This window comes from Bufo bufo, chromosome 3 (genome assembly GCF_905171765.1).
Source record: "Bufo bufo chromosome 3, aBufBuf1.1, whole genome shotgun sequence".
In the NCBI taxonomy this organism is placed as follows: domain Eukaryota; kingdom Metazoa; phylum Chordata; class Amphibia; order Anura; family Bufonidae; genus Bufo; species Bufo bufo.
The window spans coordinates 124068632-124212810 of record NC_053391.1 but is presented as its reverse complement, the minus strand read 5'-3'; the positions used below and the strand labels follow the sequence as shown (position 1 = coordinate 124212810).

The window sequence follows — 144179 nt, the reverse complement described above, 5'->3', positions numbered from 1 at the left end:
ACTGTGTTCATCTGAGGGGTTAGGTCATGAGACGTTTTTGTATAGCCGATTGTTACGGACGCGGCGATACCTAATATGTATACTTAGTATACAGTATAATTAGTATAATTAGTATAATTAGTATGCCACATAAATGGTAACAAGCTGTGGCAAACATATACGGTATGTCACTAAGAGTGAACGGGAACGGAAGAGCTGCATTTATACAGTCAGGCAAATAACGCGAGTTTGGGAGCATTTGCGTGTTTGAGTTCCAGTGTTTGTTTGTATTAAGTGTGTGACTTTAGATTACGTGACTTCAGTAAGTTAGATTCTTATCACTGCACTATATTGTATTTTTCTCTTTTCTTGTGTAATCCCCACTTAGTATGTGTTGCACAATTGACAGCGCAGTCCAGTGCACATCTGTCTAATGTATGCAGTCCTGGAACAGCCGTTTGAGGGTGCATATCTTTGTTCAAAATGTGAGCAAATTGCCCGTTTGGAATCGCACATCGAGTATCTAAATGGGCGAATTTCAACACTGAGAAGCATTGACAATTTGGGCAAGAGTTTGCTGCTCACTAAGCAAGCACTCTATAGAGTAGATGTGGAGGAGGATGGTAGCAAGGAAGCTCAGGAAAGTGAGGTAGCTAGCTGGGTAACAGTTAGAAAGCGGGGTAGAGGGAAGAGTGCCAGGGAGGCTAGCCCTGATCTGACACACCCCAACAAGTTTGCACATTTGGCAGATGAGGGGGATGTCAGTTCAGGGACAGCACTGCTGCAGCCAGACACTTCCTCTGCCAGTCAGGGGAATGTCAGCTCCAGTAAGCAGGGGACCAGGAGAGCAGGGCACGCCAGACAGGTGCTGGTAGTGGGAGACTCAATTATTAGGGGTACAGATAGGGCAATCTGTCACAAAGACCGGGATCGTCGAACGGTGTGTTGTCTTTCTGGCGCTCGAGTTCGACACATCACGGATTGGATTGACAGATTACTGGGAGGGGCTGGAGAAGATCTAGCGGTCATGGTCCATATTGGAACCAATGATAAAGTTAGAGGTACGTGGAGCGCCCTTAAAAATGATTTAAGGGATTTAGGTCAAAAGCTGAGGGCAAGGACCTCAAAGGTAGTATTTTCCATACCACGAGCCACACAAGAAAGGCAGTGGGAGATTAGGGAGGTTAACAAGTGGCTCAAGAACTGGTGTAGGAAGAAGGGGTTTGGGTTCCTGGAGAACTGGGCCGACTTCTTTGTTGGCTACAGGCTCTATCGTAGGGATGGGCTGCACCTCAATGAGGAAGGGGCAGCTGTGTGGGGAGAAGATGGCTAGAAGGTTGGAGGAGTGTTTAAACTAGGGACTGGGGGGAGGGTAATTACGTTATAGGATGGGAAGATAGTGCAGATATAGACCGGCGGCAAGGTAATGGGACGGGGAGAAATCAAAGGAGGGACTAGAACAGCTCAGAAGGAAAAGTGTAGGGTACAAAATATACATAAACCTCTTAAATGCATGTATACTAATGACAGAAGCCTGACTAATAAAACTGGGGAACTGGAATTAGTGATGTGTGAGGAGGACTATGACATAGTGGGAATAACCGAGACATGGCTGGATGATAGCTATGACTGGGCGGTTAATGTACAAGGTTACAGTCTGTTGAGAAAGGATCGCCAAAACCGGAGAGGGGGAGGGGTCTGCCTTTATGTAAAGTTCTGTCTAAAGCCCACACTCCGTGAAGATATAAGTGAAGGACATAAACATGTGGAGTCACTGTGGGTAGAAATACATGGAGGCAAAAATAATAATAAATTACTAAAAGGAGTTTATTATAAACCACATAATATACCAGAGTCCACAGAAAATCTGCTACTAAACGAGATTGATGAGGCGGCAAATAAGAATGAGGTAGTTATTATGGGGGACTTCAACTACCCAGATATAGACTGGGAAACTGAAACTTGTACATCTCATAAAGGAAACAGGTTCTTGGCAATAACCAAAGACAATTACCTTTCCCAACTGGTTCAGGACCCGACTAGAGGGATGGCCATACTGGACTTAGTATTAACTAATAGACCTGACAGAACAACAGATGTGCCAGTCGGGGGACACCTGGGAAATAGTGACCATAAAGTAATAACCTTCCAATTGTCATTCAAAAGATTGTTTCTTGAGGGAGGAACAAAAATAACAAACTTCAAAAGAGCAAAATTTTGCCAACTAAGAGAGGCCATAGGCCTAATTACCTGGGATAAAGTCCTCAAAAATAAAAATACAGCTACAAAATGGGATATCTTTAAAAGCATCCTAAAATCTAAGGCCTCTTTCACACGGGTGTCACTTGTGAGGGCCGGATAGAATGCGGGTGAGTTGCAGGAAAATTGTGCGATTTTGCCTGCGAGTGGGGTGAGTTTTGTATGCGATTGCGTTGCGTTATTCAGTTTTTTCCGCGCGAGTGCAATGCATTTTGCACACGCGTGAGACAAAACTGAATTTGGTACCCAGACCCAAACCTGGACTTCTTCACAGAAGTTCGGGTTTGGGTTAGGTATTCTGTAGATTTTAATATTTTCCCTTATAACATGGTTATAAGGGAAAATATTAGCATTCTTTGTTTCAATAGTTTTTATTGCAATTTTTACAATTAAAGGATATATTGGGCATACCCGATGCACATACAGTACAGACCAAAAGTTTGGACACACCTTCTCATTGAAATAGTTTTCTTTATTTTCATGACTATGAAAATTGTAGATTCACACTGAAGGCATCAAAATTATGAATTAACACATGTGGAATTATATACATAACAAACAAGTGTGAAACAACTGAAAATATGTCATATTCTAGGTTCTTCAAAGTAGCCACCTTTTGCTTTGATTACTGCTTTGCACACTCTTGGCATTCTCTTGATGAGCTTCAAGAGGTAGTCCCCTGAAATGGTTTTCACTTCACAGGTGTGCCCTGTCAGGTTTAATAAGTGGGATTTCTTGCCTTATAAATGGGGTTGGGACCATCAGTTGCGTTGAGGAGAAGTCAGGTGGATACACAGCTGATAGTCCTACTGAATAGACTGTTAGAATTTGTATTATGGCAAGAAAAAAGCAGCTAAGTAAAGAAAAACGAGTGGCCATCATTACTTTAAGAAATGAAGGTCAGTCAGTCAGCCGAAAAATTGGGAAAACTTTGAAAGTAAGGGCTATTTGACCATGAAGGAGAGTGATGGGGTGCTGCGCCAGATGACCTGGCCTCCACAGTCACCGGACCTGAACCCAATCGAGATGGTTTGGGGTGAGCTGGACCGCAGAGTGAAGGCAAAAGGGCCAACAAGTGCTAAGCATCTCTGGGAACTCCTTCAAGACTGTTGGAAGACCATTTCAGGGGACCACCTCGTGAAGCTCATCAAGAGAATGCCAAGAGTGTGCAAAGCAGTAATCAAAGCAAAAGGTGGCTACTTTGAAGAACCTAGAATATGACATATTTTCAGTTGTTTCACACTTGTTTGTTATGTATATAATTCCACATGTGTTAATTCATAGTTTTGATGCCTTCATAGTCATGAAAATAAAGAAAACTCTTTGAATGAGAAGGTGTGTCCAAACTTTTGGTCTGTACTGTAGGTACAGGAAGATTACATAATAACTTGAAAACAGTAACCAAAGTGGTGCTCCTAGACGGAGAACCTTCTAAGAGTATGATTAACACGTGGTGCCTGTAACGGAAGAATATTAGTTGCGCAGAGGAAAGTGGCTACCTATGCCAAGTCTGGGGAAACCATTGGCTAAAGCCGACACTGCTAAACCTGTGTACTTTTAAGTAACGTTGCTTTTAGAAACGTTGTATCAAGGATGGTTGCATTAAAAAAATGACGCACTAAAGGAAGACGCAAGTAGTGCGTACATTTGCGAAGCTGGTACGCCCCCACTCAAACGTTTGGGCGCAAACCTACTCTCTACTATCTGTCAGCTGGCATACGATACACAACATATTAGCCAAGATTTATCCATTATTGTACGTTGGATGTATGTTGATAAAAACTGAAAATAAAGAATTACAAAAAAAAACAAAAAAAACAACTGTGTACTTTTGGGGAATTGGCTGTGGTGGAAGAAAAAAGGTCTGTGGAGGCTCTAAGGCGGGGAACAATACGGGGAGGGCGACCAAGGGTTCCAGCTTAGCTGAAATCTAACATATCGCCCTCTGCCCATGGAAATAACCTTCTCATAAGAGTAAGTAGTGTTAAGTGCAGTTACTAAGTCAGAGAGGTCTGGAGTGTCAGGGGTCTTTCATTTCCGTAACAGTAGCAATTTTGCCGTAACACAAAATATGCAGAACAAAGCCCTCAGATGGGCTGGCAGGAGGTCAACTCCTATAAATAAAAGGACCAGTTGCGGAGACCAGGTTAACTCAAATGGCATAATCCGGCCTAACAGGTCAATATCCTTGGATGCTAGGGCATCGCCACAAGATATGGAACAAGGTGCCCCTACAACCACAACCTCTCCAGCAAAGGTTAGAAACAGAAACATACATAAGAGCCAATCTGTCCGGTGCGTAATTGTCAGGGAACCAGGGGGGCCGTTTCGCATCGGGTTCGCAAGCGCGAGCGGCGGGCGCAGATAGCTCCTCCTCTTCCTCCTGACAGGACACCTGACGTCAATGTGGCCAGTGCGCCTGCACGAGTCAGACGCCGGGTGCGCGGTACACAAGCCGCACGCACGTGCGCGGGGATACGAGCGTAGGGCACATGCGCCATTCTAGACCACAGGTGCTACTCAGGCTGGGGGAGGGCTTCAGCCTCCGTCACCGCCCTCAGCCTTATGATTGGCTTCTGACTAAGGAAGCCTCCTGGTTGCCCGGCAACCAGGGGGGCGGTCCTGGGTTCACTGTGTACTTAAAGCCAGTCATAGCCTTGACTCATTGCTGAGTTATTCAACCTTATGGTGAACACCCAGCTCTTCCCTGTGAATCCACTGTTTATTCTGACTTCCCAGCTACCGACTCCTTGCCTGTTTCCTCGATTACGATTTCTGCTGCCCGCCACAACCCGGAACTGGAACCGACTACCCGATTGGATTGACCTTTTTGTACTACGCTAATTTTTGGGATTATTTCGTCCATGCCAAAGAATTCCTTACCTGATCCACTTTTCCAGTCCTGACAGTAATACCATCTAAGAACTGTTTTTACCGCGGATTCTATGTGGGAAGTGCATTTCAAGACATGTTCAGATCCCTCTCCCAAGCGGTCATAGGATGAGAACGTTTAAAGTGCGTCGGCTGAAGGATGGAATTGTACAGGGGCTTCAATCCCTTCAGGTTGCCCGAAATATATAGTTTGGCCAGATTGTCTAGTTTTACCCCCGAAGGTTGCAGGTCCTGTAACAAATGGCGGATCTGGAGATATTTAAAGAATTCGCTGCGCGGGATGGAAAACTTTTCACATATCAATTGGAACGGCTGCAATACCCCTTGGTCTAATAAGTCCCCCACTGTATGTATATTGGCCGAGACCCAGAGTGACAGATCTGAGTGAGGGAGCAGAGACCGGAGCAGAGAAAAGGGAAGAGAGGCAAGTGGGGGAGGGTCATCAGCATCTGCCAACGCATGGTACGTAGACCATGCCCTCAGAGATTTCAAGGCCCAGACCCTTAGGAGTAGGAATCTTCCAAAATGGTAAGTACAACAGCTCCCACACGGAGTACGGGGCGGCTTGTGATGCTTCCAAATGAACCAAGGTAGGTCTAAAGACAACTGGGCCCAACCCTTTAACATGGAGACCAAAGAAGATATATAGTACAGTTTCAGAACCGGTAACGCTAAGCCTCCCGTACGTCGTTCCCTGGTTATGATGTCACGAGCAATCCTGGGTCGTTTTCCTTCCGAAATATATTTAGAAAGTAAAGCTTGTGCTCGAGAAAAGAACCTCTCTGGGAGGATTATAGGCAAGGTGCGATACATATATAAAAACTTAGGGAGGATAAACATTTTAAATGTAGCAATCCTACCCATCCATGAGGCGTCATATTTGGCAAACTCTATAAGTTCCTTTTCTGTGGAAATTAGGAGAGAATCGTAGTTTAGTGCATACAATTGGTTCGGGGTGTGAGACATGTTAATGCCTAAGTATTTAATGGTATGGTGCTGCCAATCGAAAGTCCAGGTATTACAAAGGGTCGACACCAAAGTAAGTTAATAGGTAGAGCTTGCGTTTTGGAGGAGTTAAGGTGATAGTACGAGAGGTCACCATAATGGGAGACCTGGGCCATCACCGCCGACAGGGACCATTCTGGGTTTGTGAGGGTTAGACATATGTCGTCAGCATATAAGGCGATGACGTGGGAACGACCACCCACGGTAACCCCTGATATATTGGTGTCTTGTCTAATCGCCTGGGCCAACGGTTCCATGGCTTTTATAAAAATAAGGGGAGAAAGGGGACAACCCTGTCTGGTGCCATTCGTGAGCGCGAACACATCCGACAGGGCTCCATTTACAAACGTTCTAGCCGTAGGGTTACTATAAAGTGCTATAACGGTGGTGAGTATAGGGCCACTGAATCCCAACCGCTGAAGCATCGAGAAGGTGAACGACCATCGAAGTCTGTCGAACGCCTTTTCGGCATCCAGGGCCAGAGCCAACGCGGGAATCCCACTCTTGTGAAGATGATGGAAAATACCTAGCAGGCGTCTCGTATTATAGTAGGTCTGACGGTCGGGACGAAGCCGGCCTGGTCCACATAAATAATGGAAGGGAGAATTTTAGCTAAACGGGTGGCCAATAACTTCGCATATATTTTGACATAGGGATTTAGGAGGGAAATGGGCCTAAAATTCTGAGGTTTATCAGGTGATTTGCCAGGTTTAGGGAGGGTAATGTGGCGAAACCAACCTCGCCACTGGGTTTTGGAGAGGCCTGTTTACCAGCCTCTTGCCTCAGGATTATGGCCCATACTAACTTTAAAGGAGAAGACAGACCGGCCGCACAGCTTAAAGCTGTCTTTGGAATTGTATTTTGTTATGTGAGGGTACCCAGATAGCTAATTTTATTGCATTCGTGTATTCCGAGTGCCATTCACCTAATGATATGCACTCAGACTTGAGCTATCTGGGGATATGTTAAATGTCTGTGTTTGCTGTGGGGGTGTGACATTGTGTGTTTGGGTGGTGATTTCTGTCCTGTTGTCTCCACATGTGTATTGGCGATTTCCCTTTGTCCTGAGAGATAGTTGAATTTCTTCTCGGGTGTCTCCAGGGCAGAGAGGAGGAAACCATGATGCATTGTGGGGATGTGTTGTGTCTGTGTATCCTGAGTGCTACGTATCTGTCCTGTGTCACAGTCTTCCTTCTGGTCCCCTAGGGGCGTGTCCACCAGATGGGGACCTGCATAAATACGGGCGGGTAGCCCTCAATAAAGTGTGCCTGTTTTATCCTTCATCATGTTGAGGCTGGTGTTTGGTTAACTGATCAACACTGGGGGATTGCTATACGCTGGGAGATTTGCTATACTCCCCTGGCTATAACTACTAGCTCTTTTAAGAGCTGTTCCTGCTCTCTGGTTTAAGGAGAGGTTCACCCACTGGAGCCTGGAGCCTTGTCGTAGGTCCAGGGTGGGTAGGAGACGGCGAGACCTCAGCCAAGCTTCGGCGGTTCATGGGGTCTGCAGTGCGTACGGTGTCAAGTGGAGTGCTTGGAGTCCTCGGAAAGCACTAGGAGCATCTATCAACGGAGGTACCCGGTCGGGGTGCTAGGCGTTCCGTTACAGGTAATAATAAGGGCTTGTAGGTTTTCAGCCGGCAAAGAACCAGAGGACATAGCAGCTTGACACAAGTCTCTTAGCTAATACTCTGCTTAAAATGTTTATAATAATGTCTGGCAAAGCCATCAGGGCCAGGGGCTTTGTCTCTAGGAAGAGACGCAATCACAGCCTCTACCTCCTCAGTAGTAATGGGGGAGTTAAGGTCCTGAAGCTGGGAACTAGTTAGTGTGGGTAAATGTAAGGAACTGAGATAAAGGCTGAGCCGGTCGTCTAGCTCCGCTGCGGCAGGATGGGAGTTCTGTAAATTATAAAGATCAGCATAGTATGATTGAAAGCCATTAGCAATGTCTATGGGGGAGTAAACCTTCTCCTGAGAAGAGGGATGAATAAGGTGAGGGATTCTGCTTTTTGTATGACGAGCCATAAATCTAGATGCCAAAAGTTTACCCGCCTTGTTGTCCTGTGAATAATAGGTCGCTTTTGTTTTGAGAAGCATTTTCTCATAGGAGGAAAGTATACAACTGCTCAACTCCTGCCTAAGGCGTCTAAGCTCGTCCGCTAACAAAGGAGCAGAATTTGCTTTGTTTTTCGCCTCTACCTGTTGTAACTGGGCCAGGATGTTTGATATCTTTGCCTCCAGTCGCTTTTTTCGTATCGCACCCTGCTGTATAAAAGACCCCCGGATACAGGCCTTTTGAGCGTTCCACAGGGTCACTGGATCTGTGTGAGAGGAATCATTAAATTTGACAAAGTCTTTGAGATCTGCTTCTATGCGGGATTCATACTGAGGGTCTGAGAACAAGAAGGGGCTACTCCGCCACAAGTATACTTGAGGGGAATTAATAGATTCAGAAACCGCCATGGTAATAGCTGCATGATTGGACCATTTGATAGTTTCTAGGGAGGAGTCTTGAGCGTAAGGGAGAAGTGCTCTATCCACAACAAACATGTCAATTCTGGAATACACATTATGAACCCCAGAATGAAATGAATAATCTCTAGCAGACGCATGGTGGATACGCCAAACGTCATAAAGCTCCTCCTTCCAGAAAGTAGTAGCGAGGGAAGGGGCGGCCCGCAATGGGGAAGAGGAAGTATCCACAGACGGATCTGATGTCAGATTAAAATCACCACAGATCACCAGTTTTCCCTGTCTTTTCTTATGGACCAGTTTCATTAACTTGTGAAAGAGGTGTATTTGGCCATGGTTAGGAGCATACAGAGACACTATGGTAAATAGTACAAGTATTGAGAGTGCATATCAGTATAACAAACCGTCCATGAGGATCTATGTGGTCAGCTACATGGGAGAATGCTACCATATTTTAATAGCTAACATGACCCCCCTGGATTTGGATTGAAAGTGCGATTGAAAAATATGCGGAAACTGTATATGCCTCAGCCTGAAAGCATCTCGCTGAAGCAAATGCGTCTCCTGCGCCCCTAGAACATCACACTGTATTACCTTAGATTCTTTCCACAGGTACGCTCTGCTCATTGGGCTGTTTAATGCCAAAACAGGCATTGTATGAGCACCTAGAGAACTTAACCCCCAAGAACACAGGAGGTAAGACAACAAACTTAAACAAAGTGTGGGGGGTTAGCTCTTCTCCGGGGGTCATTCACACCAGTATCGTCGCCAGACACCAAGTTTTAGGTCCAAACATCGCTTTATTTGGCACCTCAGCAAACCAAACATAAATGATACAAAATAAACACCTGCCCGGCTGGGCTCTAACTAAACATATAATAACCTGACTCACCTAAAGGACCGTTCACACACGGTCATAACATGCGGCTTTCTCAGCCCAATAGTCCAGCAGCCTCCAGGCTGTAGCAAATGCAAGTCCCTTTGGGGGATTGTGGTCCAGCAGTCCTCCCGACTCTGACCTTGTGGCCCTTGTACCAAGGGGCGTCACTGCATCCCCCAAATTCCAGGCTGTCACTTAGCCTCGTGGTCCCTCAGCCTAGCCCAGCTGAGACCACACAGACAGAGCCTCCAGGCCTCTGTCCACAGATAACACACACTCCCTTTCTGACACTCTGGGAGGTGCCTTATGCCAGGCTGATTACCTCCAGCTTCTCTCACCTGTGGTGGAACAGGGGTGTGGACCGCACTATCCACCCCTTCCTTGCCTCTAACCTGAGTGAGACCTGTCACTGTCTCACAAAAGGTAAAACATAATAGGCCTAAAAGAGGCTCAATACAAGGAGTAGGGCAAATGTCTCGTCTGCAACCTAGGAACAAAGTAGGTTAGGGTGACAGAACCCATACTACGTAAAGCACCTGAAGGCGAGGCGTACTCGCCGTGTAACACGGTTCAGTGTACTCTTGACCAGTCTTTGCAGACTTTGGCTGGAGTGTGGCGTTGAGCTTCATCCGTGGAGGAAAAGGGGATGTTCCAACTTTGTAAGAGTGCATGACCCTCTTCCAGGGTCTTAATCTTGTGGAAGGCTCCGTTGTGGTGCATCAGCAGGCGGACTGGAAAACCCCAGCGGTACGGTACACTGGCACTTCTAAGGGCCGAAGTGATAGGTGAGAGGGCCCTCCGCATACGCAGTGTAGCTGCAGATAAGTCGGCAAATCAGAGTACCTTATGGAAAGGTGCAGGGAGTCCCCCATTTTTCCTCGCTGAGGACAGTAGCTGTTCTTTGACTCTGAAGAAATGAACTCTGGCAAGCACATCCCGCGGCACTGAGTCCTCCAGATGCCGCGGTTGAGGTATGCGGTGCGCCCGATCAATTTTCCCAGTCCCGGTCAGGACAATCTGGCAGAACTGCTTTAAGAAGAGACCGCACATAGTCAGGAATTTGTTTGGGAGACACCGATTCCAGAATACCTCTCAACTTAATGTTGTTGCATCTGCTTCTATCTTCCAAGTCGGCCATTTTGGCCTTAATAATTTCCACCTCTGCCTCTAGCTCTGTGTGAGCGTCAATCAGGGTATTGTGCAAGGACGCAAAGTCCCCAAATGTATTTTCCAAATGGTCTGTCCTGATCCCAAGCTCCTCTATGTCAGAGCACAAAGGTGCGATAATGGACTTTATGTCCAGCAGCATGGATCGCCGCTGCAGGATCAGCATGTCACGCATGCGGTTTCAGTGAGGGCTGTATTGGACACCGGTAGCGCCAGTAGCGTGGTTTCCCCGTCCTCTACTGGTGCTGTAGGGGAGCTCTGTACGACCCTGCATGAGGGTAAAGTATCAGCAGCATGGCGGGCATTGAGTTGCGAGGAGTCCCGCGGGGAGGAGGGAGAAGCAGTAGGAAGCTCCAGTGGTGTAGGGCAGAGGGGGGAGCTGCGACTCACCGGTCGGTGAGCTCCTTCCAGACCCAGAGGGCTTTCTGTTTTGCTGGCTGCTGAGGGATGATCTCCCGGCTCCAGCTGGGTAGGGAGCGCCGGGTCAGAAGGCGAGCGCTGCAGAGCTGAAGCTGGAGAGCTGTGTGAGAGGTACGGTGTAATCGCGCGCTCAGGAGGAAAGACCGCTTCACCCCCAGCGCCATCTTGGATGTCTCCCGCGTCTCTGGAAAAGTAAAACTTTGTAAGTTTTGGCTGCTTGACCGACTTTTTCTTGCGTCCGGTCATGTCCTTAGAGGGTCCCCTCGGGTTCTAGGCAGGTTGGAGTAACACTGGGCGTTGTATAGTCGCTTTATTCGGTGCTAACACGGGAGCTCAGGCTTTGTGCACCCATCCACCAAGGCAGCCAGACCACGCCCCCCAATATTAGCATTCTTAATACAGAATGCTAAGTAAATTAGGGATGGAGGGGTTAATTTTTTTTTTTACAAATTAAACTCACCTCATCCACTTGTTCGCGCAGCTCGGCTTCTCTTCTTTCTTCTTCTTTGATGACCTGGGAGGAAAATGACCTTTGGTGACATCACTGCGCTCATCACATGGTCCACCACCATGGTGATGGACCATGTGATGAGCGCAGTGATGTCACCAAAGGTCCTTTTCCTCCCAGGTCATCAAAGAAGAAGAAAGAAGACAAGCTGGGCTGCGCGAACAAGTGGATGAGGTGAGTTTACATTTTTTCTTTAACCCCTCCATCCCTAATTTACTTTGCATTCTGTATTAAGAATGCTATTATTTTCCCTTATAACCATATTATAAGGGAAAATAATAATGATCTGGTCCCCATCCCGATCGTCACCTAGAAACCATGCGTGAAAATCGCACTTCATCCGCACTTGCTTGCGGATGCTTGTGATTTTCACGCAGCCTTATAGGGCCTGCGTTGCGTGAAAAACACACAATATAGAGCATGCTGCGATTTTCACGCAACGCACAAGTGATGCGTGAAAATCACCGATCATCTGCACAGCCCCATAGAAATGAATGGGTCCGGATTCAGTGCGGGTGCAATGCGTTCACCTCACGCATTGCACCCGCGCGGAAAACTCGCCCGTGTGAAAGGGGCCTAATTGTGAGAGGTACATATCTTATGGGAATAAAAGGTTAAGGAACAAGAAAAAAACTATGTGGATAAATAGAACTGTAAAGAAAGCAATAACTGACAAAAAGAAAGCATTTAAATCACTAAAACAGGAGGGTAGCGAGGAAGCACTGCAAAAAAATAATAATAATAGAATATGTAAAAAACAAATAACAGCAGCCAAACTAGAGACCGAGATGAATTGCCAAAGAGAGCAAAACTAACCCTAAAATGTTTTTCAATTATATAAATGGTAAAAAGAAAAATCTGAAGGTGTAGGCCCTCTACAGATTAATGAGGGGGGAGTTGCAGAGAGTGATGAGGAGAAAGCAAAGCTATTAAATATTTTTTTCTCCACTGTATTCACTGAAGAAAATAAACTGTCAGATGAAATGCAGAATGTAAAAGTAAATTCCCCATTAAAAGTGCCCTGTCTGACCCAGGAAGAAGTACAGCGGCATCTTAAAAAGATTAAAATAGACAAATCGCCAGGACCAGATGGCACCCGCCCCATTTCCTAAGAGTAATGTCATAGCCAGACACTTATTTCTGATATTTAAGGACTCTATACTGACAGGGAGTGTTCCACAGGATTGGCGCATAGCAAATATAGTGCCAATATTCAAACTATAGGCCAGTAAGTTTAACATCTGTCGTGGGTAAACTGTTTGAAGGTTTTCTAAGGGATGGTATCTTGCCTCAATGAAAATAAGCAAATAACGCCATATCAGCATGGCTTTATGAGGGATCGGTCATGTCAAACTAATTTATTCAGTTTCTATGAAGAGGTAAGTTCTAGACTTGACAGCGGCGAATCAATGGATGTCGTATATCTGGACTTCTCCAAAGTATTTGACACTGTACCGCATAAAAGGTTAGTATATAAAATGAGAATGCTTGGACTGGGAGAAAATGTCTGTATGTGGGTAAGTAACTGACCACAGAGGGTAGTTATTAATGGTACACACTCACTGTCATTGGGTCACTGTCACTAGTGGAGTACCTCAGGGGTCAGTATTGGGCCCTATTCTCTTCAATATATTTATTAATGATCTTGTAGAAGGCTTGCACAGTAAAATATAAATTTTTGCAGATGACACTAAACTGTGTAAAGTAATTGACACGGAAGAGGACAGTATACTGCTACAGATGGATCTAGATAGATTGGAGGCTTGGGCAGATAAGTGGCAGATGTGTTTTAACACTGACAAATGTAAGGTTATGCACATGGGTAGGAATAATGCAAGTCACCGGTACATACTAAATGGTAAAACACTGGGTAACACTGACATGAAAAAGGATCTAGGAATTTTTGTTAACAGCAAACTAAGCTGTAAAACCAGTGTCAGGCAGCTGCTGCCAAGGCCAATAAGATTGCATCAAAAGGGGCATAGATGCCTGTGATGAGAACATAGTCCTACCACTTTACAAATCACTAGTCAGAGCACACATGGAGAACTCTGTATAGTTCTGGGCTCCTGTGAACAAGGCAGACATAGCAGAGCTGGAGAGGGTACAGAGCAGGACAACTAAAGTAATAACTGGAATGGGGGGACTACAGTACCCTGAAAGATTATCAACATTAGGGTTATTCACTTTAGAAAAAAGACAACTGAGGGGAGATCTAATTACTATGTATAAATATATCAGGGGTCGGTACAGAGATCTCTCCCATCATCTATTTATCCCCAGGACTGTGTGTTTCCTCTGCGTCTGGAGGAAAAAAGGTTTGTAGACAAACATAGAAGAAGATTCTTTACGGTAAGAGCAGTGAGACTATGGAACTCTCTGCCTGAGGAGATGGTGATGGTGAGTTCACTAAAAGAGTTCAAGAGGGGCCTGAATGTATTTCTGGAGTGTAATAATATTACAAGCTATAGCTACTAGAGATGAGTCATTGATCCAGGGAGTTATTCTGATTGCCTGATTGGAGTCGGGAAGGAAATTTTTTCCCTTAAGTGGGGAAAATTGGCTTCTACAGTACCTCACAGTTTTTTTTTTGCCTTCCTCTGGATCAACTTGCAGGATAACAGGCCGAACTGGATGGACAAATACTCAGGGCCGTCTTTAAGCGCTCATCTCCATAGTCATGTGTATCGCCGTCCTCAGGACAGCGATACAGATAGATGTTCTGCGACAGGGCAGGGGTGGGAGAGGCGACTGCAGCCTAACAGAGGCCGGTGCAAGAGGCGCAATGACGTCATTGCGCCGCCTGAGCCGTACAGCACGGGACACAGGCCGGAAGAGGCACATGATTGGGGGGTATCTATGGGGGCACTTGTTACTGGCACATGATTGGGGGCATCTATGGGGGCACTTGTTACTGGCACATGATTTGGCGGCATCTATGGGGCACATATTACTGGCACATTATTGGGGGCATCTGTGGGGCACTTCTTACTGGCACATTATTGGTGGCACTTTTTACTGGCACATTATTGGGTGGCACTATGGGGGCACTTTTTACTGGCACATTATTGGGGGCACTATGGGGGCATCTACTGAGGCCACAAAGAAGGAGCATTTTATATGGGGGAACGGGGGATACGAACACTATGGGGGCTTCTACTGAGGCCACAAAGAAGGGATATTTTATATGGGGGGCTCTGTATAGGGGCATTTTATACTGGGGCACATTATGGTGGGTACTATGGGGAATGGGAGAGAGGAGTACTATGGGCTCATCTATGGTGGGCACTAAGAAGGGGTATTTTATACTTGCAAATTATGGGAGACACTGAGGGCATCTACTGGGGCACTATATATAGGGCATTTTATACTGGTACATTATGGGGGCACTAGGAGGAAGTGGGGAGAGGAGTACTATGGGGGAATTTACTGGGGGCACTATATAGGGGTATTTTATACTGGCACATTATGGGGGCACTATGGGGACATTAGCTCAATTGGGGGCATTACAAGGGGGTATTTTTTGCACTGGCACATTATAAGGAGAATTATTACTACTGGGGGACATTATGATGGGCTTTATTACTACAGGGGGTCTATGGGGAACATGATTACTAGTATGGGCACTATGGGAGCATTATTACTTCTGGGGACATGTTGGGGCACTGTAGGAGCACTATTACTACCATGTGTGCTCTAGCAGAGAATTATTCCTATTGGTGGTACTTTTGGGAGCACTATTACTGTGGGGGCACCTTGGCACAGTATCAGCTTACCACAATTATATTTGGGGGAAGTTATGTTTACTATGTCAGGGGCACTATTTGCTGGGCACAGTTATTTTAGGGCACTGTGTGCCAATAATTATTGAAGGGCACTATCTGCATGGTACTACTATTATCAGGGGGTTTATCTGTTTCTGTAGTATAGTATTGGGGAGAACAGCAACACAGTATTGGGGATGGTAGGATGATTTGTCCAGAAGATGGGAGGATGATGGAAAAGTAGCAAACTAAGATTTTGTTTGGGTCAAACTGCAGAGACGAGAAATGGATGAAAAATGGTGGTCTGGTCTGAAGGTCTGAAAGAAGATGAGGGAAGAGAACATCTACATCAAAGAGACGTCACTGGATGTAAGAGGTCTGTGGTGCTGTATTACCCTGTATGTAGGGGTGGATGGAGGGGTTAGTAGTACAGTACTACCTGCACATTGTAAAAAAATAAAAGTAATCTGCAAAATACTATATATTTGGGTCAGAAGTTGTGCTATTTTAATTTTTCGAAAAATGATACAGTCATTTTATTTGATACTTTTGTGCTGATTCTTTTTCCCCCCTCTATATTAAGGGACACTATAGTCACCAGAACCACAACAGCTAAACGTAGTAGTTCTGGTGTCTATAGCATGTCTCTGCAAGCTTTTTAATGTAAACACTGCCTTTTCAGAAAAAAAAGGCAGTATTTACATTACTGCCAAGAAACACCTCTAGTGGCCACTCATCATTATTAAAGTTTACTACTCTACAAGGTGTGTGGATTTTTTTTTTGTGTGTGTGTGTGTGTTGTGGTGGAGGGCATCATTGCATGCTAGGGTGTGGGAAGGCGGGATCCAGGGGGCCCAAGTAAACTCTTGCCCAGGGTCCAATAAATATTAAAGATGGCCCTGTATATACTACAGTCAGGTCCATAAATATTGGGACATCGACACAATTCTAAAGTTTTTGGCTCTATACACCACCACAATGGATTTGAAATGAAACAAACAAGATGTGCTTTAACTGCAGACTGTCAGCTTTAATTTCAGGGTATTTACATCCAAATCAGGTGAACGGTGTAGGAATTACAACAATTTGCATATGTGCCTCCCACTTGTTAAAGGACCAAAAGTAATGGGACAATTGGCTTCTCAGCTGTTCCATGGCCAGGTGTGTGTTATTCCCTCATTATCCCAATTACAATGAGCAGATAAAAGGTCCAGAGTTCATTTCAAGTGTGCTATTTGCATTTGGAATCTGTTGCTGTCAACTCTCAAGATGAGATCCAAAGAGCTGTCACTATCAGTGAAGCAAGCCATCATTAGGCTGAAAAAACAACCCAAACCCATCAGAGAGATAGCAAAAACATTAGGCGTGGCCAAAACAACTGTTTGGAACATTCTTAATAAGAAGGAACACACCGGTGAGCTCAGTAACACCAAAAGACCCGGAAGACAACGGAAAACAACTGTGGAGGATGACCGAAGAATTCTTTCCCTGTTGAAGAAAACACCCTTCACAACAGTTGGCCAGATCAACAACACTCTCCAGGAGGTAGGTGTATGTGTGTCAAAGTCAACAATCAAGAGAAGACTTCACCAGAGTGAATACAGAGGGTTCACCACAAGATGTAAACCATTGGTGAGCCTCAAAAACAGGAAGGCCAGATTAGAGTTTGCCAAACAACATCTAAAAAAGCCTTCACAGTTCTGGAACAACATCCTATGGACAGATGAGACCAAGATCAACTTGTACCAGAGTAATGGGAAGAGAAGAGTATGGAGAAGGAAAGGAACTTCTCATGATCCTAAGCATACCACCTCATCAGTGAAGCATGGTGGTGGTAGTGTCATGGCATGGGCATGTATGGCTGCCAATGAGGATGAATTCTGAAGTGTTTCGGGCAATATTATCTGCTCATATTCAGCCAAATGCTTCAGAACTCATTGGACGGCGTTTACAGTGCAGATGGACAATGACCCAAAGCATACTCCAAAAGCAACGAAAGAGTTTTTTAAGGGAAAGAAGTGGAATGTTTTGCAATGGCCAAGTCAATCACCTGACCTGAATCCGATTGAGCATGCATTTCACTTGCTGAAGACAAAACTGAAGGGGAAATGCCCCAAGAACAAGCAGGAACTGAAGACAGTTGCAGTAGATGCCTGGCAGAGCATCACCAGGGATGAAACCCAGCGTCTGGTGATGTCTATGCGTTCCAGACTTCAGGCTGTAATTGACTGCAAAGGATTTGCAACCAAGTATTAAAAAGTGAAAGTTTGACTTATGATTATTATTATGTCCCATTACTTTTGGCCCCTTAACAAGTGGGAGGCACATATGAAAACTATTGTAATTCCTACACCGTTCACCTGATTTGGATGTAAATACTCTCAAATTAAAGCCGACAGTCTGCAGTTAAAGCTCCTCTTATTCGTTTAATTTCAAATCCATTGTGGTGGTGTATAGAGCCAAAAATGTTAGAATTGTGTTGATGTCCCAATATTTATGGACCTGACTGTATGTTACTATGTTACTATTACGACTCCCATTTTCCCATTACCACCACTACCCTCCTCCACTTGCTCTGTGTGCAGTTGCACAGCTCCTTCTGTTAATCAGTTTCTGCTATAAATGTTGGACTGGCCACTCCTTGCTCAAGATTAGGTTCCTAGATTACTAGTTTAGGGCTCAAGCACATGAACGTATTTTTGGTCCGAATTTGATCTGCATTTTTTGTGTGTCGGCTATGGACCAATTTACTTCAATGGGGCCGCAAAAGATGCAGACATCACACCCGTGTGCTGTCTGTATTCGTATGTCCATTCCATGGCTCCATTTTACAGACAAGAATAGGGCAGGATGTTCCATTCCTCAAAATGTGAAACACACATGGCCTGTATCCGTGTTTTGCTAATCCACAATTTGCAGAACGCAAAAATGGAAACAGACATGTGCATGAGCCCTTAACCAGTGAAGGTATGCTATTATGATTGTCTGCCTGTGTACTGAATTTCTGCCTGTTAACCGACTCTGATAGGCAAGATTCCTGTGTATGGTTTAAAGGGTGAAAACTAGGGGATCAGAGGATTACGCATCTCAGGACTAGCCCAAAGTCAATCTGATTAATTGGCACAGTGGGTCCGCTCCCACTGCCCATTACAAAGTCCCAGAGCCAGACTGGAAGTGATGGGGACCCATTCTTGGTCACAATCAATCAATGCCCTCTGCAAGCACAGGTGCAAGACAGGTACTTCAATTCTGAGGCTCCCTGCTCAGGGAGGACAGTGATGGGCTGTAGAGGTATATGGGATGTCAGCACTGTACCCAAAATAAACACGCCACAGCTGCAGACTGAGAGGATGTAGCAGTGGTGCTGGATCGGAGACAGCTTGTTGCTGGATAGGACAGAGCTCCTGAAGGTGAGTTTAAGTTGTATAATTTTATGAGTTGCCTGCTCTTTGCACATGAAACCTTTTAAGTCGGACAAACACTTTAAGGATTAAAGCTGCACAGACTTCTAGACTAGTTGTTTAGAAGACAGTTTTCAACACCAACACTTTATTCAATGTACATTGCCTAGTAGATCAGGTGTTATATATATCAGTCCCACCATGACAGATACCATATGTTTCGCTCCATAAGACACACTTTTTCCCCCCAAATGTAGTGGGAAAATGGCAGTGCGTCTCATGAAGCGAATACTAATAAGCACTTCCATTATAGAGGTGCTCATTAGTACACAGTAGAACTGGGGAGCAGTGAATCTAGTGCTCCTGTTGCTAGCTTTACTCACCGCTCCCTGGTCTTCTGCCCGAGCCACACTGTGCTGTGTCTTGACTGTGTACAACGTCAGAACGTAGTGCACACAAGTATGCACTATAACCTGACGCTGTGCAACATCAGGGCACCATGCAGAGCTGAAGGAAGGGCGTACGTTTCTTTCTTTATTTTATGTCTGATCTGAGGCCTGATGAAAATTGGGGTTCTAATGTAGATTGGAGGTCTGATCTGAAGTCTGATGAGGCTCTAATAGAGATTGGGGATCTGATCTGAGATCTGAATAGGATTGGGGGGTCTGATCTGAGGTGTGTGATGGAAATTGGGGGTCTCATGAAAGTTGGGGTTCTGATCTTTGTTGTTTTTTCTCCTCTAAAACCTAGGTGCATCTTATGGTCAAGTGCATCTTAAAGAGCGGAAAATATGGTTTGTCTTTCCCCAGAGTACATTTAAAGCTGTCATAATAACGGAGGAGGTGACTTCTTATTGGCTCCCAACACACAGAACAACTCTGAGATCACACCTGAAAGTATCTCTACTGGGTCATAGAGGTGGAGAGTAAATGCACAATTACCACAAAACTGTGACAGGGGAGGAAAAACTCCCATAATATGTAGGTTCTATAGAACAGAGTGAATGCTCTGTATATTCCTAAATTCCAGATTTTTGTGTCTTAACCACTGTTGCTCATCATCTGTGATTTAGAGCTAACAATTTGTAACATTTCATTAGGCTTTGTAATTAATTTATGCTTTATTGATTTGTTGACAGCTTGTAGAATTTTCTCCTTCCTGTTCTTACAGGAGATTAAGGTCAATTAGAACTTTATTTATGAAAAGTTGATCATTACTGATCTTAAATTATATATATGCCTCTTTGTGAATTTTCAGTGTAAGTATTAATTCCATGTTTGTATGTCATAATTTATCTTGATTATTCGAATGTCATTATTTTACAGTTTTCAATGAGTTAAGTGGAAACTGGCAATACATAATATTACAGGCTATAGCTACTAGAGAGGGGTCGTTGATCCAGGGAGTTATTCTGATTGCCTGATTGGAGTCGGGAAGGAATTTTTTATTCCCCTAAAGTGAGGAAAATTGGCTTCTACCTCACAGGGTTTTTTTGCCTTCCTCTGGATCAACTTGTAGGATGACAGGCCGAACTGGATGGACAAATGTCTTTTTTCGGCCTTATGTACTATGTTACTATGTTACTATGTTACATGTCCTCAGCTCCCCTTAGTACCACCATGGTTAAGTGCACCTATTCATGTGTTCTTCTTAGACCTCTTTCACATGTCAGTAAATTGCAGATGTGTGCTATCTATGTTCTCTATGGACAGCACACAGATCAATTAACTTTAAAGAGGACCTTTCACCTCTCCTGACATGCCTGTTTTAACCCCTTCCCGACATATGACGTAATAGTACGTCATGGCGGCAGGTGCGTTCCCGCATTTTGACGTACTATTAAGTGATTGTGATCGGACGGGCACCAGAGCGGTGCACGCCCGATCACTGCAGGGGTCCAGTAGTCCCTGATAGCCGAGCCCCTGCTGTATCCGCCAGCATCGCTGTAAAAGCCGATGCCGGCGGATTAACCCCTTCTATGCCGCGATCACCACTGACCGCGACATAGAAGGGATTTGAGGCAGGTGAGGGAGCCCATCGAGTCCCCGCGCTGCTGTGGCGGGAACCCAATGGGTGAGAAGGCAGCCCGATGCCGTAGTAGAGGCTGCCCAATGCCCTGCACGGCATCGAGACCTGCCTTCTATGGGTGCCCAGGAGATCCAGCCTCAGGCTTGGTCTCCTAGGCAACCTGTTAGTGTATTACTCATTGCAGAGGGGATCAGACCCCCAAAAGTAAAGTCCCAGAGTGGGACAGAAATAAAGTAAAAAAAAAGTAAAAAAAAGAGTTTTTAATAAAAAAATAAAATTTTAAGTAAAAAAAGAAAAATAAGCCCCTTTCCCCTGATTTTATATAACAAAATAGAAAATAAAATAAAACACACACATATTAGGTATCACCGCGTCCTTAACGACCGGTTCTATAATATGTTACATGATCCACCCCGTATGATAAACACCGTAAAATAAATGAATAAAAACTGTTTAAAAAAAGCTATTTTTGTCACCTTACATCACAAAAAGTGAAATAAATAAAAAAAAGTATACATATTAGGTATCATTGCGTCCGTAACAACCAGCTCTATAAAAATATCACATGAATTAACCACTCAGGTGAACACAGTAAAAAATAAAAAATAAAAGCAGTGCCAAAAAAGCCATTTTTTGTCACCTTACATCAGAAAAATTGCAACACCAAGTGATCGAAAAGGTGTATGCCCCCCAAAATAGTACCAATCAAACCGTTACCTCATCCCGCAAAAAATGAGACCCTACTTAAGACAATCGCCCAAAGAATTAAAAAAACTATAGCTCTCAGAACATGGAAACACTAAAACACAAATTATTGTGTTAAAGTGAAATAAATAAAAAAAGTATACATGTTAGGTATCGTCGCTTCCGTAAGAACCAGCTCTATAAAAATATATCACATGAATTAAGCCCCTCAGGTGAACACAGTAAAAAAAATTACAGTAAATAAAAATAGAGCTAAAAAAGCTATTTTTTGTCACCTTACATCACAAAAATTTAAACACCAAGCGATCAAAAAGGCGTATGCCCCCCAAAATAGTACCAATAAAACCGTCACCTCATACCGCAAAAAATTAGACCCTACCTAAGACAATTTCCCAAAAAAGAAAAAGAAATTATGACTCTCAGACAATGGAGACACTAAAATATGATTTATTTTGCTTCAAAAATGCTATTATTGTGTTAAAGTGAAATAAAAAAAAAAAAGTATTGTCCGTAACAACCTTCTCTATAAAAATATCACATGACCTAACTCCTCAGGTGAACACTGTAAAAAAAATAACATAAAAGCAGTGCCAAAAAAGCAATTTTTTGTCCCCTAACATCATTTAAAGTGCAACACCAAGCGATCAAAAAGGAGTATGTCCCCTAAAATAGAACCAATCATCCCGCAAAAAATGAGTGCCTACCTAAGACAATCGGTCAAAAAATAAAAAAGCTATGGCTCTCAGACTATGGAGACACTAAAACATCTTTTTTTTGGTTTAAAAAATGCTATTATTGTGTAAAACTTAAATGAGAAAAAGTATACATATTAGGTATTGCCACGTCCGTAACTACCTGCTCTATAAAAATATCACATGACCTAACCCCTCAGGTGAATGCTGTAAAAATGAATAAATAAAAACTGTGCCAAAACAACCAATTTTTTGGATCACTTTGCCTCATAAAGTGTAATAATGAATAATCAAAAAATCATATGTACCCAAAAATGGTACCAATAAAAACATCAACTCTTCCTTCAAAAAATGAGCCCCTGCACAAGACGATTGGCAGAAAAATGTAAAAAATATGGCGTTCAGAAAATGGAGACACAAAAAGATTTTTTTTTTAAAGAAATGCTTTGTTATGTAAAACTAAAGCAAACAAAGAAAGTAAACATATTTGATATCACCGCATCTGTAACAACCTGCTCTGTAAAAATAGCGCATGATCTAACCTGTCAGATGAACGTTGTAAAAAAATAAAAATAAAAACAGTGCCAAAACATTTTTTTGTTACCTTGCCGCACAAAAAAGTTATATAGAGCGATTAAAAATCATATGTACCCCAAAATAGTACCAATAAAACTGTCACCTTATCCCCTAGTTTCCAAAATGGGGTCACTTTTGGGAGTTTCAACTGTAGGGGTGCATCAGGGGGGCTTTAAATGGGACATGGTGTCTAAAAACCAGTCCAGCTAAATCTGCATTCCAAAAGTCCTTTCCTACTGCGCCCTGCCATGTGGCCTTACATCAGTTTACAACCACAAGTGGGGTGTTTCTGTAAACCACAGAATCAGGGTGGTAATAAATGTTGAGTTTTGTTTGGCTGTTAACCCTCGATGTGTTAAAGAAAAAAATGTATTATAATGGAAAATCTGCCCAAAAACTGAAATTTAGACATTTTATCTCCATTTTCCTATAATTCTTGTGGAACACCTAAAGGGTTAACAAAGTTTGAGGGGTGTAGTTTCTACAATGGGGTCATTTATGGGGGGTTTCTATAATGTAAGCCCCACAAAGTGACTTCAGACCTGAACTGTCCTTAAAAAGTAGGTTTTGGAAATTTTTCTAATTTTTTTTAGAATTACTTGTAAAATTTTAAGCCTTCTAACGTCCCCAAAGTTTGGTGTAGTTACTTGTGTCACATGTAGGGGGAGGTGAAAGGTACATAGAATGACAACAGAAGGAAAATGACCAGAAACTAGGCCTCACGGCTAGGGAAAGGGAAACCCTAAACCTAGCCCTGACTCCTGTCAGTATGAATAGACCCTAAAGGTGGGAATATTCATACACCGGAAACCTAGGTCCTAGTAACCCTGAAAATCCCTAGGAGTAGTGACAGGACCACTGGTTCCTTCCCAAATGAACTAACCAGCGTCTCCCTGAGGCCTAATAAACAGCGAGCAAATGGGAACAACAAAATACAAAGGGAAGTACACTTATCTTCAATAGAAAATGGATGAGCATGAACTGTGAGTCCAGACTAAGTATTGTTAACACTTTGAAACAATATATATATATATATATATATATATTTTTTTTTTTCAAACAATATTTTGAGGTAATACACAAGTCTTTTTAATCAATGTGCATTAACCCTAAAGGAAATAGGACCCTTAAAATATAACTTTTATTATTCATCTAGGTAAAATTATATATATGCCCCAGTCTCGGTAGCAGATACCGACGCAAACATGGGCAAACAATTTGCCGCCCACCTATTACTGCACATATGGCATCCACCACAATTGTGACTAATAGATATAATTGTAACTATCACTGAACATAAAACCCTAAAATGTAACTTTTATTTATATTCAGATAAAATAATAACAAAACCCCAGACTTATATATATTAAAGGTAAATAAGATAACCTATATCTGATGCCTGCACTGAAGATACAAAGTCAGTGTAATACAATATTATACAACATCAGCAGAGAAAAGTAACCAACCTATTATCTGCATATATGATAGACCTTGAAGAAATGCAATAAATAACCAGCGGTTGTCAGGTAAAAACTCACGGTTACTTGCATACAGATGGTCTCTAGATGTTGAGGGACTCACGGTTACACATCACCAGGTAGTCTGTGGGAGAGCAGCCGAGAAAATGGGGAAGGGAAGATGTCCTCTCCCTGGATTATTCCTGACGACTATCCCTGCCTAAAAGCAGAGCACCTGCCCCGAAATGGGCGACCCCACTTCTCGGTGGCTAAACCCTCAAAGTCCCTAGGTGTCCCTACTGACTAAAACAATCTTCCCGAGGCGTTTCCCCAAAAGGAGATATCCAAGTGGTTCATCATGGGACAGCGTTTAGTTGATGCATAAACGCTGCAAGTGATACATAAGACACATATGATATAATTGTAATACAACAACGGATAGGGAAGTAGGTCATTAACTAAATGTTGAGATAAAGAAGCAGATGTCTCACTATACAGGAAATCTTTCCCTAGTAAGATCATGATCTAACCTGAGCCCAGGGACCACCCCTGATGGTGGGGTTTCCCTGTCCTCGTGCCGCCCCTACTTACCCTATATCACCCTAAAAAAAGGGGAGAGATGAAATTATATACATATATATGTTGGCAATGATAATGCCCCAGCATAGATGAAAGTTGGCGTATAAAAATGGTAACGGATACCACATAAAATTTCCAACGCGTTTCGCCCAAAAAGGGCTCCGGAGATTAAGAAAAGATGGTATTTTCTTATATGTAGTCACCATAAGATGCATTCCATTATTCTAACTGAATTGTTGTCCTAGATGATATTATAAACATCACAAACATTGAGACAGACCTTATGTAGGGGAATATGGATACATCGCTAGTTCCTGCTGAGTAGAGGAGATGCTACCTGTAACCAAAGATAAAGGTAAACCACATATGCAAAGAACCTTCTCAAAGAAGATACAATACTAACTTATACATGAAATGATACTTAAGCAGAAACTTACTAGTGGAAGATCCCCATTCATAACATGACTGCCACCTCCTAGGTGCTCGATATGGCAGTGACACGACCGGGGGAATTGCACTCTTAAGTATGTGCGCTCCACGGACCTTTCCGGTCTGTGGAGCACACGCCGCGGCACCACTTCCGGTGTGTTGGAACGCACGCGTCACTTCCAATTTCGTGCAGCGCTCACCACCGGAATCCAGTAATATATCGGCAGGTAGGTAAAGGCAATCCCACCCTAGGAAGCCGTGGTACAACCGGAGTTAACCCCCTACATGCCTGTTCAATAGGGAAAGGGGTGGAAGGAATATATTACAATAATAGAACCAAAAACATGGTATCCTGGCACCTCCTTATGTAGGTCCAGGTGCGAAATTATATTAAACAGGTGACCCAGATGACGTCACCCTGTGTATTTATTCGAGTGCTTCCCGCACTCATGACCAGTTGGAACTGTCAAAGATATACAGAAACAGAAGAGACCTCACCAAAGGAAAATAACTATGTTTTACAATCACAGATCGGTCCACGAACAAGGCGGTAGATTAGGAGTACAAGCCACACCAATGAACCCCATAAAATGATGGAGCCGTATTGTCATTATTGTTATCCCATAGCGCTAAATGAAACAAGTAAAGGATAATCTTTCGTTTAGGCCCGTGGGAGATTGTGATTTACACCTATATATCCATTCTGCCTCCTTCTGGAGGATCTTTTTATTCCAGTCTCCCTTCCTGGGGGACATGGGTACCAATTCCAAAGCAGAAAATTTGAGAACTTTTTTCCCTTCATGGTACTCATTGACATGGCTTGTGACCGGTGTGATATTTTTCTTCACTATATCATTCAGGTGTTCACAGATTCTTTTTTTTAGTTCCCTAAAGGTCTTCCCAAAATAATCTCTGGGACAGGAACACTGGCAAATATAAATCACCCCTTTTGTTCTGCAATTAATAAAATCATGTATAGTGAAGATCCTACCAGTCGCTCAACATGTAACCGTTTTAGATACAGAAATGGATGAACAAGCCTTGCATGCCCCACACCTAAACACCCCCAGGGGTCTCCAGTCCAATCAGGTACCGGATACTGCCGGGAGTACATAATGGCTCCATACCAGCCTATCTCTAAGACTTCTGCCTCTGCAATACGTAATGCTTGGGTAAGGCATGATGTTATTGGCCACATCTGAATCCATACGGAGGATCGACCAGTATTTTTCAAAAATTTCTCTCACCTCATTATTGGCAGTGTCATAAGTAGAGATAAGACGGGTCTGTGCCTGTCCACTTTTTACTTGTTGTTTTGGAGTGACCAAGGTCTCTCTATTAATACCTAGGACATGCTGGAATGCCTTCCTCAAAGTAGCCTTGGGGTATCCTCTGTCTAGCAATCTATAATACAATTTTCTCGATTCAAGATGGAAGTCCTTTAGAAAAGAGCAGTTTCTGCGCAACCACAGATACTGTCCTCTCGGAATGCCTCTCTTCAATGAGGACGGATGATGGCTCTCCCATCGCAGGATCGCATTGGTTGCCATGGACTTCCTAAAAACATTTGTGGTAAGTCTCTCCCCTTGCTTGTAGATTTTAACGTCCAAAAAACTAATACACTCTGTCTGGATCTCATAGGTGAATCTGAGGCCTATTTCATTGATATTTAAAGAATCAACAAATCTGGTGAACTCGTCCGTTTGCTCATTCCACAACACAAAGACGTCGTCAATATATCTTGTCCAGAAGGCGATTTTCTCCTGCACCATGTTGTGTGCCCAGGAAGAGGTTGGCATAAGTGGGGGCACAGGAGCACCCCATTGCTGTCCCCCTGAGCTGGTGGTAGAACCGACCCTTGAACAAGAAAAATTAGTGTTTTAGAATGTACTCTAATAAGATAGTAGGTAATCGCCATGAGTCCCTTGCCATGTTGGATACTACTATATAAAGACTCGACGTCTATTCTAGCAAGTAAGATCGAAGGGTCAACGATCAAGGACTCCACTTTATTCAGGAAATCCATTGCATCTCTTGCATACGATGCAAGAGAAAGAACTCTCTCTCTCATCACTTGATCTAGGTATATCCCACTATTTTGTATTAGGGAATTGATGCCTGAAACTATCCGGCGACCCCTTAGGGGACTTGTCCCCTTATGCACCTTAGGAAGGCTGTAAAAGGTGGCGATTTGTGGTACCGAAGGTAACATAAAATCATATTCGGCCTTGCTAATGGTTTTACTGCCAAGGCCAAATTGAAGAATGGACCTAAGCCTTTCCCGGAAAACATCAGTCAGGTCTCCCGTTAGAATCTGATACCTGTCTCTGTCCTTTAAAAGGTCTAGACACATTTTTGAATAGATGTCGTGGTCCATAATCCCAAGATTCCTGCCTTTATTAGATTGCTTAATAACTATGGAACTATCTGACTCAAGTGTTTTCAAAGCCTCTACTTCGGGCAGAGACAGGTTACCATGGCTACAATAAGGGACCTTCAGGCGTTCAGAAGTTACGAGATGTTGAAAAATATCAATGAACTCATAGTTTGAAGGAGGAGGTGTGTTTGCGCTTTTTAGGCTAAGTTTGCTGAAATAGAGAAGTAGTTATGACCACAAGCTACACCTGAGACAAGAGGTGTGGTCATTACCAACAACAACACTGCAACAAGTGAAAACAGATAAGCTGTCAGATAACCTAACGTGCAGCCAGTCTCTCAGATCTTCTAACCTCTGTCACAGGAGGAACCGTGACAGTACCCTCCCTTCTACGGGTGACCTCCGGACACCCAGGACCGACCTTATCTGGATGAGCCCTGTGAAAGGCTTTCACAAGGCGACTGGAATTAACGTTGACCGCTGGAACCCACATTCTCTCCTCTGTACCATAACCCTTCCAATGAACGAGATACTGGAGGGATCTACGGAGAGTCCACTATCCTGGCAATCTGAAATTTAAGATTACCGTCCACCATGACAGGAGTGGGAGGCAAGGAAGACTGTTCAGCAGGTTCGACATATCTCTTCAGCAATGATTTGTGGAAAACATGAATTTTTAAAGGGAACCTGTCACCTCCTAAATGAATGTAAACCCGCCAGCAGTACCTCAGGGTAGCCCGCAGTCTGATACTAATCATACTTTTCATTCTATAGTCCGATGCTGCATAAAGTCAGAAAACGATCTGTTATCCTCCGTCCGCGCTAATTTGCATGTCAGCTTGAAGTCAAGAGGGCAGCGGCCTCCTTGCTTCAAGTCAAGGTAACCAACGAAAGGCTACCGGGTTAATAATGGCAGAGATCTTATATGGACTAATAAACCTTGGACCCAACTTCCAAGAAGGTACCTTCAACTTAATGTTAATTGTGGACAGCCACACAGAATCACTCACTCTCAGGTCCAGACCACTCATACGTCTCTTGTCAGCCATCCGTTTATACTTGTTGACCATTTATTTTTTTATTATTTAGAATTTTCCGCCAAATAGATGACAAAGAAGAGGAAAATCTTTCCTCTTCAGGTATACCAGAAGTCTCAGTACCAGAAAATTTGTCAAACTGCGGATGCAACTCATATGCCCCAAAAAACTGAGTCTTATCAGTGGAGTCCTGCCTACGGTTATTTATGGCAAACTCGGCCAAAGACAAAAGGACAATTGTACCCCCAGGCGAGTACAGAATGCCTTCCAGAATCTGGAAACAAACTGAGTCCCCCTATCAGACACCACATCAGAGGGAATACCATGTAGCTTTAAACCATGTTATCGACAAACATTTGTGTGAGAGTTTTAGCATTAGGTAGACCTGATAATGCTATAAAGTGCGACATCTTGCGGAAGCGATCAACAATCACCACTGTTTGTCCTAAGGAATTCGGCAAATCTGTGATAAAGTCCATGGATAAATGAGTCCAAGGTCGGGACGGGATGGACAATGGAAGTAGAGATCCTGAAAGCCGAGTATGTGTCACCTTAGCACCTGCACAAGTACCACAATCTGACACATAACCCTCAACACATTTACGCAACCTTGGCCACCAGAATCTACGAAAATTAGATTGATCGTGGATCTGCTCCCAGGGTGTCCTGTAAGAACTGTACAGTGATGTTCCTCGAACACCTTGTGTCGTAATTCCGAAGGAACAAACAACTTCCCCGGAGGACAAGAATCTGGTGCATCTCCCTGGTCCTCCCACACCTCTGCTTTAAGGTCAGGATAAAGAGTGGATATTACAACCCCTTCAGCCAATATCGGACCAGGATCTTCCGAATCACCTCCCCAGGAAAGCTATGCGACAAAGCATCCGCCTTAACGTTCTTAAGCCCAGGGCGATAGGCGACAACGAAATTAAATCTGATAAAAAACGACCATCTGGCCTGCCTTGGGTTCAGACGTCTTGCCGACTGCAAGTAAGCCAGATTTTTGTGATCAGTAATCACCATAATCGGATGAATCGCTCCTTCCACGCCACTCCTCAAAAGCTAACTTTATGGCCAGCCACTCTCTATTACCCACGTCATAATTCCTCTCTGCAGCCGAGAGTTTCTTAGAGAAGAAAGCACATGGGCGCCATTTACTAGGTGAAGGACCCTGCGACAAAACTGCTCCTACCCCTACCTCAGATGTGTCAACTTCCACAATGAATGGATGTGACACATCAGGTTGCACCAGTATAGGAGCAGAAGCAAAACACTCCTTCACCGCAGTATAGGCTTGTAATGCCGCATCAGACCAGACTGAGACATCAGAACCTTTCTTAGTCATGTCTGTAAAAGGTTTGACCACAGTCGAGTAGTTCAAATTAAATTTACAGTAGTAGTTGGTGAACCCCAAAAATCGCATAAGCGCTTTCAGATTTTCTGATCGATCCCAGTCCAACAAAGCACGGACCTTTTCAGGATCCATATGAAAACCTGAAGATGAGAGTAGGTAACCCAGGAATTGCACTTCCGGAACCACAAATACACACTTCTCCATCTTAGCATGCAATTTATTCTCTCTTAGGATCTGTAACACTTGTCTCACGTGATCCTGATGCATCTCCATGTCAGGAGAATAAATAAGAATATCATCCAGATACACCATCACAAACCTGCCCACCAGATGATGAAAGATGTCATTGATGAAATGTTGAAAAACCACAAGGGCATTGGTTAACCCAAAAGGCATGACCATATTCTCAAAATGACCTTTAGCTGTATTAAAAGCCGTCTTCCATTCGTCCCCCTCATTGATCCTTACCAGATTATATGCCCCCCTCAAATCCAATTTAGAGAACACCTTGGCACCGACAATCTGATTGAACAAATCCGGGATCAAAGGAAGGGGGTATGGATCACGGACAGTAATGCGATTAAGCTCACGGAAGTTGTCAGAATATTTATACTGCTCTAAAAAAAAGAGTTTAATTTATTTATGGAAAAACAAGCTAGAATCTATAATAGAGAAGATTCCAACTTATCTCCACAAATAAAACGAGAGTTCATGATCTGCGCTAAATTGAAGACAAAAGGAAGACAGTTGTGTACAATATATATATATATAATTATTAATATTTCAGTGCAATAAAAAAATATTAGATATAAGACGATATAAAATTGGTGACAATTCAAGAATAATAATCAATTCAATGCAATCAAAAAGACAAAATAACCTATATGATATAAATATGATTAATAATTAAACTGGTTGTAATAACAGAGACAAAAGAAAACTTAAGATTGACACTTGTTTTCTCACAGCGAACGGATTTTCCTAATTCAAAGTAAAGTTAGGCTTTCACCATGTGATGTAATATATATCAATTCAATTAGACCATCTGACTAGAACTACAATCAGTTCTGTGGAGATCACACAATTGTAGATATATGAATTGTATAGATTAATCTCCCTAGATTGGAAAGACATAATTGATGCTGCAGGTACAATTATCTCCAATCCATTCCAGATCCTACAAAGAACAATATGGTCTATATAAATAAATATATATGTGTATATGGCAATCAGCTGCCTAATATACAGAAGAAAATGTATACTATACCAGCTATTCAGGATTAATCTATCTGGAAGAAATCAGTGTCAAGGTTCAGCAATGAAGTCAGGTCAAGTCTTTTTCCTCTGATCTTTCCTCTATATTGTGTGTCTTTTTCTTGGGTGTTGTAATAGCTTTCTTTCTTTCCTTCTGGGTGTAGTGGCTTCCTCCCTGTGTCCCCTTATACTATCTTTTATTTCTCTCCTGAAAAGGGGCTTGACTTGGTCTTCCACATGACTATGACATCATTTTGTATATATCATCCCCTTTTTCTTAACTCCATTCTACCACAAGGGGGCACAAGGGTTCTATGTAAGAGTTGGTGTAATTACAAATCAACTCTTCTATTTTCTTTTAATTTTGTGAAAGATAACCTCTGACCTAAATCTAAGACCATGTTATAAATAAGATAAGGAAGACACTTAGATATACTAACCATCAGACATTCAGTCTACTTCAAAAATATACGACCTGAGACAAATGCTATCCAAACACTTAACTCCTTTATCTACACATTCTTGAGCTAAGAGATAATTAACTCCCAATGTTTTCACACACTCAGGGATTATCTTGAAAACCTTACCTAATTCTCTATACTCAAAGAATATATTTTCATTACCAATAATGAATTCTAATAGATTTCAGTTTCTTAGAACATAACATATAGGATAAAATATATAATACACAATACAATCCCTTTATAGCTATATACTCCATACAATGAATATAAAATGTATCCCCTTCTATTAATTGGAATGGGAAAAAAAGCTTAAACACATTTAGTCCATTGTTTTCAAAGGTTGGCCTGCATGTTTTATGGTACGTCTCTATCTTCCCTATTCAATTTACGACCTAGGAATTGTTTATGCAAGCATCCCTAACTTTTTAGTTAGTGATGCTCTGTCTTGAGAAAGCTTGAACTCACACTGCCCTTTCAGAAAACAGACAAGATGGCTACTCGAATGTCCATATACCCATCAGCATCTCTATAAAGCTTGTCAGCAGAGGGAAGGATGAAGTTCTCTAAAATTTCCTGGTAGATGGCTGCTCTGACTTTGGACTTGATATAACACACTGGACAAACACCAGCAGATAACATGACTCCCAAAACCATCAATGACTGTGGAAACTTCCCACCGGACCTCAAACAACTTGAAATGTGTGTGTGACAAACTGCCATTTGCCACTGGGCATTGTAGAGGACTTATGGCTAGCCTCCTGCCCTACGACTATGGCCCCGGGACATATTACCCTTCAAGAACAGAACTATGCCGCATGTCTGGACTGTTCTTAGGACCGAACGCGGTCAGCGGTGTATACTAAAGAATCTATGGAACTGTTTTGGGCAGGAAATTGTGCTTGCGGTCGGTCATAAAGGACTTCCACTTAACTTTTGATCCGCTGGAGGGATTTGTGTGATTTTTGGAAGTGTTTATGTTTGATGTAAGCCGAGTTTAAATATGTAATTTTTATGGAGATGGAATGTATGGTTTTAAAGTTACAGTGTAAGTTTAAAAACTGTATTTTTACTGTCTGTGATAGTTATGTTAATCCATAATTATATCCCAGACAGAAGGGAGGATTTTGTGTATTTGGGTGGTAATTCCTGCCCTATTGTTCCCTTTGTCCTGAGAGATAATTGAATTGCTCTTCGGGTGTCTCCAGGGCAGAGAGGAGGAAACCATGATGCATTGTGGGGACCTGCATAAATACGGGCGGGTAGCCCTCAATAAAGAGTTCAGGTCAGTTCATGTTTTTCTAACCCTTCAAAACGCAGCCTTGTGTCGTTATTAGAGGGAATTGCTGTATCACGCTGGGGATTGCTATGCTCTGCATATTCCCTGGAGGAGAGATCTTTCCCACACGGTCCTGAATTCTGGAGGTTCATTCAGGGTGGAAGGAAGACGGCGCGGCTCCAGTTAAGCTACAGCGGTTGTGGAGTCTGCGGTGCTTGTGGTGTCCAGTGCGGTGCTTGTGGTCCTCGGCGCAAGCTAGGAAGCGTCCATTAACGGAAGGTGATCCGTTACATTGGTGGCAAGCGGTGGGATGGCTTCCCTAGTGCGAGGAGCAGCATCCTGGGAACACCAAGCAGAGCTGGATTATTGGTATAGTCACGTACAGTTTGACGATATGCTGAAGAGGCGGTTGGCTATCTACGGGCCCCACCTAACAGAGGAACTTGTACCGGAAGTGAGGAGAGAACTGGCGGAGTATCTGCAGCAGGAAGCAGAATATCGGGCAGAGATAGCGAAGTATTCTGTCCCTGCGCCCCAGCAAAAACGTGAGTTACAGGGGGCCGAAGGTGTCGTCCTTCCCCCCCAGCGGCAGTGTGTACCCCAGGGGGCCGAAGGTGTCGTCCTTCTCCCCCAGCGGCAGTGTGTACCCCAGGGGGCCGAAGGTGTCGTCCTTCCCCCCCAGCGGCAGTGTGTACCCCAGGGGGCCGAAGGTGTCGTCCTTCCCCCCCAGCGGCAGTGTGTACCCCAGGGGGGCAAAGGTGTCGTCCTTCCCCCCCAGCGGCAGTGTGAAACCCAGGGAGCCGAAGGTGTCGTCCTTCCCCCGCAGCGGCAGTGTGTACCCCAGGGGGCCGAAGGTGTCGTCCTTCCCCCCCAGCGGCAGTGTGTACCCCAGGGGGCCGAAGGTGTCGTCCTTCCCCCCCAGCGGCAGTGTGAACCCCAGGGAGCTGAAGGTGTCCTCCTTCCCTCCACCTAACAGAGGAACTTGTACCGGAAGTGAGGAGAGAACTGGCGGAGTATCTGCAGCAGGAAGCAGAATATCGGGCAGAGATAGCGAAGTATTCCGTCCCTGCGCCCCAGCAAAAACGTGAGTTACAGGGGGCCGAAGGTGTCGTCCTTCCCCCCCAGCGGCAGTGTGTACCCCAGGGGGCTGAAAGTGTCGTCCTTCCTCCCCAGCGGCAGTGTGTGTTACAGGGAGCTGAAGATGCCCTCCTTCCTCCCCAGCGGCAGTGTGTACCCCAGGGGGCCAAAGATGTCGTCCTCCCCCCCCAGCGGCAGTGTGAACCCCAGGGAGCTGAAGGTGTCGTCCTTCCCCCCCAGCGGCAGTGTGTACCCCAGGGGGCCGAAGGTGTCGTCCTTTCCCCCCAGCGGCAGTGTGAACCCCAGGGAGCTGAAGGTGACGTCCTTCCTCCCCAGCGGCAGTGGGTGTTACAGGGAGCTAAAGGTGCCCTCCTTCCTCCCCAGCGGCAGTGTGTACCCCAGGGGGCCGAAGGTGTCGTCCTTCCCCCCCAGCGGCAGTGTGTACCCCAGGGAGCTGAAGGTGTCGTCCCTCCTCCCCAGCGGCAGCCTGTGTTTCAGGGAGAGGAGCGCAGCACCCTCTCTCCCCAGCGGCAGCTTACCCTAACAAGGGGAGACACCAATCGCCCAGACGGCGCAGATGGGACCGTGGTCTCTGCGCCTGACCTACCGGGATGCTGGACAGCCTGTCCAGATCCCCCACTACCATCACCAGGACAACAGGAGGAGGGGGTAAGTACAAATTCCCCTCCCCAGTTAACTTCTAACGTGGCCTCGGGGTTAACAGAGGCGATGTTAACCCCTGCTGACTCCCATGTTCCTCTGGCTACTGAGCCGGACTATGGTCTCAGCACCCCAGCAGAAGAGCTGGCAGCTGGGCAGAGTGCAGTCGGCCTCTGCCCTCCCTCAAGTCCCCACAGCATGTTGCCCCATTACCACAGCAAAATACCCAGGTGCAGTAACTGTTTCTTGTGGGTGGGTCACCCTTGTACCTGTTTGTTGTGGGTGGGCTACTCGGGCATCTGGTTACTGTGGGTTGGTGGATCGACTAACGGAGGCACTGACCGACAGAAGGTCAGGTGCCTGGTTAGTCTTCCCCCCAAAGGGGAGATGTGTGACAAACTGCCATTTGCCACTGGGCATTGTAGAGGACTTATGGCTAGCCTCCTGCCCTACGACTATGGCCCCGGGACATATTACCTTCAAGAACAGAACTATGCCGCATGTCTGGACTGTTCTTAGGACCGAACGCGGTCAGCGGTGTATACTAAAGAATCTATTGAACTGTTTTGGGCAGGAAATTGTGCTTGCGGTCGGTCATAAAGGACTTCCACTTAACTTTTGATCCGCTGGAGGGATTTGTGTGATTTTTGGAAGTGTTTATGTTTGATGTAAGCCGAGTATAAATATGTAATTTTTATGGAGATGGAATGTATGGTTTTAAAGTTACAGTGTAAGTTTAAAAACTGTATTTTTACTGTCTGTGATAGTTATGTTAATCCATAATTATATCCCAGACAGAAGGGAGGATTTTGTGTATTTGGGTGGTAATTCCTGCCCTATTGTTCCCACATGTGTATTCGTGATTTCCCTTTGTCCTGAGAGATAATTGAATTGCTCTTCGGGTGTCTCCAGGGCAGAGAGGAGGAAACCATGATGCATTGTGGGGACCTGCATAAATACGGGCGGGTAGCCCTCAATAAAGAGTTCAGGTCAGTTCATGTTTTTCTAACCCTTCAAAACGCAGCCTTGTCTCGTTATTGGAGGGAATTGCTGTATCACGCTGGGGATTGCTATGCTCTGCATATTCCCTGGAGGAGAGATCTTTCCCACACGGTCCTGAATGCTGGAGGTTCATTCAGGGTGGAAGGAAGACGGCGCGGCTCCAGTTAAGCTACGGCGGTTGTGGAGTCTGCGGTGCTTGTGGTGTCCAGTGCGGTGCTTGTGGTCCTCGGCGCAAGCTAGGAAGCGTCCATTAACGGAAGGTGATCCGTTACAGTGTGCCTTTCCACTCTTCCTCCAAACTATGGGACTTATGTACTTTCATCTGAAAACAGAACTTTGGACCACTGAGCAACAGTCTAGTCCTTTTTCTCCTTAGCCCAGGTAAAATGCTTCTGATGTTGTCTCTCTGGGTCATGGATTGACACAAGGAATGTGACAGTTGTAGTTGATGTCCTGGATACATCTATGTGTGGTGGGCACTGACTCAAGCCTCAGTCCACTACTTGTGATTCTACCCCAAATTATTGAATGGTCTTTTCTTGAAAATCCAACTCAGCTTTCTGTTAACATTCTTGGATACGACATCTGCAGAAGAGATGCTGGCTTATTTAATATCCTGTCACAAGGCCTATTTAAAGTAAGCTGCCTTACATCTGGTGGCATTAGAGGCAGAGTTTGTTAAGAGCTCATTTGCATCCCTTTCTTCCAATAATTCCAGGGGAACATGTATGGCCTATAAGTCTACTCACGCTGATTAAGGCGCTGTCTCCCCAAGGAGAGATAGTACCCCCAAATTCAATTTTTTTTAGATGCAATAGTATACTAACTTCTAGTGGTAAGAGGGATAGCTCCTATACACTACTAACTGCACCAATTGAGTGACGCTTGGTTGCTACTGTGGCACCATCAGTTGTGTTTGCAGTTCTCCTGCAGAGCAATGCTCCCTGCTACCCGCTGTGCAAGGGCAAGACTGCTTCATTCAAGAGTCATTAACTAGCACTGCAGCCCATCATTTTGGGGGTCAATGGGGTCCCTGCAGTTGTAGCCAAAATATACTACCACTTTAATGAAAATAATGAAGGGTTAACATATAAAATACTGAAGGGTTAACATAATATCCCTTTCTATAGACTGTTGAAGAGGTTAATGATTGGCTGAGCGAACATTTCCTGGGTGTCCAGAGGGGCCAGGAAGCAGAGAACACCTGGGGGCGTGAGCAGTGAGGGATCGTGAGTGGCGAATCTTCTACACATATTCTTTTCTTTTTTGGAAACTGTTTTTATTTTCTGACTAGCATATATACCTGACTAGCATATATACCTAGTTGTGCATCTATCTATATAAAAAAAATATTTTATGATATTTTTTACTTAGATATACTCTTTGTTTTTGGCCCAATTAAAGAAAACATCCACCATTTTAAATCATTTATGATTTTTTCAGCTGAAGAGCCACATGTTGGTAAACATAGGTCTACAGTTCTGTAAGAAGCGCTGTAATAAAATGAAAGCTGTGCTGTGATTGGTCGCTATGGGCAACAAACAGTATGCCTTGTAGACAACACAGGGAGGGAGATAAGAGGCAGACTGAAATGCAGGGGAGATGAGAGGTGAGAAGCAGTTGCCTTAGCAGTTACATAAGTGTATACCAAAAACACATTACTTTATTAAAACCTTTCAGAATCCTGTTGGATGAACTTGACAATCCTCCCAACCAACAAACTAAGGACTCCTGCATAACGGAAACCGGAAGGATCCGTTATGCTTCCCACAGACTTCTATTATGACGGAATGAAAAACGGAATGCCTCTCAAAGGCATTCCATCATAGAATTCTGTTATGGTCCGTGGCAACGGAATCCATAACGGGATTCAGGCTAAACCCAAACTTCAAAACATGAAGTTTGCTCATCCCTACCTGTCACCCCTCCTGACATGTCTAATTTAGTAGCAACTTACATCCTCCATGTAATAACAGATCCGGAACTTCTGTTCTTATGACTTTATGTTGTGCTGCTCTACTCTTTTGCCTGCTAGAAGTTTATGGCTAAAGGTACAAGATGGGTGTCATCCGGAAAAACAGATCCGGCATTTATTTTTTTTCACATTTTTTGCGGTCGGAGCATGCGCAGACCGCAATGCCGGATCCATTTGGCTGGAACACTTGGGGCCGGATCCACCATTAATGCATTTCAATGGTAAAAAATGCCGGATCCGGCATTCCGGCAAGTGTTCCGTAATTTTGGACGGAGATAAAACCGCAGCATGCTGCGGTATTATCTACTTCCTGAAAAGGCAAAAAGACTGAACTGAAGACATCCTGATGCATCCTGAACGGATTGCTCTCCATTCAGAATGCATGGGGATAAAACTGATCAGTTCTTTTCCGGTATTGATCCAGTAGGATGGAACATTTTATTGAATAACTCAGTGGCTATGCAAAATTTTTAATTACATGGAATTAGAAAAATATTCAGATACAGCTGCTGGTTTGAAAATTGTAGAATATTTTTTGTGGGACAACCCCTTTAATACCCAGTGCTGTAAATGTACAGCACATGGATGGTATCGGACCCTGTGCTGAAACACCAGGTTCGGAGAAAAGTCTGACCCCCTCAGACACAGTGATTAGTAATGACCATAACATTTAAGTGGTTGGAGGGAGCCCCCTCTGTCACCCAGTATGCGCCCATGTGTTGCCAACGGGTCACCATAAAAAACAGGACCTAAAGAAGACCCTAATAGGGATATCTGCCATCTCTCCAAAAAAAAGAGAGACCTCCAAAAGGAGTTGGCCTCCGAGCTCACACCATGGGGTCCTGCCAGGAACGGGAGTGGGGCTTGCAAAGTGGGGCATCTCTAGCCCCCAAAATTTTGGTATTGTGCACAAATCAATATCTCAAGGATGCTGAAGCCAAAATGTTGGTAAGTATGCCGCCCCATTATCCACATAGAAGTGGAGCGGAATACCCCTGTCCCTTGTGGTACAGAGTATTGTTGTGGTGGTCTAGGATAGTGAAGGGGTTACTGATAAAACATATTAATACCTGGGGTGGATCACTGACATACAGAGAAATGCATACCTCCCAACTTTTTAAAAAAATCACAAAGAGGGACAACAGTTCTTTTCATACTAGGCCACGCCTCTAACTCCGCCCAAAGCATAATTACTGACTCCGTCACAATTGCAGCAGCTGGGGATCAGCTAGGTGAGTGTAAGTTCCTATATGTTTATTACAGTATGCGGCGCTAGTGGGACAATTTTTTTCTTGCGCTTCAATATCCATTTAAATATTAGCACATAAATCATCAGATTATAGATTTTTTAAAGTCCAAATTGCCCAAAATAATGACGTTATGGTCTAATATACAAATAGAAACCATACAAATACTTTAGTAAGGAGCAATTTAGTAAATTTATTAATGCACATTTATGCATTAAAGGGAACCTGTCACCTAAAAAACACCTCCCAAACTGCCAGCATTACCTTAAAGTAGCCAGCAGTATGTTCCTAAAGATCCTTTTCTTCCTCCGGCCAGATGCACCAAAATCTTGAAAAACGAACTGTAATCCCCTGCACGCGCTATGTAATAGCCGAGTTTGAAGTCAAGGGGGCAGTGGCCTCCTCGCTTCAAGTCAAGCTAAGCCCGCCCCTTACCCGTCCTCCCTTCACTGTGATTGACATCCTGCTGTGAGGCTGGGATCGTGCAAGTCTCCTTGTCACTGCGAGATCCCGTCTCCGGCTCCCACACTCAGCCGGCCGCTTTTGCCCCCCTGCGCATGCGCCGGGCGCGCGCACGATGGAGAAGCCCGGCGCATGCGCAGAGAGGAAAGAGGCTGACTGAGTCCGGATCGCGCAGTGACAAAAAACGCACCGCGCATGCGCGAGACTTGCAAGATCCCAGCCTCACAGCAGGATGTCAATCACAGTGAAGGGAGGACGGGTAAGGGGCGGGCCTAGCTTGACTTGAAGCGAGGAGGCTGCTGCCCCCTTGACTTCAAACTCTGCTGTTACATAGCGCGTGCAGGGGATTACAGTTTGTTTTTCAAGATTTTGGTGCATCTGGCCGGAGGAAGAAAAGGATCTTTAGGAACATACTACTGGCTACTTTAAAGGGGTTGTCCGGGTTCAGAGCTTAGCCCGGACATACCCTTATTTTCACCCCGGCAGCCCCCCTTAGGCTAGCATCATAGCATCTCATGCTCCGATGCGCTCCCTTGCCCTGCGCTAAATCGCGCAGGGCAGAGGCTTCCGCCCGGCAGTGTGTTCGGTGACATCACCGGCTCTGATGGGCAGGCTTTAAAGCTGCCCTAGCCGTTTGACTGGCTAGGGCAGCGCTAAAGCCCGCCCATCAGTGCCGGTGATGTCACCGGGCTTCCTGGCAGCCCCATGGAGAGCCCGGTACGTCACTGGAACTCCTGAAAATGCCTTTGCCCTGCGCGATTTAGCGCAGGGCAAAGGAGAGCATCAGAGCATGAACTCCCCCGATGGTCTTGTCAGGGGGGCTGCCTGGGTGAAAACGCTCTGAACCCAGACCCAGCTCTGAACCCAGACAACCCCTTTAAGGTAATGCTGGCGGTTTTTAGAGGTGTTTTTTAGGTGACAGGTTCCCCTTAATTCTCCAGGTCAAAAAGAGGGACATTTAAAGAGGGATAGAGGTACTTGGGTCAAAAAGAAGGGCTGTCCCTTCAGAAGAGGGACACTTGGGAGGCATGTGAGCCCCAGTGGAGATGCTGTACAGTACATGAAGGCTGCCTGTGCGGTTCTCCACCGTGTATACTGCCAGCTGGGGTATCCCCGGGGAGTCTGCACCTGGAACACCGGCATATAACAGAGCGCGTTCTAGACAATTGAGCCTCTCGGCTTCCTGTAGCTGCCACCAAGCGACAGGAAGGTTCCGCCAATAATCCAGATGTTCCTGGCTGGGGGCGGGTCTTCAGGTAGCGCGTCCTTGTCTCATCGCGCACCATTTTTGACGACCCCCGTGACGTAGTAGTTGCTGCAGCAACGCCCCGCCCCCAGCGCGGTGCGGAGTAGGAAGTGGCCGGTAACCTTCACTCGGGGCCGGGATCAGCGGAGGAGAAGATCGGGAGGCGCAAGGAGCGGCCATGGTGCTGGTAAAAGAGTTGTAAGTGGCGGGATGGGGGCTGTATGGGAAGGTGCTGTCCTGGGGGAGGAAGAGCAGGCGAAGCTGGGTCAGTGCTGGCAGGATGTGTGAGAGGCTGGGACTGAGCTGGGCTATGGGATGGAGAGGTGACATACAGGTGACAGATGTATATACATAGTATGGGAGCCTATAGATCAGAGCTGAGGATGTATATCCATTATATGGGAGCCTATAGATAAGACTGAGGATGTATATACATAGTATGGGAGCCTATAGATCAGACTGAGGATGTATGTACATAGTATGGGAGCCTATAGATAAGACTGACGATGTATGTTCATAGCATGGGAGCCTATAGATAAGACTGAGGATGTATGTACATATCATGGGAGCATATGGATCAGAGCCGAGCATGTATATCCATAGTATGGGAGCCTATAGATCAGAGCTGAGGATGTATATACATAGTATGGGAGCCTATAGATCAGACTGAGGATGTATGTACATAGTATGGGAGCCTATAGATAAGACTGAGGATGTATATACATAGTATGAGAGCCTATAGATCAGAGCCGAGGATGTATATACATAGTATGGGAGCCTATAGATCAGAGCCGAGGATGTATATACATAGTATGGGAGCCTATAGATCAGAGCCGAGGATGTATATACATAGTATGGGAGCCTATAGATCAGACTGAGGATGTATATACATAGTATGGGAGCCTATAGATCAGAGCCGAGCATGTATATACATAGTATGGGAGCCTATAGATCAGACTGAGGATGTATGTACATAGTATGGGAGCCTATAGATCAGAGCCGAGGATGTATATCCATAGTATGGGAGCCTATAGATCAGACTGAGGATGTATATACATAGTATGGGAGCCTATAGATCAGACTGAGGATGTATATCCATAGTATGGGAGCCTATAGATCAGACTGAAGATGTATATACATAGTATGAGAGCCTATAGATCAGACTGAGGATGTATATCCATAGTATGGGAGCCTATAGATCAGACTGAGGATGTATGTACATAGTATGGGAGCCTATAGATCAGAGCCGAGGATGTATATCCATAGTATGGGAGCCTATAGATCAGATTGAGGATGTATATACATAGTATGGGAGCCTATAGATCAGACTGAGGATGTATATCCATAGTATGGGAGCCTATAGATCAGCACTGGGGGGATACTTGCACATAGATGTTTAAATGAGTACGGGCAGATGACTGTATGTATAGCATGTGTATGTAAAGTGCTATACGTTCTATGTACTGTGGACACAGGATCGTACCTGTCGGCTGCTCAACCTGTTTAGGACCCGTCTATCCACCTGTAGTGGATGTGACACCTCTGTGGTTGCGGGATCTTTACCCTGATGCCTGACACTCCCTGGGGCTGTCATGTTGTGACTCACATTCAGTTTCTTGGTGATATACAGTACAGACCAAAAGTTTGGACACACCTTCTCATTCAAAGAGTTTTCTTTATTCTCATGACTATGAAGACATCAAAACTATGAATTAACACATGTGGAATTATATACATAACAAACAAGTGTGAAACAACTGAAAATATGTCATATTCTAGGTTCTTCAAAGTAGCCACCTTTTGCTTTGATTACTGCTTTGCACACTCTTGGCATTCTCTTGATGAGCTTCACGAGGTGGTCCCCTGAAATGGTCTTCCAACAGTCTTGAAGGAGTTCCCAGAGATGCTTAGCACTTGTTGGCCCTTTTGCCTTCACTCTGCGGTCCAGCTCACCCCAAACCATCTCGATTGGGTTCAGGTCCGGTGACTGTGGAGGCCAGGTCATCTGGCGCAGCACCCCATCACTCTCCTTCATGGTCAAATAGCCCTTACTTTCAAAGTTTTCCCAATTTTTCGGCTGACTGACTGACCTTCATTTCTTAAAGTAATGATGGCCACTCGTTTTTCTTTACTTAGCTGCTTTTTTCTTGCCATAATACAAATTCTAACAGTCTATTCAGTAGGACTATGAGCTGTGTATCCACCTGACTTCTCCTCAACGCAACTGATGGTCCCAACCCCATTTATAAGGCAAGAAATCCCACTTATTAAACCTGACAGGGCACACCTGTGAAGTGAAAACCATTTCAGGGGACTACCTCTTGAAGCTCATCAAGAGAATGCTAAGAGTGTGCAAAGCAGTAATCAAAGCAAAAGGTGGCTACTTTGAAGAACCTAGAATATGACATATTTTCAGTTGTTTCACACTTGTTTGTTATGAATATATTTCCACATGTGTTAATTCATAGTTTTGATGCCTTCAGTGTGAATCTACAATTTTCATAGTCATGAAAATAAAGAAAACTCTTTGAATGAGAAGGTGTGTCCAAACTTTTGGTCTGTACTGTATGTGACCGGTGTAGGTGTCCTGTGTGTACGTACCTATTTCCCACGTAACGTCTAGTATCGGTCACCATGTGTCATACAAGATACATGTTTTATGTCAGGCTGTGTATGGCTAGCAGTGGAGTCTACAGGTGACAGGCCATACAGTGCTATCCATCACCCATAGGGTCCCTTGCTACATTCTGTACAGGGGTCTTCCGTTCCTTGTCTTGTCTAAAGGTGTTCACGGATCTACTGAGCTGCTTCATTTTCTTTTCCACCCTTCTGCATGGCGGTGGCCATTGTAACCCCTCTAGGTGCTGTCACCCAGCTTTCTCACACTCCTGAGTGCCAGGTGATGGTGCCATGTATAGCTGTGGCTGTATCAGATTTTTCTATAGGTAATAGAGGAGAATTGTCCTTGGCAGATACTAATGGGTGACTGCGTAGGTGACATATAGAACTTGGCACAGCTCAGTTTCTCAAGACTTGCAGTTAGCTTGTATCTGACAGCAGAGAACATGAAATCCTCTACAGTACGACGTAGCCCAATTATTGTGTGCAGGCGTTGCCATTGTTTGATTAAAAGGCCTGACTTGGCACTGACCTTGGCATTGGGTCGCTGTTGGGCACACACCCCGCTGAGCTGTACTTATTACACCTGGAGGTTGTACAAAAATCACTTGTCCTAATTAGAATTTATTCTAAAATAATAATATACGATGATCTGATTATAATATAAAGCCAATTGCAAAGACTAGAAGCCAGCAGTGATGTGCTAGTAGTAGGTTGGGTAAGACCAAAGTCTAGGCTGGGTTCTTCTTCAGTTCACTGCCTAGCCAGGTGTCCATATACCCTCATCAAGGCAGTGGTTTTTTAGTGTCCCCTTGGCCCCTAGAACAGAAGGCTTATACCCCAACAGCACCCCTAGTGCACCCAAGGATTATTTCCTGATGGGTTAGGTTCTGATGTAATTGAGCCATGCTTTAACAGGGCCTATGATGTCCACCAGTAGACAGCCTCTTCTGAAGCTGTGGAAGATTACTTGGGGCAAGGGTCTGGTGGGGTTCTTGGGGCCCACCAGATGTAATTGAGCCATGCTTTAACAGGGCCTATGATGTCCACCAGTAGACAGCCTCTTCTAAAGCTGTGGAAGATTACTTGGGGCCAGGGTCTGGTGGGGTTCTTGGGGCCCACCAGAGAAAATGATTCTTAGGGCTCAACCCCATAACATCTATAAAGTCTAATAGGTTTGTATTCAATAAAACACTGTAGCTACTGTTGGCTTTTGTTTTTGTCTCCAAAGCCACCTCCAAATGTCTGTATTTTTCTCAGGACCTTTGGGGCCCACTATTGTATCAGAGTTTGGGCCCACCTTTGGATCCTTTGGTACTCTGGTGGGCCAATCTGATGCTGCTTGGAGCTAGGGATTTCCTGTTAGGGCTCATGCAAACGAACCGTATTTTCTATCCTTGTCCATCCCTCTTCTTCTTTTTTTTTTTTTTTTGCAGAACCATTCATTTTAATGGGTCCGCAAAAAAAACGGAAGTTACTCCGTGTGCATTTTGTTTCCGTATGTCCACAGGTCTGTCCCGCCAAAAAATTAAACATGTCCTATTATTGTCTGCATAATGGACATGGATAGGACTGTTCTATTAGGGGCCACTTGTTCCGTTCCTCAAAATACGGAATGCACACGGACATCATCCGTATTTTTTGCAGACCGCAAAATACATACATGAGCCCTTATGGACACTTCTCCTTTTGCACGATCACACAGCATTAGGCTCCGTGCACACAACCGTATAGTGTTTTTTTTTTTTTTCTGGTCCGCAATTTGCGGATCCCAGCTGTGTGCATGTGGGAAAATACGGTCATGTGCATGAAATAATGATTTCTAATGCAGTGTGACCCTGCCCGACCTGACATCTACTGAATTGAACTGACATAATGCCGTCAGAAGATGCAAGGTCAGACAGATACACAGCATGATAAATTATTATAATGTGGTCCTGTGAAGGCGCAGTCTCCATAACGGGAGATCACTCTTCCACACGGAGCATCCACAGTGGACACGCTCATCTGAAATTAGCGATGGTGATTATGTGGGGTTTTGACGTTAAAAGGGTTGGCCCATCTGAGGCATTGATGATATATCGCTACAATATGCCATCAGTGTCAGGCTACTTTCACACTCGCGGCAGAGGAATCCGGCAGGCAGTTCCGTCGCGGGAACTTCCTGCCGGATCTGTCAAAACGTAGGCAAACTGATGGCATTTGTAAGACTGATGAGGATCCTGATCAGTCTTACAAATGCATTGAAATGCCGGATCCGTCTTTCCGGTGTCATGCGGAAAAAACGGATCCAGCATTTATCTTTTTCGCATTTTTTTTCGGTCTGCGCATTCGCAGACTGGAAGGACGGATCCGGCATCAGTGATGGCCAGTTCGCATTGTTCGCCCGTCTGTGCCGCGAGCTGGTCTGAAACAAATGCGGTCAGCGGGAGCAGGCAGTTCCGAGAACAGCCCGATGAAGGCCCCCGGCGGCTGTTCTCGGAACTGCCTGCTCCCGGTGACTGCATTTGATTTCAGACCGGCTCGCGCACAGGCACAGGTAAGGACTTACCTGTGCCTCGCCGGACTTGTGAGAAAAGATGGCAGCCCGCATGTGTTCGCGGGCGAACAATGCGAACTGTCAATCACTGTCCGGCATTTTGGTATTTTGAATGCCAGATCTGGCACTAACACATTCCTATGGAAAAAAAATGCCGGATCCGGCATTCAGGCAAGTGTTCAGTTTTTTTGGCCGGAGATAAAACCACAGCATGCTGCGGTATTATCTCCGTCCTGAACAGTCAAAAAGACTGAACTGAAGACATCCTGATGCATCCTGAACGGATTGCTCTCCATTCAGAATGCATAGGGATAAAACTGATCAGTTCTTTTCCGGTATTGAGCCCCTAGGACGGAACTCTATGCCGGAGAAGAATAACATTAGTGTGAAAGTACCCTCAGACAGGTGTGGGTCCTTCTGTCTCCAGTATGGGGCCCCCTGAAGGAGAGCCTGCAGCGCATGCACAGAGAGCTCTCCATCCACTGCTATGGGAGTTCAGAGAGTATCTGAGTGAGTGAGCACGCTCGGCTGTTTTTGAAACTCCCATTTTGGTGAATGGAGGTTGGCTGCGCTTTCTCAGTGCGCTCTCCTTCACTCCGGGGGACCCATTCTTGAGATAGAAGGGACCCCCACCTATCTGACATTGATGGCATATCCTAGCGATATACCACCAGTGTCTGAGATGGGAGTACCACTTTAACACTAATGGCTTTCTTATATACTTTACTTCCATTTCTCATTTTCAAGCTTTATTTGCCATCAGGAAATGAAACCAGAGGCTGAAACCTCCTATAGACTTGTTTTTTCACACAGCTGAGGGTTTGCTATTATTGCGTCCAGACTATGTAATACGCTGAGCTAAATACATCATCATGAGTAGGGATGAGTGAACTTCTGTTTTCAAGTTCGGCGTACAAAGTTCGGGTTATCTAAGAATTCCATTATGGATTCCGCTACCACGGACCATAAGTTATGGTCCATGGTAGCGGAATCCATAACAGTATTCTTAGATAACCCGAACCTTGTACGCCAAAATTGAAAGCAGAAGTTCGCTTAGCACTAATCATGAGCACAAATCTCTTGCCCAGTTTGCTACAATGTATCGATCTAAGTAAAATACACAACATTATAAAGTTGCTTTTCATTGTTCTTTGTTGACAAACAGACTCCCCGTCCCCGACTATGGCTGAGTTCACATCACCGTTCAGCCTTTCCGTTCTCCTGCTCCATCATAGGAGCAGGAGAACGGAAAGGACGGATTCACGCACATAACTGAGCCGAACAGAGCCTACAGACCCCATAGACTATAATAGGGTCAGTTTTGGAGCGGAGACAAAAGTTGCGCATTCAGGACTTTTGTCTTTGCTTCAAAAATCTTCCTCTGAGCGGAAACCTAACGGACCCCATTATAGTCTATGAGGTCCGTAGGCTCCGTTCGGCTGAGTTATGTGAACTCAAACTATACTGTATCTGTGTAGCAGGGGTATGGGCCCGCAGCCCTTGCTTCTTGTTGGCACAGCTCATTGACTGTATTGTGTTTATCTTATATATGTAATTTTATGTTTCTTTATTTGTATTGTTTCCTATTCTGCTTTATATAGATGCAGTAGGGTCACTCCCCCCCCCCCCCCCCCTCTCCTCCTGTCTGATAGCCGTCCGCTGGTACTTGTTGTGGGGGCTGATGGGTTTATTGTTCTTGTTTCAGTGATTCTTAGGGGCCGTTCACACCACCGTATTGCAGTCCCGCACTTTCCGCCCTATGTTAGAAAGACCTATTCTTGTCTGCAAAAAAGGACAAGAATGGGACATTTTCTGTCTTTTTTTTGCAGGGCTGCAGAATGGACATACGGATGCAGACAGCTCACAGTCCACAAAAATGCGGATCGTATGCGGACTGATAATACACTCGTGTGAATGGACCCTAACTAAAAGCCTTTGCACCGTCTTCGCTAATTAGATATTGTTACCAGTGACCAGGGCTAGGTTTTGGGAGTGGTGATCTCCTCCTGATGTAATGAATGTTACCACTAGGGATTCCTCTCTTCTCTGGCTGTGCCAGGAATACCAGCCTGTATAGCGGGCAGGCCGCCGTCCTCGGGAATGTTTAGTTACAGCATATCCCCTGCACAGTTATGTAAATGGCTTGGCTAAGTTTTTTGGTGAATTGCAGGGGTTTTCTGGGAGTAGAATACTGATCAGTATTTGATCGGTGGGGGGTCTGACACCCGGGACCCCCTGCTGATCATCTGTTTGAAGAGGCTGTGGTGCTGTAGTCAGTGATGCAGCCTCTTAGGCCAGAGAGGCTACATTCAAATGAATGAGCCTGGACTATAGTGCCAAGCCCAGCCTCTATACAATGGCCTCTTCAAGCCGCTCATCGGCGGAGGATGCGGGAGTCAGATCCCTACTGATCAGATTTTAATGACCTAAATTGAGAAGAGGTCAATATTGTACTCCCGGAAAACCCCTTTAAAATGAGTGGGCATCCATTGTTGGTGGCACGTGTGGTCCTTGACATAGGCTGGACAGGGCTTCGTGCTTTAACTAATACAGAGGGGGTCCGAGCTTCACCCTCCTATGTTGACCAGACTTGCTTTCATAGGTCTTATGACAAGTAGTGACAAAGGGAACCCCTTTAATTCACACGGAATAAGGTGACAGGCCTCCTATTGTAGAACGATGAACATTTGGAAGAAGAGTTGGCGAGATCAAGGTTACCTTGAGTTTTCTGAGAACTGGTTATTGATTAGAGGAAAGTACTGCATATCATTGTGCGCCGTGTGTCACCGATCAATAAGACACGACGTGATGAGTATGCTATTGTGTGGTTGTCTGCCATTGGCGCCATCAACGGGGGTATCCCATGATAAACCTTTATCTCCTAGGATAGGGGATGAACGTGTGATCGCTGGGGGCCCCACCGTTGGAACCCCCGCTAATCACACAAAGACTTGACTGTTTCTGTAGGCCCCATAGACATTGACCTCTGCTCTGTTCAGGCTCTTCTTCACTGCTCTTGTGGAGGGGGCAGTGATCGTACATTTCTATGAATTTATTTGTTCTTTGACAGGAGTAATAGCAGAGGAATGGCGTAGAGCAGGGCTCTAAGAAAAGACGCTCCAGCATTATTTTTTAGGACGTATTTCAGAAATGCCGAGAGATTCCCTCTAAATGCAATTTTTTTTCTAAAATGTTCAATAGATTTTGTTATCCTGAAACAAAGTTGCAGTGTGTGAATTACTCCCTTCCGTGGTCGCACCTTTTTGTTTTGTTTTTAGAGGAAAAGGGTTGGGACAGAACTTTCTGTAACCTATCAAAATAGATTTCCTTGAACTTAGTTAGCAAAAATCAACTTCTGCTGCCGCTGCACTTTTTCATACGTTTATCTCATTTTTTTTTCCAGCCGAGTTGTGTTGCCTGTTTCCGTGGAGGAGGTAAGAACGTCTCCTACTAAATTACTAACGTAAAAAAATCCCTCTGCCCTGTCCGTGCTAGTACATGTGTAACGCCAAGTAAAGTGGTGTGGGTTGCCCGGCTCAGTCTGGTTACGATGGGAAGTGGGCAAAACTGAGCCCTGATCTCCAGTTTGAGGCCTCATGCAAACAACCATATAGTCAGCCCTCATCCAATCCGCATTTTTTACTAATCGAATGCAGACTTATTTATTTCTATGGGGCTTCAAAAAATGTGGACAACTCATGGATGTCACCTGTGTGCTGTCCGCATTTATGCGGCTGTGCTGCAGATTATAGAACATGTCTCATTCTTGTCCGTTTTTGGCCAAGAATAGGAATTTCTGCAATGGGCCCCGTGAAAAGTGCAGGCTGCACACAGACCGCATCCGTATTTTGCAGATTCCTGATTTGAAAACTGCAAAATGGATACGGTCGTGTGCAGCAGGCTTAGAAATGGAGGTGACCCGCGGGAGGTTTAACCCCTGGCTCATTTTGCGAGATTTCTTCTGGACTCAAAAGGGCAATCCCATGATTGATGTAAAAATGAAAATCAGACATATAGTACTTATATAGTACATGACCATCTCTTTCTAACCAACCTAGCACCAGCCCTGTACCCCCCATGGATCCAGAGATCTCCCCATTCATTGCTCTGCTAGATAGTCTTCAGGCTGGCAGCTCATGGGACGTGTCCTTTCTCAGGGGGGCATTTCCTTTCTGCTGCTGCTTTCTCCCTATCACCGCTCAGGATGCAGTTGAAGGATGGAACTGAGCAAGGTGGACAAAGAAAAAGGAAAGAGAACAAACAGCAGGTGGCGCTATACACATACATTTTATTCAGTAGCTCAGTGGCTATACTAAATTTTTAAAGGTCATCTATCAGCAGATTTGTATCTGGCTGACCTGTTACATGTGCGCTTGGCAGCTGAAGGCATCTGTGCTGGTCCCATGTTCATATGTGTCCGCATTGCTGAGAAAAATGATGTTTTAATATATGAAAATGAGCCTCTAGGAGCAATGGGGGCGTGGCCGTTACACCTAGAGGCTCAGCTCTCTCTGAAACAGCCGCACCCTCTGCACTTTGATTGACAGGGCCAGGCAGCGAAAACCTCATCACACCTGCTACTTTCACTCAAAGTGCAGAGGGTGCGGCAGTTAGAGAGAGAGCAGAGCCTCTAGGTGTAACAGTAACGCCCCCATTGCTCCTAGGGGCTCATTTACATATATTAAAACATCCTATTTCTCAGCAATGCTGACACGTATGAACACGGGACCAACACAGATGCCTTCAGCTACCAAGTGCACATGTAACAGGTCAGCCAGTTTCATAGGTACAAAATCTGCTGACAGATGCCCTTTAAAGGGGTTGTCTCATCATGGACAATGGGGGCATATCGCTAGGATATGCCCCCATTGTCTTATAGGTGCAGGTCCCACTGCTGGGACCCGCACCTATATCGAGAACAGAGCCCCGCAAGGTGGTGGCTGGAGGACTCCGGTCCGGCCACCACCAAGCCGACTCCCTATAGAAGTGAATGGGAGCATACCGCGCATGCGCGGACCCCGCTCCTATTCTTTTCTATGGGGATGACTGAAATAGCCGATCCAGCGCTCGGCTATTTACGCCGGCCCCATAGAAAATGAATGGAGGGTGGCTGCGCATGCGCAGTGCGCCCTCCTTCACTTGCGGGGCTCCGTTCTCGATATAGGTGCGGGTACCAGCGGTGGGACCCACACCTATAAGACAATAGGGGCATATCCTAGCGATATGCCCCCATTGTCCATGATGAGACAACCCCTTTAAGTATATGACATGACAACAAAAATATTCCAATCCAGGTTTCAAAACTGCTGAATATTTTTCGTGGAAGAGCCCCTTTTAATATTTTCAAGAAGTAGAGTGGTCGAGAATGAAAAATCAATCTTTTCTGTTCTTTATCTCTGTGACTACCAGTCATTGAACTCTCTGCTCGGTCTGGAATTTCCAACCTAGTGAGTAAACACTTACCGGTCTGCCGGTGGTCACACCCAGCACTTACATCCAACGCTCTGATGTTGCCTGTAAATACAGGTCTTCTGCTCCATGGTGCTCCGTGTCCTGCATTCTTCATGTAGGAAGACAGGAGGTTCCATAACAAAGGTCCAGTGAAGTGAAGCATGAAGTGTGCAGAGGAATTGTAAATCATTGATTAGCCATGGGTACTGTTTGTTAAAGGCGTCACAGCGATCAGTTGTATGGCAGGCGGTAAAGAGAAGCCTCGTCCCTGGTAATCTTTCTCTGACCACTCATAACCAAGTTTACTGTGGGACTTGTATTATTTCTGTAAAGTAGGTCAGCAGCAATCCATCTTGTGTCTAGTATTGGATATGTACAAACTTATTCTCTTATGTGAAAAGGACTTTAAAGTGATTAGACCACGAAGAATATCGTATTTTATTTAAAGGGAGTCTATCAGCAGTTTTGATCATGCTAAACTGTTGACAGCACTAGCTAGAGGCTGGGGAGAGCAGGACAGTCGGCTTTTATTATCAGGAGTAGTATGAATATGAAGTTTTATTCTGCCAGATTCGGCTCCTGGAGGCGGACTGGCGACTGCGTTTTTATTTTTTGTGTGGATTACACCCTTTGCAATGCAAGGGTGAGATCTGCGGAAAATCTGCATCAAATCCGCAACAAAAAGATATGCGGTTTCTGGTTCAGATTTAGTGCAGAAGCGCCCAGAAATCCGCATGAGAGTCTGGGTGCAAATTTTGTTTCCCAATCCGTACCCGTGCGCAGGTACATTTTTAAAGTATTGAATGTTTAACTTGGACAGATTTCTTTTTTTTTTTTTTTTCTTTTCTTACTTTGCTGCTTTTGGTCAGAGAATTGCTAGTGCATCTGATACAGAAATTTCCCAGGTTTTTAACTTGCAGAGAGTTGTTCTGCCTGGTCAGTATCCTGTAACCCTACAATACTTAATCGGCTCCTGGTGAATATCTTCTGCGTCCAGACATTTTTCGTTTTGCTCCAGCGTTCCTTTATATTTTATGAAGTTGTGGTTATGGCGCTGTGTCCCTCTGATCCTCAGGGCAGCCCTGGAAATGGGCGATGCCTGTGCGAGAAATGTTTCTGAAACCTCATTTAATAGTTTTCCGTAATTAGCCTCCTTGGTATCTCGGAGCACATACCCAGTGACTAATGCAAAGCTGCAAAGTCCAAAAGTACAAAACGGTTATTCACCATGAGTGTTATTTAACACTATAAGTCCTTCCCTCCGCCGCGCTGTTGAAGCTGATTAATTTCGTCTTAAGCTGTGAGATTGTCGCCATAAAAGAGCCTGTTATTATGAGGAATTTTTATTTTCTCTCTGATTCACAATACGTGACGCCTTGATGGTGACTCCAGACAAATGATTGAGTGGAGACCTAGTCACGTTAATTATCTGGGATACAGTTGATTTTTTTTATTTATTTTTTAATGCAAATTTGCTTTCAAATAGGGAAAACACACAACCCATACATTGTTATCTGCGTGGCACCCCCATCTGGTAATGTAACACTGTGCATGGGCTGAGAGCTATGATTGGAAGCAGTTCACATCCTGATCATACATGTTAAGGCCTCATGCACACAACCGTTGTTTTATTCCGTGTCCGTTGTGCCGTTTTTCGTGATTTTCTGCGGACCCTTACGCGGAAGACAAACGGTGCATTAGCCGAGTTTTCAACGGACCCATTGAAAGTCAATGGGTCCGTTGAAAACTCTGCTAATGCACCGTTTGTCATCCGCGTCCGTGATCCGTGGTTCCAGTCCGTCAAAAAAAAATAACCTGTCCTATTATTTTCGCGGAAAACGGTTCGCGGACCCATTCAAGTCAATGGGACTGCTAAAAAACACGGAGGTACACAAGATTGTCGTCCGCGTCCGTTTTTTTCCTATCATTTGCATGGCAAACCTGTCTTAGATTTTTTTTTACTTTCCTTCATGTCTGGTGATCCTCCAAAAATAAAGGAAGACACACGGAAACAAAAACTGAAACGGATCGCGGAACGGAACACAACGGTCGTGTGCATGAGGCCTAAGGGTACATCTTCATGGCAATTTCGGCAGCCATAGGAATGAATAGGGTCGTATGTTTTCTGCAACCGCATCACACAAATTGGAAAAATTCTAGCAGTGCCGCGGCCAAAATTGCTACGTGGCCATCTTTTATTGACTAAGACACTTGATGATATGACTCTCAATCATGTACAGAATGATATATATGACCCCCTCCCCGATACACATGCAGATTCTCGCTGAAAAGTTAGACAAACCCCATTCGGACCGGTCTCCTAAATGATCAGAGCCCTAGACCAAGACCATGAACCCAGACCCTTAAATGAAATGATTAGACATCCCATCCAGGTCAGTCTCCTAAATGACCAGATCCCATACCAAACGTCTTAAATGATCAGACCCCCAGACCAGACCGCTTAATGATCAGACCCCCAGACCAGACCGCTTAATGATCAGACCCCCAGACCAGACCGCTTAATGATCAGACCCCCAGACCAGACCGCTTAATGATCAGACCCCCAGACCGCTTAATGATCAGACCCCCAGACCAGACCGCTTAATGATCAGACCCCCAGACCAGACCGCTTAATGATCAGACCCCCAGACCAGACCGCTTAATGATCAGACCCCCAGACCAGACTGCTTAATGATCAGACCCCCAGACCAGACCGCTTAATGATCAGACCCCCAGACCAAACCGCTTAATGATCAGACCCCCAGACCAGACCGCTTAATGATCAGACCCCCAGACCAGACCGCTTAATGATCAGACCCCCAGACCAGACCGCTTAATGATCAGACCCCCAGACCAGACCGCTTAATGATCAGACCCCCAGACCAGACCGCTTAATGATCAGACCCCCAGACCAGACCGCTTAATGATCAGACCCCCAAATGTCTAAATGATCAGACCCCAAAACAGACCCCTTATGTGTTTTTTTTGTTTTGTTTTTTTTTAACATAAAGCCATCTTTTCAGTTCTCTAGACAACTTTCTTTGGGTTGTCATACATTAGTCGTCTTCACTTGCTGAATCTTACATTGTCCAGAGCCATGATGCTGTGTGCACCACCCACATAATATCCTAATGTTTTGTGCCAGCTGGCCCGGGTCCCCCTGAGATTAGAGGCCCTGTAACAGACACAATGGCTGCGTCACTGGATGGATGCTTTTTATTGAGGGCTGTAAATGGTAAATCTGTCTATTATAGGAGCTCTTTGCACAAAACTGCTACACTGTGTAATACGAAGTGCAGAGCCCCAGGGTGAGGTGCATGACATGGCAAAACAAATACCAAAGCTAGAATCCCTGTGTACTTCAGGCCCCATACTCAGACTGCATGACGCACAGCAGTGTGGTCTAACTTCTTAAAGGCGTTGTCCATTATATTTTTATTTGCCGAAACTGATGAAATAATAATCGTTTTTACACTCCCATTCTCTGGGCCCTCCGATCCAGTGCTGCCCTTTCGTCCTCTCCCCAGGATGCAGCCAGTAAGATGCTGTTGCGGCCGCTGGCCAATCACTGCTTTGTGTACTGATTTATATTTTGCTTAGGCCTCATGCACACGACCGTTGTTGTGTTCCGTTCCGCAAAATGGGGTTCCGTTGTTCCGTGATCCGTTTCCTTGTGTCTTCCTTTATTTTTGGAGGCTCACCAGACATGAAGGAAAGTAAAAAAAGTCTAAGTCAAGTGTGCCATGCAAAGGATAGGAAAAAAACGGACGCGGACACGTGGATGACAATCTTGTGTGGCTCCGCGTTTTTTCACGGTCCCATTGACTTGAATGGGTCCGCGAACCGTTTTCTGTGAAAAAAATAGGACAGGTTATATTTTTTTGACGGACTGGAACCACGGATCACTGACACGGATGACAAACGGTGCATTAGCCGAGTTTTCAACGGACCCATTGAAAGTCAATGGGTCCCCAGAAAATCACGAATAACGGAACAACGGACCCGGAATAAAACAACGGTCGTGTGTATGAGGCCTTATAAGCAGTTTTAGGTTCAAAATATAGTAACAAATAATAACATAAAATAATGCACATGTAATACACTCAGATATTTAAGTACTTTTCCTTATCTTCGGCTCTTCTGTGGTTTTGTTAACTTAAAGAAATGAAAAAACAAATCATTATAATGTGTTGCCTTAAATAACCCATTTTGTTATCCATGTCCCTAGGAGTCCAGTAAAGTTAAAGTGGTTTTCCTGGTGGAGAATATTGATGATCTATCCTCAGAGTAGGTCAGCAATAGGAGTCCGACTCCTGGCATCCTCACCGATCAGCGCTGAGCTTGGTATTGCAGTTCGGGCCCATTCACTTTGGATTGAGCTGCACCAAGGCCATGGGACTGATGATTGAACGTGACATCACTGGCCTAGAAAGAGGCTATCGTCAGGGTGCTGATCAAATACTGATGACCTATCCCGAGGATAGGACACCGATATTCTAGTCCTGGAAAACACCTTGAACCATTTAATGACTAGGCCTGAAAAGACCATAAGAACGAGACAAATCTTTTTTCACTTTTTCCTCTCTGCGTTTTATAGCACCCATTTAAATTTTTTCATGAGGCCTTGTTTTATGCAGGAAAAATATTAATATTATTTTTTGCCATTTTCGCCAAAAATTACTCTGTAATATATAAATATAGAAAAAAAAAAGCAATTTAGGTATTTCATTTTTATTTTTTATGCTGTTCAGGTTTCACACAAAACAACCTGATAACTAAATTCTTCAGGTTATTATGGTCGCGTAGATACCTAATGTTTATTTAATATTTGCACAACAAACTGTATTTTACACTAAATATTTGTTTTTTTTTGGTGGGGGATTTTTTTTTGTTTAATTTTATATTACATTATTTATTATTATTATTATTATTATTATTATTATTATTATTATTATTATTATTTTTTTATTTTTATTTTTTTATTCCACTATGGGATTACTATTTTCTGACTTTATTAGCATACTCCTATGTGCCCTAACAGCTACCTAACTGATCCTCAGGACTGACTGCAGATCACTCCCCCATCCCCGATTGGCTCACTAAGAGGGGGTATGGACCACGGCATGATTAAAGGGTTAACAGCTGAGATCGGAGCTTCCTCTGCAGTGGAGAGGATCGGAGTAGTTTTACTCGGTGGCAGCCCTCACTCCGGAGCTCACTGGGCCATGCAGTGATAGGAGGGCGCACCCTTTCTTCCTTCTGGCCACAGTGGTAATTAGGGGCCTCCTGTCTGATGGTAGTGGAGGTGCCCTTTGTGTAAGTGGTGATTTTGCGCATAGAGCTGGGGACATGGGCTGGTAGATGGCCGCTAGCACATCTGCAGTACCCAGGTCCCACAGCTCTCTGCGCTTTTATTGTGTTAAAAAAACGTTTTGAGTGATATGCAAATTAGCTGATATGAGTCCTGTAGCCGGAGATGAGTCAAGCGTCAAGGAGCCCAGCACCGCCCCGTGTCCTCCGAATCTCCTCCTTGCCGGCTGACGTCACAGAGCTGGAGCGCCGAAATCTCGCGATGCTCGAGCTAGCGCATGCATAGTTCGTTCCCTGTGCTGATGCCAGCACAGGGAATGAACATGATGCCGACACTGCGCATGCGCTAGATCGCGCATCGCGAGATTTCGGCGCTCCAGCTCTGTGACGTCAGCCGGCAAGGAGGAGATTCGGAGGACGCGGGGCGGTGCTGGGCTCCTTGACGCTTGACTCATCTCCGGCTACAGGACTCATATCAGCTAATTTGCATATCACTCAAAACGTTTTTTTAACACAATAAAAGCGCAGAGAGCTGTGGGACCTGGGTACTGCAGATGTGCTAGCGGCCATCTAGCAGCCCATGTCCCCAGCTCTATGCGCAAAATCATGGTGACAGGTTCGCTTTAAGTGTTCCGCTTGTTGTGTTTTGTATTTCCCACCCCTGGTTGTTTACTAGGCCTCAGCGAGACACTGGTTCCTTCACCAGGGAAGGAACAGGTTGTCTCTGCCCTGTCATTACCTTTAGGGCATCTGAGGGTCACCGGGGTTTTCTAGGTTCCTGTGTATGGGCATCTCTACCATCGAGAGGTGCCCATATGGATAGGAGTTAGGGCCAGGAGCAGGGTTTTATATGTGGTGATCCTTTTCCTTCCATAGCGTGAGGCCTAGTGTCTTTCCCCTTCCTTCTTGTTGTCTTTTGGTGTTCTCCCCTACTACATCCGTGACACTTCCGTGCAAAAACCACGGATGTGTGAATACACACGTTACAATAAATGTATATGTGTGCTGTCTGTAGAGAACACAGACAGAACTTATCTGTGATTCACTGATGTGTGAATAAGGCCTAAAAGGGATGTCCCGCAAAAAATATTTGCATGTAATTAAGTTTAGTAGCATTTAGCATAACCACAGAGTTAGTCAATAAATTGTATCTGTATAGCGCCACCTGCTGTTTGTTCTTATCCTTATTTCTCTATCCACCTCACGTAGGCTACTTTCAGCTGGATCCGTCATGGATCAGTAAAAACGCTTCCGTTCTGATAATACAACAGTCTGCATCCGTTATGAACGGATCCGGTTGTATTATCTCTGAAATAGCCATGACTGATCATCATGATTTCCGTTGAAAGTCAATGGGGGACGTTTTCTATTGTGTCCGAGAAAATCCGTCTTGCTCCGCACCACATTGCGGACAGACGAACGCTGCTTGCAGCGTTATTCTGTCCGCCATGGGGATGCAACCAAACGGAACGGAAGGCATTCTGGTGCACTCCGTTTCGTTCAGTTCAGTTTTGTCCCCCTTGAGAATGAATGGGGACAAAACTGAAGCGTTTTCCTCCACTATTGAGATCCTATGACTGATCTCAATAGCGGAAAGGGAAAACGCTAGTGTGAAAGTAGTCTAAGGTGGATGCACATGCTCTGTTCCATCCTTGGAACTACCACCAGCCATATCTACTGTTAGAAGCTGTGACAGTTACAGGGAGAGAGCTGAAGAAGAAAGGACACGCTCCCTGAGAGGCCCCGCCACCTGACCTGTGATATGGAGAGAGTGGCAGCAGAAAGACCATGCCTCCGAAGAAAGGACACACCCCTGAGCTGCTATTTTTGAAATAAATCTAGCGGAGCAATTAATGGGGAGATCTCTGGATCCATGTGAGGTACAGGGCTGGTTCTAGCTTTGCCAGAAAGAGATTTTCATATACTATATGATGAATTTAATTTTTTTACATTAATCATAGTAAAACCCCTTTAATTGAATATGACACAGTTTGGTCTGTTAGAGAGACTGTGGTCACTGAGGCAGGAAGTGATGTCATTTGATTGACAGATGCAGACAGGAGGACATTACTGCATGCATGGTGCGCTCGCCATTCACTTCTATGGCACTTCCAAAATAGTTAAGCATGCTAAAAAAAACTAAAAACACACAAAAAATGCATGCAGTTTTTGCAACAACGTATTTGTTTTCTTCCAGCAAAGTGGGAGCAGACTTAAATTACATTAAGGTAACTCTATTTTTCAATTGGTCTTTATTAAAAATATAGAGCCCTTTTTTCGGTACATAACTGAGATGCTCTAGTAGCAGCCTCTGGATTTTCTCTTTTCCGTCAGACAGGGAGCTGACGGGCTCATTATATCTGCTCTCTGACCTTATAAACTCCTCAGTTCTTATCTTACGGATAAGGCCTCATGCACACGAACGTTGTTTTGGTCCGCATCCGAGTCGCAATTTTTGCGGCTTGGATGTGGACCCATTCACTTCAATGGGGCTGCAAAATATGCGGACAGCACTCCGTGTGCTGTCCGCATTCTGTGGTCCGCAAAAAAAATATAACCTGTCCTATTCTTGTCCGTTTTGCGGAGAAGAATAGGCAATTATAGTAATGGCTGTCCGTGCCGTTCCGCAAAACACACAACGGTCGTGTGCATGAGGCCTAAGAATGTGGCTTAAATAAGTGTTTATGACCTTTCAGTCGTTTAGAAATAAGGTTTATTGGGCACAAAGTGAATGTACCAGTCGCACAGCTCGAAAAACAGTTAACTCTTTGCGACAGAACAGCTTTTTAATAAAGGCCAATTGAAAATATGATTTTAAGCCAAAAATTGCCTGCAAAGGCTACATGCACATGACCATATGTGTTTTGCAGTCTGCACATCCGTATGCCATCCGTTTATTTATTTTTTATTTTTTGCGGATCGATTGTAACAATGCCTAAAACGGACAAGAATAGGACATGTTCTATTTATTCCTTTTTTGCTGGGCTACTGAACGGACATACTGATGCGGACAGCACACGGTGTGCTGTCCGCATTTTTTGCAGACCCATTGAAATGAATGTGTCCGCATCCTATCTGCGAAAAAAACCCCGGAACGGACATGGAAACAAACAGCGTTCGTGTGCATGTAGCCAAAGGTGTACATAGCCTTTTAAGGTTGTTGCAAAAACCGCATGCATTTTTGAGAGTTTTTTTGCCGTACAAAAACGCAGGACGACCGCGACGTGTAGCAGGACCCTAAGGCCCCTTTCACACGAGCGAGTTTTCCTCGCGTATGCGTTGCGGGAGGTGAACGCACAGCATCCGCACAGAATCCTGACCCATTCATTTCTATGGGGCTGTTCACATGAGCGGTGATTTTCACGCATCACTTGTGCGTTGCGTGAAAATCGCAGCATGCTCCTCTTTGTGCGTTTTTCACGTAACGCAAGCCTCATAGAAATGAATGGGGTTGTGTGAAAATCGCAAGCAAGTGCGGATGCGGTGCGATTTTCACGCATGGTTGCTAGGAGACGATCGGGATGGAGACCCGATCATTATTATTTTCCCTTATAACATGGTTATAAGGGAAAATAATAGCATTCTGAATACAGAATGCTAAGTAAAACAGCGCTGGAGGGGTTAAAAAAAAAAACTCACCTTAGTCCACTTGTTCGCGCAGCCCGGCATCTGCTTCTGTCCCCTTTACTGAATAGGACCTGTGGTGAGCATTAATTATAGGTCAAGGACCTTTGATGACGTCACTCCGGTCATCACATGATCTTTTACCATGGTGAATCACCATGGTAAAAGATCATGTGATGACCAGAGTGACGTCATCAAAGGTCCTTGACCTATAATTAATGCTCACCACAGGTCCTATTCAGTAAAGGGGACAGAAGCAGATGCCGGCATCGCGATCAAATGGACTAAGGTGAGTTAAATGATTTTTTATTTATTTTTTAACCCCTCCAGCGCTGTTTTACTTAGCATTCTGTATTCAGAATGCTATTATTTTCCCTTATAACCATGTTATAAGGGAAAATAATACAATCTACAGAACACCGATCCCAAGCCCGAACTTCTGTGAAGAAGTTCGGGTTTGGGTACCAAACATGTGCGATTTTTCTCACGTGAGTGCAAAACGCATTGCAATGTTTTGCACTCGCGCGGAAAAATCACGGGTGTTCCCGCAACGCACCCGCACATTTTCCCGCAACGCTCGTGTGAAAGAGGCCTTACAGTTAGGAGACTTCTCTGCTATAGTTAATAGAAAATGCAAATGTAGAATGCGGAATTAAGAAAATTCTAGTCGTATAATGGAAACCTTTGTTTACCGTCATTCACAAAGTGTTCGGAGCCAATGTTCACATTATAAAAGCCAGGGCAAAATGTCTTCATTTCTGTTTGGGAAAATATTTAGCTGTTGAAATAAATTTGGACAACTTGCTTGGGAAGACTTCTGAAATCTTGTGGAACTTTGTTTCTCATTTGGCTACACTTGTGAGGAGCTTCCTTTTGTATTTATAGCAGTACAGGGGTTTTTTTTTCTTCTTTTTTTGTGTATTGGGGGAGGGAAGAAAACGTGACATTTTGCTAGCACCCCACCCTAAAAAAGAAAAAAGAAAACTTTAAAGTCGTTGCCTTGTATTCATCTTTTCTTCAGTCGTGGCCAGTTTTCCAGTCTCAGCCACACCACCAAGCTTCAATGTGGGACTGGTATTCATGGGGTGATGGTATGTGGTGGTACTGCACGACACGTAGCATTTCCCATGATTGCCGGAAAATTCACTTTTGGGGTAAATGCAGGATTTATGTGCAGGGAAATCCGTGTGGTCAAATCTGCATCAATTGGTGCGGATTTTCCTCTCCCCATTGAAGTGAATGGAGAAAATCCGGCCAGTAAAAATAAAATAAATGGACATGCTGCGGATTTTAAAATCCGGACGAAAAAAAAATCTGCATTGTGTGCACGAGAATTTCAAATACAATGTACATGACCTAGGTCCTAGGATGTGGAATCTTCTGCACGCAAATCCGTACTGAAAATCCACACGTAATCCCGATCCTGTGCATTTACCCTTGGTCTCCTCTGACCATAGGACCTTCTTCCATATGTTGGGGAGTCTGCCACAGTGTGTTTTTAGGTTCCTGATTGAGAGGGTCCTGTATAGTCTTCTTTCCTGGCCCTGTAAATCAAAGAAGGAAAGGGTGGGGCTTGCAGAGGAAGCAGGAGCAGCTATGGTACATGGAGTGGCTTGGGACCACCCTGTGTGCACTTAAAGGGGTTGTGTCACTTCAGAAAAATAGCATTTATCATGTAGAGAAAGTTAATACAAGGCGCTTACTAATGTATTGCGATTATCCATATTGCTTCCTTTGCTGGCTGGATTCATTTTTCCATCACATTATACACTCCTCGTTTCTGTAATTACGACCGCCCCTGTAATCCATCGGGGGAAGGGGGGGTCGTGCTTGCACACTATAGGAAAAAGCACTAGCCTATGTGAGCTCCCACAGTCCGGGCCACTAGAGAGGCCGGCACATTTTCCTATAGTGTGCAAGCGCGGCCACCGATGATGGCTTGCAGGGTGGTCTGTAACCATGGAAACGAGGAGTGTATGATGTGGTGGAAAAATGAATCCAGCCAGCAAAGGAGGCAATATGGACAATCACAGTACATTAGTAAGTGCCTTGTATTAATGTCTACATGATAAATGCCACTTGCTGAAGTGACACAACCCCTTTAACTGCTAAGTGGAAGGTATCATTACATCCAGCTGAGCTAGCCCTTCCTGGCATTGTGCTTGGTTTGAAGCCACCTTCAGTATTTTTCATCAGGCCAAAACACATAAAGGCATAAAGCTTTCCATGATACTTTTTTCTCTGTAGGTTCCAGTCCTGGTTTTGGCCTAACTGTGAATTTCCTGGGCACAGATTCCCTTTAAAGAGGTATTTTGTGAATAGAATATTGATGGCCTATCCTTAGAAAAATGAGTCAGCATCAGATTGTTGAAGGATCCGACACTCTGCACCACAAATGATCACCTGTTTGAAGAGGCTGCGATGCTCCAGTGAATACTGCGGCCTCCTCACAGCACAGCGCCGTACATTGCATAGTGGCTGTGCTTGGTACTGCAGCTCTGCCCCATTCACTTGAAAAGGACTGAGGTGCACCTAGGCCTCGTGACCGATCTAGGAAGAGGCAGCAGCACTCACACGAGCTCTGTGACCACTTCAAACAGCTGATCCGCAGAGGGGCCGGAGATCAGACCCTCATCGATCAGATATCGATGACCTATCCTGAGGATAGACCATCAATATTCTACCCCCAGAAACAACCCCCCCCCCTCCCACTAAGCAATGGCCTTTCTCCCTAGCCCCACTGGAGAGTACGGCTTGTAGTGGTGCGATGGACACACATCTCCATGTGAGCTCCTTCAGTGTTATCATAGGTGACTCTCTGATGAATGCCCTCGTTACCCGCTCTGAGTTTCAGCGGGCGGCCTTCTCTTGTTGGTTCTATAGTTATGCCTTATTTTTTATATTGGTATGATGTATTTAATCATGCTCTGCGGGATGTTCAAGGTTTGGTATTTTTTTTTTTTTTGTATTTTTGGATATATATTTTTTTTATAACCCAACCCTGATCTACACTTCTCCACAACATGGTCTCTGACCTGCTTGGAGGCTCCTTGGTCTTCTTGTTGATGCTTAGTTGTATTACAGACTCGGAGGCCTTTCAAAGCCATTATATTTATACTCGGGTCATGTGACACTTTGATCGCACACCGGATGACCTTATGTACTAACAAAAAAAAAACGGAAAATGCGTCTGATCAGAAAGAGGGTAAATGGGCCTGATCTTAAACTGGTTAAACAAGATAATATTTTTTTTTCATTCTACTGTAACTATGTGAGCTATTTTGTCAGGTCCATTACATCAAATCTAAATTAATATAATTTTTAATTCCAGGTTGTAATACAACAAAACAGTAAATACACCAAGGGAGGGGGGCGGGGGTGAATATTTTCGCAAGGCACTTAATTTGCTGAGCTGCTCAGACCCGTTTTGTTTCACAATAGAAAGAGACGCATCCTTGTTAAAACGAAGTGCAACTTATGACCTAATGGACGGGAGATCTAAGGAAGGCTTGGCAATTCCTTTATAGGGTTTTTCCGAAACCTTTACACTGACGACCTACCCTTGCTGTGGGTCCGATACCTGGGAATCCCGCCGATCAGCTGTCTGTGAAGGTGCCAGCGCTCACAGTAGTGTCACCACCTTCTTTCCGCTCACCAAGCACAGAGCCGTACGTTGTTACAAGCTCACCCCTTTGATATAGTGCCATACCGTACCGGTTACAGACGTCCTGGCTGAAGAGACTATAAATTCACACGAAACCTAGAGATCGCGGCAGTCAGCAGTCTGCGAGAGTTCTAGTCTGCAGAATTTCCTGTTTGCTCCATCTTCTAGATACTTCCTCCTCGTTCTTCCATTTTTGAGATCCAGGACTTCACAGGGGGAAGGAGTTTAGCGCGCCTGCTTTCCCACAGCAGCCACATACTATCCTGTTAGACTTGTCACCGGCTTCCTTCTTCAGGATAAATTCACACGACCGTATGTATTTCGCAATCTGCAAAAGACGGCTCCGCAAAAATATGGTTAACGTCCGTGTTTTTGTCGGACTCTTTGTTGCAATGTCTATTCTTGTCCATTTTGCGGACATGTTTTTTTTTTTTTGCAGGACTGCCTAATGGACGTACGGGGTGTGGACAGCACACAGTGTACTGTCTGCGTTTTTGGCAGCCCGATTTGAAATGAATGTGTCTGCATCCAACCTGCGAAAAATGCAGATCGGATGCGGACCAAAAATATGGTCGTGTGAAGGCACAGGTGTGACTATGGGAGCCACATAGACGCCCTGACAGTCACGTGGAGAGGGGTTGGCACCTGCCGCTGATCGGGCCGCCAAAGACAGTTCTACAAAATGGCTAGCTTTGGTGCAGCTTCCTAAAGTTGGAGTACAGACTGCTGCACTAATACGTGAAATACTAAGCAACCCACTGACCTCTTCTCTGTGCTAGAGCTTGTGAGATTGAGGAAGGAAATAGCTGGACTCCTGCTGATGGCTGCTCCTCGCTGTCCTTTTATCATTGTCACGTATGTACGGCGGTTTTATATCACAACCGGCGTACTAAATCCCTCTCTTCTAGAACAACAGTGTTTTTCAAGACTCTTCTCTTTTCGTGTCTATAATAGCAACCGAACAACAGATGTCAGAGGCACAGGGATGAGGTTACTGTAATCCTCATAGCTTAAAACAATGGCCACAGAAAGAAGTATTTAGAGAGGACCTGTCGCCTCTCCTGACATGTCTGTTTCTGTAACCACCTGCATTCCCCATGTAAAAACAATGCTGGAGCATCTATTCTTATGACTTTCCTGCTAGAAGTTCTGAATTAATTACTAACAGTTTGCACTGAAGGTTCAGATGGGTGCTACCAGTTTGGGGGGGGGGGGGGGGGTGAAACTGGCAGCACTGATTGGAAAGTGTCCGACTGTGGTAACACCCATCTGGACCTTCATTGCAAACTGCTAGTAATTCATTCATAACTTCTAGCCGGAATAATAAAGGAATGGCACAACATGGAGTCATAAGAATAGATGCTGCAGATTGTTATTACATGGGGAATGAACGTGGTTACTAAAACGGACATGTCAGGTGAGGTTACGTGAAATGAAGTAAAAAAAAACAGTCCTACTGCACACAAACATATCCGTTTTGCTGTCCACAAATTGCAGATCCACAAAACGCAGATACCAGCCAAGTGCATGCTGCCATGCGGATCGGATGCGGCCCGAACATACGGTCTTGTGCATGAGGCCTAAAACAACAGGGGGCGATATTCACCTTGCTACTCCCTTTCTGATGCTTATCTGGTCCACTGCTTTTCACTCTTCTTCCTGCTTTACCGATGACAGGTCAACATGGCAGCTGTCACTGGCTGTAGCAGTGACCTCAGTGGTGTCCACCCGCCACTGCCACCACCAATGATTGGCTGCAGTGGTCAGGTCATGTGAACATGTCACCGCTTGCTCAGCAAGACCAGAGAGTATCTACACCAGAGTGGAAAAGGATTGTTATTACTCCTTCTATTATTTTACACCATGGTGAACGATTTTCTACAATGTCATGGGGCTGGACACCCCCTTTAATATACAGCTTTTCTAAATCCTCCTCCTTCCTAACCATAGCATGCTGCCAGTTACTCGCCCCAGAGGGAGTCCTGTATTCTCCTGCCAGCTAGACACCGTGGCAAAGTTGTAATAAGGAAAAACATGACTCGCGGCTCCAGTAAACCGATGGCGGCACAGATGTCGTGTCCTGAATAAGGAGATGGTCGTTCAGTAATGACAGCTCTGCGCTAACCCGAGAGACCGCCGTTGCTGTGATTCCCTCGCCTCCATGTCTCAGCTCACATGTTTTCAAGCAATTTCAACACATAGTAACCATCCAAACAATACCAACCTATTATACACTATACAATACCCACACATATTATACAATACCAACCTATTATATATTATACAATACCAACACATATTATACAATACCAACCTATTATATAATATACAATACCAACCTATTATATAATATACAATACCAACCTATTATATAATATACAATACCAACCCATATTATACAATATACAATACCAACCCATATTATATAATATACAATACCAACCTATTATACACTATACAATACCAACCCATATTATACAATACCAACCCATATTATACAATATACAATATCAACCTATTATACAATATACAATACCAACCTATTATATAATATACAATACCAACCCATATTATACAATACCAACCCATATTATACAATATACAATACCAACCCATAATATACAATATACAATACCAACACATATTATACAATACCAACCTATTAAGCCGGGCATTAATTCCATGAGAAGCAGAAATAGTCGCCCTGCAAGATCCCACATAAATCTGCACCTTACTTGGCTACGTACAACCTTTGCATTGTGATCAGTGGGATTGCACACCTGCCGTGGACGCTGCATCTTGATTTTAAAAGGGGTTTCCAATGCCTAACACATTCTCCCCCAATGCCCGGGCACCCGCGTCACTTATAGATTATACCTACCCTGCTCCCGGATCGCCGCACGGCTGTCGTTGCATCTCCTGCCTCACCCGCGATGCTAGGGAGGCTCGTCCCTGTCGCGTCCTGCTATTGGCTGCTCCCCCTGGGGAGCGGGGTAAGTATGATCTATATGAGGGGTCCGGGCATTGGGAGGCATGTTTTAGACACTGGATAACCCCAGTGTTAGCCTTTAGTATTAGTTCTATAAGTGACAGACTCTCTTTAAATGGGTGCAAATGGTTTACTCAAGAGAGCTTTTCATTTGATATTGGATGTAAACATTTGACACTTTGTATATGGAAAGTCTAATATCACTTGCTTATAGGTAAAGAAAATACCAAGGACCTGGATGAGATATTATAGGGAGACCAGCCAGGCGGATATTTGCTTAGTGTTAACGTAAACCTCCTGCATTTCCAAGAACAGAACACGTGGTGAACATAGCCTGATCTGATCTGTTTTCGGCGGGGCTATACATAGTGCTTGATAATCGTTTCTGTATTTCTTTATAAGACCATGCGTCTGGGATAATCCTCTCTGCTTAAACCACCAGCATTTGTATGGTCTCGCCTACGGTACATGTATTACTGGAATCAGTACCTGGCAGATCAGCAGCAGAGAAATCAAATTTCCTGTATCCGCGCCTCCTCTGCCACCAGTGCAAACTGTACACAGAAAGAACAAAGGTGGCAACTGCTACATTGTCACCGTCTCCCTGCTTTCCCTATTTACTAAATACAGGCACTGTCACAAAGGAGTAGGATATTTGACCACATAGGCCAATTTTCAACATCACTCATATAGCAGAATGTAACACTGTGAACCCTTCCTCTTCAAAATGATCCAACACTGTAACAGTATGTGATATTTGGAAAGGGCTGTTGGGTGGTCTTCACCTTGATCACCCTGACTTACCAAAAATGACCTTCAGGTGCTATGCATATTGGGCTAGGATTTCTCGTTGCGGCTGTGTTTTTTTTTTTTGCAGCGGCATTTTGCAATCTCGTGAAAACGACAATAGTTTGCCGCTATTCCGTAAAACCACCGCAGAGACCCGGCCTTGCTGTAGGATAAGATCAGGCCGAATCGTAAACGACATAAAGACACATTTACTATAGTGATTATCTGAATACAATGGCCCTGATCTATGGAGGCACAGGCCTCGTCATAAATGACAGGTCTCCTCCAGCAGTCCATGCTCCAGAATGAAATCTAAGGCAGCTCTGAGCCGTATTTACACCAGCATTTTACAGCTAATGGGACGCAGGTTTGCTACAAAGGGGTATTTCCATCACGGTCACTTAAAGTGATGGCTTAATGCTGACTGCTGGGACCCCATTGATCCCAACAGTGAAGGGACCACAGCGCTGATTCTGTGCTGTGGCCCCTTTAATGTCGTTCCATGCACAGTTGATTTGGGGTGGTGGGGAGGGAGAGGAAGAGTTGTGCAGAGGGGCCGACTACAGTTCCCTGCATGCCGGGGTGGCCAGGAGTGCCGCTGTACGGGATAAAGCAGTGGCAGGTAATCATCAGACCCCCTTCCATCATAAAGTGACATCATTGCGATATACCAGCAGTACATTCGATGGGAATACCTCTTTAAGGCCCCATTCACACGACCGTATTTTCGGTCCACATCCGATCCACATTTTTATTTTTTGAGGATTGGCTGTGGACTCATTCATGTCAATGGGGCCGCAGAAAATAGTGTGCTGCCCGCATCCGTATATCCGTTCCGCAGCCCCGCAGAAAAATAAAACATGTCCTATTCTTCTCCATTTTGTGGCAAGAATAGACATTGTTACAATTGGTCCATAAAAAAAAAACAATGCAACATGGACTTCATCCATATTTTTTGCAGATCTGCATTTTGCGGACAGTAAAATACATACGGTCGTGTGAATTCACCCTAATTATGGACACCTTTTTTTTTTTTTAGATTACATTTTACTCATTTGGAGCTAAAAAAAAAATATATATATATTTTCAGTTTTAATAAAGGCCAATTGAAAAAATATTTGTTTTTAGCCCAATGTGAGTAAAATGTAATCGTAATTTTTTTTGTCTACAATGTGTCCATAGCCTTTAAGTTACATAATTAAAATGGTAAATAATTTTTTTTGTAAGCCCTCAGATTCAAATACTAGTGGAATCCTGTATTCTATACTCGCTCATCTATTAGCCAGAGACAGAACATGTCTCGCCCTGGAGAATCTGACGTATCCATCTATTACATTGCCAGTGCATTGGGTTGCGGGTTCCCCCACAGATTCCAGTTGATCCCTGTGGGTCTCAGCAGTGAGGCACCTTCTCCTCTGGGAAACCATCCAACAAGAAGGGATTGCCCAAAGCGGACTACCCTCAAACTACTAGTTATCATGCAAATTTCCTATGATACTGTTATTACATAAATAATAGGCCATTACTGAGAGGATGTCAGATTCCCTCACTTTGGTAGAAATGTTTTGTCTGTGCATCTTGTGGGATCCTGAGCTATTTCTCATCCATTTCATCTTTTTTTTTACCATTGTAAATGAGATTAAAGGATCAGAAATAACAGAAAGGATTAAAATGGACCCTGCAAATGTTGCTGGGACCAGCTGATCCTCTTAAAACTGGTTATGTGACCTGTAGAGAAGAGATCAGCACCTATATAGTAACCATAGGGTAGTATCAGTGAAATGAGAGCGTCCCTCGGGGACAGTATTGAGGTCCACAGGAGACTGGAATAGAAAAGGAATAAAATGATTTGTGGGTGCATCTTCCAATTGTAGTATTTAGGAGGTTATTATCAAAGAGTCCTGTATTATTATTATTATTTGAATAAGTCAGATTCTTGTTTCTATTTCCATTGACTTTTCCGTTGTGGAAGCCTAACAGAGTGGACACTGAGCATAGCCGATGCTCACAATTTCCCATGTAAACAAATGGAACGTAAAACAGACGCATTGTTTTACAATAATGGAAATGTCAATGCAGATGTGAACAAACCTTTAAAGGGGTTATCTAACCCCTAAAATGCCTCCCAGACCCCTCGCATGGATAGTACTTACCTTGCTCATGGTCTAAGCACGGCGGCCGCTGCACCCCGTCGGACGGATGAAAACATCCGCAGTCGAAGGGGGAGCCAATTTAGGCTGCGACGGAAACAAGCCTCCCTAGCATCACCCGCAATGCTAGGGAGGCTCATTCCCGTTGCTGCCTGCTATTGGCTGCCCCGACGCCGGATGTTTTGATCCGCGCAGCGCTCGTGCAGGGACCAGAAGCGACACTGGTTTCAGGGAACGAGGTAAGTACTGTCCGTGGGAGGGGCCCAGGCGTATGGGGAGGGCATTTTAGGAGTTGGATAAACCATTTAAAGGGGTTGTCTCACCTCAGACACTGGGGGCATATGACTAGGATATGCCCCCAATTTCTGATATATCTGGGACCCGCACACATATACTTAGAAAGGAGCCTGCAAAGTGAAGTATGGTGCACGGCATAAGCGCAGCCTCCCTCCATTCATTTCTACGGCGCTGGCTTTGCTATTTCCGTCAACCCCACAGAAGTGAATGGACTGGTGGCTGCGCTTGCTTGGTGCGCTTGCCATTCATTTCAATGGGACTGCAGAAAATAGCCAAGCGCAGCGCTCAGCTATTTCCGGTGCTCCCATAGAAATGAATGAAGGGCGGCCACTCCTTCACTTTGCGGGCTCCATCCTTAAGAAAGGTGCAGGTCCCGGACGTGGCGGTCATGTGACTGCACCCTAATAGTGACCTAAGATTTGATGGTCCATTTGGGTATGTCTGTTTTATAAGTCTTAGGCTACGGAGTGACTTTAGGCCAAAGATCACAGTACTGCATGGCGACATGACGAAAAAGAACGCGGTCACATTGTGGCCCATGAAATGCAAGGCGCCTCAAATCTAAACTTAACCAGAATTCTGCCAGCTTGGGTGTCGCAACACGGCCAACTTCCTTTTCATTATCTTGCCATGTTTCTTTGCGATCTTTGGCCGCGTGACATTTTGCATGAGTAGCCCCATTGTAAAGATTAACAGAATATAGCGCAGAACCACACCATTTCTAGGAGTTGCTGAGGTTTCACATATTTCCGCTTCGCCTATACCTGGCGTTTTTTCACAATGGCGTTAAGGCACACGCAGCTGACATTGTCCTCACTTGTCAGCTCCGTTGTACTGCTGGAAGCCCAGATGACCTTTCTATACATGCTGTTCAATATATGCAGTGGTTGCAGAAAAGTGTAGCAAAAAACATTTTTCTGCATTTTGTGTGAATGTACCCTAACAGAACACTTTTTGTTATGCCATCTATATATATATGACTATTTTGAAATTGCCGGTAAATCTTTTGACGGGGATGGACAAAAACAGAATGCGGAAAGGCAATCTGTCTAGATATTGGATACTGACTACTATGGGGGAGCGGGGATTTATGTCATGATACCTGTCACTTTAGGGCCCTTTACACGGGTCAAGAATCGCCTAGTTCAGGGATGGCCAACCTGTGGCTCTCCTGCTGTTGTAAAACTACAACTCTCACCATGCCTTGCTGTAGGCTGATAGCTTGAGGCAGTCTGGGCATGCTGGGAGTTGTAGTTTTGCAAGAGTTGGAGAGACTGAGGTTGGCTATCTCTAGCCTTGCTCATCGCTCACGAGCGTTCATAGTAACACTCGTTAGCAATGATCTGGCGGTGTAAATGCACCACCGATTACCCGAGGAGCAAGCAAAATTCTTGTTCATTGGGTAATTGGATCTCTTGTGCGAACACAAAAATCCTCGTTTCCCAGTGACAGATAGTGCTGTGTAAACAGGATCTGCTGCCGGGAAACAACGAGTTAGGATAGGGAAGAGCGATGACATTAGCGATCGCTCCTCCCTATACCGTGGAGGAGATTGGTGCATGTAAATGCAGCAGTCTCCTCCACCAGCGAGCAGAAGATTGTCGGGAAGGAACGCTTCCCTCCCGACAATCTACTTGTACATTGTCCCGTGTAAAGGGACCTTTAGTGATCTGTTGCTTCATTCCTGAGAAAAAGCAGTTTTAATCCATAGGCAAATGAGCAGTTAAGTGCACTGAGGGGAGGGCCAGGCCACTCCGTGCACCCTTGCTCCTCCTGCATAGTCATCTCACCTGGCCTTGTCAATGGAGAAGGGCTAGCAGAAGAAGTATGGATTGCTAAGTGAAAGGTATCATTACATTCGGCTGAGCTAGCCCTATAAGACTATGGGGTAGATTATTGAGACCGGTGCTTGATATCGCCTGCACTGCCACAGGTTGCGCTATAAATTAGGCGCATCCTCCAGGAGTCTCTGATGTTGGCCATACCCCTTTCCCACCCTTTCCATGCCCCCTTTTGGACACGTGATGAGGGCAGCGTAATAAGAGGCACTTGCAAGTCGAACAGCTTGCAACTTTTTAATGCCACTTTTCTGGCACAGCAGAGATAATGCATCTCCCCGTCTGTGTCTGGTTTGAATTTCCGGTTGTAAGATTTTCTTTGAGACCAGCATTTTATGCAGTGACCCTAATCTGTCTCGCCAACATCAGATGTGCTATAATTATTAAGAGGACGTTCATAGACCATATCTACGGCAGCTACGAGATTTTGGGTGTAAGTTACGCCAGTTTTCTAGCATAAATTCTAAGAACTGCAGAGCCCCCCCACCTTAAAAGAAAAAATCAAATTTTTTCACATGTGAGTTTTGCATCAAAATTTGTGCTTTTTTGATGACTGGCTTACAAGGTTTAGTATATTTCCTGTGTGTTTGGATCGCTTTCTATTATCTATGACGGGTTTTATTCCCGGACCACTAACAAAGTCCAGTTGGGGGTCTGACTTGCTCCTAACATCTAACAGTGTTTTGTCCATCCTTGCCCTTGAAAATTTAAAGTAACCCTGTGTATGCTGAACTAACTGGTTTTGTTAACTCATTTAGTACCAAGTGGGCCAGCTCTACTCGGTAGCAGAAGCCAGTAAGAATGAAACAGGAGGAGGCGAAGGCGTGGAAGTACTTGTAAATGAGCCTTATGAGAAGGATGGGGAGAAAGGACAGTATACACACAAGATTTACCATTTACAAAGGTAATGTTATATTTTTTGAATTGTTTGGTGAAGTCAAATAAAAGGTAATCTGTCAGCAGTTTTGCTAATGCTAAACTGCTGACAACACTTGGTAGGGTATGGAGAGAGCAGGATAAGCATAAACTTTTGTAGAACTTTTATCATCAGGAGTAGGGTGAATATGTAGTTTTATTCAGCCAACTTCTGCTGTGCAGGTGCACTGGAGGCGGAGCTTCACCATGAAGTGCTCTCTGCATTGAGCTGCTTCACAGACCCTCCCTTCTGCTACAGTGAGAGCTGTAGCTGCCAACAAGGAGACCAGTACATCTGTCCCTCAGTGCTGAGGGGAGTGGTTGTGAAGCAGCTGAATGCAGAGAGCACTTCATGGTTAATCTCCACCTCCAGTGCACTTGCAAGAGTAGAATCTGGCAAAATAAAAGTTCATTTTCACAATTCTCCTGATAATAAAATCTCCACAAAAGGTATGTTTGTCCTGCTCTTTCGAACCCCTGCCTAATGCTGTCAGCAATTTAGCATGGTGAAAACTGCTGGCAGATCCCCTTTAAGGAGGTGAGTCCAGATTGGACAAACATAGCTGCGTACTTCCAAAAACAGTGCCACACTGCAATACCACCTGTGTGCGGTATTGCAGTACAACCACCTTCACTTCAATGGAGTTTAGCTATAATACTAGACACAACTCCTGGACAGGTGTATCGCTGGTTTAGGAAGTAAACAGCCGTGTTTTCTTCTGGACATTCCCTTTTAAAGGGGATAACCCATGAATAATATAAAGAATGAAAATCCTACATAATCTAGTACATGACAACCTCTTTCTAACAAAGCTAGAACCAGCCCTGCACCTCACATGGATCCAGAGCTCCCCATTTATTGCTTCAATTATTCTGCTAGATTTAATTCAAGCTGGCAGCTCAGGAGGCTTGTCCTTTCTGCTGCAGCTCAGGAGGCTTGTCCTGTCTGCTGCAGCTCAGGAGGCTTGTCCTTTCTGCTGCAGCTCAGGAGGCTTGTCCTGTCTGCTGCAGCTCAGGAGGCTTGTCCTGTCTGCTGCAGCTCAGGAGGCTTGTCCTGTCTGCTGCAGCTCAGGAGGCTTGTCCTGTCTGCTGCAGCTCAGGAGGCTTGTCCTGTCTGCTGCAGCTCAGGAGGCTTGTCCTGTCTGCTGCAGCTCAGGAGGCTTGTCCTGTCTGCTGCAGCTCAGGAGGCTTGTCCTGTCTGCTGCAGCTCAGGAGGCTTGTCCTGTCTGCTGCAGCTCAGGAGGCTTGTCCTGTCTGCTGCAGCTCAGGAGGCTTGTCCTGTCTGCTGCAGCTCAGGAGGCTTGTCCTGTCTGCTGCAGCTCAGGAGGCTTGTCCTGTCTGCTGCAGCTCAGGAGGCTTGTCCTGTCTGCTGCAGCTCAGGAGGCTTGTCCTGTCTGCTGCAGCTCAGGAGGCTTGTCCTGTCTGCTGCAGCTCAGGAGGCTTGTCCTGTCTGCTGCAGCTCAGGAGGCTTGTCCTGTCTGCTGCAGCTCAGGAGGCTTGTCCTGTCTGCTGCAGCTCAGGAGGCTTGTCCTGTCTGCTGCAGCTCAGGAGGCTTGTCCTGTCTGCTGCAGCTCAGGAGGCTTGTCCTGTCTGCTGCAGCTCAGGAGGCTTGTCCTGTCTGCTGCAGCTCAGGAGGCTTGTCCTGTCTGCTGCAGCTCAGGAGGCTTGTCCTGTCTGCTGCAGCTCAGGAGGCTTGTCCTGTCTGCTGCAGCTCAGGAGGCTTGTCCTGTCTGCTGCAGCTCAGGAGGCTTGTCCTGTCTGCTGCAGCTCAGGAGGCTTGTCCTGTCTGCTGCAGCTCAGGAGGCTTGTCCTGTCTGCTGCAGCTCAGGAGGCTTGTCCTGTCTGCTGCAGCTCAGGAGGCTTGTCCTGTCTGCTGCAGCTCAGGAGGCTTGTCCTGTCTGCTGCAGCTCAGGAGGCTTGTCCTGTCTGCTGCAGCTCAGGAGGCTTGTCCTGTCTGCTGCAGCTCAGGAGGCTTGTCCTGTCTGCTGCAGCTCAGGAGGCTTGTCCTGTCTGCTGCAGCTCAGGAGGCTTGTCCTGTCTGCTGCAGCTCAGGAGGCTTGTCCTGTCTGCCGCAGCTCAGGAGGCTTGTCCTGTCTGCCGCAGCTCAGGAGGCTTGTCCTGTCTGCCGCAGCTCAGGAGGCTTGTCCTGTCTGCCGCAGCTCAGGAGGCTTGTCCTGTCTGCCGCAGCTCAGGAGGCTTGTCCTGTCTGCCGCAGCTCAGGAGGCTTGTCCTGTCTGCCGCAGCTCAGGAGGCTTGTCCTGTCTGCCGCAGCTCAGGAGGCTTGTCCTGTCTGCCGCAGCTCAGGAGGCTTGTCCTGTCTGCCGCAGCTCAGGAGGCTTGTCCTGTCTGCCGCAGCTCAGGAGGCTTGTCCTGTCTGCCGCAGCTCAGGAGGCTTGTCCTGTCTGCCGCAGCTCAGGAGGCTTGTCCTGTCTGCCGCAGCTCAGGAGGCTTGTCCTGTCTGCCGCAGCTCAGGAGGCTTGTCCTGTCTGCCGCAGCTCAGGAGGCTTGTCCTGTCTGCCGCAGCTCAGGAGGCTTGTCCTGTCTGCCGCAGCTCAGGAGGCTTGTCCTGTCTGCCGCAGCTCAGGAGGCTTGTCCTGTCTGCCGCAGCTCAGGAGGCTTGTCCTGTCTGCCGCAGCTCAGGAGGCTTGTCCTGTCTGCCGCAGCTCAGGAGGCTTGTCCTTTCTGCCGCAGCTCAGGAGGCTTGTCCTTTCTGCCGCAGCTCAGGAGGCTTGTCCTGTCTGCTGCAGCTGGTGGCAGTTGAAGGTTGGAACGGAGCATGTGCTTCTGTCTCGGTGAGCAGGACAGAGAAATTAGAAAAAGAGCAAACAGCAGGTGGCGCTATACAGATGGATTTAATTGGATAACTCAGTAGCTATAATACATTTTTAATTACATGCAATTAGAAATGTATTCAGATCCAGGTGCTGGTTTGAAAACTGTAAAATATTTTTGGCGGAACAGCCCCTTTAAGGCCTCATGCACACAACTGTATCCATACTTCAGTCTGCAAACCACAGATCTGCAAAATACAAACACCTTCCATGTGCAATCCGCATTTTCCTCACTCCCATTACTAGAAATGACTATTCTTATCTGCAGTACGGACAAGAATAGGACGTGTTCTGTAATTTGCGGAATGTACACACGGATGCGGGCAAAAAACAAACACGATGGACAGCACACAGGTGACACCTGCATAGATGATACCTGTTTACTGTCCGTTTTTGTTTGTTTTATTTCTATTAGTTTTTTTGTGGACCCTTGGAAATGAATGGGTCTGTGTGCACTCGGACACGGAAGCAAAATATGGTCACGTGCATGAGGATGAAGTGCAGCAGTCCATCCTTTATAGTCTAATTTATTTTAGACTGGATAGCCAATAAGCTTTAGCCATAAGAACTAGTATTTTGGGGATTGGCGATACTGGTAAATTTTGGTAATTGTGATTTTATGGAATCCAATAAATTCTGCACAATTTATTGATACAAAATAAATGTAATGTTAGTGTAATTTCGAGCAATGAGCAACAGAAAATAAAGAACTCATCTGATCCACTAATTAAACGAGTGCGCTTTCCGCTAGTTTCTCTCCTGGCTACATGTGCTATATTAATAAACTGATAAAGTGATCAATCTTTATTCTTTTTCCATATTGCTTGTGTTTCAGTTTGACCAGGCATTCAGGACATTCTGTCTTTGCTGTAGTAGCGCGTCACAGCAATGGCACCGACTAAGGACCTGGGCCCACACTCACACTATCTCTTGCGGGTTCTGGTGATATTACACAGCTGACATCTGGTCCTCACTGCTGGGATTGGAGATCCCCCCCCCCCCCCCCCCCCCCCAGACCTGCCGCCACTGTCAGAATGCCTATGTACTGTAAATTCAGAAGTAGTATAGTACAAGTGATCAAACAGTTGCAGCTTCCAGGCCCACTGAGGGTACTAAAAAATGTGAAAAAGGAAATGACCCGATCTATTAAATTATCCATTAAAGAACCTGCACGGTGATTGTTGTAAAAAAAAAAAAAGAAGAAAAAAAATCCCAAACACCAGAATTATTGTCTTTTTGGTTACCTTGCCTCCCCCAGAAAATATGAAATAAAAGATGATCAAAAGGTCACATATATCCCAATAAAAATGAGCCCCTACACAGGTCCATCGGTAGAAAAAATAAATAAAAATGATGGGTATATGGCAACAGAAAACAATCTTTTTTTTCTTTTTTTTTAGATTATGATATATTTTTTTTAATTAAAAGGGTTATAGTTATCCAAGACTATATCAAACCTTCCAGGGTGGCCTACCCGCAATGGTGATCATACTTACCTGGGTTCTACAGCCAATCGCTGGCCACAGTTGTCAGCTGCTCTCCATTCGTCACAGGTGACGTAAGAGGAGCAGGTCACCACTGCGGCCAGCAATTGGCTCAGGAGCCATCTCTTGCAGTTACTGGTGGTATTACACAGCTGACACCTTACTCTCACTGCTGGGATCGGAGATTTCCCCCCCCCCCCCCCCCCCCTCATCAGGGATGTGAAGAGCTGGCCGTGGAGCGATGGAGACCAAACCCAAAGGGGGGGGGGGGTCCAGGTAAAGTTGATCACCCACTACGGGAGGTCTGTTATAGTCTTGAATAACCCCTTTTTTTTTCATGATTTCATCGTATTGATCTGCAGAATAAAGTTAACATATTGTTAATACCGGACAGTGAGCACCGTAAGAATCAAACCCTAAAATGAGTTGCGGAATTGCATTGATCGTGTCCATACCCCGAAGTAAAAGTGCATATGAAAAAATCCTGTGTATATGTTTTATATATATATATATATATATGTTTTATATCGCATGTAACACATTTTAGGAGCTCCTGTTTGATTTTTGGCTTGTGTATAGCAGTTTTTGAATTTAGGCTTTCTTGCCGTCTGTGTCTGCAGAACGTAATCACTGTGTATCTTGTCTGCAGCAAAGTACCAACATTTGTAAGGATGCTGGCGCCTGAAGGAGCACTGAATATGCACGAGAAGGCCTGGAATGCATACCCCTACTGCAGGACGGGTGAGTACCGAGACTGGCGGCTGATGAATAGCAGTCCTGTCTCACGGTTTGCACAGGCCTGCCGACCGGCTTTGTACTGTGCAGCCTCCTTGCTCTAGCTGGGACTTTGTTACCTTATCTGCATGTGCTTCTCGCTTGCACTGGCCTTCTACATGAATAATGCAGGCTATCCTGACAGGCATCTTGTTACCTTGGTTGGAGGAAGGCAAGAGAGCCGAAATGATGCGAACTTGGCTCCGGTTTTCTGCGTTTGTCTCTCTGAGGATATCTCCTTGCACGTTGGTTTCCCTTGACCCATTCACTCGGAACAGTTTGCAGTGCAATTTTTATGGGGAACTAGATTTAGAGCTGAGGACAGTGACCTTTTTACAGAGTGCCGTATAAATATCCTATAGTCATTGTTTATATGGGCATGATATTAAAGTGGATCTGTCAGCAGGATCAATCTTATTAAACCAGACACTGTCTCTTAGGCCTAGTTCACACGATAGTTTTTTTTTGCGAGTGTACGGGCCGTTTTTTTGTGTTCTGTATACGGTCCGTATACGGAACCATTCATTTCAATGGTTCCGCATTAAAAACGGAATGGGTTTCGTAAGCATTCCGTTTCCGTATTTCCGTTTTTCCGTTCCGTTGAAAGATAGAACATGTCCTATAATTGCCCGCAAATCACGTTCCGTGGCTCTATTCAAGTTAATGGGTCCGCAAAAAAAATGGAACACATACGGAAATGCATCCGTATGTCTTCCGTATCGGTTCCGCAAAAATGGAACGATCTATTGAAAATGTTATGCCCAGCCCAATTTTTTCTATGTAATTACTGTATACTGTATATGCCATACGGAAAAACGGAACGAAAAACAGAACGGAAACACAACGGAACTCAAAAACGGAACAACAGATCTGTGAAAAACAGACCGCAAAAAACTATAAAAGCCATACGTTCGTGTGAACTAGGCCTTAGGGTTGAGCCTGCTGTTTCAAACGATACCCAGATGGTGAAACATCAGAAAAAATAGTTTTCTGGGACTACAATACTGATGACCTATCCTCAGGATAAAGTCATCAATATCTGATTGGTGGGGGGGGGGGGGGGGGGGTCCGTCCGACATGCGGCAGTACTACCCATGCTGCTCCAGTGAGGATAGGTCATCAATATTCTGCTCCTTGAAAATCCCTTTAATTCCATATGCAAATTAGGGCTTTAGTGCACCAAGGGGCAGGCCCTAGCCCCTCAGTGCACCTCAGCTCCTTTCATTTCCTGTGTTTGCCACACCCTCTTTCTGCCACTCGGTGCGCTGAAGCCCTAAATTGCATGTAGAAATAAACAGTTTTCTCTGGATTGAAGCACTGGATTTTCACCATCCAGGTATTGCTTTAATAAGCAGGATCAGTCCTAAAATTCAGGTATACCTGATTTAATTGTGTTGATCCTGCTGATCGACCTCATTAAAGAAAATCCAGCAGTGCCACCTCATGCTGCGCTCCCCAGATTCCTCCGACTAATACCGCTATTATTTTATTTTTTGGGTGGTACTTTAATAGCAGAATACATGTGCCATTAAAGGCATGTTCACACTCCGTTTATCAGATTCGGCAGGCTGCCGGAGTTCCCCGCTCTGACCTACCAGCATAAGTTCATGCAATGGGTTTTGTCAGGCTGAAAAATGGCCCTTCACTGGTACCCATTATAGTCAATGGGATCCAGCCGGGAATGGTATTCTAACCTGTGGTGCAGATTTTAAATCCTCAGGATGTCAATTTGTGCTTTGCTATTCATAGGGTAAATCCACGGCAGAAATTCAAAATGAAAAACAGCCACAGAGACTGTCGGGGTCATTTATCAAACTGGTGTGAAGTAGAACTGGCTTAGTTGCCCATAGCAACCAATCAGATTCCACCTTTCATTTTTGACAGCTCCTTTGGAAAATGAAAGGTGGAGTCTGATTGGTTGCTATGGGCAACTAAGCCAGTTCTACTTTACACCAGTTTGATAAATGACCCCCTGTGTTTTCCCCTCTCAGTGTAACATTGTTTAGGGCCAGTTATCGGGTCCTATGAATGCTCATTCCTGATAATTGGTTTGTGCAAAGGTGCTGCCAATCACCCAACAAATGCGCAAACACTCGCCAGGCTTTTGCATCCTCTCATATGGCGCCTAAAATCGCTCTTTGGCAGCACGTTGCCCTGTGGCCAGTTTGCTTTTCCTACTAAACAAGTCATTCTCTGTCTTAAATCCCCTCCTGTCATTCTGCAGCCTCTTCCTAGGCCAAATGAATGGGCCTGGGCTGCAATACCAAGCACAGCCACTATGCGCTGTATGGCGTTGTGCTTGGTATTCTGTAAGGAGGCTGCAGCGCCTTTTTCAAGCGGCTGATCGGCAGGGGTTGTGAGGCTCAGACCCCCCCCCCACCCTTTAAATATTGATCCTCCACCCTGAGGATAGGTCATCAATATTGTACTCCCGGAAAACTCCTTTAAGTATTTCATGACTTTTACAAATGACTTGTAATAACAGTATATTCCTTTGGCGTATTATGCATTTTATATGGAATCTGCCTCGGCTTTGTTGAAATGACATGCACTAACCCTTTTTTCCTTTGATTTCTTTCCATGTGTCCTCTCAGTTATTACAGTAAGTACATTATTTTCCTACAATACCATATTATTACTGTGCAAAATAACCAGATTTATGATCCCTGTAAGGGGCGGTGTCACAGTTATCCTAGTTGTAGACATGTATTGTGTATGACACCTACCCAGCGGATGGTAAGGGGCAGATATGAATGGTTACTTGTTATGTAGTTCTCATCTTGTCATACAGCAGTGATGAACCTTTTACAGACAGAATGCCCAAACTGCCACCCAAAAGCCACGTATTTATCGCAAAGTGCCAACACGGCAAATTTCCCTGAATACCAATATAGTATATCTTCTATATGATTTGGCTATAATAGCTGCCTACATTCAGTGCGCTGCCTGTGCTGTTCATAGTGCGCCCTGCGCTGATGAATGACAGGAGAAGTCTAAGGCGTATTTGTACGCCATAGACTTTTTCCAGGGCGTGGGTGCCCACAAAGAGGGCTCTGAGTGCCACCACTGTCATAAAGGAATGTCAGCAGATTACATCGGTGATGGCCAGTATTATTCATACTGGTGGAGACACTATGGGGGCCATTATTCAACCTGGGGGGCACTGTGAGGGCCATATGATGTCCAAGAGGCACTGAGGGGGGTGCATAATATATACTGAGGGCACTATAGAGGTTGGTATGTTTAAAAAAAAAAAAAGCCAATGAAATTAAAAATAGATGCAAAGCGGCCATTAAAAATGGACAAATGCTCAGAAAATAGATGCACAAATGGCCCTGATATACTGACAGGGTGTCCTTTTTTTAACTACCTCTTTTTTTAGCCTAAGGCCTCTTTCACACGGGCGTTGCGGGGAAATGTGCACGTGCGTTACGGGAACACCCGCGATTTTTCCGCACGAGTGCAAAACATTGTAATGCGTTTTGCACTCGCGTGAGAAAAATCGCGCGTGTTTGGTACCCAAACCCGAACTTCTTCACAGAAGTTCGGGCTTGGGATTGGTGTTCTGTAGATTGTATTATTTTCCCTTATAACATGGTTATAAGGGAAAATAATAGCATTCTGAATTCACAATGCATAGTAAAATAGGGCTGGTTAAGAAAAAAATAAATAAAAATTTAACTCGCCTTAGTCCACTTGTTCGCGGCCCGGCATCTCCTTCTGGCTTCATCTGATCTCTGTGCAGCAACAGGACCTTTGGTGACGTCACTCCGGTCATCACATGATCCATCACCATGGTAAAAGATCATGTGACATACCATGTGATGACCGTCGTGATGTCATCAATGGTCCTGTAACTGTATTTAATGCTCACCACAGGTCCTATTCAACAAAGGAGACACAAGGAGAAGCCGGGCTACGCGAGCAAGTGGACTAAGGTGAGTTAAATTATTATTATTATTATTTTAACCCCTCCAGCCCTATTGTACTATGCATTCTGTATTCAGAATGCTATTATTTTCCCTTATAACCATGTTATAAGGGAAAATAATAATGATCGGGTCTCCTAGCAACCGTGCGTGAAAATCGCATCGCACCGCACTTGCACTTGCTTGCGGATGCATGCGATTTTCACGCAACCCCATTCACTTCTATGGGGCCTGCGTTACGTGAAAAACGCAGAATATAGAGCATGCTGCGATTTTCACGCAACGCATAAGTGATGCGTGAAAATCACCGCTCATGTGAACAGCCCCATAGAAATGAATGGGTCGGTATTCAGTGCGGGTGCAATGCGTTCAACTCACGCATCGCATCCGCGCGGAATACTCGCCCGTGTGAAAGGGGCCTTAGGGTACATCCTCACAGAATGTAAAAAAACACCGAAAATATCTGCTTTGAAATTTACCATGGATACACAGTAAAATCTAGATGAGTTACATAAAGATTTTATTGTGGATTTACTGCACATGTCACCTTATGCATCGCAGAGGGTTTAATCCACGAGGGATCCCCACAGCATTTAAAGAGCACCTGTCAGCGGGATCAGCCCTATTACACCTCCTTGGTAGGATTAATGCTGCTGATTAAAATGGTGCCTGTCTTGTGAAAATCGGTTTCAGTATTCCTTATGCAGATGAGGGCTTCAGTGCACCGAAGGCTAGGGCCAGGACTGGAAAACTGAGGGGCTGAGGTGCACCCCTCAGTGTACTGAAGTCCTAATTTTCATAAAGAATAAGGGGCTCATTTACTAATCTGAAATACTCCTAAATTGGCGTATTTTGTGCGCAGATGGCAGCGCAGCGGTTAGTTGCGCCACTAACTGCGACTACGCCCAGCTCATGCCAGGTCTAAAATTGTGGGCAGTCTCATCAATCAATTTCTACGCCTATTTTAGGCGTAGAAAATAATCTAAATGTAAGACCGCAAGGAAGCTGTGTTACATTTAGAACTGGTGCTGGATGCGCCGAAATTATGGAGAGGCCTGCGCCACTTTATAACTTTGGTGAATCATCCACAAGCTTAGGGCTTTATTAAGACCAGCGTCTAAAACGCTGCTCTTAATAAATGTTCTAGTCTCATCCACTTTGCTGCTACTATAAAATGCTGTCCTCAGTTCTGTGGCAGGAAATCTGCTGCGTATACGCTCTGTGTGGACATACCCTATAAGGCAGCGTTAATGGGGACCAGTCACCACTCCTGACATGCCTGTTTTAATACCTACTTGCATTCCCCACGTAATAACAATTCTGGAGAATCTATTCTTATGACTCTATGCTGTGCCGTTCCTTTATTATTCCTTCTAGAAGTTATGAATGAATTGCCGGCAGCCTACAATAAAAGTCCAGAGGGATGTTACCCGTTGAGGGTGTCTCCCTACACAGTCTGACACTATCCAAGCAGTGCTTCCAGACTGTGGAGGGACACCCCCAACAGGTAACACCTGGATGGACCATTTTGTAGACTGCTGGAAATGAATTTCTAAACTTCTAGCAGGAATGGAACAACATGGATTCAATAGATGCTCCAGAGTTGTTAATTCAGGGGAAATGCGAGTAAATGCGACTAAAACAGACTTTTCAGACGAGGTCCACTTTAATGACTATGGACACCTTTTGGGGACAGTTATCATAGCATTCTACATTGCGTTCAGGGCGTCTGCAGGCTATTGCTTTCTGCTTCAAGCTGAATCCGTCAGAGAGCTGCACTGACGACTTGACCAGTAGCCCTTATCTCCGGAGTGCCGATAAACACTCATTTTGATAAGAATTTAGCTATAATGAATGTTTACGAGCTGTCAGGACTTCAGAGATCTGGGCTACAGATTCAGAGGTCAGAGCACCTCTCTGACGGACTCCTTGTGAAGCAGAAAGCAGATGCCCTGAAAGTGAAAGGCTACAGTTGAAAATTTTAAAATAAAAATCTATTGAAAAAATTAATTGATTTTAGCCCAAAATGGGTAGCATGCAATGATAAAAACAAAACAAAAACAAATTGCCCCCAAAGGTGTCTGTAGCCTTTATAGGGGTTGACCCATCTGGGAAATTGGTGGTATATCGCCAGGATATGCCATCAATGTCGGATAGGTGCAGGTCCCACCTTTGGTACCTGCTCCTATCTGAAGAACGAGGCCCTTGAAGTGAATGTTCATCACTATGGGAGTTCCAAAAATAGACGAGCGAGCGCTCTCGCCTGTTTTCGGAAATCCCGTAGCGATGGAGAGCACGCTTCGCAAGCGCAACCACCTGTCCATTCACCTCTATGGGACTGCCGGAAATAGCCAAGCCAGCAGTGAACGGAGGGTGGCTGCGCATACACGGCGGTTCTCTGTTCACTTTGGAGGTCCCATTCTGGAGTTGGGATCGGGTCCAAGACCTGGGACCCACACATGTCTGACGTTAATGGCCTATCCTAGGGATAGGCCATCAATGTCCCAGATGGGAATACCCCTTTAAGGGTCCATTTCACATGTCCGTAAGTGTTTTGCGGATCCGCAAAACACGGACACCTGCAATGTGCGATCCGCAATTTGCGGACCGCACATCACAGACACTGTAATAGAAAATGCCTTTTCTGGTCCGCTGACAAGAATAGGACATGTTCTATTTTTTTTCAGGAACGGAATTGCGGATCCCGGAATTGCGGATTTACATCCGTTCCAGCCCCATTGAAAGTAAATGGGTCCGCAAATTGCTGAACGAATGCTGACCCAAATTACGGACGTGTGAATGGACCCTAAGTAGAAGGAGCCACATGGCAGCTTTTAGTTCTGTCTCTCATCGGACACAATCGTGTAATACCGCAGATAGTATTTGACGTCTAGCAGATTCCGTCGCTGTCTGAGCCAACTCTGTGACCTTCTGCATCCTGCTCCTCGACACAATCAGCTGTTTATGTGCCAGAGCCGCCCGCTCTTACATTTAATGCCCTTTTTACTCAGGCAGGAGGTTCCCTCAAGGGGCCATTTTGCTGGTGGCTCATGGGGGAACGTGTTTGTATTAATAGCTTTACAGCTCGCGGTAATTATCCCCATGAATTGCTGTCTACGTTATTAACTGTTACCATTAACTCGGGGCCTGCGTCGGGGCTGTAAACCATGCCGGAGATTATAATGTTATAAAGCAGAGTAAATACCAATTATTCACTGAAATGAAAGCTATTAAATCTACATTACTCTCCTCTAGAAATGATTAAGTCCAACGGCTTTTTTCCCTAGTCAGAATGCATCCATTACATAGTCCTAGGCTGGGAGTATATTTTACTAGAAAATCTGAAGTAGTTAACAATCTTGGCACATTAAAGGGACTGCCCGAGATTTTGATATTGATGAGCTCGCCTCAGGATAGGTCGTCAATTTCGGATCGGTGGAGTTCCCGCTTCCGGCACCCCGCTGACCAGCTGTTTGAAGATGCCAGGGCGCTCCAGTGGGCGCAGCAGTCTCCTCCTAAGCCCCATTCTAGTGGATGGAGATGAGCTGCAATCGAATTGTATCTAATGTATGGCGCTGTGCTTGGCAAGTTGTAAGGCTACATTCACATCTGCGCTTTCCCTTTCCGCTATTGAGATCTGTCATAGGATCTCAGTACCGGGGGAAAACGCTTCATTAACAATGAATGGGGACAAAACCCAACTGAAGGGAACGGAGTGCACCAGAATACATTCTGTTCCGTTCCAATGCGTTCCCATACGCAGCAAGCAGCGTTTCTGAGTGCGTCCTGGGAAGGCGAGCAAGACGATCCGTTTTCTCTGACACAATAGAAAACGGATCCATCCCCATTGACTTTCAATAGAATTTATGACGGATCCGTCTTGGCTATGTTAAACATAATACGACCGGATCTGTTCATAACGGATGCAGATGGTTGTATTATCAGTAACGGAAGCGTTTATGCTGAACCCTGCCGGATCCAGTAAAAACCCAGATGTGAAAGTAGCCTAAGGCGGCTGAAGATCAGCAGGGGTTCTGTGGCTCAGACCCCCACCCATCAAACATTGCTCACCTACCCTGAGGATAGGTCATTAATATTGTACGCTAAATTGTACATTAAAGAGTAACTAAACTTTTAATTAACTTTTTGGTAAAATGTCCTAAATGCCCTAATAATACTTTTTGTAATATACTTGATGAATGCATTTTGAATTTTTAATAAAGATACCCCCCCCCTAAAGTGCACCTCTGTCTTCCCTAAAGCGTACTTCTCAGTGGTGTATGTAGTACGGGCTCTAGAGTTTATGAGCGGGGCAGGAGCGCACATTGCTGTTCCTGCCTGTGCCCCCCACCCAACCGTGTGCTATGCCAGGATTAGGTGAGCGGAGCGGCTCCTGCTTCTGCCTTCTTTTGCTAAGCTAAATGCTGACTTCAGGACTCCTAGCTTATCGAAGCAGGCACAGGCAGGAGCCTGCTCCGCTCAGCTAATCCTGGCATAGCATATGGTTACAGGGTACCCATGTGTTATGCCAGCATTTAGTAAACCTCCAGGGGGCACAGGCAGGAGCAGCAATGTGCACTCCTGCCCGTACTCCATGCGCTGAGGCCCTATTCATAAAGTGTAGACAAGTCAGCGGTGTGCAGAAAAGTGGATTTTAGGGGGGAGTTTTTTAAAAGTACAAAATGGGACTTGTGTTTCTATTGCAGAATGAATACATGAAGGATGACTTCTTGATTAAGATTGAGACGTGGCACAAGCCGGATCTGGGCACACAAGACAATGTAAGTGGAAAACACTGAGCCTTTCCATTATCCTGCTCATTATGTAATAGATGCGTTTTCAGCCTCTGTGAACACCTTGCAGCCTGAAGTTACTTGCTTTTAGCATATTTTCCAGGGACGCCTATAGTGACATATTTGTTCTGCTAGTCATGCTATACAATGATATTATTCGGAATACGGAGGGAGCTACAAGTAAGGTTTGTTTGGAGATTAAAGGGAACCTGTTATATCCTTACTGGGCCGCATAGCAGCAATTACGATGTCGATCTTACCCAAATTGCTTTACCTATTTGAAAGGCTCCCAGTTAGTGTATCGGCGGGGTCCTTGCGGCAAATTCAATCTGCCTTTCTTACATTTGTATGGCATAACAAGCGACACCGTATCGCTAAATCTGTCCTGACCTGGAAGAAATCTCAGGGCGGCCTGTACCTACCTGATATAGCCCTATACTATCTGGCTTTGGTTAGCCCCGATTCATATGGGAGCTATGATCTGGGGACATCCGGCGGACAGAACACCCCAGAGACTGCTAGGCCCAATGACATTCACTAGAAACCTATGGCTGACCTGTAGGATTAAATTTGGCCTCTCTACAATAGACTCCTCTCTTACACCGTTTTTGTTTACTCCGCATTTAGGTAATAGTAGCGAATCAAATATGGCTAACCCCTGGATCAGGAGTGGACTCTTCCGTCTCCATGATTTATGTAATCCCCTAACAAACCGCACTTTTATCCTTTGCAGTAGGGATCGACCGATTATCAGTTTTACCGATATTATCGGCCGATATTCAGGATTTTGAACGTTATCGGCATCTATTTTGCTGATATACCGATAACGTATTGGGAACACAGAACGCGCTGCTCAGTGCTCTCTGTGTTCCCTCCGCAGCACAGTGGAGAAGGAAGCAGTGTCTCCCTCCCCCTGTGCTGCTGCTGCCGCCAATGGCAGGAGAGAAGATAAGAGAAGGGGAGGGGCTGTGGCCGCTGCGCCACCAATGAAGATAAGTCTCTCAATCATTCATATACAGGAGGCGGGAGCTGGCTGCAGAATCACATAGCCGGCTCCCGACCTCTATGAGCGGTAGCTGCGGTAGTTAACCCCTTAGGTGCCGCGGATCGCAGCTACCGCTCATAGAGGTCGGGAGCCGGCTATGTGATTCTGCAGCCAGCTCCCGCCTCCTGTATATGAATGATTGAGAGACTTATCTTCATTGGTGGCGCAGTGCGCCCCTCCCTTAAGCCCCCCAGTATTAATCATTGGTGGCGCAGTGCACCCCCCACCCCCATCCCAGTGGTAAAAACATTGGTTGCGCAGTGCGCCCCCCCCCCAAGTATTAATCATTGGTGGCAGTGGCCACAGGATCCCCTCTCCCCTCCTCCTCCGATCGGAGCCCCAGCTGTGTAAGCCTGGGGCTCCGATCGGTTACCATGGCAGCCAGGACGCTATTGAAGCCCTGGCTGCCATGTTCAGCTCCCTGCTGCTGTGTGCACAAAGCACAGAGCAGCAGGGACAGTGTGAGGTCCTATTCACCCTGATAGATCTCTATCAGGGTGAATAGGACAAGGGTTCTAGTCCCTAAGGGGGCTAAAAGTTAGTAAAACAAAACAAAAAAAAACACAAAAATATTAAGTATAAATGAAAAAGATTTACAAAAAAAAATACACGTTAACAATAAACATATGAATTTTCAGCAGATTTGTGTAGGAAATTTTTTTTTTCTCAAAAATGAAAATTCCCAGAATATCGGTATAAATTATCGGCTATCGGCCTGAAAATTCACAAATTATCGGTATCGGCCCTAAAAAAATCAATATCGGTCGATCCCTACTTTGCAGATTTACAAACTAAATATAACCTACCTTCTCCTCCAAATAGCACATTTCTGCCATTCATTCACCACCTCCGGATCAATATCTCCCCTCACCTCTTTTGAGAAATTGTGCGTCCGTGGCCCATCAGTTAGAGGTCTCATCTCCGATATATATGATCTGCTTCTCTCCCAGACTTACTTACTGGGGGGAAAGCACTTATATATGCTAAAATGGGAGAAGTGGCTAGATAGGGAAATCCCGATAAACCTCTGGCAGGTGATATGGTCCAGAGCTTTCACTAGCTCATCTTGCATAACTTATAAAGAAACTCAAATATAATTACTGATGCGCTGGTACCACACCCCGAAGGTGCTGCACCCCTTAAATAGGAATATCCCTAATGTTTGCTGGAGATGCTCAGCCAACGGGGCTTCCATATATCGCATATTCTGGACGTGTCCCCTGGTAATACCCTTTTGGAGGATGGTAGCTTCTGTACTGCAGGATGTTTTTTTAGGCATTCAGTGAGGTTGGATCCCCTTTCATACTTGTTGAATGTCCCACCTAGGGATATGAGAGGTCGCAACTTTGGGCTGCACCTGCATCTTCTCACTGCAGCAAAGGGTTTCGATAGCCCTCTTTTGGAAAAGAACCACTCCCCCGTCTAGGGCGGATTATTACTCCCGTATCCAGGATATTCGCTCCTTAGAATATTATACGGCTTTGTCGCGGGGAACTGTGGACAAGTTCCTACAGACTTGGTCCTGTTGGGATCTCCACCACGAAGAGCTCCGCTTATAACGAGGGAGAGAACTCTTAGCTTCTTATTCCCCCCCCCCCCTCCTTTCTTTGGTCTCCCCCTTTCTTTTTGTTTCTACCCTTATCTACATGGATCGACTCTATCCATTTTTTCTCACAGCTGTTATTATGTAATCTTATATTTTGGCTACATTACCATAGTCGTCATGTTTGTGGAAGATTTTGCTTCATATTTTGATACTTAGAAAATGAAAAATGTTTAATAAACAGAAAGTAAAAAAAAAAAAAAAAAAAAAAAAGGGAACCTGTCACCGGGATTTTGTGTATAGAGCTGAGGACATGGGTTGCTTGATGGTCGCTAGCACTTCTGCAATACCCAGTGCTTTTATTGTGTAAAAAAAACTGATTTGATACATATGCAAATTAACCTGAGAAGAGTCCTGTACGTGAGACGAGTCGGGGGGCAGGACTCATCTCGGGGGCAGGACTCATCTCAGGTTAATTTGCATATGTATCAAATCGTTGTTTTTTTTTACACAATAAAAGCACACAGAGCTATGGGGACTGGGTATTGCGGATGTGCTAGCGGCCATCTAGCAACCCATGTCCTCAGCTCTACACACAAAATCCAGGTGACAGGTTCCCTTTAAGGATCACTTGTAGACACAAAAAAAAAAGAAATGTGTATTTGTTAAAGTAAACCTCCACCTTGTACTACTACTACCTAAAAGGAATATGTGTCCTGTCACATACATGTATTATAGTCATGTATGGCTTTGTATCTGCATTCAGCTGGAGGGAGAACAGGCGGATTAATCCTGTATCTCTAAGCACTAGGCGCACCACCGGCAGTCCGTGTGTCTGGGGTAAAAAACTACTCCAGCTCCTAACTGTTTCCAGACATAAAAGATGGTAAATGTGTCTGGCCTGATGCCCCAGCCTGGCCCCCTCCACACCTGTTACTCCCTCACCACTCCAAAAGATGGGGTCCCCCAATGCCTTGTAGGGCTAGCTTAGCTGAATGTAAATGTACCTTTTTCTTAGCGATCCATTTTTCCATTCTGGAGAAAAAGTACTTTTATTTCATATGCAAATGAGCAGCTAAGTGCACCAAGGGTGGACCCAAACCTCGTTGCACCTTTTGATCTGCTGCGTTCCTCTGCCCTCCCTCTTTTTCTTGATGGAGGACTAGGTGAGATGACTATGCGGGAGGTCTGATCAGAGAGGCCCTTTGTCTAACTGCTCAGATTTTGCAGTTGCTATTGACTGCAGCAGCTGACAAGATAAATAACTGGCATTAGAGTCAGTATTATAGAAGCAGGCTCCCGCCACGAAAGACCCCACTCCATACATACCCTGCACACCTACGATGGATATAACGGTCATATAGCGCAAATGGGTTAAAGGGGTTGTCTAGGTTCAGAGCTGAACCTGGACATATCCCCTTTTTACCCAGACAGCCCCTCCGAGATGAGCACATTTTTACTCTGTTAGGCGGAAGCGCTAAAGCCCGCCTATTAGTGGCGGTGACGTCAGGGGAAGACTGCTAGGCGGAAGCCTCCACCTAGCACAGAACCGGTATGTTACCAGATCTGCAGAAAAAGCCCTTGCCCTGCGCGATTCAGCGTTTTATGCTCCGATGCTCATCTCAGAGGGGCTGCCTGGGGGAAGAAGGGGATGTGTCCGGGTTCAGCTCGTACATCATATGTTCAGAGAACATGTTCACGTCAACAGCTCCATTCCATAAGACATGCTAATTGGGTCATGTATAAGGCCCTATCTATCGTATTCATGAACTTTTATTTTTCGTTGCAGGTACATAAACTAGAACCAAATGAATGGAAGAATGTGGAAGTTGTGCAAATTGATATTGCAGACAGATCTCAGGTTCTCTCTAAGGTAGGTAGGACCGTTCACTAATGTTTAGGGATGACCAAGCCTGTTTTATTATGCAATCTATCCCAATCTTTTATTAACCTCTTAAGGACATAGGGTGTACAGGTACGCCCTTGTGCCCTGGTACTTAAGGACACAAGGCGTACATGTACGCCCTGTGTATTTTCGATCACTGTCGCGCGGCTGGCAGTGATCGGAACCCGGTGCCTGCTCAAATCATTGAGCAGGCACCTAGGCTAAATGCGCGGGGGGGTCCCGTGACCCCCCCCCCCATGTCGGCGATCGCGGCAAACCGCAGGTCAATTCAGACCTGCGGTTTGCTGCGATTTCTGCATTTTCTGATCCCCGCGGTCCCTGACCGCGAGGATCAGAAACTTTATATGCCTAAAATATAGTTTTATTTACCCCCCCCTGCACCCCCGAATGATTTTATGGTGGCGGGAGGTGCAGGGGGAGGGGTGGGGGCGGTGCGGGAGGCGGGCGGTGCGGCAGGCGGGATCGCGATCCCCCGCCCGCCTCCCCTTGAATGATCGTTGGTGTCTAGTGGGTATACCAGGGTGCCAGCACATTGCTGGCACCCTGGTATAAACGGCTGACATCTGCGATGCGATGTCAGCCGTTTAACCCTTTCCATACAGCGGTCCGTACTGACCGCTGTATGGAAAAGGTTAACAGCGCAGGGAGCTCCCTCCCTCTCCCATCGGGGGGCTGCTGTGCCTTTGCAGCCCCCCGATGGGAGAGGGAGAGAGCCCCCAGAGAGCCCCCCTCAGCCCTGTGCTTACCCTTCCCCGTCTGCGCAGTTCTGAGCAGACGGGGAAGGTTCCCATGGCAACAGGACGCCTCTCAGGCGTCCTGCTGTCCATGGTGCTGAACAGATCTGTGCTAAAAGCATAGATCTGTTCAGTGTAAGTAAAATACAGTCAAGTACAATATATATTGTACTGTACTGTATTATACAGACATCAGACCCACTGGATCTTCAAGAACCAAGTGGGTCTGGGTCAAAAAAAAGTGAATAAAAGTGAAAAAAAAGTAAAAATCAAAAAACACATTTATCACCGATTAAAAATGAAAAAAATAAAATTCCCTACACATGTTTGGTATCGCCACGTCCGTAACGACCTGATCTATAAAACGGTCATGTTACTTTACCCGAACGGTGAACGCCATAAAAATAAAAAACGATGATGAAATTGAAATTTTGCCCACCTTACTTCCCAAAAAAGGTAATAAAAGTGATCAAAAAAGTCGCATGTACGCCAAAATTGTAACAATCAAACCGTCATCTCATCCCGCAAAAATCATACCCTACCCAAGATAATCGCCCAAAAACTGAAAAAACTATGGCTCTTAGACTATGGAAACACTAAAACATGATTTTTTTTGTTACAAAAATGAAATCATTGTGTAAAACTTACATAAATAAAAAAAAACTATACATATTAGGTATCGCCGCCTCCGTATCGACCGGCTCTATAAAAATATCACATGATCTAACCCCTCAGATGACCACCGTAAAAAAATAAAAATAAAAACGGTGTAAAAAAAGCCATTTTTTGTCATCTTACGTCACAAAAAGTGTAATAGCAAGCAATCAAAAAGTCATATGCACCCCAAAATAGATGCCAATCAAACCGTCATCTCATCCCACAAAAAATAAGACCCTACTTAAGATAATCGCCCAAAAACTGAAAAAACTATGGCTCTTAGACTATGGAGACACTAAAACATTTTTTTTGTTTTAAAAATGAAATCATTGTGTAAAACTTACATAAATAAAAAAAATTGTATACATATTAGGTATTGCCGCGTCCGTGACAACCTGCTCTATAAAATTACCACATGATCTAACCTGTCAGATGAATGTTGTAAATAACAAAAAAAAAAACGGTGCCAAAAAAGCTATTTCTTGTTACCTTGCCGCACAAAAAGTGTACTATAGAGCAACCAAAAATCATATGTACCCTAAACTAGTACCAACAAAACTGCCAACCTATCCCGTAGTTTCTAAAATGGGGTCACTTTTTTGGAGTTTCTACTCTAGGGGTGCATCAGGGGGGCTTCAAATGGGACATGGTGTCAAAAAAACAGTCCAGCAAAATCTGCCTTCCAAAAACCGTATGGCATTCCTTTCCTTCTGCGCCCTGCCGTGTGCCCGTACAGCAGTTTACGACCACATATGGGGTGTTTCTGTAAACTACAGAATCAGGGCCATAAATAATGAGTTTTGTTTGGCTGTTAACCCTTGCTTTGTAACTGGAAAAAAAATATTAAAATGGAAAATCTGCCAAAAAATTTAAATTTTGAAATTGTATCTCTATTTTCCATTAAATCTTGTGCAACACCTAAAGGGTTAACAAAGTTTGTAAAATCAGTTTTGAATACCTTGAGGGGTGTAGTTTCTTAGATGGGGTCACTTTTAGGGAGTTTCTACTCTAGGGGTGCATCAGGGGGCTTCAAATGGGACATGGTGTAAATAAACCAGTCCATAAAAATCAGCCTTCCAAAAACCATACGGCGCACCTTTCACTCTACGCCCCGCTGTGTGGCCGTACAGTAATTTACGGCCACATATGGGGTGTTTCTGTAAACAGCAGAGTCAGGGCAATAAAGTTACAGTCTTGTTTGGCTGTTAACCCTTGCTTTGTTAGTGGAAAAAATGGGTTAAAATGAAAAATTAGACAAAAAAATGAAATTCTCAAATTTCCTCCCCATTTGCCAATAACTCTTGTGCAACACCTAAAGGGTTAACAACGTATGCAAAATCAGTTTTGAATACCTTGAGGGGTGTAGTTTCTTAGATGGGGTCATTTTTGGGTGGTTTCTATTATGTAAGCCTCGCAAAGTGACTTGAGACCTGAACTGGTCCCTAAAAATTGAGTTTTTGTAAATTTCTGAAAAATTTCAAGATTTGCTTCTAAACTTCTAAGCCTTATAACATCCCCAAAAAATAAAATATCATTCCCAAAACAATTCAAACATGAAGTAGACATATGGGGAATGTAAAGTCATCACAATTTTGGGGGGTTTTACTATGTATTACAGAAGTAGAGAAACTGAAACTTTGAAATTTGCAAATTTTTCCAAATTTTTGTTAAATTAGGGACTTTTTGGTGCAAAAAAAATAATTTTTTTGACTTCATTTTACCAGTGTCATGAAGTACAATATGTGACGAAAAAACAATCTCAGAACGGCCTGGATAAGTCAAAGCGTTTTAAAGTTATCAGCACTTAAAGGGACTCTGGTCAGATTTGCAAAAAATGGCCTGGTCCTAAGGTGTAAAAAGGCTGTGTCCTTAAGGGGTTAAACTAGGTAGATCAGCAGTTCATTTGAAGGGTAAGCCCTGACCAGTCCAAATCGGTGGAGATTTTGCAATTTAGATGCAGATTTTGCTATAGATTGCGCCACGGATTTAATCTCTATACACTTAAAATTCGACGGCTTGCTTGTTTCCTGCTGAAACTGTCCTTCATGTGCACAGCGCTTTCAAAACCCTATCCACGTGTATTGTACTGTCATGCATCGTGGATTCGCGGTGCAGACTCTGTCCTGCTAATCCTAGCATATTTACCATAATTTTTTTAATGAATATAAATTCAGTTAATGGCGTTCCGCACGTTTTCCCGCAGCAGTGATGCAGCCTCGCATCAAGTACAGATCCATCATGTTATACATCATGTTGTGGTCAGATTGTGGCATTTATCTTCACGTCCAATGAAAGCTGATGGGTACAGTAGCACCAAGCTGTAGTCGTGTCCCAGTTCCACTGTAGTTTTCCTGCGGTGGCGCAGTGCTTTTCAACAAGCTGAAATGACCTTAAAAATGAGTGTAAGTAAAGTTACATTTATTTTTTATTTTTCTTTAATTTAGATTATATCTTTTTTTTGGAATATAGGATTATAAACCAGAGGAAGACCCAGCAAAATTTAAGTCTGTCAAGACTGGACGTGGACCCCTCACTCCTGATTGGAAGGTAATGACTTTAATGGTTAATGATCTGTAACGCGAAGAAATATTTGTGGCTGTTGGTTTACTGATGAGTTGTTGGTGGCCAAACCTTAACAACCTCAACATTTCAGTATAGACTAATTGGAATGTCGTAAATGCTATAGTGTAGCATGTGGTGTACATGGACAATGGAGGAGATGTGCACAGAAAAACAGGAGCGCATGTTGTTTACTAAGTTTATCATGTGTTTTAGACACTTTTTATGCCTCAGACAGTTTTGAGAAGTGTGTAGAACAGGGAACAGCTACTTTCAGCACTCTACAGTTTTGAAACTACAAGTGCCAGCATGCACACTTGCTCGGCTGTTCTTATAACTCCCATAGAAGTAAATGGAGTATGCTGGGAGTTGTGATTTCAGAAAAGCTGCAGTGCTGGAGGTTGCAGATCCCTGGTCTAGAAACCTCATCCTGAACTGGAGTGCTGCAGTCTCTCTTGTTCTAGATCTTATTTACCATTATAGTAAATGGCATACGGGTTATAGCTCTCATTCTGACTGCCAACTAGTTATACATTTATAAACCTTTCTTATTGTATGTCCATTGCTTCTTCTAGAAAACACTGGCGCAACGAAAAGACATACCCCATATGTGTGCATACAAGCTAGTGACCGTCAAGTTCAAATGGTGGGGCTTGCAGAACAAAGTGGAAAACTTCATCCAAAAGGTAAGTCGTGGCGTTGCAGTCGGGGGGAGTCTGACACATACCTGTTTTAGGAGACGCTGTTTTGTGGATGCATGCACAGATTGAAATTTTTCTGCGGGCCCTCCCTTTACTGCTGCCCTCCGTTCTCTCTTGAGGTGTAGCAAGGTTATAATTTTCCTGTCCTTGCTGAAACAGAACTTGGTGCTCCAGGCATGGACTTCCTGCTGAGCCTACAATGTGCTTTGTATATTTGGGCTTACGTCCCCCTCACAGTTATTTTCCCTTCACGTTGGCGCTCCAGTATGTGTAGGGCACTACATCCCATCCTCATTCATGCTATACTGCAGCTCCTTGCTTAGCGGGCGGTGGGAAGGGCCGCTGTGCAGGTAACAAGCAAACGCAGTGCTGTGGCTCCATCAACCTCAGAACTGCTGGTGGCATCAGCAATCGGACCCGCACCAATGGAAAGTGATGGCATGTGTGTGTATATATATATATATATATATATATATATAAGACAAAAATCGGACTGCACTCCAAGCGTATCTTCAAAAAATGTGTTTTATTCACCCATTAGGTGGCAAAAGCGACGTTTCGGCTCATGAGAAAGGCTCATGCTTGAGCCGAAACGTCGCTTTTGCCACCTAATGGGTGAATAAAACACATTTTTTGAAGATACGCTTGGAGTGCAGTCCGATTTTTGTCTTCTATAAGTGGGTAAGCACCTTTTACCGTACTTGGACATTGCACCCGTCTATTTTTCCATACTTCTCAGGGTGGTGCTGCCAGTGGTTTCTTATTTTATATATATATATATATTTCCAAAAGTTTTTACATATACGCTCTAAGAACACAACTTCTACATGAAATAATGGTTCTGATGTGTCTGAACAGAGGAGATTTAGGAATTCGTTTTTAGAATTTGCTTACCTGGTCGTGAAACCAATGAGACAAAATCAGCTCTCGCCTGCAACTTGAGAAGCACGGACACAGCTGTAAGAACTTGAGAGAAGAAAATGGAAGTCCAGCTTCTTAAGATGATGAGCTTTATTTCATGCAGTAAAACTTTCCAAAACAAGATGGGGTACACGGTCTACGCGTTTCGGACCCCACAATCCAGGTCCATGACAAATGTTATCCCTTATCCCCACACCTTTTTTTTTTTTTTTTTTCTTTTCTTATTTCTTTCTTTTATTAATCTTTATTAAATTTATAAAATTCTTACATAATTTTCAACAAGCAGTTAATTTTATTTTCCACTATAAACAGTATAAGACTTACATATTTCTTCCCACCCACCCCCCCTTTACCTGCTCCCCCCGGAAGAAGAAGGGAAATATATATATAATATTTACATATTTTTTTTTTATAGTTTTTTCCCCTTTCCTCCCCTCTCTCGCCCCTGGACCTCTGCTCACAAAAACCCTTCAGCACCAAAAACAACAACTATTTTAACCATTTGTGCCATATTCTGGCAAATCTGTGTTTTTTCTTAATAGCTACTAAATTAAATTCCTCTCTAGCAAGTGAGACTCTAGTGAGATTCTCCCACTCCTTAACCGTGGGAGCAGCACTATCTCCCCAATGTCCAATAATGCACTTCCTAGCCTGAAATAAAAGTTTAGATGCTATAGCTCGATGTTTAGGACTATCTATTTTATCAATCACCCCCAAAATACATGTTTCAAAATACCTAGGGATTTTAAAAAGGTGATACTTCTCTATTCTTACGTTTACCTTCTCCCGAAACTCTTGAATATTTATACACGTCCAGAGTATATGAACATCATCCACACCTACCTCCCCACATTTTTGACAACTAAATTCTTTAGATTTATAACATTTCATTAACATCTTAGGGGAGTAGTATAGACGGTATAATATATTAACTTTTACCATAGAATTGCTCAATTTATTTGAGACCCTATTTTTTGCCTGTATAGCCGATTCCCCCAACTCTTCCCTTTTGGGGGGTTAAAACATCCTTCCATTTATAAATTAAACTATTAACTGCTCTTTTTTTAGTTTTTTTATGTAACAGACATTCATATATTTTAGAAACCAGTTTTCCCCCTACTGTTAGTTTGGAAATATTAGCTAGTGGTCGCGGGAGGGTAGCAATCTGTGTTCCTTTTCCTAGTGTCGCTCGCAGAGCTTGTTTCAGTTGTAAATAATAAAGAGCCTCAGATCTTTATTTCCCAATCCATACTCATTTTTTAGCTCTTGATATGGAATTATATCCCCCTCTTTCCATACCTGATCCAGTTTAAAAATTCCATATTTCCACCAGATTTTCTGTTCAATTGACTTTAGTTCTATAACGTGAGTGTTCTCCCACAATAAGGTGTCTATATGTACTCTGTTCTGGGGCCATAATTCTCTGGCTTAAAACTTTTTCCATTAGCTGTAGATTTTAAGAGATGTACCCACCAACATGTGACTGCAACAAATACATTTGGTAAGTCCGCATCTATAACTGCCTTTAGAGATGAGCCAAATCGGTTTGGAAATGGGGAGTTCACAGTACATACTTGGACTTATCTTTTCACCTAAATTCGGTGCTTTACGAGCTGCGCAGCATTTTCCTGCAGTCACTATATCACTCCACTCTTTGTCAAAATCAAAACCGATAAATTAGGGGTGGGCGATATGGCCTAAAATCTATATTGCGATATAATTTTAAGCATGTGCGATATGCGATATATATTGCGATATATTGTTTTCTATATTTGGGGGGGGTGTTTAAACTTTTTTTTACTTTTTATTTAATAACTATTAGTCTCCTTAAGGGCTAGAACCCTTGTCATATTCACCCTAATAGAGCTCTATTAGGGTGAATAGGACTTTACACTCTCCATGCTGCCCTGTGCTTTGTGCACTCAACAGCAGGGAGCTGATCCCCCTCCCCTAAATGGTGCCATCCACAGATCCCCCCTCACCTAAATGGTGCCATCCACAGATCCCCCCCCTCACCTAAATGGTGCCATCCCCAGATCCCCCCCCCCCCTCACCTAAACGGTGCCATCCCCAGATCCCCCCCCCTCACCTAAACGGTGCCATCCACAGATCATCCCCCCCCTCCCCTAAACGGTGCCATCCACAGATCATCCCCCCCCCTTCCCCTAAACGGTGCCATCCACAGATCATCCCCCCCCTTCCCCTAAACGGTGCCATCCACAGATCATCCCCCCCTTCCCCTAAACGGTGCCATCCACAGATCATCCCCCCCCCCTCCCCTAAACGGTGCCATCCACAGATCATCCCCCCCCCTTCCCCTAAACGGTTGCCATCCACAGATCACCCCCCCCCCTTCCCCTAAACGGTGCCATCCACAGATCATCCCCCCCCCTTCCCCTAAACGGTGCCATCCACAGATCATCCCCCCCCCCCTTCCCCTAAACGGTGCCATCCACAGATCATCCCCCCCCTCCCCTAAACGGTGCCATCCACAGATCATCCCCCCCTCCCCTAAACGGTGCCATCCACAGATCATCCCCCCCTCCCCTAAACGGTGCCATCCACAGATCATCCCCCCCCTCCCCTAAACGGTGCCATCCACAGATCCCCCCCCTCCCCCCCCGACGCTCACAGGAATACATTTAAAAACGAATCAGTAACTTTAACTTTATTAATTGGTGATCTCTTACTAGGTCTTAGCTTCGGTAACAGCAGGCAGTGCGGGGGGCGGCGCTCACTCACTGACGTCACGCGCCTGCGCCGCCTAGTGGGAGGAGCAGGCGCGTGACGTCAGTGAGTGAGCGCCGCCCGCCCGCACTGCCTGCTGTTACCGGAGCTAAGACCTAGTAAGGTGTACAGTAAAGAGATCACCAATTAATAAAGTTAAAGTTACTGATTAGTTTTTAAATGTTCTACTGTCAGCGGCGTGGCCCTGTATGTTCTAACCCCCAGGCAAGCGTCCCTGTCACCATGGGAACGCCTGGGGGTTAGAATATACCATCGGATTTGAGTTTTCACGCGCTCATTGAGATCGTGAAAACTCAATGATTTACTGTCAGTCCCTCCCCTCCTCCTCTTGTCATTGGTGGTCAGCGGCAGCCGCGCACAGTGGGGAGGGAGGGACTCTCTCCTTCTCCACTGTGCAGGCTCAGGATCATATCGCGGTCCGGCGATATAGGCGATATGCTCAAAATCCATATCGTGGCACAAATTTATATCGCATATCGCCTATATCGTCTATATCGCCCACCCCTACGATAAATGGTGCTTTACTATTTTACATATCTCTTGATACTCCTCACCGTATCTTGTTATGACAGCTTACCTGGTTATATACGCTGGGTGGGAGTCCGACTCCTGTCGCAACTGTATGAGAGGGCCAGGGTGCTTCTGCATCTGCTTAGTTGCGGCGGTGCAGTGTACTACAACGTCGTCCTGTTAAATTGAATCAGATGAAGCTGCTATATAACAGTACCACGCACCGCCACTACTAAGTGCTCACAAGCAGGGGCTCACTGGGAGCTTAAAGAGGCCCTGGATAAGACCTAAAAGTGGCCCCAAGCTGTAGGTGTGTCCAAATTGACAGAAGGTAGGGCCAACACAAGCCACAAGTATGCATGGGCAACAGAAGTAGACTGGGCCGGAAATATTGTACGGCACTAAACACTGCCCCAAATATAACAGTGCACCATAAAATACTGCCCTTTCATCATACTGAGGATGCGATACAGTTGAATTCAGATGGGCCCCAGTGGCTACTGGCCAGGTGTAGAAGTACCTGATGCTCCTAGCATTAATTAATGCTGAGAGCATGAGAATATTCTGTATCTGGCCAGTGGCCATGAGGAGGACACTCACAGGAGCGGCCCCTTTTAAACAACTGATCAGTGGAGGTGCTGAGAGTTTTGGCTCCGACCAATTTGATATGGTTGACCTATCCTGAGGGTATATTTTCATCCAGGAAAAGCCCTTTAAAGGCTATGTACACTTTTGGGGGCATTTTTTTTTATTCTTAAAAATGTTCAGCCTTTTCTGAGATACAGGGTTAAAAATCAGTCTGTTTGCAGGCTGTCCATTTCTGTTTTCTTTGAGTCCCATCATCTGACACATATTTAAGTCAGTTTGATAAGAATTGAGCTACGATTAGTATTTATTGGGTCAGGAGATCAGAAATAAGAGCTACATATGAGCCATCAGATAATGGGATTGAAAGAAAGAGAAGAAATTGACGGCCTGTAAGCAGACTGATTTTAACTCTGTACCTCAGAAATGGCTGAACGTTGTTGATAAAAACCTATTGAATTATTTTTTTTTTCACCTCAAAACGAGTAAAAATGCGACCATAAAACAATTTCCCGAAGATGCCCATAGCCTTTCAGTGTACTATGGAAAAAGAAAGCAGAATGAATGAATTGGTTGTTATTCATTCTCATAAATTTCCCTTGTACGTCTCTAAAGGTGATATACACACTAGATGAATGACAGCCAAATCAGACTCTCCTCTTACAGCAGAGGTTGGGGGAGAGGGAAGGTTGTATATATTGAAATCCTAATTATTGTTCTCTTGGAAATATTCTGTTTCATTCCCACACTGCACCATCGTCATTCATCACATGCTGACTCATATCTCCCTCTACTGAAAGGGTGTTCACTGCATCTGTTCCTCAAGCAGATATACTGTAGCTGTACAATCATTAAAACGTATGTGAATTACATAGTGTTAATGGATTAAATGGACTGCCACTGTATCTGTGTTTATCAGGTGTCTGCAGTTCAATAATTTGTTTTTAGGCCTGACTGACAAAGGATTACATTGCTTTTTACCTTGTACCTCTGTATTTTTTTGACCTGCAGAACGTTAGTTCTTATCCATTTATAGTATTACATTAGGCATATGTATAATGACCTACTACAAAAACAGGCACTCATGCGTATGTTAGAAAAGAACATGCACTACTCACAAAAGTTATGGATATTTGGCTTTTAGGTGAAATTTCAGGATGAACCTAAAATGCACTCTAACCTTTACAGGTAAACTTGATGTGACCTTCTCTAAACTTTTGAATGCACATGTCCAACTGTTCTGGGTTTCAGTACTTTTTGCACAACTTGCTGTTCTCTAACAAGGAGCTTAACGGCAAAATTCACAACAGGTGTTTGATCCATAAATCATTGAATAAATTTCTTGGTTGAATTAGAATTGGTATTCAAACAGTCCTCCTCATCATGCTGTTCACATTTTGACATCATGCGACCAAGACGACACCTAACAATTTATCAACAGTACCTCACCATTGCGAGGCTTCAAGCAGGATGTTCTTAGATGGAAGTGGCCACTGAGCTTAGAGTGTCAGAGTGTCATCAGCAGGTTGCAGCAGAGATATGAAGAAACTGGAAGAGTCACAAAAAGGCATAGAAGTGGATGTCCTTTGGCCACAACCCACACTGATGATCACTTCATTGTGAACAATGCCCTGCGGAACCAGATGATGGATGCCTCTCACCTCCCTTGAATGTGCCTGGCACTCAAGTGTCACATCAGACCATTGGAGACCGTTTACATCAGTGTGGTCTGCATACTAGACGACCTGCAAGGGTACCTGACCACTGACGCCATCGTCTTGCATGGGCCAGGGAGCATCTACGCTGGATAAGGGACAAGTGGGTCTCAGTGCTGTTCACTGATAAAAGTCGATTCACGCTGAGCAGAAATGATGGCAACCAATGATGTTGGAGACATCTGTTCGCCTTTGATGGTGTTAAAGTGTGGGCAGGTGTGTCTACTCAATATAGAACTGCCCTACACTTTGTGAATGGTACAGTGACAAGCCCATACTACTTGTATAACATCATTAATGAAGTCATTGTGCCTCTGCATGAACAACACAGGCCTAATTTCATCTTCATGGATGACAATGTGCCAGCTCATCGAGGTTGCATCATTAGGGAACAGCTGCTGGAGACTGGGGTACCTTAAATGGACTGGCCTGCACTTTCTCCAGACCTGAATCCCATTCAAAACCTATGGGATCAGCTGAGTCGCCGTGTAGAGGCTCATAACTCTGTACCCCAGAACCTCAATGACCTGAGGGCCGCCCTTCAATAAGAGTGGGATGCCATGCCCAGCAGACAATAAGTCGACTTGTGAACAGCATGAGACGTCGTTGTCAAGTTGTAATTGATGCTCAAGAACACATGACAAGTTATTGAGACTTTGACATTTATTGTGGGGGGTATACCCACTACTGCTGGTGGCTTTTGTTTCAATAAATTGTTTGAGATGAGGAAATCACCATTGCAGGCTTCGAATTAAATGTCCTACTTTATTATATAATATCAGTGTAGTGTGACCTTGCTTTTTCTGTAAATTTCACCTGAAAGCTAAATATCCCTAATTTTTTGTGAGTAGTGTACTGTATACTCATGTTACGATCCATCTGACTCATAAGAAGTGAATACGTTAACTCAGTGATTACTGAGAGTTGTAGTTCCACAACAGCTCAAGAGCCACACACTAGAAACCAGTGCTTCTGAAATGTATACTCCCGTAACACTTCACCATCCTCAGTCCCTCCATTAAAGAGGACCTTTCATGGATTTTTTTTTTTTGTTTAATTAAGTACCTTTACTTGCTGGGTACCATCCGCTGATGGTTCCAACCTTGTTCTTTTTTCAAATACCCCTTACTTGGCCCACTGTACCCTACTTCAGTTTTCGCACCCAGTATGTTAATACTATGCATTTGTACAGGGAGGAGGAGATGCCAGGGATCTCTTTCACCCTGGCTGTCACGCGCTCCTATGCAATAGGACCACGGCACAGCCAGGGAGAAGGAGACGCCCACCGAGAAACCCTGGCATCTCCTCATCCCTGTACCGATGATCAGTATTAACATACTGGGTGCAAAAACTGCATGGGGGCACAGTGGGGCATGCTGTAATATACTTTCTATTCCAGTTGTCAGATATTCCTTTAACTTTATTATACTGGCGCCTCCTGGTGTTTAATCTGTGTAGTAGTGTTCATGTCCACCTACATGCTCAGTTGCATCCTTCACCTGTTACCAGCCATGTCTACTGTTAGAAGCTGGGGGGGGGGGTTTGCAGACCTATTGACTTCAATGGCTCCGTGGACTGCATTTTGCGGGCAAGAATAGATTATCCGTATGCTTTCCGCATCTGTATGTCCGTTCTGCAAAAAGATGTCCTACACTTTGCCACAAAATGTGGTCCACAGACCCAGTGAATGGAGTCTTTCGCGTAAGCACGGCCACCGCTCCATTCGCCTCTAAGTGACTGCCGTAAATGGCCGGCTATTTTCAGAACTCCCTTAGGAATGAATGGACAGCGGTGGCACTTGTGTGGCTGTTCTCTGTTCACTTTGGGGGTCTCGTTGTAGAGATTGGTGCCTAGCAGACATCCTAGTGATATGCAACCAATGTCTGAAGTGAGACAACCCCTTTAAATATCCTTAGGATAGGTCATCATTATCTGATTGATGCTGGTCTGACCCCCGACAATCAGCCGTTTGAAGGGGCTGCGGTGCTTGGAGGAGCACTGTGGCCTCTTTATAGTATACCAAGCATAGCACCATACATTGTATAGCGTCAGTTCTTAGGATTGCAGCTCATTCCCATTCACTTGAATGGAATTGAGCTCCACAGACACCATTTGACCAATGGATGTGAGGTCTTAAGCCAAGAAAGAGGCTGCAGCACATGCCAATGCATCAGGCCCCTTTTATCAGCTGACCAGTAGAGGTACTAGAGACTTGCCCCCACCACTCTGGTATTGATGACCAGTCCTGAGCCAGGACTCTGACTCTTGGAAAACCCCTTTAATTCTAAATGCCCTGGCCATGTATTTCTTTCAGATGTATAGCCTCGTTTTCTATAACATGGATCGCAATATTTTATTCTTGCTATGTTTTTTGTTTTTTCAGCAAGAGAGGCGGTTGTTTACAAATTTCCATCGGCAGCTTTTCTGCTGGTTGGACAAGTGGGTGGAGTTAACAATGGATGACATTCGCAGGATGGAGGAAGAAACCAAGAAAGCGCTCGATGAGGTTGGTACTTCTTCTGCTTTTCTTGGGATTAACCCTAGGCTTTACTCCACCGGATGCTTATCAAGATATTTCCATATATGAAAGTTCATGCATGTCATCAGGTATTCAGCAGAACAGATAATATCAATGATCCAGTAAACTTCGAAAATTGGTCTGATTAGTCTCACGGGGGTGATTAACCCCTTCAGGCATTTAGACGTAACTGTACATGAAAATTGCAAGTGACTTACTGCATTTGGACGTACAGTCACATCCACCGGGGAAGTCGGCAAGGACCACTCTGATTAGTGGCTTGCCGGCTTCGCCAGTGGACGTGACTGTACGTGACTCTGCAGACTAACCAATCGGAGCGCTTTATTGTTAAAATGCCGGTTTCAGTCTGTGATCTCCACTCTGGACATCACAGCACCCCACAATTTGTGCATTTTCTCCTGTTACCTCTTGTAAAATTGAAAAAGTTGGGGCTAAAGCAACTTTACATTGGAAATAAAAGTACATTTTAATTTTTTTTTTTTTTTTTTTACAGCCATGTGTTTCTAAATTTTATGAAACGCTTCTTGGATCAAAGCATTCACTTCACCCATAGATTTATTCCTTGAGGAGTGTAGTTTCCAAAATGGGGTCACTTTTTGGGGTTTTCTTTCTAGGGGTACCTCGGGGTCTCAGGAGTGTTGATCCTGGTAAAGGGAGGGTTGCCATTCACTATTAAATCACATAATCATGATAAGGAGGGGAGGATCGCCCATACCCATTTGCATTCTCAGACGGAGGACATTAGCGTTTGTAGTGTCTATGGCCCCAACTGTGATCCTTCCTCACCTCCCTTAACAATATGATGAGTGCCGACTCCGTCCAAGATAAAATAATAGGGGGGACTTTAATCTGACTCTGAATGTACAAGAGAACCGAAAGCACACAACAGTCGGGCGAGTCGCACCTCGTCCAAGAGACACTGCTCAAACTCTTTTCCTGGGATAATGCAGTTCTTGATGCATGGCTCTTGACCAACCCGGAAGGCCGGGAATACACATTCTACTCCAACGTGCGTATTGACTATTTGTTCATTTCCACAACATTGGTTACTAGACACTCTTCCTCCAATATTGCAGAACTTATAATATTGGACCATGCAGGGAATGATTATATATGGCGTTTCCTTACATTTTCAGCTACTCAATTAAAAAAGTTACTACAAGATTGGTGGGATGACTTTGAGACCACAAATAGGCAACACTCTATAAAAGAGACCAGATCCAGACATGGCAATCAGCTCAGAATTTCTAGACAGAGGAACTAACATCACTTAATGCTCCCATATCCTTGCAAGAGGTTCCATCCCTGATTTAAAATTCTGAAATCCCAAAAGGCTCCAGGGCCCGATGGCTTTACTGGGGAGTTTTATAATCTGTTAGCAGAGAGAATCTCACCCACTCTACAATCATTGTTTAAAATTTACCTTCAGGGTTTGCCAATAGGAAATGAGATAAATACAGCGTCTATCATAATCCTGCCAAAACCAGGCAAGGGTTTGACACTAGCGGCCTCCTATCGGCCAATATCGTTGATAAATGTAGATCTGAAGATGGTGTCTAAGATATTGGCTGATAGGATGTCCGAGATTCTTCCACGCTTTATATGACAGAGTCAAGTGGGATTTACGATGGGTAGAGCGGCACTCGAATATAAGAGAGGTTTTAGCGGCTGGGACTTCTGTTGGCACCATTTGCTCTACAAAAAGGTAGGAGACAGGACTGCCCCTTTTCACCACTACTATTTTTTTTTTTTTTTTAACTCGCTTTATTGAAAATAAAAAGGCAAGATATTTAACAGTACATTCACACTGTATTACAATTTGCAGAGTAGTACATTACAATTAAGAATGCAATGGTAAGTCGAGCAATTTGTAGCATCACAGATATCAAATAAATCGCTACCCATTGATCTCCGCACATCATGTTAATGATCATCTTTAGTCAATATTGTACAGTAGAATAATGTTTTATCTTTATTCAATTTTGATAAGTCCCGCTAGTAAACTTTGAAGATACATATCTAGTTAAGCATATTAGTTAAGTCACAGAATGTAGGTGGGCCGCCGTAGTAGTCACAGGAGAAGCACACCAAGGTCCCCATATCTTCTGAAACTTTTGAGAGCAACCCCTGTTAGAATACATAATCCTCTCAAAGGGAATAATATTGTTGACCATGGTTTTCCACTGACTGATCGAAGGGGGTCTGTCCGCCATCCATCTAATGGCAATAGCTTTCCTGGCCATAAACAAAACTTCCTTAATGAAAATGAGTGTATATCGTGAACGCGACTCCTCCTCTACAATACCTAATAGGCAGGATTTAGGGCAAACCACCAATGAATCTGGAATCAGGGAGGATACTATAGCCACCACCTCCTTCCAAAAAACCTGAATATAATTACATTCCCATATTAAGTGCCAGAAGTCCGCATTTAATTGTGAGCACCTGTGGCACTCAGTGTGCGTTCTCCTGCCCATTTTAAAGAGCCTAGTTGGGGTCAAGTAACACCTATTCAAGATAAAGAGTTGTATCAATCTGTTATTAAGGGACGGAGATACTGTCACTGGGGCTTCCAGTGCTTCACTCCATTCCTCACTTGTCAGATCAGGCACATTTCCTTTCCACTTACTTTCTGCTGTCAATGGAGATGTTGATATCTTTAGATTAAGTAAATGTGTGTAGATGGCAGATATCAGTCCCCGAGGGCCCTGCGTCCTGAAAACCCCTATCAACGGGTAAGCCGATACGATTTTCTTCAGATCTCTCAGCTGGGCCTGTAAGGCATGTCTCAACTGTAGATACCTGAAGAAGTGTGGCCTCAAAACACCCGCCTTAGTCTGCAATTGTGAGAAGGAAAATAAAATGCAGTTTTCATACAAATCATTTAGGTAGCATATGCCATATCCCCTCCATATCACCTCCCACTCTCTTTGTATCAGGTGCGGAAACAGTAAATTATTCCATAATGGAATATCCTCCGGCAGATCCTTGTACTGCTGTAACTTTGCAGCTCCCCACACCTGATGTGCCAACTTATGGATTGGAAGGAGCGAACCCGCCATAGATGCTTGGCCCTCCAGGACAGGCCATAGAGTGGAGAGCTGCAAAAACTCCCGCAGGTAATATTCAGAATTAGGAAGCACATCCTGGGTCACCCATGGTACCAAATACCGCAACTGACCAGCAAGAAAATATAAATGTAAGTCCGGTAAAGCTGCACCCCCTTGGTCCCAACTCCTCTGCAGAGACCTGATGGCTAATTTTCTTCTGTTTCTACCCCATATGAATGTTGCCATAAGGGAGTGTAACCTGTCAAAGAATGCTCGTGGTACAGGTGCGCAAGCATGCTCCAACATGTACAAGGCTTTGGGTTGAAGGATCATTTTAATTAAATTCACGCGGCCCATGGTGGACAACGGCAGAGTATTCCAGGATTTGAACTTGTCTACGAAGTATGAAACCAAGGGATCAATGTTTAACAAATGTGCTGACCCTGGGACTTTGGTGATAATGACACCTAAATATTTAAACTTGTCCACCACTAGCAAGTTATGGTACACCGAGGGCCACCCCGAGGCCCACAGGGGCATAATGGCTGACTTGGTCCAATTTATACATAATCCGGAGAATACACCAAACTGCTCAATAATGGATATTGCCCTAGATAAGGTGCACTCTACAGAATCCATGTACAAAATGAGGTCATCAGCGTATAGTCCCAACCTATCTTCTCTATTTCCCATCTTAATACCCCTATAAACCTCATCCTGGCGGATCCTTAATGCTAAATGTTCAATGGCCACTGCAAATAGCAAGGGAGATAGGGGGCATCCCTGTCTGGTGCCTCTGTGCAAACTGAAAGTGGATGACAACGAGCCGTTGATCATTATGTTCGCCGTCGGGGATTTGTATAGGATATTGATCCATTTAATAAACACTGGACCAAAGCCAAAAAATCGCAGTACCTGTACCAGGTAAGGCCACTCAACGGAGTCGAACGCCTTGGCGGTGTCTAAGGCAGCCAGGGCCCAAGAGTTGTGATTTGCACATCCCAACTGGGTGATAACCTGTGCCCTGCGTATGTTACTAGAGGTGGATCTACCAGGAATAAACCTGTATTGATTCTCATGTATTATAGTTGAGATGACCCTGTTTAGCCTATTTGCCAACACTTTAGTAAGGATTTTGTAATCCAAGTTTAACAACGAAATGGGCCTATATGACCCGCACTCTAGGGGGTCCTTGTCAGGTTTTAATAAAACTACTATAGAGGCTTCGTATAATGTTTCCGGAAGAGTACCGCTATTTAAAGATGATTTGTACATGCTCAGCAGTTGTGGAGCCAAAATCTCCACATACTTAGAGTAAACTTCCAGTGGAATTCCATCTGGCCCTGGGGCCTTTCCCCTATTTAACCCTGCAATCGCCTCCCCCACCTCTTCCAGCGTGAGCTCCTCATCTAATAATTCCCTGTCTGACTCGGATAATTGGGGGTGTGTTACTTCCTGCAGGTAATTCTCCAGTGACTGGAAGGAATACTCAGCATGTGAACAATACAGATCCTGATAAAACTCACCAAAACGGTCTAAGATCTCACCAGGGTCTGATACTACAATACTATCCTTGTTCGCTATGCGGAGTATCGGGGGCGACATATTGTTCCTCCTCACTATCTGTGCCAATACCTTACCCACTCTGCTACCTTGTTCAAAAGTTTGCTGTTGCCAGAAGCGCATCTTACGGTCACTCTTCTCTTGCAAGTGATTCATGTAATTTCTACCTTTCAGCAACCAATCCCTTCTGTTCTCTTCCGTGGGATTTGAGACATACTCAAACTCTGCGTTTCTGCACTGCATGCACAACTCTTCCTCCCTGCAGCGAGTGGACTTTTTAATGTACGAAATGGAGGACTTAAGGCATCCACGCAAAAAGGCCTTCAGGGTGTCCCAAAATAATGCCGGGTCTGTATCTGCTGGGTGAGCCGCAAAAAATGTGTGTAGTTGATCGGGCACCCTATCATTCAGGGACATCAAGGAAAGCCAGAATGGGTGTACGCGTTGTTTTGGAGTGCGGACTGCCACGTAAGGGTTATCTTATGAGGCTATTACAGGTGCATGGTCAGATGGGCCCTGAGTCCCATATCGGATCTCTCGTATTGCCATATAGGTGCCAGGGGTGCCCAGGAGGTAGTCAATCCTAGACAGAGCTCCTCTTGAAGGGGTAAAACACGAAAATTCTGTTCTGTCAGGGTATCTCTCTCTCCATATGTCAATCCATCCCATCTCAGACAGCAGACGTGCTAGAGCAGTTCTGGATAAGGGCCGTTCAGGGTGATTAATGGACGGATTACAGAATCTGTCTTTCGAGTTATCTAGGGTCATATTGAGGTCTCCCATGCCGAGAATCCCGGCTGATGGGAATTGCGCTGCGAATCCCGCCGCTGTCTGAAGCAGCGAAAGGTTGGCCGGAGGAGGATTATACATGTTTAATATCACATACGGCATACCATTAATATGGGCGTAGACAAATACATATTTCCCCTCTGGGTCTATACTTGTATGGTGCGGTTCCCATCTGAGCGCCCGATGAATTATTAATGACACACCTCTGGAGTAAGAATTACCATACGCACTCTCCACCCATTGGGCCCATGGCTTCCTTACCCTCCCCCCTGTTTCTATGGTAAGATGCGTCTCCTGCAGCCCTAGGATGTGAGGGGAGTAATTCCGGATATGTGAAAAGACTGCCATGCGCTTCCTAGGTCCGCCCATCCCCCTGACATTCCATGACATTATTTTAATGTCCGCCATAATTAGTACCAGTTATAAAAGTAGGAGAAAGGCCCCACTCCCGAGACTTCCTATGGCGGAGATGTTGTGCGTGGGTTAAATCACATATATAACATCTGCAATGCATTTCAATAAAAGCGGAAAACAAAAGGCATAAATTTAACCACCCAAACAACGGGTGAACTTGTAAAACATGTAATATGCCTGTATTAGCAAGTGGCCACATGCATTGGGGGACCTGCACGGTGTATGTAGATGTAAACCCAGTGCAGGTGGAGTAGCGACCCCCACCATTGGTATCATATATTACCGACTATATGCTTAATATCTGAACAGCAACATATGGTATTATCTCTCAACATCTCTGCCACCGTATATAAGTGAGGAGGTATTTTACCAAACTAGGAAACAGGCATGGTGAGAGACATACAAATGAGTGATATCATATTGCGGACACATTTCAAACCTTGCAGGGGTTACCCTGAGTCTCTGGCTGTTAATAATAAGGCCATGGCCTCCTTTAGGATCACTTGGGAGGAGAACGTCTGGGTCTCCCGGATAGCCAGTTCTCCGCCTCAGAAGGTGTGGAAAAAAATAATGATTTCTCGCCATCTATGATCCTCAAACGCGCAGGATACGCCATTGAATATTTGAAGTTCATCTCACGAAGGCGTCTTTTGATGGAGACGAAGGTGGCCCTCCTCTTCTGTAAGTCAGCGGAGAAGTCCGGGTATAGGGATATGTTCGCTGAGCCCAGCGAAATGGTCTGTGCGACTCTGGCTTGTGCTAGGATTAGGTCCCTGTCGCGCCAATTTAACATGCGGGCAAGCAGGGGTCTCGGAGGGGCGCCAGGTGGAAGCGGTCTCGTCGGGACGCGGTGCGCTCTTTCAACGGCATATGCTGAGGAGAAGGCAGCGTTCGGAAATAACTCTTTGAACCACCCCTCTAAGAAGGCCGCAGGATCTGCGCCCTCCGCCCGCTCCGGCATGCCAATGATGCGCACGTTGTTGCGACGTGCACGATTCTCTAGGTCATCGCATTTTTGGCGGTACAGCTCCACCGATGCTTCCACAGCGGTTATTCTCGCCGGCAAGGGATTAGTTAGATCTTCTAGGTCAGACACTCTGGTTTCGGTGAGTCTGACCCTCTCCCGTAACTGCTGCACGTCGTGTCGTAGTAGGCCCAGGTCCACCCTAACCTCCTCTATCTTCCCGGTCAGGGAGGCCTGGCACCCGGTGATTGCCGCCATCAGCTGGTGATGTGAGGCCTGTAAGGTAAGTTCCGGTGCGGGTTCCGTGTCTGGAGGGAGCTGTTGAAAGGACTGGCTCCTTGTATTGGTCGCGCGGGATGGTGAGGAGGCCGCAGCGCCATGTTGGGAGTCCTGCCTTGCGAACTCCTTAAGACGTTCCGCCGCCAGCTGTGCCTTACTTGGGCTCATGGTTTGAATCTGGTCTTCTCGCTGTCCCCAGATAGTCTTTCAGGGATCCAAATGTCAGTCTTTAGATGCAGGATGGCTCAGGATTGCTGGTGGGAGACGGAGCTGCTCTCAAGTGCGACCGTCCATGACGGCAGTTGGCCACGCCCCCCACCACTACTATTTAATCTGTCCAGTGAACCCTTGATTTGATGTCTAGAGCATTTGGATGAATTGCAGGGTATTTCCATAGGCAAACATTGTGTCAAGACTGCCTTATTTGCAGATTACCTTTTTAATTTTGATGTTCCAACCACAACAAGAATTACCGCCACTTTTTGAACAACTAATAGACTTTGAACAGCGGGTAGGCTTCAAGGTCAATATAAACAAATGTGAATTGCTTAACCACTTAAGGACCACAGGTTTATACCCCCCTAAAGACCAGGCCCTTTTTTACAAATCGGCACTACACTACTTTCACCGTTTATTGCTCGGTCATGCAACTTACCACCCAAATGAATTTTACCTCCTTTTCTTCTCACTAATAGAGCTTTCATTTGGTGGTATTTCATTGCTGCTGACATTTTTACTTTTTTTGTTATTAATCGAAATTTAACGATTTTTTTGCAAAAAAATGACATTTTTCACTTTCAGTTGTAAAATTTTGCAAAAAAAAACGAGATCCATATATAAATTTTGCTCTAAATTTATTGTTCTACATGTCTTTGATAAAAAAAAAAATGTTTGGGTAAAAAAAAAAAATGGTTTGGGTAAAAGTTATAGCGTTTACAAACTATGGTACAAAAATGTGAATTTCCGCTTTTTGAAGCAGCTCTGACTTTCTGAGCACCTGTCATGTTTCCTGAGGTTCTACAATGCCCAGACAGTACAAACACCCCACAAATGACCCCATTTTGGAAAGTAGACACCCTAAGGTATTCGCTGATGGGCATAGTGAGTTCATGGAAGCTTTTATTTTTTGTCAGAAGTTAGTGGAATATGAGACTTTGTAAGAAAAAAAAAAAAAAAAAAAATCATCATTTTCCACTAACTTGTGACAAAAAATAAAAACTTCCATGAACTCACTATGCCCATCAGCGAAGTTTTTATTTTTTGTCACAAGTTAGCGGAAAATGATGATTTTTTTTTTTTTTTTTCTTACAAAGTCTCATATTCCACTAACTTCTGACAAAAAATAAAAGCTTCCATGAACTCACTATGCCCATCAGCGAATACCTTGGGATGTCTTCTTTCCAAAATGGGGTCACTTGTGGGGTAGTTATACTGCCCTGGCATTCTAGGGGCCCAAATGTGTGGTAAGGAGTTTGAAATCAAATTCTGTAAAAAATGGCTGGTGAAATCCAAAAGGTGCTCTAACTTGTGACAAAAAATAAAAACTTCCATGAACTCACTATGCCCATCAGCGAATACCTTGGGATGTCTTCTTTCCAAAATGGGGTCACTTGTGGGGTAGTTATACTGCCCTGGCATTCTAGGGGCCCAAATGTGTGGTAAGGAGTTTGAAATCAAATTCTGTAAAAAATGGCCAGTGAAATCCGAAAGGTGCTCTTTGGAATATGGGCCCCTTTGCCCACCTAGGCTGCAAAAAAGTGTCACACATCTGGTATCTCCGTATTCAGGAGAAGTTGGGGAATGTGTTTTGGGGTGTCATTTTACATATACCCATGCTGGGTGAGAGAAATATCTTGGCAAAAGACAACTTTGTATAAAAAAATGGTAAAAGTTGTCTTTTGCCAAGATATTTCTCTCACCCAGCATGGGTATATGTAAAATGACACCCCAAAACACATTCCCCAACTTCTCCTGAATACGGAGATACCAGATGTGTGACACTTTTTTGCAGCCTAGGTGGGCAAAGGGGCCCATATTCCAAAGAGCACCTTTCGGATTTCACTGGTCATTTTTTACAGAATTTGATTTCAAACTCCTTACCACACATTTGGGCCCCTAGAATGCCAGGGCAGTATAACTACCCCACAAGTGACCCCATTTTGGAAAGAAGACACCCCAAGGTATTCGCTGATGGGCATAGTGAGTTCATGGAAGTTTTTATTTTTTGTCACAAGTTAGTGGAATATGAGACTTTGTAAGAAAAAAAAAAAAAAAAAAAATCATCATTTTCCACTAACTTGTGACAAAAAATAAAAAATTCTAGGAACTCGCCATGCCCCTCACGAAATACCTTGGGGTGTCTTCTTTCCAAAATGGGGTCACTTGTGGGGTAGTTATACTGCCCTGGCATTTTCCAGGGGCCCTAATGTGTGGTAAGTAGGTAAATGACCTGTGAAATCCTAAAGGTGCTCTTTGGAATATGGGCCTCTTTGCCCACCTAGGCTGCAAAAAAGTGTCACACATGTGGTATCGACGTATTCAGGAGAAGTTGGGGAATGTGTTTTGGGGGGTCATTTTACATATACCCATGCTGGGTGAGAGAAATATCTTGGCAAAAGACAACTTTTCCCATTTTTTTATACAAAGTTGGCATTTGACCAAGATATTTCTCTCACCCAGCATGGGTATATGTAAAATGACACCCCAAAACACATTCCCCAACTTCTCCTGAGTACGGCGATACCAGATGTGTGACACTTTTTTTGCAGCCTAGATGCGCAAAGGTGCCCAAATTCCTTTTAGGAGGGCATTTTTAGACATTTGGATACCAGACTTCTTCTCACGCTTTGGGGCCCCTAGAATGCCAGGGCAGTATAAATACCCCACATGTGACCCCATTTTGGAAAGAAGACACCCCAAGGTATTCAATGAGGGGCATGGCGAGTTCATAGAATTTTTTTTTTTTTGGCACAAGTTAGCGGAAATTGATATTTTTTATTTTTTTCTCACAAAGTCTCCCTTTCCGCTAACTTGGGACAAAAATTTCAATCTTTCATGGACTCAATATGCCCCTCACGGAATACCTGGGGGTGTCTTCTTTCCGAAATGGGGTCACATGTGGGGTATTTATACTGCCCTGGCATTCTAGGGGCCCTAAAGCGTGAGAAGAAGTCTGGAATATAAATGTCTAAAAAATTTTACGCATTTGGATTCCGTGAGGGGTATGGTGAGTTCATGTGAGATTTAATTTTTTGACAAAAGTTAGTGGAATATGAGACTTTGTAAGAAAAAAAAAAAAATTTCCGCTAACTTGGGCCAAAAAAATGTCTGAATGGAGCCTGACAGGGGGGTGATCAATGACAGGGGGGGTGATCAATGACAGGGGGGGGTGATCAGGGAGTCTATATGGGGTGATCACCCCCCTGTCATTGATCACCCCCCTATAAGGCTCCATTCAGATGTCCGTATGTGTTTTGCGGATCCGATCCATGTATCCGTGGATCCGTAAAAATCATACGGACATCTGAATGCAGCCTTACAGGGGGGGTGATCAATGACAGGGGGGTAATCAATGACAGGGGGGTGATCAGGGAGTCTATATGGGGTGATCACCACAGTCATTGATCATGCCCCTGTAAGGCTCTATTCAGATGTCCGTATGCGTTTTGCGGATCCGATCCATCTATCAGTGGATCTGTAAAAATCATGCGGACGTCTGAATGGAGCTTTACAGGGGGTTATCAATGACAGAGGGGTAATCAATGACAGGGGGATGATCAGGGAGTCTATTTGGGGTGATCACCACAGTCATTGATCACTCCCCTGTAAGGCTCCATTCAGACGTCCGTATGATTTTTACGGATCCGATCAGTCTATCAGTGGATCCGTAAAAATCATGCGGACATCTGAATGGAGCTTTACAGGGGGGTGATCAATGACAGTGGGGTGATCAGGGAGTCTATATGGGGTAATCACCACAGTCATTGATCATTCCCCTGTAAGGCTCCATTCAGACGTCCGTATGATTTTTACGGATCCGATCAGTCTATCAGTGCATCCGTAAAAATCATGCGGACATCTGAATGGAGCTTTACAGGGGGGTGATCAATGACAGGGGGGTGATCAGGGAGTCTATATGGGGTAATCACCACAGTCATTGATCATTCCCCTGTAAGGCTCCATTCAGACGTCCGTATGATTTTTACGGATCCGATCAGTGCATCCGTAAAAATCATGCGGACATCTGAATGGAGCTTTACAGGGGTGTGATCAATGACAGGGGGGTAATCAATGACAGGGGGGTGATCAGGGAGTCTATATGGGGTGATCACCACAGTCATTGATCACGCCCCTGTAAGGCTCCATTCAAACGTCCGTATGATTTTTACGGATCCGATCAGTCTATCAGTGGATCCGTAAAAATCATGCGGACATCTGAATGGAGCTTTACAGGGGGGTGATCAATGACAGGGGGGTAATCAATGACAGGGGGGTGATCAGGGAGTCTATATGGGGTGATCACCACAGTCATTGATCACTCCCCTGTAAGGCTCCATTCAGACGTCCGTATGATTTTTACGGATCCGATCAGTCTATCAGTGCATCCGTAAAAATCATGCGGACATCTGAATGGAGCTTTACAGGGGTGTGATCAATGACAGGGGGGTAATCAATGACAGGGGGGTGATCAGGGAGTCTATATGGGGTGATCAGGGGATAATAAGGGGTTAATAAGTGACGGGGGGGGGGTGTAGTGTAGTGTAGTGGTGCTTGGTGCTACTTTACTGAGCTACCTGTGTCCTCTGGTGGTCGATCCAAACAAAGGGGACCACCAGAGGACCAGGTAGCAGGTATATTAGACGCTGTTATCAAAACAGCGTCTAATATACCTGTTAGGGGTTAAAAAAAACACATCTCCAGCCTGCCAGCGAACGATCGCCGCTGGCAGGCTGGAGATCAACTCTCTTACCTTCCGTTCCTGTGAGCGCGCGCGCCTGTGTGCGCGCGTTCACAGGAAATCTCGGCTCACGCGAGATGACGCCTATTGGCGTTAGCGTAGCCTGGGGGAGCCGCCGCAATGACGCCTTTCGGCGTTAGCGTGGCGGCAAGCGTTTAATCTATCTCCCCAAACGCGTACCATAGTCTCCTCACTGAAGGGATTTCCGATGAAAGTGGCAGAGTCTTATATTACATATCTGGGGATCAAAATTGGGAAAACCCCTGAATTCCTATATGATTTAAATTACTGAACTAGATGGACAGATGTATTTTCAGCCTTGTATAAACTATGTAACCCCCCCCTCTTTCTTTGTTTTGGGAGGTGGTGGGAGATTTTAAAGGGGTTTTACCATCACATACAATGGGGGCATATCGCTGATAGGTGCGGGGAAATGAATGGAGGGCGCACTGTGCATGCACAGCTGCCCTCCATTTATTTCAATGGGGCCGCCGTAAATTTCCATCTGCCCCATATAAATGAATGGGAGCAGGGGCTGCACGTGCGCGGTGTGCTCCCATTCACTTGTTGGTGGTGGACGGACCCCAGGAAACCCGGGGTCCACCAGCCACGGCTTTCCCCGCTCCGTTCTCCTTGTAGGTGCGGGTCCCAGAGGTGGGACACGCACCTATCAGACAATGGGGGCTCATCCTAGAGATATGCCCCTATTCTATGTGATGGGAATACCCCTTTAAGAGATGGATGCATTTACCACTGTCTCTCATGGGTAGATGCCATCTTATAAAGATGATGTTTTACTTATTATTACATTGTCTTTATTTCATTTTATTGTCTTTATTACAATAATAGTAAATATTCCCAACTGAATAATTATTCTCATGTTTCAATTCTAGATGAGAGAGAAAGATCCAGTGAAAGGCATGGTGGCAGCAGATGACTAGCACAGAAGTATTGAGTTTAGTAAGTATATTGAGTGTATGGTCACCGTTCTGGTTTTGATGTAATTACTGTACAGGCCTGCGCCTGTTATAGAGTTTATTGCTATAGACTGGTTTGGATGAAGGCCGCCAGGGCCGTTTCCAGGTTCATGTGGGTCCTTGGGCGGTAAATCTCAGTGGGCCCCCTTGTGGCATTTGTTTTTACATTTATATGTCCCCCTGTGGCTCCCACAGCGTATAGTGCCCCCCACAAAGTATAGTGGCCCCCATACAGTATAATGACCACTAGTGGCCCTTCACACAGTAGGACTTCCCCAATGTTCCCCCCCCCCCCACACAGTATAATGACCCCCCAGTGGTCACCCACACAGTATAACTAGGGGGTGATTATACTGTGTAAGGGGCCCTCACACAGTATAGTGACCTCTCAGTGGCCCCCTCACATACCTATCATTGCTGGAACACAGGGGAGCCGGCAGTCCTTTCATTCATTAACCGCAGCTTATCTCCCTGCCCTCCTTCTCTCCTCAGGCCCGCTGCAGCAGTGAGACACGTGTCATGATGTCACCACTGGGCCGGGCCTGGAGGAAAGAAGGAGCTGTATTGATGGAAGCGCTCATAGCAGCGCAGTGGGCCTCCCCTGGAGCAGCGGGCCCTGGTATGCCGGGTGCTGACGCCGGCCCTGAAAGCAGCCATATGAAACGCTGATCTTAGTGAATTCAGTCAGCTCACCGACATTCTCCTCTGCCTTGTTCTCTTCCAGTCCTCGGAAGTATTGCAACAGTGGACAGGTGACTCTGGTTCGGCTGGAAATATTTTCATACAGATAAAAATCCAGCTCCAGCACATTGCTGCGTATAACATCCAATATTTAATCTTCTTAAAAATACTGAAAACGACACGTTTCGAATGATCCAGCACATGTTCTTCATCATGGCTAGAACTGCAAATGTGAATCCACCTTATAAAAGCAGTGACCATCGCTTTCACTCCTAGCAGGGGTTTGTCAGTCTTGCTTTTCTACTTTTCAGCACACACCACTTTAACCCTTTCTTATATCAATGCATAGTATTAGAAGGGTTAAGTATTGCTGCATTATATTGAAAGGAACAAATCTTAAATATTTTTAACCCCCTACACTTTCACACAATTTAATTTATTTTAGTAGAATGGTGTAACTAGCAAATTTCGAAATCACTTCATCTAAACAAAATCTGCCTGCATCACTAGGGGTATCACTTCTACCCAAGTTGCAGTCCACTGCCTAATGTCAGAAGATCCGTCTCTAATAACAGACACAGAAGACGGATAAGAGGAAATGGTGGCGTGTCAGAGCTAGCTGAGCTCCTGAGCCTGATGAAGGAACTGCTTGTACACAGCTTCTTAAGAGCAGAGTAGCTCCTGTGTGTCTGTAAGGTGATAAAATACAGGCACACTGTCAGTTTTTTATGGCCATTTTTCAACCATTTTTACATCCATTGTCTGGCCCTTTCACATCAGTTTTTAACAGCCAATAAAAATATATTATTTCATTTAAATCCCAAACCGTGCAGTATGCATAATTTCCTCCATAGTGGTCCCTAGCATTAATAATATCCCCAATAGTCCCCCCCCCCCCCAGCATTAATAAGGTGCATTTTTCTTTATGGCGATTTTTTTTTTTTTTTTTTTTTTTTTTTACCTCATCCACTTTCACTCCTCTCTGGATGCTGAAGGACCTACGCTCCCAGCATGATCGCCGGGAGCGCAGGTCCTTCAGCATCCAGAGAGGAGCGACTGCCTCTGCACGTGCAATTGGATGAGGTGAGAAATTTTTTGTTTGTTATTTTAACCCCTGAAAGGCGGTTTTTCACTGTCATTTGAATAGCGTTTTGATAGCTCCTCCCTATCAGCTTTTTGAGCTCTCTAGAAGAAAACAAACATAGTGGGAAGTGAGGTCACTGCATACAATACTGGCTTCTGAGACACTGCTTCTGAGAGAAATGCATCTAGCTGTGCAAGTGATCCAGGGAATAATATGGCTGAGGTAAAAAAAGATATGCTCCTTTAAAGCTATGATTCTACAATAAAGCACAGCGGTTATGCAAACTTGAAAACTCAGGTACTTTCACGGCCTCTGTGTTGTGCGCTGTGACAGGTTTGCTGTACATGCTGGTTGCCAGGGGCAACGCGTGGTTGTCTGCATTTGTGTGCTTTGCTCCCCTTCTCCTGGTTCCTCCTCTGTCTGGTGCTTGAGGTGTTAACTACCTTGCTGGGTGTGGTCACTAGGTGCTTCTTATACCTGTGGCTTAAGGCCAGGAGTCAGTTGTACTCCAGCCTTTGTGTGTGCTGGAGTTATGCTCCTTGTCTGGTTGTTCCATCTTCCAGTGTGAGGGCCACCTAGTGGGACATCAATGTCTCCAGCAATGTCTTCCTTATGTCTCCTCCATTTTCACTACCTTACCTGTTGTTTTGTTTGGTGTGGGTATATGTTCTAGGGTTGTTGTACGTCTAGTTGTTCCGTGTCTGGTCAGTGTTTGGTGTATTTATTATGTCCGGCATGGATGCTAGATGTTCCCCTGTTTGTCTGTTGTGGCCTCCGGAAGAGGGTCTCATGGTTTCCCGGAGGGGTGAGCTAAATGTCAAGTCTGTGAGCTGTTGTTGGAGTGCTGGTTCCTGTGTGTCAGTACGTACTGCATCCGTTTGGTGTTTGGATTGCAGTACGTTTGTATGGGTTCCAGTTTACCTTGGTGTGGTCTTCTGTTGGGCCGTCCAGCAGCAGCGGCAGGTAAGTTACCATGGCTTCCTGGGTTCTTGGTTCAGTGGTTTTCCCCGCCACTGGATACTTACCTGCCATTCCACTTGGCTTCCTTTCCTTGCTGTTAGGCCTGCAGAGACTCCTGCTCTTCTGTGTCTTGGAAGAACAGGTCATCTCTCCCCTGCTCCTATGTGAGGGATTATCAGGGCGACTCGGGGTCCTAGATATCCTGGGTATGAGCCGTCCTACCATCCAGGTCCGCTCATACGGTGAGGAGTTAGGGCGAGGGATTAGGGACGCTTTAGGAGGTGACCTGATCCCGGCACGGTTTCCCCCACTCCCCACCTTGACAGGTATGCTTTAACTTGAGTTGTATCTCCTGTGTGTGTATCTGAATGAAATGCTTAGATGCATTCGGATACACGCAGGAGATACAACAGTATTTAAAGTATATGGTTTGAAAAAAGTACAGAGGCCACGACGGGGAAGAAATTAGCAATATAATTATTTTCTAGGGAGGCTCTATGGCTCTAAGTTATAACCATTACTAACATGATTTCCAAAAGAATAGATTCCTATATTATGTGTGTGGGTTAGTTATTTATGATGTATTCCTTTTGATAGAATGCAGTGATACTTTCCCCTTCTAATAATTTGCATTAATATAAAGAAGGGTTGAAGTGGTTTGTGCTGAAAAGTCGAAAAGCAAATAATAGGTTACAGAATACTTTTGCTCAGGTGAGACTGACACACCCTTGCCAGGAGTGAAAGGTATGTCCACTGCTCATATATGGTGTGTTCACATTTATAGTTTTAGCCATGTTGATGTATTGTCTGAAATGCGTAGCTATTTTTTTCTCACATGGTGTGAGGTTTCAATTCTTTTTAAGAAGACAAAATAAACATTGTATTTATATACAGCAATATATTGGATTTTTATCTACTTAGGCTACTTTCACACTTGCTACCGCAAGGGGTCCGGCAAGGTAACAGCCTGCCGGATCTGTGCTAACGCTAGCCCACCGTGCCGCCGCAAGTCCACTCTGGCCCCATTCACTATAATCGCAGTGGGCTGGAGGTCCAGCCGCAGTACGGGAAACAAGCCGAAGGGGGGCCGGACAAAAACCGCAGCATGCTGTAGCTCTGGTGCCAACTTCTGGTGCTGGAGCTACCGTAATCTGAAATAGTTGATCGGTGCCGGTTGTCGGACCCTTACCAATCAGATATTGCTGGTCTTTCCTTAGGATAGGCAGCCAATAGTAAAATCCTGGATAACCCCTTTTAAAGAGCAACTGTAATTTCATATTTCTTGCCCATAAATGAATAGTATAGGCAAATACTGTATAAGAAACTCTGTAATGTATCTTATCAGAGCAAAATACTTTTTTTTTTTTTTTTTCTTATTAGCCCTTTCTCTTGCCCCCTCCTTCAGTAAAGATCAATTCACCTGTCCAATTAGTCTTCAGTTAGGCTACACTCTCTGCTTACTAAAGGATGAGATTGCATAGAAGTCTATGGAGAGTATTAGAAGGTCATCAGTATTTAAATCCTGGAAACCTCCTTTAAGGGTCCATTCACACATCCGCAATTCCATTCCGCATTTTGCAGAACGGAATTGTGGACCCATACATTTTCCGGAATTGCGGACCCGCACTTCCGGGTCCGCAATTCTGATCCTGAAAAAAAATGTCATGTCCACAATAGCGGACAAGAATAGGCATATTCTCTTAGTGCCGGCAATGTGCGGTCCGCAAAATGCGGAACGCACATTGCCGCTGTCCGTGTTTTGCGGATCTGTGGATCCGCAAATCACACACGGATGTGTGAATGGGCCCTTATTCTCTCAGATCAGTCAGACCAGAGAAAAGTGAGGGGTGGTGACTCAATTAGAGCAGCACCACCTCCCTTATGCTATCTCAGTAGTGTGGCTGGTCAGGAAATTTCATGTTAAACTAACCAATGTACTGCTCCTCTGTGGGGGGGAAAGAGGACATCGACCTTGTCTGTCTACTACGTGTTTATCCAGGCCTGGCAAGAGAACAGTAGAGCTGTTATCCAGTCGGTTATTCCAGTCCTCCCCATATTGTTATGATGAGGATTACCTAGCAGATAAGAACTTTCCCACAGTAGTAAACTGACAATGGATTACCTATCTATTTAAGAGGTTTAATCATTTGTCTTGAATGCTTCAGAAGGATGGTATTTTGTATTTCATTTTGCAATTACAAACTACTGCTGAAAATAAAAATAAAAATTTTCTATGATTTCTTTTTAAATACCCCTTTCTGATGGGAGAGTCCTTTAATATCATAGTGAATAACAAAATAGCTGCATGTTACTGGGCTGTAGTAGTAGTAGAAGTTGCCAAAATAATCCCCCTTTCTCTGCCATCACATCATGATCTACTGCTATTAGCTGTAGTTGCACCTCTCTGACTTCCAATTCTGCTCTCTCCCTGTGGATTAGAAAGCAATATGAATTCTCTTTCTAATAGTAAAGTTTGTTAAGACCACTTGTTTCATTCCACAGCATATATTAATTAGGTACAATGTTTTATCACATGTACATTCATGTAGTAAAGTTGCGACAAAGTAGCACTAAAAGTGTAGTAAAGTTGGTGTAGTTATCGTGTAGTAAATGTGTAATAATGTTGCAGTAAAGGTGTAGTACGATAGTAGTGTAGCAGAGGTGTAGTACGATAGTAGTGTAGCAGAGGTGCGGTAAGGTAGTAGTGTAGCAGAGGTGCGGTAAGGTAGAGTTGTAGCAGAGGTGCGGTAAGGTAGAGTTGTAGCAGAGGTGCGGTAAGGTAGAGTTGTAGCAGAGGTGCGGTAAGGTAGAGTTGTAGCAGAGGTGCGGTAGGGTAGAGTTGTAGCAGAGGTGCGGTAGGGTAGAGTTGTAGCAGAGGTGCAGTAGGGTAGAGTTGTAGCAGAGGTGCGGTAGGGTAGAGTTGTAGCACAGGTGCGGTAGGGTAGAGTTGTAGCACAGGTGCGGTAGGGTAGAGTTGTAGCACAGGTGCGGTAGGGTAGAGTTGTAGCACAGGTGCGGTAGGGTAGTGTTGTACTGTAGAGGTGCGGTAGGGTAGAGTTGTACTGTAGAGGTGCGGTAGGGTAGAGTTGTACTGTAGAGGTGCGGTAGGGTAGAGTTGTACTGTAGAGGTGCGGTAAGGTAGCGGTGCAATACGGTAGGGGTGTAGTAGAGGTGTAGTAAAGATTTACAGTACAGTTTAGATCCCATGTTATTTCTGTTGCTGTCTAATCTGTATATTTTTTTTTTTCTTTCAGTTTTGAACTGAAGTGATGGACAGAATTATCCTGTACTCCGGTCCTGATGGATAGCTCACTTCTAGATCAAGTCCACTACCTGTTTTTGCAAAAGATTTTACCCCCCCCCCCCCCCCATGTAGTTTACTCTAGGCACCCTGTAATATTGTGAGCTAGTAGCGCTATAACAAGCAAACACTATGATTATCATACCTGCGTGATGAAGGAGCTCACTCCTCAGGTGCATTGTGTATATAATGTATTAACAAAGCCCTCTGCTCTTATATTTTCATGGTCCCCAGAGTCTACTGAGCTCCTCTTTAATTTAAATGTCACTTTTAGAAAGAGAAAAAAAAAATTATGTCTTGTGATAATTGTGAATTGCAGATAGTTCTGTTTTACTTATTTGAGACGGTGATCTTATTTTGTCGGGGTACCAGTACAGTTGGTGCCACAATCCCATTCTACCTGCAGGACATCTAAAGCTCTGTATGAAATGAAGACCTCCGTAGCAGAAGTATCCTTTCTGTTTCCGATTTTCAGACACTGTTGCTTTTTGTCACAATTTACAATGATGTAAATAATTGCAAACCTGATGCTTTATGTTATGGTAAGACAATCCAATTTCCCAACCTGCTCCGGTCTTGACATTCCAAGTGTTCCTGCGTTGTAAGCGTGCTGCCCAACAACATCTCCCAATGTGGTCTCCAAAAATGATGACGATTCCGTGTAATTAAGATATCATAACCTATTTTCCTAAGAGATAATCATGTACTGTATATACAATTCCAAAAAAAACATCTTCCCACTGATGGCTACTGCCTCACAGAGCTAGCAGAACATGCTGGGATTTGTAGTTGGACAAAACGTATATAGCCACAGGTTTAAATGTTTTTTAAGCAACCAACAGTTGTGCAATAACCCGGATCCGTGTTGTATTTTCCGAAGCTTGACTATTTAAGTTTCTGTTCCTATCCATAATGATGTCTGCATTTTGTTTCCAAATTTGAAGAGGTAAATGTTATAATGGGTGCAGATTGGTCCTGGAAGAGTTAACTAGATGCTTTATGTAAAAAGTAGAACAGTTTGAAAACGGTATTACTGAAGAAGAGACAATAAAATATGCTTATTTTATTATATATCACAAGTGGTTGAAGAAGATTGCTTCTGTAAGACCCAACACCTCACTCCTGGTCTTTTAGCCATCCGTTTTATTATCTAAAATGTATGAACTGGTGAACGCATTGGGTGTTGACTCATTGGGGTTGTGTATCAATTGCATCATTTGACCAAGATGTAAGCGGGAATTTATCACATCCTGTACTCCAGAATTCCCAAATTGCCTTTGCAACTTTTTGGGCTTATGTGCGTAAAAATTTGTGTGTGTGTGTGGGGGGGGGGGGGGGGGTTATTTTTGCATTTTTACACTACAAGTTTTGAAAACGAGGCATGGTTAGATTCTTTTCACTCCAAATTTATTACAGCACTTTAAAAAAATAAAAAATGGCACAAAAAAGGTTACAAACTTGCCACAGTAGGGGGTGGTGTAAAAAATAGCAAGTGTTATGCTAAAGGATAAATTGGGTGCAAAGTACACCAATGCAGACTGAAGCAAAACTGACTTTAAAGGGGTTGCGCAATGCCATAATATTTATGACCTAGCCTCAAGATAGGTCATCAATATCAAATCGGCACACCTCGCCGATCAGCTGTTTGAAGATTGTGGCTTATGTGAGCACTGTGCCCCGCCAATATTTTCTTGTATGCCGTCACCCTTGTAGCGAAGGTGCAGTGTAATTACAGCTTCCTCTCCCAATCACTTAAATGAGATGAGCACTTGTAGTTACACTGCACCGCTGCTATAAGGGAGAAGGCATGCAGGTCAATATTGAAAAGGACCCCATGAAACAGCTGATCGGCAGGGGTGCCAGGAGTTGGAACGCCAATCTAATATTAATGACCTATCCCGAGGATAATCTGAAAATATTAAATGACTTCCGGATATCCCTCAATGGTTCTTTTATTTGATCAATCCAACATAGACAAAAAATGCAACGTTTCGGCTACATCATAGCCTTTCTCAATCACGCTTGATGCTTATGAGGATCTCATATAGCCAAAATGTTGCTTTTATATATATATATATATTTTTTTTAACATGTTGGATTAATCAAATAAAAGAAGCAATTGAGGAAGATGCTTACGTCGTTTGAATTTTTTTCGTTTATTGCATGCCATATGTGGATCCATCGGTGGGACAATTTGTTGTATTCCTGACCTGATGGGAAATGGTGAGAGACATTTTTTTGTGATACTGTCATGAGGATAAGTCATAAGTATTTTGCCACTGCACAACCCCTTTAAATCCCTACCCCCCCCCCTCCCCCACACACACATTGGACTTTTATGTACAAAGCTCAAGAAAAAAAATTTACTTTGTTGCTCTTAGGAACTAATAATAGCTTTAATAATTTTTTTTAACTGCTCTGAAAAAAAATAATCTGGAACTGTGATTTGCTACAACAAGCCTGGTTTTGGTAAATGAGGCCTAGTATTTTTTATAAAAATAAATAAATAGAAATGCTGTTGTTATGTGGTGGAAAGTGCACAGAACAGGAAAATGGGATAATGAATACTTGACATGTCTACCTATTTACTTGTGCCTTTTTTCCATCATAGACAGATTGATACATGAGCCCCATTGAATCACCCAAATTTGGTAGATCTGCAGGATGAAAAAACAGTGGTATCTTTCTTTGAAGGAGCTTTCCTTGATAACACAGTTGCTCTCTATGGCCCCAATTTTGGACTACTTGGCTCTTCCTCCTGCCGTCGGATACCATGGTTCTCCCCATTACTGCTTTACTCCCATGTATTAAGACGTGTTTTACCATGAACACAGCATCAAATTGCACCCTTTTTACGTTGTGTTAATAAAGACTACTCCTCAGAAGAAAGGGTTACTATTGACCTCCATATTCACGTCATGTCTTCACGGACAACATGTCGCAATACAGGAAATGAAACAAGGACAGTGGGGTGATCAAGGAGATGAGGAGTGCAAGAATAAGATTAAATGAGTTACGTAAGGCTATGTTCACATGAGGGATTAAAATCCAATATGTATTTCGAGTGCTAGAAATCCAACCCTTCGATGCCATGGATCTGCACAAGGTTTAGCCCCATTGCTATTCAGTGGAGCTAAATCTCGCGTTTTCACCCAAAATAATCATGTCAATAATTTCCGCATGGGGAAATAATGGCAGTATTTACAATTTTTTATTTTTTGCATTTTGGGGTCATCGAGAGCAATGGAAAGGGTAAATGGCTGAGTAGCCATAGTTTACAAACATCCACTTCTTACCATCTTCATCACCAGTTCCTAGAAGACAAGATGGCGGGCCAGACAGTATGGTTTCTAGTAAATGTATGTTTAATCATGATGGTTTTAATAACTGTACATAGTGAAATAATGTATTCCATGTGTGTGGATGTGATAAGGTACTCGTACAGACCCACGCAGCAAAAGAGCAACAGTCCCGCACTTATTTAACAACCAGCAGATGTTAGATAACTCCTCATCAGATATAGGATCTATTTTTGTGAAATGTTATAATTTATAGATATTTACATCCTATTAGCTATTAAAAAAATATATAATAATCCGCATTTACCTCAGACAGCTATTCTCATTGCCCGGCAGTCATAGCGCTGGTTTGCCTGTTTTTCTCTTTGGTTGACAGGAAAGCAGTTGCCTTTTATTGCGTATGGTAACTCGAGCAAAAATCGAAATATGTTCTGTTCTGGTAACGAGTCTCTGGAAGGGGTGAACCTGTTTCTTCCATTGCCCCACTTAACAAGCAATAACACAAACCACAATTTCTTTGGCAAAAATGTGGGGCATCATTTTATTAATGCAGATTATTAAGCAAAACATCAGGGAACCTTACACAAATCGCGACATTTCCTCTGAATGATCAGCCAGGCCATTCCCTGCTGACAAAAATTCTCACAAAAACGCCCTCTAACCCGGCCGCCTATTTATACGACTAAACCCAGCTCCTTTTACACACCTTTCCCAATTCCCTCCCTACTTCTCTTCCCAACGTAACTCTCCCCTCTTTAACAAAGACCCTCCAACTCACAACCTCTCCCTACCATGACTCTATCCCAAATCCCCTAATTATACCCACTTATCATAGCAAAAGTCCATGTTAAAGACGAACTACCATGGGTCGTAGTGACCCCATTTATAGCTTATTTGGAGTTCCCCCACATTTGTTGCTCTCTTTCTAGATATGTTACAGTAAATGTCATGCACTGGTGTCAAATGGCATGAGAACCTGCTAAATCGCCAGTGGATTTACCTTGGCAAGCATGGAGTTGCCGGCTTCCATAGCTTTTCCAAGAAGGTGCTTCCATCTTCTACTGCACATGCTCTGATAGTGTTCAGCGCAGGAGCCGATACAGAACATCCAGTGTAGTGATAGACACTTTCAGCACATGCCCAGAAGAAGAGAGAAGCTCCATCTTGGAAAGACTATGGACTTGTTTACATCGCTATCCATGGGCACCAGGGAGGCAACCCCATGCAGGCCAAGGTAAGTCTAGAGTTCTTTTAGTAGGTCTTATGCCATTACACACTAGTGTTTGGCATTACTGAAATTTATGTACAGAGTGGAGCCACTTGAGGATGTGTTCTTAGGGAATAAAATATGCATTTTTATTGGGGTGGGGAGGGGGTTTTGATCAACCCCTAACCAAAATATGCAGCAATACAGGTGGCCTGGCAGCCCCCACCCTTCAACACAGGAAGGAGGTCAATAGCTGCAACAGAAACATATTTTATCTTGGGTCTAAGGGCAATTCTAGTTTCAAAATCCAGCTCTACTCAAGCATACACCTCACACCTACAGTATATGGCTTACCCACAATCTCCAAGCTAGCTGAGATATCTTCTACCTACAAAGGCTCTGCTTCCTGCTATGATGGTGACTGGTTGCATGACAGCAATGGGGAAATAGTTAAAATCATTCACTTCAGATTATCAAGCTGTAAATGGTTTGATTCTTGCACGGATGGTGCTGGCAAATACATTTTTTTTTAGCTCTGTTTCTTTTTTTCATATATTATGATTCACGTTTCGAACAAGCAATGTAAGTTACTTAGATACAGTCCACGCAGCCAACATAATGCAGCTTATTATTTTACTTGCTTATAGACAAGCAAAATGGCTGTTGATCCAGCCCACCAAGCAGATGGTCCCACCATCTGGGCGGAAAAGACGCTATTCACTGTATTTGCTGGTCTGCCATGATACACTGCTGCTTTTGCTTTACGAGAACCGGTCCGATCTTTCCTAACAATAGAAGTGAATGAAAACCTCACACTTGATATTCTCAATTGAAACTGCTGCTTTCTTGTCCTGTTATACTTTGAGTAAAACCTTTCTGATCTTCAGACAGATTCTGATTGTTTGATAACATTTCTTTTTGGAATAAGTACTATTTGTAGATTTGACTAGACTATTACTGTTGTTTCTTTTATGTGAGTTTGTGCCTTTTTTGTCTAATATTCCAATGCAGGTATATTGGAAATAAATATTCTAGAAGAAGTATTTGTAATTGTTTCTGTTTTTACTACATAGCACATACCTAGTATGTATGTATGTGTGTGTGTTTGTATGTATGTATGTATGTATATATATATATTTGTGGTCGTGGCTAATAATTCGGACTCGGGCATGCGTGCCCGCCTTGAACCTAACCGGCTGTGGTGTGCCTGGAGCCGGGTACGAGAGCAGCCTATAAGGGGGCTGCCCTAAAGGAGAAGATTAAGAAATAAGGGGAATGGGCTGGTGGGTTGAAGACCGTAACGCCTACCAGGTGAGGGAGAGAGGGGCTGATAAAGGCTCTCAAGCCCCTCCCACAAATGCAGGCTGAGCTTCAGCCTTACTAACATATATATATATATATATATATATATATATATATATATATATATATATATATACACACCTAAAGAATTATTAGGAACACCTGTTCTATTTCTCATTAATGCAATTATCTAGTCAACCAATCACATGGCAGTTGCTTCAATGCATTTAGGGGGGTGGTCCTGGTCAAGACAATCTCCTGAACTCCAAACTGAATGTCAGAATGGGAAAGAAAGGTGATTTAAGCAATTTTGAGCGTGGCATGGTTGTTGGTGCCAGACGGGCCGGTCTGAGTATTTCACAATCTGCTCAGTTACTGGGATTTTCATGCACAACCATTTCTAGGGTTTACAAAGACTGGTGTGAAAAGGGAAAAACATCCAGTATGCGGCAGTCCTGTGGGCAAAAATGCCTTGTGGATGCTAGAGGTCAGAGGAGAATGGTCCGACTGATTCAAGCTGATAGAAGAGCAACGTTGACTGAAATAACCACTCGTTACAACCGAGGTATGCAGCAAAGCATTTGTGAAGCCACAACACGCACAACCTTGAGGCGGATGGGCTACAACAGCAGAAGACCCCACCGGGTACCACTCATCTCCACGACAAATAGGAAAAAGAGGCTACAATTTGCACGAGCTCACCAAAATTGGACTGTTGAAGACTGGAAAAATGTTGCCTGGTCTGATGAGTCTCGATTTCTGTTGAGACATTCAAATAGTAGAGTCCGAATTTGGCGTAAACAGAATGAGAACATGTATCCATCCTCTGATGGCTACTTCCAGCAGGATAATGCACCATGTCACAAAGCTCGAATCATTTCAAATTGGTTTCTTGAACATGACAATGAGTTCACTGTACTAAAATGGCCCCCACAGTCACCAGATCTCAACTCAATAGAGCATCTTTGGGATGTGGTGGAACGGGAGCTTCGTGCCCTGGATGTGCATCCCTCAAATCTCCATCAACTGCAAGATGCTATCCTATCAATATGGGCCAACATTTCTAAAGAATGCTATCAGCACCTTGTGGAATCAATGCCACGTAGAATTAAGGCAGTTCTGAAGGCAAAAGGGGGGGTCCAACACCGTATTAGTATGGTGTTCCTAATAATTCTTTAGGTGAGTGTATGTGTATGTATGTGTGTGTATATATATATATATATATATATAAAAACACAAATAGTGCAGCAGCACAGTCAGACACGATGTACCAGGTGCAAAGTCCCCACAGAGGTCGGCTCTTCCTCCACGAAATATATCAACGAATGATGAGGCAGCACTTCCAGTATAGAGTGAACGGGTGAGGACCCCAAACTTTATTCAAGCGACGTTTCGGCCTTTCGTTTGAGAAAGGCCTCATTGAGCAGGCCGAAACGTCGCTTGAATAAAGTTTGGGGTCCTCACCCGTTCACTCTATACTGGAAGTGCTGCCTCATCATTCGTTGATAATTTATATATATATATATATATATATATATTAACGCAAAGAGCTGTGCATATTCAGTCCAGAAAACACGCTCCATGTGACGGCTGTTTTTCCCGGACTGGACACCGCTCCTCTGCCCTGAACTCAAAGCATCATAATGATTTTTAATGCTGTGTGTTCCTGCCTCACCATGATCTATTGTAATGCTGTGACTGCAGTACAGAAGACCTGCTGTGTGTTCGGGGCAGAGGAGCAATGTTCAGTTTGGGTAATAAAGCTATCACATAAAGCATGCTTCCCAGACTGAATACGCTGGTATGAAATTGAGTCTACTGCAGACTTCCCTCATAGGAAAATCGGCTGGTTATCCGGCCTAAATCTGCACCAAATAGTGGATTTCGGTGTGGAAATGCTCTAGATTTGCAGTCAGTATCAACTTTAAAATCCACAGCAGAAATCTGCACCATGTATTGATAAACTGCATATTTAAAAGTTGTTTAATCTAAGATTTAAAATCTCCTGTACTTTGCTGCTACTGTAAAAGCTGTGGATTTTTTGCACCTCACTCTGCTGTGCAAAATCCATTGTGTTTGCTACATGTGCCCTTACCCTTAGGCCTCATGCACACGACCGTATGTATTTTATTCAAAAAATACGGATGACGTCCGTGTGTATTCCGTATTTTGCGGAACGGAACAGCTGGCCCCTAATAGAACAGTACTATCCTTGTCCGTAATGCGGACAATAATAGGACATGTTAAAAAAAATTGCGGACCGGAAATACGGACATACGGAAACGGAATGCACACAGAGTAACTTTTTTGCGGACCCATTGAAATGAATGGTTCCGCATATGTTCAGCGGAAAAAAACAGAACAGACACGGAAAGAAAATACGTTCGTGTGCATGAGCCCTTAGGCCCCATTCACACGACCTTCTTTTTTATCCACATTTTTGTGGATAACACACGGACCCACTCATTTTCATGGTGCCACAAAAAATGCTGGCAGCATGCTCTATTTTGTGCGTTTTTCATAGAAGTGAATGGGGCTGCGTGAAAATCGCAAGCAAATGCGGATGCGGTGCGATTTTCACACACGGTTGCTAGGAGACGATCGGGATGGGGACCCGATCATTATTATTTTCCCTTATAACATGGTTATAAGGGAAAATAATAGCATTCTTAATACAGAATGCATAGTAAAATAGGGCTGGAGGGGTTAAAAAATATAAAAATAATTGAACTCTCCTTAATCTACTTGTTCGCGCAGCCCGGCTTCTCTTCTGCCTTCATCTGTGAGGAAAAGGACCTGTGATGATGTCACTGCACTCATCACATGACCCATCACCATGGTGATGGATCATGTGATGAGCGCAGTGACGTCATCAAAGGTCCTTTACCCAGCTCCTGAAGAAATAAGACAGAAGAGAAGCCGGGCTGCGCGAACAAGTGGGTTAAGGTGAGTTAAATTATTTTTAGATTTTTTTAACCCCTCCAGCCCTATTATACTATGCATTCTGTATTAAGAATGTATTATTTTCCCTTATAACCATGTTATAAGGGAAAATAATACAATCTACACAACACCGGTCCCAAACCCGAACTTGTGTGAAGAAGTTCGGGTTTGGGTACCAAACATGCAGATTTTTCTCACGCGCGTGCAAAGCATTTAAAATGTTTTGCACTCGCGCAGAAAAATCGCGCATTTTCCCGCGACGCACCCTCATCTTATCCGGACCAAAAACATGACGCCCGTGTGAAAGAGACCTTAGTTTTTTGTCTGCATCCGTGCAGCTGAGCCGCAAATTATAGAACATGTACTTTTTTTTTTTTTGTCCGTTTTGCAATCAAGAATAGGCATTTCTTTCCAATGGGGCCGTATAAAGTGCGAGATGCATATAGACTACAAAACGTATAGTGTTGTGTGAATTCACCCTTATGCCTCATTCACACGTCTGTGTTCGGTCAGTGATTTCCATCAGTGATTCTGAGCCAAAACCAGGTGTGGCTCTAAACACCGAACAGGTGCAGATCTTTCCCTCCTTATGTCTGTGGAGGCTCCAATCCTGGTTTTGGGTCACAATCACTGATGGAAATCACTGACCAAAACACTGACGTGTGAATGAGGCTTTAGACCTCATGCACACGACCGTTGTTTGCTTCCGCGTCCTTTCCGCCGATTTTAGCGTTTCAGGTGCGGATGTAGTGGCCTCACGGTCTAAGCGTGGGCACTACACGAGGGTCAATTGGGGTGTGCGTGACTTCTCTTCACTAGGGACAGGAGTGTCATTTCCAATTGTGCAGATATTATGTAAATTGTAAAGTATTGTTTTATATGTAATGTTTTCCCTGTATTATGTGGTATCAGGCCTAGTCTCTGTAGTTAGTCATCATAGACGCTAGAGGGAGCTAGAGTTGCCTTAGTATAAGTATTCAGGCCCAGACAGGAGAGAGTGAGTTCGAGTGCAGAGAGTTCAAGGTCAGGGGTCTGCTGAGACCAGTGAGGAGGACAAGCTAGAGCCTCCCCCTGACATGCAGCTGGACAGCCCAGGCTGTTAGTTGTAACCAGGGGGCTAGTAGAGGGATCCTAGCCTACCTGAGGATAAAGAGAGCCTAGGTTAGCTCTGAAGACTCCCCAGTAGCAGGATGGCACCTCCTGGGGAGAACCAGCAGTTATCCTCCCGTCTATTCCAGTCAACACCAGGTCAGATAAGTACCATGATGGACAGAGTTATATAGAATACAGCAAGTACCTATATTGGAGAAAGGAACGATATACCAAGGATAAAAGCCAGCATTTGGGCATCTGGGCCTTGGCATCCAGCCAGCTAGAATAGCTGAAGGGGATAAAGTAGGGTTGCACTGTAAGCAATCACCATTGTGTTCCTCCAAGTATCTTGCCTGTTTATTTCCTGCCGTCATCTGAAGTCTACCTGCTTGTGAAAGAATTGTCTGAGGATCTGCATTATAACCATCTATAAATTGAACTGTATGTATAAAACTTGCACCGTGAATTTCCAGTAAAAAGACGTTTGGTTTACTTACTGATTCCTCAATTATTCCACCTATCATTATACGGTGTGCCACCGTCCAATTGGCACTGGCGTCACGAACTTTAAAGGGACCTTGCCCCAGGCACATAAAACACCTGCAACATCCAGGGCACCTCATCCAACACCAGGCCTGGTCCCTAAACACAGAGTGTGCCCCAGAGGACTTTTGTGCCAGCCTCTCCTTCACTGCTGTATGCCTGCCCAGGGGTTTCCATATATAGCTGTGAGTGACCCTCGCTTGCCATTGACCGTGACCTCACAATCGCATTACCCTGCAGGTCTGGCGTACCGCACGGACCCATTCATTTCTATGGAGCCGTTGAAAATGCGGATAGTGCACCGTTTGCCATCCGCGTCCGTGGTTCCAGTCCGTCAAAAAAATATAACCTGTCCTATTCTTGTCCGCGGAAAATGGTTCGCTGACCCATTCAAGTCAATGGGACCGCTAAGAAACGCGGAGGCACACAAGATTGTCGCCAACGTCCGTTTTATTCCTATCATTTGCATGGCAACCTTGTCTTTTTTTTTTTTTGGTGGTCCTCCAAAAAAAAAGGGAAGAAAAACGGAACAACGGAACCCCATTTTGCAGAACGGAACACAACAACGGTCGTGTGCATGAGGCCTTAGTCTGACATTTATATTTATAAGCCCTGATTTATTTAATTAATTTTGCCTCTATTCTCTAATAAATTGCTACTTTTCTGTTTTACTGGTAAGACAAATTTATTAATAGTCTGACTGGACAAAGTTGTTTTCTGTGCCTGCTAATTCAATTTCAGAATTTTGGAAAAGTCCCCCAAAATTACCTTCATTGCACTCCACTCCTGATCATTTGCCACTTTGATAAATTTAGCGCATGGACCGTCACATGTACACAAGCAGACAAATGTGAGGACCAACTTCAGTTTGTCCTCTGTTGATAAATCAGGCCCATAGATCCTTAGTCATGTAGACCTTAAGGGCTTTTTCACACGAGTGGATCCCATGCGTGGAATCCGCTGCGTGAAAGAGAGCAAAGCTGCGCTCTGGACAGCAGAGACACGGAGCACTAACATGATTGATAATGCTCCGTGCCTCTCTGTGATCTTTTTACTACAAAATCACGGTGACTACTTTATCTCAGGGTGATTTTGTAGTAAAAAGATCACAGAGAGGCACGGAGCATTTTCGATCATGTTAGTGCTCCGTGTCTCTGCTGTCCAGAGCGCGGCTTGGCTGTCTTTCACGCAGCGGATTCCACGCACGGCATCCGCTCGTGTGAAAGAGCCCCAACACTAAATCAACTTAAAATGCAGCTGGATGCTAAGGGCACGTGAACATTTCTGGCAGGCTGTTCTGGTAGAGCATTGCTGGATTCAACAGATCACCGCCGGATCCCTATTGACTATAATGGGATCCGGCTGTAATCAGGTCGCATTCCGGCATCAATGACTGGTTTCGGCCTGCATACAGCATTTTTTATTTTTTTTGTCCGGCAGACAGCCGGCATTTGTGCCTGATCAAGCAGCCAGAGCATCTTGGTGGAGATGTGAATGCGGCCTAAGCCATAAAAGTAACAGTTTTTAGTATGGATCCATCCTTGAGGTTGATAACCACAGGTGAAACCTAACAAAGGATATCGATGGCAGAGATCGCTTTGGAAACCAGATGTCTACTGTTTGTCTAGCAAATAAAATAAAAAAATAAAAACCCTTGGTATGTGAGCACAAGTAAAGTAGTAGTCACTGTGTTTAGCATAGTATGTAGAACTTTGCCTTAGGCCTCATGCACACGACAGTTGTTTTTTTGCTTCCGCCAAAAAAAAAACGGATGCAGCATCCGTTTTTTTGGGAGGATCTGTTTTTTTCCACAGATCCCTTGTAATAAATGCCTATCCTTGTCGGCAAATGTGAAAAAAGTAGGACATGCACAATTTTTTTTTTTTTGCTGAAGGGAAACACGGACAACGGACGCGGAACTATCAGCATTTTTTTGCTGACCCATTGAAATGAATGGGTCCCCATCCTATCCGCAAACGGAACGGAGGCCGAGAAAAACATCTGTCGTGTGCATGAGGCCTTATGATGTAGTTGGAAGAAATGAGGTATACTCAGAAGAAGGTTTATCAGATAAACTCATTATTCCTCAAAAACAATGCTGAAAACTGCAATACACTGAGGTCTTGGTGGGACACCTGACACCTACACCAGAGACCCTATTGGAATTGATGTGCTGTCTCTTTCCCACATTTTCCCCTCTGCGTCCCTAAGTCCAGCAGGTGACCCCAACTTTGCATTTCCACGAAAGCAGTGGGAAGATTCTGCAGTGATGTCACTTCTGAGTTGCAATGACACTGCAGAGGAAAAGCAATGCTGTGCATTCCCAGGGCCGGCGCAACCATATAGGCGAACGCCGGGTGCCGGCCTGCTGGGGGCGCCCTGGTGGGCTCCCCCTGACTGGGGCTGCAGCCCTGGGCGAGCGGCTCTTGAGCCGCCCCCAGTGCCGTTACAGGGGGGCCAGGAGGTGGAGGTCCTTCTTAAATATGGCAGAGCAGGCATCTGCTTACCCTGATGGCAGGTGCCTGCTCTGCCAATAAATTACCATAGGAGGCGGGCGGCAAGGGAGGCTGTTCTAGCAGCTCCCCACTCCTCCCTCGTGCGCCCTCTGTGATGCCGGAATATGACATCATTCCGGCCCCGGCATACTAAACGGCGCTCTGAAGGACTGAGGAGCTGCACCACACTGGACCCCAGGGAGGTGAGTGTTTAAGTGTTTGACTGAGTGTCTGCCTGTGTATTTATGTCAGTGAGTGTATGTACAGTCGTGGCCAAAAGTTTTGAGAATGACACAAATATTAGTTTTCACAAAGTTTGCTGCAAGCAGCGTTCAGGTGTCCGCTCGCTGAGCGGAGGCTGAACGCTGGCAGACTGATGCATTCTCAGCAGATCCGCGTCCACTGAGAATGCATTAGGGCTGGACGGTTGCGTTCGGGGCCGCTTGTGAGCCCCTTCAAACGGAGCTCACGAGCGGACACCCGAACGCAGGTGTTTAAGTAGCCTTAGTGGGTTTTTGTTTGTCCACCCGCCTCTTGAGGATTGACCACAAGTTCTCAATGGGATTAACATCTGGGGAGTTTCCAGGCCATGGACCCAAAATGTCAACGTTTTGGTCTCTGAGCCACTTAGTTATCACTTTTGCCTTATGGCACGGTGCTCCATCGTGCTGGAAAATGCATTGTTCTTCACCAAACTGTTGTTGGAAGAAGTTGCTGTTGGAGGGTGTTTTGGTACCATTCTTTATTCATGGCTGTGTTTTTGGGCAAAATTGTGAGCGAGCCCACTCCCTTGGATGAGAAGCAACCCCACACATGAATGGTCTCAGGATGCTTTACTGTTGGCATGACACAGGACTGATGGTAGCGCTCACCTTTTCTTCTCCGGACAAGCCTTTTTCCAGATGCCCCAAACAATCGGAAAGAGGCTTCATCGGAGAATATGACTTTGCCCCAGTCCTCAGCAGTCCATTCACCATACTTTCTGCAGAAGATCAATCTGTCCCTGATGTTTTTTTTGGAGGGAAGTGACTTCTTTGCTGCCCTTCTTGACACCAGGCCATCTTCCAAAAGTCTTCGCCTCACTGTGCGTGCAGATGCGCTCACACCTGCCTGCTGCCATTCCTGAGCAACTCTGCACTGGTGGCACTCCGATCCCGCAGCTGAATCCTCTTTAGGAGACGATCCTGGCGCTTGCTGGACTTTCTTGGACGCCCTGAAGCCTTCTTAACAAGAATTGAACCTCTTTCCTTGAAGTTCTTGATGATCCTATAAATGGTTGATTGAGGTGCAATCTTAGTAGCCACAATATCCTTGCCTGTGAAGCCATTTTTATGCAACGCAATGATGGCTGCACGCGTTTCTTTGCAGGTCACCATGGTTAACAATGGAAGAACAATGATTTCAAGCATCACCCTCCTTTTAACATGTCAAGTCTGCCATTTTAACCCAATCAACCTGACATAATGATCTCCAGCCTTGTGCTCGTCAACATTCTCACCTGAGTTAACAAGACGATTACTGAAATGATCTCAGCAGATCCTTTAATGACAGCAATGAAATGCAGTGGAAAGTTTTTTTTGGGATTAAGTTTATTTTCATGGCAAAGAAGGACTATGCAATTCATCTGATCACTCTTCATAACATTCTGGAGTATATGCAAATTGCTATTATAAAAACTTAAGCAGCAACTTTTCCAATTTCCAATATTTATGTAATTCTCAAAACTTTTGGCCACGACTGTATGTCTTTCTGTCAGTAAATGTATGTGTGTCTGTCATTGAGTGTCTGTGTGTGTATGTCAGTGAGTGTGGATGTCTGTCGGTCAGTAAGTGTCTGTGTGATTGTCAGTGAGTATATGTGTGTGTTTGTCTGTCAGTGAGTTTCTGTGTGTCTGTCAGTGAGTTTTTGTGTACATCATTCAGTGAGTGTCTGAGTGCGTGTATGTCTGTCAGTGAGTGAGTGACATGAGGGGGCGGCAAAATGGATCTTTGTCTAGGGCGGATAAAATCCTTGCACCGGCCCTGTGCATTCCCATACTACACACATTGTGACTTCCCTTTGCTACTTTGGAGTGATGCGAGTAGCCATTTTCCTCTGATCAGTGTAAAAAAAAAAAAATCCCAATCCAATTACAAAGTATTCATTACAACTATCAAATACAAAAAAATAGTTGTATGTACAACTGACATGCCAACTGGTACTTTCACACATTTGATAGAAAAGTAGAATTACCAAATTTTAAGACCTTCAGTATTCACTTTATAGTTTATGTAAAGGGTTTTTCTGAGATGTTCATACTGATGGCCTAACCTCAGGATAAGCCATCATGTGATGGGTGGGGGACCGACTCCTGGCACTTCTGTCGATCAGCGGTTTGAGGAGGCCGCAGCTTACCAAGCACAATGCTGTCCATTGGATAACGACTATGCTTGGTGTCGCAAGGAACTGAGCTGACCAATGAATGAGGCCATCAATATGAAAATCTTGGCAAACCCCTTTAAAGTTATTCAGCAGATGTACCTGCTGAATGGTACCCCTAGGAGGAATTGATGGCACCATCCAAAAGTGAATGTGAAGAATGCAAATACAGGGCTAAATGCTCATAGCTCCATGTGGCCACAAGCATGGAACTTGCATGCCAAAAGTGGTCATATCCACATGGTGCCTCTTGGCCAAGAAGAATCAAAATTGGCATACATTACTTTAAGGGTCCATTCACACGTCCGTAAGTGTTTTGCGGATCCTCAAAAAACAGACACCTGCAATGTGCGATCCTCAATTTGTGGACCGCACATCACAGACACTATAATAGAAAATGCCTTTTCTGGTCCAGAATTGCGGACAAGAATAGGACATGTTCTATTTTTTTCAGGAATGGAATTGCGGATCCCGAAAAAACGGTTGCGAATCCCAGATTTGCATCCATTCCAGCCCCATTGAAAGTGAATGGGTCCGCATTTATTACGGACGTGTGAATGGACCCTTAAACAGTGGCCTAGCACCCTCTGAAACACATTATACTTTTTTCCTATCTACTGGCAAATTCTTTTTAAGAGTTGGCAGAAATGGAACCACTTAGACACTTCTCCCCTTGAGGCCCCCTCATGATTGCCATGCTTGGAAACTAGTATTTTATGCCCAAAAATTATTATAATTTTTTTAAATAAATTTAGGGCCCTTGCAGACGAACGATACGGATTAGGTCTGGATGCGTTCAGGTTGCATTCAGGAAAACTCGCATCATTTTGCAAGCAAGTTCAGTCAGTTTTGTCTGCGATTGCGTTCAGTGGTTCTGTTTTGATAGCGCGGGTGAAATGCGCATTGATGCGTTTTTCACGCGCGTAATAAAAAACTGAAGGTTTACAAACAACATCTCTTAGCAACCATCAGTGAAAAACGCATCACATCCGCACTTGCTTGCGGATGCAATGCGTTGTTCACGCAGCCCCATTCACTTCTATGGGGCCAGCGTTGCGTGAAAAACGCTGAATATAGAAGAACATGCTGCGATTTTCACACAACGCACAAGTGATGCGTGAAAAACAACGCTCATGTACACAGACCCATTGAAATTAATGGGTCCGGATTCCGTGCAGGCACAATGCGTTCGCATTGCACCCGTGCTGAAAAACTCGCTCATGTGAAAGGGGCCTTATACTTACAACTGCGCTCTCTCTGCATTATTAAAGTATATGGATGTCATTGAAGGAGGTGCTCCACTCAGGACCCTTTCCTGTGTTCCAGAACCTAACCGGCGTGTCCATGCATTACATGACCAGTATTCATTTTAATGGCTGCCATCTAATATCACATTTCCCTGCAGTTGACTATAGGTTCCCCTGGTGATCAGCTGATCAATGCACTAACTTATTCTAACCCATTTAGGCTCCATTCACACGTCCGCAATTTAGTTCCGCATTTTGCGGAATGGAATTGCGGACCCATTCATTTCTATCAATTAATAAAGTAAAAAAAGAAAAAACGCCCCTTTCCCCTCATTTTATAATAAAAAACAGAAAGAAAAAAAACCCACACATATTAGGTATCGCCGCGTCCATAAGACCGGCTCTATAAATAATATCACATGATCCACCCTGTCCGATAAATACCATTAAAAAAAAAATTGTAAAAAAAAACATTTTTGTCACCTTACATCACAAAATGTGCAACACCAAGTGATCAAAAAGGCGTATGCCATCCAAAATAGTACTAATCTAACCGTCACCTCATCCCGCAAAGAATGAGCCCCTACCTAAGACAATCGCCCAAAAAATAAAAAATAACTATGGCTCAGAATATGTAGACACTAAAACATAATTTTTTTGTTTAAAAAATGCTGGTATAGTGTAAAACTTAAGTAAATAAAAAAAAAGTATACATATTAGGTATCGCTGCGTCCATAAGAACTTGCTCTATAAAAATATCACATGACCTAACCCCTCAGGTAATACCGTAATTTTTTTTTAATAAAAACGGTGTAAAAAAAGCTATTTTTTGTCACCTTACATCACAAAAAGTGTAATAGCAAGCGATCAAAAAGTCATACGCACCCCAAAATAGTGCCAATCAAACCATCATCTCATCCCGCAAAAATCATACCCTACCCAAGATAATCGCCCAAAAACTGAAAAAACTATGGCTCTCAGACTATGGAGACACTAAAACATGATTTTTTTTGTTTCAAAAATGAAATCATTGTGTAAAACCTAGACATATTAGGTATCGCCGTGTCCGTAATAACCTGCACTATAAAAATATCACATGACCTAACCCCTCAGGTGAATACTGTAGAAAAAAAAAACAACGGCGTAAAAAAAGCCATTTTTTGTCATCTTACATCACAAAAAGTGTAATAGCAAGCGATCAAAAAGTCATACGCACCCCAAAATAATGCCAATCAAACCATTATCTCATCCCGAAAAAAATGAGCCCCTACACAAGGCAGTTGCCCAAAAAATAAATAAAACTATGGCTTTCAGAATGTGGAGACACTAAAGAATCATATTTTTTGTTAAATGCTTTGTTATGTAAAACTGAAACAAATAACCAAAAAAAATTGTCATATTTGGTATTGTCGCGTCCGTAACAACCTTCTCTATAAAAATACCACATGATCTAACCTGTCAGATGAATGTTGTAAATAACAAAAAATTTAATCGGTGCCAAAACAGCTATTTCTAGTTACCTTGCCTCACAAAAAGTGTAATATAGAGCAACCAAAAATCATATGTGCCCTAAGGCCCCCTGCACACGAACGTGTGCACCCCGTGGTCGGGCTGCGGCCCGCAAAATGCGGGCCGCAATGCACGAACACAGTCCGTGGGGCAGCCACAGCGGATCGCGGAGCTATTCACTTGAATGGGTCCTCGATCCGGCCGTTCCGCAAAAAGATAGGACATGTTCTATCTTTTTGCGGAACGGAAGTACGGGACAAAACCCCACGGAAGCACTCCGTAGTGCTTCCGTAGGGTTCTGTTCCGTGCTTCCGTTCCTCACCATTCCGCATCTTCGGATTTGCGGACCCATTCAAGTGAATGGGTCTGCATCCGTGATGCAGAATGCCCACGAAACGGCACCTGTGTATTGCGGATCCGCAAATGTGGTCCGCAATACGGCAACGGGGTGCACACGTTCGTGTGCAGAGGGCCTAAAATAGTACCAACAAAACTGCCACCCTATCCAGTAGTTTCCAAAATGTGGTCACTTTTTTGGAGTTTCTACTCTAGGGGTGCTTCAAGGGGGCTTCAAATGGGACATGGCAACTTAAAATTATCCCAGTGAAATCTGCTTTCCAAAAACCATATGGTGTTCCTTTCCTTCTGCGCAATGCCGTGTGCCCGTACAGCAGTTTACGACCACATATGGGGTGTTTCTGTAAACTACAGAATCAGGGCCATAAATATTGAGTTTTGTTTGGCTGTTAACCCTTGCTTTGTAACTGGAAAAAAATTATTAAAATGGAAAATCTGCCAAAAAACTGAAATTCTGAAATTTCATCTCTACTTTCCATTAATTCTTGTGGAACACCTAAAGGGTTAAAGTTTGTAAAATCAGTTTTGAATACCTTGAGGGGTGTTGTTTGCAAAATTGGGTCATTTTTGGGTGGTTTCTATTATGTAAGCCTCACAAAGTGACTTCAGACCTGAACTGGTCCTTTAAAAGTGGGTTTTGGAAATTTTCCGAAAAATTTCAAGATTTGTTTCTAAACTTCTAAGCCTTCTAAAGTCCCCAAAAAATAAAATGGCATTCCCAAAATGATCCAAACATGAAGTAGACGTATGGGGAATGTAAAGTAATAACTATTTTGGAGGTATTACTATCTATTATAAAAGTAGAGAAATTGAAATTTGGAATTTGCTAATTTTAAAAGAATTTGTGTACATTTGGTATTTTTTTATAAATAAAAATTAATTTTTTTTACTCAATTTTACCACTGTCATGAAGTACAATATGTGACGAGAAAACAGTCTCAGAATGGCCTGGATAAGTAAAAGCGTTTTAAAGTTTTCACCACATAAAGTGACACTGGTCAGATTTGAAAACAAATGGCTGGTCCTTAACCCCTTCACGCCCGATGACGTACATGTACGTCTTCGGGTGTGTGTTTAAAGATGGAGCCCGCTCCTGCCCACTGTGGGCGCTTACAGAAGAAACCCGCGGCTAAAGTCCACAACCGGCAGTAATGCCAATCGCGGACATTTAACCCCTCAGATGCCGTGGTCAATCCTGAGCGCGCTGAAAACCAAAAGCTTTCACTTTCGATTGTGCTCTGGCTCCCTCGTGTGGCGATCGGAGGAGCTGGAATGTGTATGCAGCAGCCCCTGTCTTTATGAATGACAGTAGGCTGCTGCATAGTATTTCCTATGGTGTTTAAAAAAATAAAAAAATGTAAAAAAAAACATAAAAATTCTAATCACCCCCCTTTTCCCAAAATAAAAATAAAAGAACTTAAAAAAATACACATCATGGATGTCGCAATGGGCAAAAATGCCCATAGTATAAAAATATATTCCCCATTCGGCAAACTGCAAAATGGAAAAAAGCGTCCAAATGGCCAATTCACCGTTTTTTGGTGGCTTCATTTTCTACAATTTTTTTTTATAAAAAGTGATCAAAAAGTCATACACACCCCAGAATGGTATCAATAAAAAGTTCAGTTCGCCCCGCAAAAAATGTGTCCCATACAGCGCTGTACACATAATTACAAAAAAAGTTATAGGGGTCAAAATGTGGCGACAAAAACCATAAAACAGATTTTTTTCCCCCACTTTTATTTTTTTTTATCACTATCAAAACGCAGGAAAAACTATATATATATAAGGTATTGCCGGATTCATACTGACCTGTAGAATAAAAGTAACTGGTCAGTTTTATCGCACATCGAACATAAGTAAAAAAAAACGTAAAACTGTGGTGAAATAGCTTTTTTTTTTGCAATTTCACCCCATTTGGATTTTTTTTCCCGCTTCCCA

At 44.5% G+C, this 144179-nt stretch overlaps 1 protein-coding gene across 1 annotated transcript; it reads left to right on the top strand.

Annotated features, from left to right (window-relative positions):
* Window positions 1-40697: 40697 nt before the first annotated feature.
* PITPNA (phosphatidylinositol transfer protein alpha) lies at window positions 40698-124462 on the top strand. The gene is made up of 12 exons (XM_040423544.1): window positions 40698-40846; window positions 49210-49240; window positions 72677-72822; window positions 77798-77889; window positions 80517-80524; window positions 86558-86632; window positions 91022-91105; window positions 94999-95076; window positions 95664-95774; window positions 104652-104774; window positions 117717-117783; window positions 123780-124462. Exons 1-11 carry the CDS (start codon window positions 40827-40829, stop codon window positions 117762-117764), a joined length of 816 nt encoding a protein of 271 aa, XP_040279478.1. The 5' UTR covers window positions 40698-40826; the 3' UTR covers window positions 117765-117783; window positions 123780-124462.
* The last annotated feature ends 19717 nt before the right edge of the window (window positions 124463-144179 follow it).

Bases quoted from the DNA above. Each gene is read 5' to 3' on its own strand.
- PITPNA (XM_040423544.1), top strand. From the start codon at position 40,827: ATGGTGCTGGTAAAAGAGTT. The intron at 91,106-94,998 runs GTAGGTAGGACC...TTTGGAATATAG, and splicing joins GATCTCAGGTTCTCTCTAAG to GATTATAAACCAGAGGAAGA. The intron at 95,775-104,651 runs GTAAGTCGTGGC...TTGTTTTTTCAG, and splicing joins TGGAAAACTTCATCCAAAAG to CAAGAGAGGCGGTTGTTTAC.